The sequence below is a fragment of the Copidosoma floridanum genome, unplaced genomic scaffold (assembly GCF_036245765.1).
Source record: "Copidosoma floridanum isolate Cflo_tuat_1 unplaced genomic scaffold, Cflo_Japanese_pri ptg000019l, whole genome shotgun sequence".
NCBI lineage: Eukaryota > Metazoa > Arthropoda > Insecta > Hymenoptera > Encyrtidae > Copidosoma > Copidosoma floridanum.
In genome coordinates this window covers 7,548,499-7,692,677 of record NW_028321896.1, presented here as the reverse complement: position 1 = coordinate 7,692,677, position 144,179 = coordinate 7,548,499, and the positions used below count along the sequence as shown (strand labels likewise).

Genomic DNA, 144,179 nt, shown 5'->3' with positions numbered 1-144,179 from the left:
ACAGAGCATAAGGACTCTATACTTTAAAAAAGTTTTTTATAAATACAGATAATAACCAATACTACTGAATAAATAAGAAGTTGTAATATAATATTTCATAATTTTATATACTATTGTTTGATTAAACATTTTTTTTATTTAAAATATATCCATACAACGTAAGTTTGTAAATAGAAATTTTTATTTTGAAGTCTACGTACATAGCAAATAAATAAATAAATAAATACATCATAATATAACAATACTTTTTGTAATTATTTTAAATAATATGGTTGAAAGTAGTGTTTATATCATTTTTTTCTATGAATAAAAAATTAGGAAGTTTATTTTTTGATTTTTTATTCATTATGGCAAATATTTTCTTATGCTGTCAACCTACAAAAAACTAAAAATAATAATAAACAATTTTTAAAACAAATTTTACAAGTAGATAATTTGGTATGAATTACGTTAGGAACTAATTAAAAAAACTAAAATTGATTTAGAATTTGATTTAAAAATTACATAAAGAATAATATACAAGAAGATCTCGGTTATCTTATTAGTTCATACTTCAAACGTTAATAATATGATAAAAATGTGATTGTATAAGAGCACCTAAAAAAAATTTAGTGCTTTAAAAAAATAATAATTTCAAGCCAATCACATTTTCAAATATGTAACTTAATATAAATCATAGATTTTTTAAGTGGTCATCTTTATCTTCTACTCAAATCATATAACATTCATAAAACAGTTTTATTTTATTCTATTTGTTATATTACTTTTCTTTATAATGTATTTATTATTTTTTCCTATTTTATTTGTCTCCTTAATAATTAACTATTTTCAAAAATTCGTATTAAATGTTGAATGTTATTATGAACTGCTCTCACAATATTTTTTTATGTTCATGCTTTGTATAAAATCAGCTTCAGAGAAAATTCTGTGTTACTATCAATTAATCAAAAACTTTTTCTATTTTCTCTGACAAAAAATACTGCATTACAAAACATGATTAGTTTTTTTTCTTGGTTAAAGTATTAAAAAGAATCATTTATAAATGATTTGTAAATAAAAAATACCAAATTTAACAAACATTAAGGAGAGAAAAATTTAGTAAAACAGGAAACCTGAGAAAAAAAATTGTTTTCCTGCTTTGGGCGTTTTTTTTTAACATTTAGACGTTGAGTGCGCCCTCGGTAGGAAAAATAGGGTTCGCACCTGGTGCTCATCCAATCAGGGCAAACACAAGGAGTCCTGCTTTGCAGTTCCCTTGGGCCTAGTGCTCGCTCCAGTGATATGCGCCACCAGGTATGAAAATTACTATTCCTTCTAATTTTTAGGTTAATTTCCTTGTAAGATTTTTTTACATCCAAAGGAATACAAAAATCGTATTTTTAGTGAGAAAAATCTGGAATAGATATTTTTCTCGAAAATGTTGAAAATAGTATACTTTTTAAGTATGAAAAACAAACCTTACACAATTTTACTGAGATGTTACAATAATCATGTACTCCTATAGATAAATATACCATAAGCTATTATCAAAAATCTTTATATTTAAAAAAATAAGTTTTTTCTTATTATTTTGAATATACACATTTGGATACTTAAGAGAAACCGATGGCAAAAAAAGTTGATTAAACAATTGTAAGTTACATTTCATCCGCAGTTTCTTTATACCCGATATTGGTAAAACTATCACAGTGTACTTGCGTTCAGATCCACAACTTAATAAACATTTAATATTTTTCGACAAATTTTGGCAAAATATTAAAAATACATTTATTCAAAAATATTATTTATACTCTAAAAACATTTATCAGCACACGCAAGTTAATAAAGTATACTAGTTAAACGGTAAACTATTTTTACTCTTTGTATAATTCTAAGATATCAACATCTTTCACATTGGTCTTTACATCAATTTTGCTAAAAATAAATTATGTAAGCTTAATCCTATCCTGCCTGCAGAAATGACTTGACAGCACTTTGACTATATTTTGCTCTGTTTTGGCGAGACGATTACGGTATAAATAAATTCGCCCCATCTTTCTCTCCCTCTCTCTCCTCACCTCTATAACTCATATTTTCTGTCCAAAATGAAAAATGTAAGAGGGTGTATATAAAAATGGAAAAGTACAGAAGTGAAGTCGGCGACGCGAAGTTTGTCGAAAATATAAGGCAGTTTTCTTTCATAATTATTTGTAATTCGTACCGTGTGCAAAAAATTATGGTCTAAAAAATTTTAAAACGGCCTCGTCTCGATAAATCAGAGCCTATGCAATACTATTGTTTTCCTTACGTTCAAACTCAGCATCTCGTCATACCGTGCCCATACAATCCTCACACGAAAGCGTTTCCAACATCTTTGTTCTCATCTGAGCACGATAAATTCGATCTCATGGGTACACGCTTTATCGTACCTTTTTCATCCATTTCCCAAACAACAAGGGCTTCGCATCGGAGGTCAACAATCGATGCTTGATAAAAAAAACTCAGCCCCGAGGTGTATCGTTATTATTGTAGCAGCGAGCAACTGCTCTCTTACTCGCCTCCCACGTTATAGCCCATATCTCAAGCGGTGCCTCGACTTTCGGAGAACCCCTTGTTCCTGCCGCCGTACGTTTTACCATACCTCGCACTTGTGCACCGGATTCATTTTCGAGCCCCTTGGACAGTTGAACTCGGCGGAGAAGTCATCTAGATTCGACAGAGGCCCGATGACCCGGAATTTCGCCGGACAATGCGAGTCCTTCTCGATCTGGAGGCCAATTGCTTCTGACGTCACGGCTGAGCACCACACCTGCCGATATTAAACAAATTTTGTGAGGCCTCTTATAGGAGCTATTGCATTGATTAATTGATTTGGGCCCGCTCTTGTCAAATCAATGTGAAATCCATCGAAATCGTCTACCAATCGACATAAATTGCTATATTGTAAAATAGTACCACGAACCTCATAAAATCATACTGGAATTTAATTGTAAGCACACAGTATATAAGTTAGTGTTTTGAAAATTATTTTTAGACAGATCAAGTTAATTTTATTTTTTTATGCTAAAAAATGTGTCCTGAACCGGAACTACGTATAACTGTATTGAAAAAATTGTGCATTTATTAAAAAGAGGTTTAATATTATGGTCATGTCAAATAATCTGAAATTGTCATGAAATCTTGAAAACTCTGTACACTTAAGAAATTAATGTAATTGAAAATAAATAATTTTTCACAAAATAGCCAATAAAATTGTTGTGAAATCGTTACGAAATCATGAAAAATTTTGTTGAAGTCTGAAATGATTTATACTACTAGACAATTTAGAAGTAGTCCTTTAAAAAAAAAAAAAATCTCTTTTTTGACACTCAATAACATCACTGTGAATTTTTATGCAGTTTTTAAGGTTCTTATTACTAGTTTCAATTAAAATTGGAAAAAATCTGCAACATTAGTAAGTTTGCAGAACTACCTCATACCGAAATCTTAATTTATTACTTTTAGAAGTATGAGTTTTCACAATTACCACTGAAACTAATTTCCAAACAATTTTGTAGAGTGTCATATCGTTCAAAAAAAAAAAAAAAAAATTGTTATTCAAATACTAAACCGAGAAAGAATAATTCCATATAATACTTGAATCCTCACCTGAGCAAAGTTAACAAAAAACAACTGTCGATGCGTCAAATTGAGTCCAGGCAACGCTAGTGTATCCTCGTAGCTTTTGTGCGTCGTCAAGTACGCGTGGTATGCGGCTTTCAGACCCCCGTTGTCGGCGATATTCTCTCCTGGCGAAAGGGAAAAAAAAGGCCCACGTGAATTTAAAACTCCACGCGAAAATAACCCGTCAGAGAGAGAGCGCTTTAACGGTGAATTACCCAGCGTTTGGCGGCCGTTCACGTGCCGGCCCTCAATCTCGAAATTTCCGTACTGATTGACGAAGCACTCGGTTCGGTTCTTGAAGCGGCCTATCGTCGCGTTGTTCCACCACTGGTGCAGATTTCCGTGCAAGTCGTATTCTCGACCTTTGGCAGAATACATTCATTCCGTACAAGCCGACAATTATTTAAACCCAACATTTCGTTCACAAGACATTAAAATAATTTAAAAAATTGTTTGTATCATTGAAATGTTGCGCGAAGCAATCGTGTGGGGGGTGATGTATAAGAAATCGTAGAACCTACCCTGATCGTCGAAAGCGTGCGTCAGCTCGTGCCCCATGACGACCCCCATGCCCCCAAAATTTAAGCTGCTCGGGTTCTTCATGTCGTAAAACGGGCCCTGGAGTATCCCAGCGGGGAAGACAATTTGGTTCTTCGTCGGGGTGTAGTAGGCATTGACCGTGGGTGGCGTCATTATCCAAGTGGTCTTGTTAACCGGCTGATTGAGCTTTTCGAGATTCTTCACCAGATTGTACTTGTTCACGCGAATGTTGTTGAAGAAATACTCGTCCTGCTTGATTTCCAGGTCGTCGTAGCGCTCGTCGAGCTCGCCGGGGTTAAGGATGAAATTCGGAAATCCGATCATGTCGGTGATGGCGTTGGCCTTCTCCTCCGCGGATTTTCGCGTCTCCCCGTCCATCCAGTCCAGGTTTTTCAGATTCTTCGTGAAAGCCGTCCTTATTTCGTTTATCATTTCCTCGGCCTGTTTTGACAAACATCATTTTTTTGTTACTCCTCAAAGCGACACTCTTATACGAGAGCGGAAAACACGTTTTTTCGTACGAGCAATAACTTTGTGCCACGGTCGCTTCTTATCGAGATTTCATAAATAGCATGAGCAAATGAAAAGTACGCATAAATTTGATAAAAATGATGTACAGGATTCTATTAATACTCGTACAGAGTGTGGGACATAGCAAATTTTCCACACAGTTGCAGGATTGAAATTTTTGAAAAACTGGCACGCACCAGAATCCTCGCTACGTATCGTGTCTTACCATCGGCTTGCTCTTGCCGTGAAAAACTTCCCTGACGAACATGGCCCCGATGGCGAAGCCCATGGCGTTGTTGGCATCGGTCACGCAGTATCTCCACTGTTCCTCCCTGCCCTCGGAGCCGATCAGCGCCTTGCGCAAAACTTTGTACGCGTCCCTGAACGGCTTCGACAAGCAAGAGGTGAGCGTTCGGACGGTCTGCCACACCAGGTAATTGTTGAGCGTCCTGAGAAATGCATACGATTAGAAAGAGGTACGTTATCCAGTGCCATTTCTACGAGCCGTACAATTTTCCTTCGTCCGTTTTTTGGTAGTTCTGGACCAGATTCGTCAACTTCCTGAAGTACTCGGGTGCGTAGTTGACGATTTTCAACTTGCCGCTGATGCGCTTGTTCACCAATCGAGTCGCATTTTGGAAGTAATCGAGCCAGGACATCTGCATAGAAATACCCAACTGTTATACTTTTTATACGATCGAAGAAGATCACCGAATCGGTTCGATCGAACAGACACGAATATACTCACGAACGGGGCCTTAGCTTGCAGTTCGTCGATCGTCATGAGGTTGTACAACTTTTCCTCGTCCCTCCTTTCTTCTTGAGGTATCGTGATTTCAGCGATCCTCGTTTCGAAATCGATGATGTCTTGCATTTGTTTCTTCGTTGCGTTCTCTTGGCCACCGAGTAAGACTCCGATCTTTAAAAATGCCCAATGTCACATCGGTAATTAACTGTACCGTCTTTCGATCGATACGAGCAATGTACCTCACCTGTGTCATGTAGTCCAAGTAAGCTGCCAAAACTTTGCCGTGCTCCGTTTTGTTCAAGTAACTGTCGGTTGTTGGTAACGTCAAACCACCCTGATCAATCTGTAAAGGTTTATTATTTTTATATTATAGAGATATTGGTTAAATTGATTTAAATCAAATTGAAATGTCAGTGTCGATGATGATGAAACGTTAAAAAAGCGAGTGTGAAGGTAGCCCGACAAGGACCTCTTAACTCAATGTGTGTACATGGCACTAAGTAAGTTTGGTCGTTAGATACAAGTCATTGACAGTGTCAGTTGGAAACATGTCATTGACTCTTGGAAATTTTTCAACTTATCATCAATTTTTTTATTTTTTATTACACTACTGTCATACTCACGTTGATGCTAAATGACATTTTTGTTACGGAAACTTTGAGACTAAGAATATCGCTAATGCTTCCATACGTGAGCAGCTAAATTTTCTTTTTATGAGCGTATCTTTTTATAGATAATGAAAAATTTTTTTTTTTTTTTTTTTAACAATTTGTGCCACAAAAAAACAACAGTGACAGGAAAAAAACTGTACCTGAATAATGTGAGTGCTACTGTTGCGATCGTCCTCGTTGACCGCCCAAGAAAACAAGCCACCCATGTTGTACACGTTTTGCAGCACGTGCATGCTCTCCTGGAGCGACCAAGTTTTCAAATCGAATTTCCCACTTACGCTCCAACCGCCGATACTGTCCAGCAGATCGAGCATTGGTTTGGCGCCCAGTGACTCTATCGTCTCGTTCGCGTCCATGCACGACAAGTAAAACAACTTGGCCTTTTTCTCGCTCTTTGACTTCATGTCCGCGAAGGATCTTTCTGCAACCGTACGTCGAACGAGAAAAATGAGAAACTCGGCTGTGCGCAATTCCCAAGCAATTATTTCACAGCGGGTTGATCGAAGTTTCATGGGATTTTTTTTTTTTTTTTTTTTTTTTTTTTTTTTAACCAAATTGGTGGGATGATACCTATACTTGAAAATCGGCTATAATTAACTTACAGAAACAAAACGTCTGGGGGTAATTCTATGGGTGTGTTGATACGGGTGGAGTGGAAAAACGACTGGGTTTAATTTCGAGAAAGGTAAAAAAGGACGTGTAATTTTCGAAAACCAGTTTGCTGGCGTTTGGAAACGGGTTTGAAAATTCCGAGTGAATTAAGCGATTTTTTGAAACTTGACACTTTGATCGTAAATCATGCATCGGATTTTTCAAAAAGATTCGAGTGTTCAGAGTGTACTTAATTTATGAATGATTTGAAAAATAAGGTGTCACGCTACGCGTTACATGCTAAATTATTCATGAATTTAATTTTACAATGTGACCAAAACATGTGTAAAAAAAATAGTAACTTGCAAAGTCTTAAAACCAGTATTGTTGACTTCAGTAGAATTTAATTATACATACTTTTGTAAAGAAAAAAAAGAACCATAATACAATAATGAAAAAAAGAAAGAAACTATATGGTTGTACGAGTGCAAGAAATCGATTGAAAGAGATAAGAGTAAAAAGCTAACCCAGCACATTTTTTATGACCAGCTGATTGTCCTGCTCGAGCTTGCCAAAAGTACCCCACATGCTTTTACCGTCTGGTATAGGATTTTTCTTAATCCAGCCGCCACAGGCATACTGATAGAAGTCGTCGCAAGGTGAGACCGAGGGGTCTATGCTGTTTATTATCGAGGCCGCCACTGTCACACAGTGCTCCGTTATGCAGTGCGAGTTTTCTGAAAAAAAAAAAATAAACCCAGAATAAAGTGTGTACAAATAAAAATGCGTGATTATGGCCATGGAGCGTCAGTGGAAGCTTTTTTCATGCGCACCATTCTAGGTTTAATAAATTCACGAGTTCAGCCTGCTCGTTTTTTTTCTTTCTCTCTCTCTTTCTCTTTTTTTTTTTCTTTAACGTACGTACTGTGAAGGTTTTTTTTTCACGAGCTGATGGAAAAACGACTAGTTTCAGAATCTAGTACCATGTGTTACTCTTGAGAGCTTTTTTACTCTTGCAAAATTTTTTTTTTTTTTCATGAACATTTGAAGAGACTTTTTTCAAACATACATACATGTCAGCATAAGAATTTTAATGCATAATTTTTTATGAGGAAACATGATTTGATCAATCCATTAAAAAATTGAGATTCAGAGATACTAATGATAAATAATTTCGCAAATATCATGGAACGAATAACGTGTGAAGATCAGGACAAAGAGGTCTATAGAAATGCAAAACTTTATGGTCATTAAAAATAAAATTGATTCGGTAATACATGAATTCTTCCATGAATATGATTGTAAAGTCAGAGACAATGACACGAAGACGCATAAATATTGATTTAATGCCTAAAAGTAGCCTAATTGTATTGATGTACTTTGACAGCTTTGGATCACACAACTAGAAATGAATTTGAAATCGAAATTGAGTGATAATTCGATGCCAGACAAACTCGTCCTATTATGTGACATTTTCTCACATTAAACGTATTTTTCCTACATTAGGGCGTTTTTCGTGACATTTGGCCATTTACTGCGCCCAACACTGTAGAAAAAATAGTGTTCGCTTCACAAGTGCCATTCGACAGAAGTTACCCTGCCACAAACAGCCCCTATTGCGTTTCTGTGGCGAAAACTATTTTTTTCTATCTCCCATCATCGTACGCCAATGTACAATAGAAAAAAAATACACCAAAACATACAATTCAGTACATACGAGAGGTAGCATTTCAAAAAAGTTTTCTTTCACATACCTTCGCTGTACAGCATTCCGTGATGAAGGTTCCGAATCTGGTCCGAGTGTTTGTGAACAAGCACCAACAAGAGCAGAACAATTATAAACAAGAAAAACAGAGATACTGACAGCAATAGTCTCTCGAGAACCGTCCCCTGCCGACATAGTGAGGTTCCCTGTAATAAAACCCTCGTCTGTATTATATGTAATTACACGTATATATTATATGTATTATATTAATTACATTTGCACGACCTTTACATCAACGGTGGATTTACAAACTAAGGGTAAGAAAGCATACCAGTTCAATGTAATTAAAAAATAAGTAGTAGCATAAAAATAATTGTTTGAAAAAAAAAATAGTTTTTAATTTTAGCCTTAATTTGCTGGTGGCGCATGGACCATCGAGTAAGAAAACTACTATAATTTAATAGTTCAAGTTATGCTAAATGATTAAATTCGTAAGTTATGGCTTACATATGTATTGATAAGTATTTAATTTAATTTTAGATCGTGTGTATGTGAAAAACCAACAAATTGCTTGCATCAAATAAACGATGCGGAGAAATGCTTTATACGCGCGAGCTTTAGCGAGAGACGGCATCGTTCGATGAAAACAGATGTGCACGTGCTTATAAATATATGCTTGCATTCACATGCATTTATGCGCACATGTGTGAACGAGAGAGAACGAAGTAGCTCAACCAACCGTGTGATAGCGTATGTGAGTGGCAGATGTGCTGGTCTGATCGCTATTCAATACGACCGAGCCGATGCTGCTGGTGTTGTCATCCTCAAAATCGGCTTGCTTGTACCTCATCATCTTCAAACAGTAAAATGGAAAATTATCACTCAGACTGTGGAAAAATTATCCAATCGACCTAAAAAATTGTTTATATGTGTGCTAGGATGTTTGATCATTTGACTACGTTGCCAACTACATAAATAATTTACAAATCAGCTACAACGATTACAGGATTTAATTTTTCATATTTTATATTAGATTGATTTTTTGTATTTGTATTGGTGGGCTCATTCACTAAGGTATCATCCAATGAGTTTGTGATATAAATCTATTCAATGTATATTAATATTTTTTATATGCTAAGAAATACTATTTTTGCTTTTAAATGAAAATCTAGCATTTTATGTGTAAGACTTTAATATGAAACAAAGGATAAATATTTTCATATTCTATTGATAAATTTTTATTTTATTATATATAAATCTTTTCAGTTCAATACACTCTTTTACCTTATAAATAATAACATTTGTTATTAAAAATAAAGTAAACATATTTTATTTCTAAATCGACCTTCAACTACACAATTGGCATTTTAGAAGACAATGTTGAATAACAAAAGAGCGTTTCAACGTATCTAAGGTACATATTTGATCGGAGCAAGTTTACCGTTGAAACTGCCGTGCTTTTATCAAGGTGGTTAAAATTATCTTATGCATATATTCAACATTGCCGGATAATTCGCATGATATTCAAAGGTGAGAATCAAGTGAATTGCTTTACATACCTTCTTTGTTAGTAGCTTAAGATTTAATTAATATTAACAGTTGAAGATTTACAGTTTAAAATTGTATCTTTTAGTAATTCATTTTAACAATAAAGTCACGAGAAAAAATTTCTCAGAAGGTTTTTATTTTTGACAATATTATCATACTCAGATAATACGTATACATAATTTATAACGTACGTTGTTCAACTTTAAATCTACAGGACAATATTAATTACTGTTTATATCATGTTAACAATGCAAACTTATACTCTTTTCCTCTTAGAGCTAATTCTCTGAAAATAAATTATTTCCTGCTATGTATATTTAGGGTAATTTTTATTATGTATCAAAAAAATTGATATTTTATTCAATACTAGTTAACTATTATTATTATAAAAACCAATTCGTATAGATCAATTATATAAAAATTTCTAGTTCGTCTGGCTATAAAAATCGTTTAGTTATGATCAAAATTAAATGAACCACCAATCATAATAATAATTTATCTACTTATTGATAATGATTAACAAAATCCAAATTTCCTTTTAGGTATACTTTTTAGTAATGGGAAATATGATATATATATATATAATATTAATGTCATTATTATCAATAAAATTCATAATAAAAATTATTTCTAGTCAAAAGCAAAAAAATTATTAGTAAAAAATGAATGTACCTTAATATCGGCTATCTAATAAAATCAACGACAGCAAAAACATCATTTCATGAGATCAAAGTGCGCGCACGCGTTCGATACATCGGATTAAAATAAACCACTGGCACCCAGATCTTTAGCAATTCTAACGATATTTCCAAAATATTTTCCTCGATCACCGACCTTCAGTACGATTTGCGATGCAGCCGCGAATCACGTTTAAGTGTGTACCGGCGAAATCCGCACTCCCCAGGTTCCTCGGTATCACTCGCTCCGACAGACGCGGGTGCTCGTACTGACACGCTTATTTTCAGTCGAGCCTAAAAATATCATCGATTTTCGACCTCCTCTCCCTCTTTCTTTCTTTCTTTCCTTTCTCTTGTTTATCTTTTCAAGCCCATACGCATGTGGCAACAAAAGCCGCGGAGAAGCTTTTATCAAGTCGACTGCCTTTTCATACGTAACAGCTTATAGTACGCACGCGAAGAATGTACTTTTTGTTATTCAATTTTTTTTTTTTTTTTTTTTTTTCTTCTTCTTGTAGTGAAAGAAAGACTTTACGAATTCGTCATGCGATCAAGAGGTATACGCATACATGTGTGTATGTAGAAAAAAAGCACGATAAGCTCCGTTTGATGGATTTACGCTCTACCTCATTCAGAGTCTCGTGAAGATGAAGTAACGTTTTTTTTTTTCCTTTTTTGTTTCTTTTATCCTCTCTTTCCTTATGTTAACTTAATCTATCGCTGACGAAAACACTATACGTTTATCAACTTTTTTATGCTGGTAATCGGCAAAAGTATATTTGTCAATTTGGCAAGTAAAATTTTTTTTGTAAATATTACACCTCTGGAAAATCTTGTATAAATCATTAGTCTTTTCGTTATTCACGCTTTGACCAGCTCACAGTTCAGACACTACTTTTTCAATGGAAGATAATTTTTGAGATTCAGAGTGTCAGTTCAAATGGCCCCACACACATGTTACATTTTTATCCCCCATTGTTTGGTTGTTTGTTTACATTTTGTTGTCAATGAACTGATTTAACTTATTTTTACGCTAGATTATTTCACTCCCTGGTATGATGAAAAACTCAATGGCAAACTAAGACACCCTTATAAATATGTATGCTAACAATGCCTTTTATTAAGCTTAGCAAAAGTTTATTGTCAACTTTAAACAGCAGCTTTCGAGGCAACTGTTGGTACGACAGTTCTCAGATGCATCAAAGGAAATGGAATAATTTTACTTTTTTACGTCATAACGGATGAGACCAAAAAGCATCATGTATTTAAAAAAAAAAAAAAAAACATACATACATACTCTGCAACTAAAATGTCTTCAAAAAAAAAAAAAAAAAAAAAAAAAAATCTGAACGGCAAAGCAGCTCCATTGTACCCAGTTTAAAATTCAAATTGAAATGTTTTTTGCTCGTTGAGCATAAACGAAAAAGAGAAACCCTGAATTTAACGAAAGACTCTGCTCACCTATAGGCCAAGTCTCTTGTCAGTGGACCCTATATATTTTATCCCTAGAAAACCAGACCACTACGTACGTCGCTCGTTGGCCCACGGATATTATACACTGTTTGTTGTCATGATCAGTGCACTGACCAATATCCGCAAGGTGGAAAAACTCGAGAAAATAGATGAAGCTGCACTGGTGAGAGAGCACTGGCCGAAAAGTAGGCTCCCCCCCGCATAGACGCAATAAACTTAGAGAAACATATCCCGGACACGTATAGGGGCAGACTCGAAGGCAGAGACTGCGGCTCGTGCGTAGATATCGCGGAAAATCCGAGGAAGAGAAGGAGGCGGTGACAGAGAGTTTGTGTCGGGGAACACATGACGCGCGTCTGCATTTTCGCTCTCTGTTCTATACGCTCCGCCGTCGTCATCTCGCTCTTGTATCTAAACTGCGGTGAGTGGGGCAAAATGATTTCGTGGGCTTATCTAATGAAAAAGCCTTGTGAGCGCTGCAGCTGTCAATTTGGGAAAATGAGTCTTTACCGCTTCATTGGAGACGCTTTGGTATGAGAATAAACTCCGGCGTGATTCTCAGTTTTAAGGGTGTGAGGTATATTATCTCGAGTTTTTTTCATACAAATAAAGGATTATTATTTCAAACTATAAAATCGCAATTTGATGAACAACAGAAAGAAAAATTGTACAATTTGTTTGATTAGGGAATATCAAAAGAATCATCAATAAAAATGAGGTTGCTTTTGCTTTTTAAACGATACTGTAAACTCGAACCTCCTCAAGCTCAAAATAGAGATAATAGACCGTCTTTTCCTTTAATTCAGAAATTTTTCATAAAATTTATCAAACCGTACCATGTTTACTTAACAAATACGAACTACAGCTATTACCTACATTAAAACAAAAAATTATGGGAAATTTTAAAACTGTGGATAATTCCATTTCAATCATTTTCACAGTGCCAGCTAACTGGTAAATTGTATAAAAAAATTAACCAAACATACATTGATTAGTATTGTTTTAGCTTCATCTTCTTTTAATATATTTGACATACACACTTCAAAACATGAACTTTCTGTTACTAAAAAATTTTTTTTCAGTACGTACTATGATGGATAAAAATTTTATGGGATGTACGACTGATACTTAATATTGAACGTTATGTGCACAAAAATAAAATAAATAGTGAGCTCGTGAAAAATGTATGGATCATTTTAATTCCATTCAAAGAAATTGTATCTTTCAATCGTGTAGGTAAGAATGTTAACGGTGATGTTAATCTATAACGATCGTCTTTAGTATACACATGCGGTCTATTGTACACATAAGTTGACCTTCTAGTTTCAGCTGATGGATAAACTTGATTAGTTCAACAAAAACACAATTAATATCTTCTTCTCAAGATCATTCGTGTAATTAAAATGTCTGTCAAGTAGTCCCACGTATACCATGCAATGATTACACCCAATGTATACATGTATCATTTACGCACTTGAGGGAGAGTGAACCGTTTGTGCTTCTCTCCAGGGAGCAAAGGCAATAAATGTATTACAACCAAAGCAAACACACCCCGCTGTCGGTGATACGCAACCTCCGACGTCCGTCAGGCCACTTCTTTTTTTTCTCTCACCGAACAAATTGGAAGTCAGATCGGCGGTAATCAAGAAAAATGTAGACGCACCCTATTGAAAACTCAACACGGACCAAGTTGCGCTCTCCTGAGAATTATTGGCTCTTTTTTCCGATTTGCTTCTACTTGGCGCTGATCACGTGTAATCAAATGAATCGGAAAAGGCGTGAAAAGTAATTTATCCCAATTAACTTTGGTGGTGCGTGCAAAGAGATATGACCGACGACGCGCTACTATTGCCTCTGACGCACTCGATTCGTCATGTGCGTATGGAGATATCGCGGTATCAGTTGCGGAAAGTTTTTCGGCAGTAAATTACGTGGCAATAAAAAAAAAATAAAAAAACAAAAACAAAACATCCACTCTATAAAAAGCTCGTTCTGATGAACCATAAATTAGCGCTCCTTTTGGCCAAGCCATGGTGTTATCTTTCGTTGGCTACAAGTTACTCGCTGTTAGCAATACAAACACAACTTTTAATTAACCCTCCGTATATTTTGCCGCTCCGACGAAAAATAAACTTTTCCACCTGCCTGACGATACAAATGTAATTTTGGACGATGTCAAGGACATTAACGACACTCCAGTCGACGAACATTCATACCTCTGAAAATCTCAGGAGAAAAGCATTATCTCGGAAGAAATCGCTTCGAATTGAAAAAAATTAAAAAAAAAGTGTGTTATTCATGTACTCATAAATGAGAGCAATGCGTAAAGGACGAAAAAAAAAAAAAAAAAAAAACTTGGTTTTTCAATACTGAAAATAAGTAGACGCCACTGTCCATACACACACCCCAAAGAGAGGCCAGTCCCTCGTGAATCGCGTCCATGGCGTGGTCGGTAATACGCGCTTTGTCGGATTATCATACACGGCCAATTATGCAGGAGCATTCAAAGCACTCTCCGTCAACACACAAGCTCTTTGCGCGCTTTTCAACATACAAAGCTCACCTCGCGCAACAGAAGCAGCTTCTCACGTAGCGTGTTGTTGCCGATTCGTGTGTGTATGCACGCACACGTGTGACACTATTGTACGCGAATTACGCGAGCGATCACGCTGCTGGTGGGCGCTTTTGAATGCGGTGTTACTCACGTATGTCATGCGTATGTGCGTTGGTATATACGGGTTGTACGTGCACATGAGTATGAGACGAAAGAAAGAGATGGAGAACAGGAAATGAGCACTTGTTACCGATATATATGTATATATATCGATACCCATACCTACATATATGTGGGTGCTCTACCACCTTTGAGCTCAGTTTCTTATGTTTTTATGACGTCCACCATCAATGTCACTCGTATACACGCACGTGCAGGTATACGTGGATCAAACGCGCCTACCATGGACTACGTGTTCGGAGAGTCTCATCCTGCTTGTTTGTACATACGTAAACGTAACACGGGGTGTAATTTCGCTAAAAGCACACAAGCTCCGGTGTGCAAGGATTAATTCTATTTCGGTGCCTCTGGGAGATGGGAGCTAAAGTGCCCACTCCAAGTGCTCGCTCGTGTGTGACGCACTAGCCGTTTCTTTGCCTCTCTGACTAAGGGCAAGGTGAAGCGTGCAATAACCATTGAAAACGTTGTACCCACTAGTAGTTTTTATATTTCAAAGTTACTAATAACATGAAAATTGCGTGGAAAATTGCAAGGCAAAGTAAATTAAATTGCATTATTGGATTTTCAATAAACACTAACTGTAATTAATACAATGCCTTTTGTTCAACATTGCCGAGCTCCTTATGGTATCCTTCGAGAGAGCTATTATTAATTCTGCTAATTCAGGTAGCTTTCGTTATTTGAATGATTTCGTTTTCAATATTTGTTGATTTTTCTTTTTTAATCTGAGTCCCTGAATTTTCGCAATCGTCACTCTTTTTACCGTACAGTCACCAGATTTATATTATTTATATAACTCTTTATGTTAGCGATTTTTACTTTGCATTTGACTCTAACTCGTTATCTCTAAATCCATCCATCCCTCTATTTTATTCTTTCTCTAAGTCTATGAACACTTTTCTAAATGTCTTTTATTTATATTCCAACTCTTTGCTTTTCATCCCGTTTTTTATTGCTTTTCTTACATCTATGTGGATTATAGTTACCTTTCTTCGTGTCATTATCCTCTGACTTTTTAGAACTAAGTCTCTGAATGATTAGATTTTTATTGTGTCTAGTTTTTTTGTTAACTACTCTTGATATGACTTTTTCTATACTTTTGACTCCATACGTATATTCGTGTATTTATCATCCTTAATTTTTAAATATTTTTTTTAGAACTTTGTGTCTCCATATACTTATCTTCGTGCCATAACAACCATATCTCTCTGCATTTCTCGCTGAACTTCGATGTACTTGTATTAAATCTGAGTGTCGTCAGTGTCTTTAATCTTTTTTCTCTTAGTTTTGTCACCCACCCTCTTTAACCGAAAGTTCATCATCTCTATGTCCCGATCTCGTATCTCTATACCTATTTAAACAATCTAATTCGTCTAATTATAAATTTGCGACTATCTTTCATGTTGCCTCTGTTTCTATAACTGTTTTAGCTTTTTTGATTCTATTTATTTTTTAATATTTTTATCATACCTACTTTTAAAGCTATATCTATGTGTTAGTTTTTTGTAATTTATTTTTCTACTCATTTATTTTATTTAATGTCTGCTAAATATTTTATAACACTTACGTGTTGTGACGTTAAATCTCTTTTTTTTATGCATCTTTATATTTATTTATTAATTATATTAACATATATATATGTATGCATGTACATCAGTTTATCACAGAATTAGGTTATTAGTTATTAAAATTATTTATATGCATTTATAATTAACCGTGATAAATTGTAAGTCCTTTTTTTCAAATTAAATGTATAAATGATTCAATAAAATTGTTGAAAAGTACTTAGAGGTTTTTTTTGCACATTATTACAAGTATAATAAAACATTATAGGTAAATTAAAAAAAAATGAAAAAGTATTTGTTTTATTTCGTATAACATTTATTGATGAAATGATAATAATGGAATAAAATACCAGAAAAATTTTTAAATCGTTACTTTAAAAATAAATAACTTCTCAATCATAAAATAAAGAGTTGTCTTAAAAATCTTATTAAAATTATTACACATGACTCATTAACTACCGTTTAAATGAGAAAAGTAAAAATTTTTTAATTTTCTGTGCTAAAAATTAATCTAACTGAAAGTATTCACTGTGCTATAAAGTAAAATGCAAAAAATATAAAGCAACTGAATTTTCTACTAATAAATATTATTATTTGCCATACGTAAAAATATAAAAATGCAAAATCAATAAAATGTACTATATAACATGATACAAAAATGAAATTCTTGTTTTTAAGGAATCAAACTATTTTAGGATGCTTTTTATTAGATTAGATAGCGGTATAATTTTTTTTTTTTTTGTACTCTACACAACTGTTAAATTATATGATAGGCTACGTTTTGACAACAGCGTGCACTCACCGTAAATTAATATCTTAAACAAAAAAATCATTTTCTAACCTGTACTAGATACTGATTTACTATTTTTGTGACCCCGACAAAACAATGAGCCAAAAAAAAATCGATTTAATGTAAGCTTTTTACGATTTCAAGTGGCTGATCAAGTTTTAATGGGTGCTTGCTGCACGTAAAAATAGAATTTTAATATTTATTTAACTATTTTCTGAATTACTTAAGACTTTAAAGAAACCATCCAACTGTATAACTTGACTCTACTTGCATAGAGTTGGTCATTATTTAATTAAAATTTTCACAACTATAAATTATTTGAAAAAAAAGCTTTTGGATTATTAACTATAATATTTTACTTATTACATTTTTATAAATATCAAGGCAACTACGGTTTAAAAAAGTGTAAAAAAATAAGACTTGCTATGTTAACTAAAAACTAAAAATATCCTGGCAACGCAGATGAAAAAAAAAAAAAAAAAAAAAAAAACAGTATGAAAGATAAAATTAAGAAATCATTGAGAATTCTGTATGTCCCTACTTGTAAGTAAATATCCTCTATGTAGTAAATACAAATATGATATAGGTATAAGGTCAATGTCTATTTAGAGGGTTGTTAAAGGTTGCACGTACAAGTCTATACATTGATGAATAACTAGCTGATAGCTTTACGCATATTATTAATATAGAGCAATGCCTCTTACTGTCTCCTCGCAAATGAACGTCAATAAAAGTATCCACCACGATCCACACTATCTTTCGGCTTCACCAAAAAAATTCTTTCCACTCAGCTATCACTTCTGCTTAACTTTTTTTTTATTTTTATTATTATTATTTTATTTTCTTTTTTTATTGTTAGAACGATATGGAACTCACCTTCACAGACATGTTGAAACTGCTGAGCGAGAGCTTTTACAGTCTTGAGCTTTCGCGATCTAATACTTAAGTATATGCGACGTACCAATGGAGGCGAGCCAAAATACGCACCAACATGGGTAATCGAGTACCGGCTACTTTTTGCACTATCCCGTACCCGGGGGAAAAAAAAAAAAAAAAAAAAAGTCCGTGAACAAAAACGCGTACACGTGTACAAAACAAAAGAATGAGAAAAATGGAAACGACAATACGAGGAGACAGCGAACTGTCACGGCCACAAGCCGCGGAAATATTTTGTGAGTTTCCCCTGGCGTGCGTGCGTATATGTGCGTGATGTGCATTCGGAGACGCACGCGCGCGCGGTTTTTGGGTATACGACATATACGCTCTCGCACCAGATGACAGATATCCTCCCCTCCCCAACCCCCCTTCGGTTGGCTACTTCTCTTTCCCTCGTTCGGGGGTATATTGATTTTCCAGCCGTGTTATGCTCCCTAGGTTGGAGTCGAGGGGTTGTACTGTGTGTTGGATATGTGTGGCCATCTTAGCTCTTAACTGCACACCGCGAAATTTAGTCTTGCAAGCAAAGGATGTGATCACTCGATTGGGCTGAATTCATTTGTTGAATGATGAGAAAAAAGACATTTTTTTTTTTTTTTCTACCTTGCAACTAACTCAATTTGCTGGAGTATCGTTTTTCATTTCATAAGTGGACTGCCAAATCACGATTTAATTGTTCATAGTAATAAATAAAGCTTACACTGAGGAATATTTATCAAAGATCCAATGTTATTTATCTACAAAATACTTTATATAATTTTTATAATAAAAACAAAAGTTTAATTTATTTTCATTATTATTTCTCATACTTTCCTTATCATTACAAAATTTTTCAAAAGGACGAATCATTTTTTTTCATCCAAAACAGATTATCAATTTTTTTGAGGTTATGGCCCGGAATCCCATCAGAGATCGGAACCCTTGGATTCTATAAAATTTTTAAAATTATATAATTAATTCATAAGGATGGCTAATGCTCAGTTTTAATATAAGATGGTATAAACAGCAAAAAATATAGAAAATAACAATAATAATTTTTTTCAATGATTTAGTAAGGAAATAACGTTTGCCAAACCTTTTTAAAAATCAAAATTGTTCATAGTAAAAGAAACTTAACCATTAAATGTTTTTGATGAGAAAAATGTGAATTATTATTACTCAAAATTTCAAAAACGTTAGAAATAGTTGATTGTATTAGCTTACACAAACATTTTTGAAAATAAAAATCGCATATTTTTTAACAATTTCAGAAAAAAAGATAATACGCTTTAAAAACTATTTAATTCTTAACAAAAAAAAAATAATAATAAATTGGGATTTGGTAAGCCAATTGTAAAAAATATTTTATTTACTTTTAAGTGAATAAATATTCTATGTCTTTATTTTTAGTAAGACGTTATTTATAATAGTTACAATATTTTACAGTGTCTGCTTATGTCAATTACAATGATTGCATTTTACAGGATGTGAGAGGGCAATTGTTACTTTGTCGCATTATTTTGTCGCATTTGTGAAATATACAAGTTTCGAATGAACGTTCCAAAGTTAACTCTGAAAGATCCCTATATATAAATCAAAACAGGTAATTAAATCAACTGAGTTAAAGATACCGTTACAATAAAAATAATCACCCTTCATACAAAATAAGTTTCATTGCCCGTTGGATAAATAAAACGATGATGAAAAATGAAGACAAAAGTTTATAATAATTAGAATAAAATAATTACATCGTATTGGAACTGTTGGTACGTCATAAGAAGTTTGTAATGCCAGTAAAATGATGATGTATGTAAAACATGTACTCATAATTTAGTATTTAATTATTGAAGAACCAACTTATTGACTTGTTATGAAGTTTCTATAAAAAAATACACACCAATAATTTATATTTAAAAATAAAAACTGATAATAGTTGAAATACAATACTGATGTCGTCTTTTAACGTTCGTTTTTTCACCTTCTCAAAGTGACCCCTTATTACATTCTAGTACGAAAATGTCAACAAATGACATTTTATTATTATTCATCTATTTTTATTTTGATACGTTCCCTTATGTTCTCGTAGAATGAGTTTACCAGCATCTAACGCCATTGAATTTGCAATCCAAAAAATAATAATTGAGTATCATTGTAAAAAAAAAAAATTTATTATACAGTTACGTGAGCCCCCTCGTTACCTTGAAAAATTACAATTTTAATTTTTTTCTTCTAACACTCGCAAGTTCTATGTTTTCACCCTGAATTATATATTCCGAGGCTCACTTGTGCCACATGTTACATATTGCATTCTTCCGCGCACATGACTTTAGAAGTCATGGCTGAAAACTTGTCATCCTTAGTTCACTTTTTTATTTTTATCTATACACACGATTAATCTTCGCTACGACATCTTTTGCATTCGACTATTGGCACATACACTTTGGACCGCTATTTCGAGTTTTGAAAAGTAACGAAATATGGAGTCTCTGCTACTGATGCAGACTAAAAGCTAAACAGCAAGTTTGTCTTCATTATATTTCCATTTCATTCGCTCAATCTTATTTTTGTCAATTTCGTTCTCATACTTTTTTATTTTATTTTATTTCATTCAGAGAAATTGCTTTTCCTTAAGATTATTGTGGAAATCTTGACCAAGTCTGACGTTTACACGTACAGAATAAATTTAAAAAATTACATATAGACACATTTTACTTATAGACGATAATTATTAAGAATGTGTTTTATTTGAAAAATGAAAAATAAAAAAAAAACACATTTTTTGTGATTGTGCACCATTATAATTTTTATGAAATGTTATATTTTTATTTTCTTTTATACTTTTGTTTATTTATTTTTTAGTAAAAAATGTCTCAATAAAACTTTTATTACACATCATTCACGTATACGACACTTTGAAATATTAAATACGGATTAATAATAAGGAGTACAAAATGTGAATACTTATTCTTTACGAATTACAAAAAATATTGGCTATAAAGCCTTTCTTATCATAATGTGCTCAGCAAAGTTTGTCCTCACAGTGGATTAAATTTGTGTAACATAAAAACTTGAGGGTGTATATTGGCATTTATTTGGCTCTTCGAAAAAACAATTAGAGATCAACTTGGTAAATAATGTATATACACATATATCTGAGATTAAACATGTGTATATGCATTTATATGTCTTTAATATATTTTTTTCACAAAGTTTTCTACTTTCAGTAAATTTTCTGAACTGCTCGCATATACTTACATGTAGCAAGAGAATTGCATTTTTTCTGTTTCCCATCACCATATTGAATTTTCTTTGAAAAATATGTTGGGCTACTAATTATGCATGCGACGCTCAAAAGTGATTTTTTTTTTCAGTTGTACATGTTAATATTCATACAAATACATTGAGTGCGAGCTATTTATCAATTTTCATTCGTTTATAACACATAAAGAGACAATGCTTCGCATTTCAGTATACTTCTTTCGAAAATTATGATGATGTATACTTTTTTGAGAAAAAAAAATTTTTATTTAACGTGCTTTTTGTTTTGCAACAGAAGAAATAACAAAGGGTTTGGTGCTCGCCTCATCCACTTGTCGATACAATTTTTTATTACAGAGTTTGATTACATTCAAGTTAAAAATAGAGGCTTTATATGTATACTTTTATTTTTAATTTTATTGTTTATTATTTTATTTATCTATCTTATTTTTTTAATCGAGAAATTTAAGAAATTAAAAAGAGATCTTTCTTCCAATCCAAATTTGGACGAAGACGGTGTATTATTTTTAGTATTATTATTTTATTTTGTATTATTTTATTTTTACGTTTGAGTGTGCGCGTACGTGAGATATACAATTGTGCGTAAGTCCACTTTAATATTGACAAAAAAACAGTGCTGGGCTTTACCTCGATGCTATTAAATAGCTCATTATTTCACTTACAATTTCAAACTTTATTTTTATTATTTAGTGACATTTTTCTGAACACTTGTAAAATTAAATTATATTAGTAGCGTAAAGTCGAGGGATTACACGATATTATAGCGACTGCAATATTTATAACATCTTTTCCAGTCTTTTCGATGCTAAACGTGATCTCTCATAAATTTTGTCCATTTACAAGACCACTTTGTTTTGAATCTATAACTAGCTACGACTCGTATTTCCGTCGATCTGATCATTACATTGTAGAGCTCAATTTTTATTTTATTTTTACAGTGCAATACGCAGATGAATCTAAGATACATTTTTTATATCACAAACTTAAAATTTTTTCGTCACCTAACAATTAAAAAAATATTTCCTATGGAATCTTGTATAGAAAAATATAGGAACGATGCATGATGAAAATAACGTTGCTTAAGTACGTTTTCAGTGTAAGACACAACTAACATACGAAGACGATGGATTATAACAAGTCGATTGTGTAAGTGCGTTTGACGACTCATTCATTACTTTATCTCAGTGCAGTTTATTATTTTAATTTTTTTTTTTTTTTTAACTAATGTTAAATTAATGTTACACGTTTCAACTATCAAGTGATTATCTACAGTTACGTATGGCTATGACGTAAGCGATTACATTATCATATTCTTACAATAAATATTAATTTGTATCTAGAAATAAATTATCACTCGAATCGAAATTTTGAAATAAATTTCAATTTTTTTTATCCATGTCATTTGTTAATATAAATTCTAAATCTTTTGCAAAAAAAATACAAACTTAATTTACAATGACGTAGTATTAGATTTTTAGAATATTAGAGTTCAATCAACTCTCAAAACACTTTTAGTATTTTGATTCGCAAAACCAACGTATCAGACTATTTAAAATCACTTTTAAAAAGGATATGTCTTTTTTTCATTTATTTTTGCTTTTGCTATTATAATGCGTCTTGCTTTGTTTTGTAAATGTAGCTCAAAATTTATAATTATGCGTCTCAATACTTAAATCATTACAAAAATAATTATTTTTGTAATTTTCATGCACATTATTAATGTTTCCACCTCTTAATTGCCCTGTTATAGTGCTATTTTTGAGGATTAACAATAGCTTTAACGTACATTGAAAGTATTTCAACGAATTTGTTTTAAGAAGCTATTTACAATGATACTTTTCAAAATAGTCAAGAGATAGAGTAGTTGTAGAAGTTAAAAAAAATTCTCATTTATTTAAATTGAAACAATTCTTTTTCTATTTAATTTAAAAATTACTATTAAAATTAATGAAAAGTCACATAGTTTTTTTTTGTTTTTTTTTTTTATTTTTTTATTTTATACAAGATATTTTTCTAAATAGGAATTTTTTTTGTAATTTATGATAGACAGAGCAATATGTAGGCAAGAGTGTGAATACTTTTATCATTACTATAATTATTATTTTCAAGGTCCTTAAAATCATTGGTTTATTTTGTTTCATCTTCTTTTTAATATTTAAAATTGCGCGCATATGTATATTTCGTTCACATCAGTAATAAATCAATAAATAAATGAAATTTTAACGCTACAATAAATATCAGACAATCGCTTTCCTTTTTGAATCACATTTGAAGTACATTACAATAATACTCATTCATTTATTATAAAACATGTAAAATAATGATAATGTACACTTAATAACTTTAATTTTTTGGCGTATTTTTTACCAATCCGTCCATATGAATAAAAAATGACGCAATGTTTCAGCTATCATAGTTGGTTCACAATGAGATTCTCAATAGCAGTATATATCTTGAAGTTTCAGACAAAGTTAGTCATATATATCATGATATGTGAATGTCATATTTTCGGAAGTACAAATCATTTCCAATAAAAAAAAAAAAAAAATGTTAACACAATAAAAAGCAGTACCAAAGGGATCAATGTACATCACGTTTGGCAATAAAAAATAAAGTATTTTTTAACCGCTTAACCATGTTTTTTCAACAAAATCCACAAACCATACGCCACAAATGGCATAAAAGAAAGAAAAAAAAGTCCTCACGTCCGTGTATTGTAGAAGAACAACAACGGGAACAACAATAACAACAAGAACAACACACTATATACTACCCTAACCGAACCCTGTCCAATCACCGTCACTCACGAATCTACACAGCGACTCTTCGTGACAATACCGTGGACCCTCACACGTGGTACAATGATATTCACAAAGGCGCGCGGGCGGCACAGAGGACAGACGCGCCGGGCAACATCTTACCGACGGACGTGGCCAGCTACGGGACAAAGAAGGGCATCATCGTCGTTGTCGTCGTCCTCCCGACTTTCAGTCGAGCGACTTGGACCTGTCCAATTTTTTGCGTTTACTTTCAACGTTAGAATTTGTACTGCTGCCGGGGCGCTCGTCGGTATCGCGTGGTTGCCGCTGCTGCCGGTTCATCCCGCTGTCGTCCCGGTGGTGGTGGTTGCTCGTCGAGGCGGAAGCCGCACCGAGCTGGGGTGTCGGAGCCGGTATCACATTGCTGCTGGATGGAATCGGTTGGGGACCGGTGGCCACGGGGCCGACCTGGTGGTACGGGTGGTCGCTGGCCGAGCTCAGTCGGCGGCTGGCCCGAGCTGCGGCGTGCACCTCCTGGTGTCGGAGCTCGCGTCGGCGGGGTATTTTGAGGGAGCCGCCCTGGATTCGGCGGAGATCCGAGCTCGGTTGGGAGGAGGACGTCGAGGGCTCCGTGGGCAGGTCGGGCTGGGGGGACGAGCTCGCTGGGTCGAATTTCGCGCGACGGCCCAGCTCGTGCACGCTGGAAAGGGAAATTTCGTTTTGAGTGAGAAACTATTAGTGATTTTTTTTTTACTTTCACGCGGGAGTCTCTGGATTTCGTGGTGGAAAGATGTATCCGCGAATACAGTACTAGTTAAAATTTAATCGAATTTCACCTAAAATCTCACGAAATCTAAGATCACAATACCAATCTGCAATAAAAGCTCGAATGTACTGTGTGTAATTAAAGATTTTCAATTTTAATTCTTAAGAAAGAACGGTAAATTTTTTAATGCATGTACCTGTCATTGTGGCAATTGTACTCATTTGTGTAGAAAACAATTAAGGATTCATTTTGAAGGGCTTACTGAAATATTTCTTTTCCGATTAAAAATATCATGAAAAATAATACATGCATCTAAATACGTAAGTTTTTGTAAAATGGCTTGTACGACGACTCGAATATTTTGTATGATTTTTTTGTTTCAAATAATTTCAAAATGGAAATCGTATTGAATAAACTGAAATAACTATAAAGAGAAAATACCTTGACGTCATACCCTCTAAAGTTGGCATTGAATCGAATTTGAAAAAAAAAAAAAAAAAAAAAAAACTACTTTTAAGATAGATAATATTGAGAAAGCAAAAAACTTTTCAAGTGAGATTATAACATCCCCTGTTTCCCCAAAGGCATTGAAATCCACCCTCACCCACATTCTCCACCGACTAGCCGATCGAACTGTACCGATTTGTCTCTCATCCCGTAAATGACGATGAAAGCAAAAATCTCACCCATTGAGTACCAAATAATAAAAAAAAAAAACCAACTCACGCGACTCTATAAGTGGGCTTGCCAACGTAGCAGGGTTGCATCCGACCTCCCACAGAAGGACACACGGGCCCCAGGCAGTCTATCCTCCAGCCCTCGGGGCTCTCAGCCTGACCGCAGTTGGTTACCGTCTCGGCGTCCGAAGAATGGTTCCCGTTGCCACTGGCGGGCATTCCCGAAACAGGAGCCCTGAGCTCCGCGTACGCCAACTGATGCCTCGGGGAAGCCATGACCGTTGGTCCGGCGACGACACCGGGGCACTGGTACTGCTGTATGAGCCGGACGTACTCGGCAGTATCGAAGCCCTCGACGAGTGCCGGGGGTGGTGGCGGTGGTGGCGGCGGGGCACAGCTGGCACTCGGTGGTTGGTACTGGGGTGCCTCGAGGCTCGGCAGTGGGCGCACACTGTAGAAGCAGGGCCCGACAAAGCCCGTGGGTGCTGCTGCGGGTACAGTTACCGTGGCGCTCGACTGGCCCGGCCGCAACAGCTCCGGGGACGAGGGTGTGGAGAGCTTGCCCCGCGACTGGGCTATCACCGTCTCGTAGCTCGGCGGCGGGCCGTATAATTGATAGTACGGGCAGTTGACGTCGTTCAGTACGACGCTCGTGTTCTGGTAGTGGGTGTTTGAGCTCGCCGGCCCGGCTGCGGTGTAGGCTGGCGAGGTCACGCCTCGGTGGGCTGAGGTTTATTTTTTGTTTTTTAATAATTTTATTCGTTAAATTTTTTTTCTTATTTATTGTAAGTAATATATTTGTGTTTCTATTGGAACAGGCACAAGGTGGTTAACTATGTTTCATAAAACTGTATTTTAACTTTTTTTTTTTCTTTGCAAAAGTTCAAAATTGAAAAAAAATTTTTAAAAAAACATTTAAATAATTTTTCGAATAATTTTTACACAACATCGTATTTTGATTGATTTTTGTTAATTTTTCAAAATCAAACCACATTTTACCAATCACACAGAATTAGTCTTACTCAATGTCTAATTAACTTCAATTTATACGTGTGTCTGTTTGTATTACTTATAAACATCCAATTTTTCGGAATTGATTTTAAAAATTAAAAATTGTTTTACCCTTGGATATAAAAATATGTACAATAAATTCGACTCAACTCTCAACGCAATAATTAAGAAAAATTTTGTATTCTATTTTTAGAACCAAGAACACTCGAACAATATTTATTCCAAGGGAAACGAAAATACCACCCTTCTCAATCAAATTCATTTCATTAAATAAATCTCGTAATTTATTTTTGTAAATTAAATATCATTCAATTTTTAAAAACTCAAAACACATCTCCAAACAACAAACAAATTATGGTTTGCAACTTCTAATAGTACGTTTAATAATTTTTTTTTAATATTTTAACTCTGTACACCTTACAACGAACGGATCAATGATACCGTAACAAATTTTTTACGTTACATAAAATTATATTTTTTCACTAATTATTCTTAGGAGCAATAGCAATGGTTTAAATAGAAGTGTTGTTCAAAATAAATCAGTGTAACTAAATCATATGTTTCAACCCTTCACCGCGAATTAAGTTATTGGATGTTGTATTTCAACTCCCAAAGTGTAGAAAATCGCCCAAACTACGTCAAGAAAGCTTAGAAATGCAGCAAATTAAAAAAAAATGAAAATCTCTTCAAGAATTATGTAAAACCTGAATATTCTAATGAATAAAAAAAAGAGAGAGAAAAAAATATGTAGTAGCACTTGGAAGTCCCACCTTTCCACATGCGGTGTAAAAGGACGGTATTCCTGGCTGTATTGTACGATATCCTGGCTTGTTGCGCCCGACACGTCGGATCGCGCATGGCACCCTGTGCTCTCGTGCTCGACGATCTGTTGGGGATCGCAGACGCTGTCGTCCTGAACCTCCCGTGCAGCCAGTAACGATACCACCACCCACCCCCAGAGCAGACCAGAAACATTATTATCACTAGTAACCTAAGATTCGAATGATGATTGAAATGTTAGTTGGGGAAATTAAGAAATCTGATGTTTTTTTTTTTTGTTTTTTTTTTTTTTATAATATAAAAAATTTTTCTCACCAATAATACCACAGGTGATACATTTGAAACCCTGGTGACACGCAGCAACCGAAGTTGCAGCAGTATTCGGTTTTTGGACACCTATGTGCAATAAATATTTAAATAACTGAAATACTCTACAGTCGTAAGAAGAAGATTATTTTAGACGGTAAAAAAATCATCAGTTGTGATAAAAAGTATCAAATAAAGGTTATCGTATGCCCATGGAACAAAGAATTCGTTTTGTTCGTGTAATTGTGGTACTTATTTGATTTCATGCCACTGTATTATTTTTTTGCATCAAGAACTGATCGTCATTTGAAAGTACAAATAAATCCAATTTTTCTTGAAACAAGCTAAAATTGATAAAAAAAATTTTTACACTTATTAAAACATTTTCTATAAAAATCGAAAAAGAAAAACCACTTCAACGAATTATATTTTTTTTTTGTGGAGTAGAATTCATATAAAAAAATGTATGATAGATGACGTGAATTAGGCACTTTAATATTGTTTATCGGGCTCATAAATCAATAAAGTACTTTATTTTATCAGCTTATACACTTTCTGACCAGCTCCTATTGTAAAAAAATTTAGTGCCGCAAAAATAAAAAATAAAAAATTCTAAATATTAAGAAAATTCATCTCTAAAATTTTCAAACTAGTCTCTAGTATAATCAGAAGTTTCATCATTTCCAACAAAATGAGATCAAATCCCAAGGCACCCAAGACCTTCATTTCAATTTATTTCAGAGCTCCACACAACCGATGATTTTTCACGAAATCGCTCAAGCGCGCTTCGACGCAAATGAAACTTACACATAGTACTTTGGCTCTCCATGTATTTCAAAGGCACAATATTTTGCTTCTGCCTGAAATGCAATTACGGTAATGAAATTTTAAACTATATCTATATTATTAAGTAGAGTAGAGCGCAATGAGTTGCGGGTGGAAAATTACGAATCGAAATTTAATTTATAAATGTCATCACTTTGGTAATGGGATGATTATTTCGTCACCTCTCATAATATACGTTGCGCGAAATCATTGCGACCCGATTTATATACGCTTAAAAAGTCAGAGGAATGACGATGACAATCGAGGAGCAAAATGTGGTGAATAAAATAAAAAATAAATAAATAATTTATGAACGATAAACCGACGAATTAAACGATATGTTAAAATTTTTCAGAAAAACACAATGAAACAGTGTAAACGAAATTTATCTATCATCAACGGACTTGGGCATGAAAACTTTTTCAATTTTTTAATATATAGGTTTGTAATGATGCATTATTTGTTTTAAATAAACTTTTTTTCAAGTACTTCTTTAACATAGTGCTTAAAGAAATTTTTTCCTGCAAAAACAATGCATTACAATTCGAGGGGTAAAAAAAAGAGTCAAAGTATTTTTAAAAGTGCTTAAATATTTGATTCCAAATATTTACAATAAAACGTAATGTATGAAAAGTATTACACTTTTTCCGACACAAAGAAAAATTGTTTTTCCTCAATAGTGTATTGTAAACAGTAACGAACAAAAGAAACTTTTAGCAAAAAGACTGCTGCACTGTATTCAGTAAAAAAAATTTTCTTCTAAGGTGATTGAAAATCCATAAAATAATCGGGCACAAGTCATACCATCAATTATTTCAACAGCACTGCTAAACTAAGCCATTTTCATCCAAAACGATGGGCACAAAGGAAGATACAAAGTTCAAAAAGACTCTGTAAAAGATTTAACGCACTTGGATGGCCAAGTTTTCGTGAATAAATTTTTTCTCTTCGAAATCGCACAACTCGACAAAGTTGGTGAAATAATTGACGATGGATCGATTTTGTCTTTTCTCAAAAGCTTATAAATATTGCTGTGATGCACGTAATAATTGCAAAAACACCCTCGACATGACGCCCGAGACATGTATTTCAACTAGTTTCCTGAAAACTCTAAGCGTATTTTTATAATTCTATTCAAAAACCCCACGAGTTCCACGACTATACATAGAGGACAGCGGTACTTAACATTATTTATAATTAAATAAATAAATAAATTAGAAAAAATCGTGTCACAAAACCAATCACGAATCCAAATAATTGACAAAACTCCCAGGTGTGCACGGAACAAGGGGTGGAAAGGAGAGAGCGCGAGTCACCCCGTGAGGGACGGATGGGCGGGGAAGAATGTACCAACAACGAAAAAAAAAAAAAAGGGAGGGGGAGGGGGGCGAGTCCGATGTAAATTTACGTACGTAAACCAAGCACTCGGACATCCCAGCGGCGATGGCTAGTCTCCACCACCTGGTAATGGCCATTTTCACTGGTGACGACGTCCTCGCGCGAGCGACTTCGGGATGGACGAGCAAAAACAACGAAGTATGGCACACCGAGAGTTACGAGCCGCAGACGCATGCACCCGATCGGATTATTTTTGTCATCCTCCTTTTCAGTGTAGCCAGCAGGACGTCAGCTGAACAACAGGGCACCCCGAGCATCTCGGCCGGGCACCCCCAAAGGGTAGTTTTACCTTTGCACATGGGAGCGACTTTTGGTTCACTTGATACTTTTGCCTGAGCAGGGGTTGGGGCTTGGGGACAAGAGACCACGAAAGCTGCTCGCGTCCCAGCCAGCCAGCCAGCAGCCAGCCAGCCAGCTTGAGAGACACTAACGTGCAATTATTGATTTTCAAATTTTCGGAGCGTTTGCTGCTCGTGACGTCACCGGGGGAGAAATAAGAGAGACAGGCTATCTCTCTCTCTCGCTCTCTTTTTGTATATATCTTGTGCACCACGTGGGTACTGTGCTGTTGCTTTATTTCTTTTTACCGAGAGGGGAGCTAGTACATGTTGATTGGTTCAAATGATATATTTAGGATTCTGAAAATTTTTTCAGACTATTTCAACACGACTTTTATTTATAAGGATTTCATGGGTGCTATCTCGAGCGAAAAACCGTCAACTTGTATCAAGTGTTTTATTTTTATTTTTTAATAATTATTCGAGCTCGTACGATATGTTTTTAAATCGTACAAACTTGAAATACATTTAAGTTGTTTGAAATAGTTTTTATGAAATTTACGTGCGCGCGTGGAAACCGTTTTTCCAAACGTTCATATTTTTTGTCATCATAATTGTTATTGACAAGAAAAAATCCTTAATAAATTCTTTAAAATAAATGCAAGATTTTTTTCCACATAATTCAGTATACCCTACATTATATTATTGTAGTCGATACATATTTTTTTGGCATTTGTTGATAAATTTTTCCTCTCCCATTATAAGTGAAGTTCAAAAACTTTATTTGTTCGCGATTAACTTAGATATTAGTTCCAAAGTAACTAGCTAAATTGATTGATGTCATTAAATTTCTTATAAGGTACATGAGATATCAATTTATGTAAATTTATGAAAAATTCCGGTTGATTTCAGATTGATTTCGTCATATAGGGTTAAAACGATTTCATGAACTACATAGCTCTCACGTTTTACTTATGTTGCGGTTTCTATAATTTTGTATGAGTTAAAAGTTGCTCGAGCTTTTTGTCATTTGTAATAATAGTTATTATTATAAATAAAAAAGAATAGTAGTAATAATCGTTAGTACTAAATCTGTATAAAGAGAATGATAGAACCAATGGTTGGATTCGCTTGTTTTGGAGAAAGATATATAAAGCAATAGCCTTATTCTGTCCAGCGTTTACTTTATTGATATGTACTTTTTATAAGTCTTTCGACTGTTATATATTTGACAGTCATACAGCATATTTTAGACTCAAAACGTAGAAAAATGAAACTTTCGTGTAAAAATTATATATAAAAATTATAATAAATTTATATTTGAGCACTTAGTGCACTTCACTTATGATGTTTACATGATTCTGCTCAATTAGACATTATTAACAATTTAAATTTTATTGCACATAATTATTTAGTTAAAGCTAGTGATATTAAGTTAATAGATAAAACACGCATGTCAAATACATAAAACCCCAGAACAATGTATCAAATCATTAAATTGATAGATATAATTAGTCTTGTTGCAACTGAAACGTAAGTCTGACGTTTTTATAGTAGCTATTCACGCGCTTATCATGCCATGATTGGTTTTTCCTCTGGATCTGCCGAGAATAATCTGCAGAAGTAGTATTTGTGCTTGTAGATGAAATAGATAAATATTGCAGCAATCGCACTCATTCCTGCCCATAAACTACAAAAGTATTGAATAGATGTATAAAACCATGATTTTCAGTTTTTCATGATAATAGGATTAGTATATCTCTAGTTGTTACTTACACAATGTAAGGAGTTCTATGAAATATAGGACAGCATTCATTGTAATCACAGCAAAATTGATTTGCTTCGCACATGCCCCACTCACAATACGGATCATCAGCTGATATCTAAAAACAATAAGCAAAAGTGAATTTTTATAGTGACATTGGACACAGCTTAATAACTCAATGTAATTGCGAACATGGACAATTAAGTATTTTGCAAATAGGCGATACAATGAGCAGATATCGAACATTTCGGAATGTAGCAAACTAACCAATTGCATTTGAGATATCCAATACAGGATAACGTAAATAATCTTTTTCGTTAAATCAGCCATTGTCGTAAAAAAACAGCATCAATAACAATTTACACTTTTCATTGACACAAACTAAGGTCTACACAGCACCACACATACACAAAATACTCCAAAATCTCTAAAGCATCTAGCGCAGGGATGGATACAGTAGAGATTCGATTGTTCCTACATACTTTTTGCGGCATCTAGGGACATTTTGTAAATGTGGTCGATCTTATAAGCCATTGAAGATGAACATAATATTTATAAGTTTGGAGGTCAATTTTTGGTTAAAAGATAAATTGTAAACTTGCCGCAAATAGCACAAAACGAGTCAACTTTCTATTTCATATACATAGAATTAGTTGCGGCTAGTTTACGTGTGATAACATGGCTCTACTGTAAATAGTATTAATTATTTGGATCAGCGCCATCTAGCGGTCTTTGTTTTTTGGCCATTGGTGGCTCCTAAAATTCTCAATCAGAGCAATTTGGATTAGAGCCATTTAGTCACTTATAAACCAGCCGCAACTCATGGTAATGCTATAAAATGAAAAAATAACAATACATGTGTTTTTGGCGGGAAGTTAACAATCTATTTTCTACCAAAAATCGACCTCCTATGTGTTTGTACTTTTGAAGATAAATTTTTAAGCATAAGATAAATTGTTAACTTGCCGCCAAAAACACACGTATTGTTATTTTTTCATTTTATAGCATTACCATGAGTTGCGGCTGGTTTATAATTGACTAAATGGCTCTAATCCAAATTGCTCTGATTGAGAATTTTAGGAGCCACCAATGGCCAAAAAACAAAGACCGCTAGATGGCGCTGATCCAAAATAATTATAGCTACAGCTACTTACAGTAAAGTATCACTTTAGTAGTTATAAACCAGCCGCAAATAATCTTATAAATAGACGATAAATAATTGACATTTTTTATGCTACTTGCGGCAAGTTTCTACATCAATATTCTACATATCTTATATGGCTCATAAAATCGACAATATTTACAAAATTACAATACTCTTGACCTTTTACCATTAAATCATGTAAGCACAAATTAATCAGTCCATTAAAGAGACAACCGAAGAAAAAAGGCCTGAAAAAGAAGCACAGTCACACGAAAAGTCTCATACAAGAATGGAGCATTGGATCTCACTTGATCAGAGAGAAGGTTGGGTTCTTTGTTTACTTAAAACACTTAAAATTTACATCTCTGTAATAAATGTATTTTTCAATTAGTGAGATCTGATGCTCCCTAAGACCTTTTTTCTTCCGCTGTCTCTTTTCGATTGATTAATTTACGTGTATATTTGATCGTGATTTACGATTTCTGTAACACAAATTTTGTTATGTACATATTATATAAGTTAACTGTTTATTGGAAATCTAAATTTGAAGGGCTGTTCTTTCATTAGTTAATGGTAAAAGGTCAAGAGTATTGTAATTTTATAAATATTGTCGATTTTATGAGCCATATAAGATAAGTGGAATATTGATAGTTTTGGAGGTCGATTTTTAGGTAAAAGATAAATTGTAAAGCAATTTAAATTAAGTGAGATCCAATGCTCCATTTTTAGGAGACTCTTCCTGTGTAACTGAACTTCTTTTTTAAACTTTTTTTCTTTAGTTGTCTCTTTTGGACTTATTACTTGACGTATCTATTTAATCATTGTTCAAGATTTCTGTAACAAATCTTAGTATGTACATATTATATAAATTGATTGTTTATTTAAACTATAAAGTTAAAGGGCTGTGCTTCCATGAGTTAATGGTAAAAGGTCCAAAGTATTGTAATTTTGTAAATATGGTAGATTTTATAAGCCGTATAAGATAAGTAGAATATTTGTACTTTTTAGGGTCCATTTACAGGTAAAAGACATATTGTAAACTTGCCGCAAACAGCACGAACCTCGTTAACTTATTATAATCTATCTATAAGATTAGTTGCGGCTGGTTTATAGTAATCAAAGTGACTTTGCTGTAAATAGCAATAGTTATTTGTATCAGCGCCATCTAGCGGTCTAGATTTTTTGGCCATTGGTGGCTCCTAAAATTCTCAATCAGAGCAATTTGGATTAGAGCCATTTAGTCACTTATAAACCAGCCGCAACTCATGGTAATGCTATAAAATGAAAAAATAACAATACATGTGTTTTTGGCGGCAAGTTAACAATCTATTTTCTACCAAAAATCGACCTCCTATGTGTTTGTACTTTTGAAGATAAATTTTTAAGCATAAGATGGATTGTGAACTTGCCGCCAAAAACACATATATCGTTATTTTTTCATTTTATAGCTTCATCATGAGTAGCGGCTGGTTTATAATTGACTAAATGGCTCTAATCCTAAATGCTCTGATTGAGAATTTTAGGAGCCACTTTTGGCCAAAAAATAAAGACCGCTAGATGGCGCTGATCCAAATAGTTATTGCTATTTACAGTTAAGTCACTTTAATAATTATAAACCAGCCGCAAATAATCTTATAAATAGACGATAAATAGTTGACATTTTCTATGTTACTTGCGGCAAGTTTACAATGTATCTTTTACCTGTAAATTGATCTCTACAAGTAAATAAATATTCCACTCATCTTAATATATGGCATATAAAATCTACCATATTTACAAAATTACAATACTTCGGACCTTTTACCATTAACTCATGGAAGCACAGCCCTTTAACTTTATAGTTTAAATAAACAATTAATTTATATAATACGTACATTCCAACATTTGTGTTACAGAAATCTTGAACAACGATTTAATAGATCCGTAAAGTAATCAGTCGAAAAGAGACAACTGAAGAAAAAAGGCTTAAAAAAGAAGTTTAGTCACACAGGAAGAGTCTCCTAAAAATGGAGCATTGGATCTCACTTAATGAGAGTTGTTTTAGATATACAGAATGTGAAAATTCATAATTTTATGCTAAGGATTTGCGTTTATTTGGATAATAAAAAAAATTTGTTAATCAAACATAGAGCTTTATTTGCTTTACATTTAACAAATAATTGATGATGATTATACAAGCAGCAAGTTGTTTTATATAAAAAATTCATTTTAATTAATCCTGAAAAATGTTGTAATGGTCCATGTTGGATTGAAAAACTTTGAGTCGCTGAAATCTGTAATATTTTTTTTCTTATGTACATATTATATATGTTACTGTGCAATATGTCACACATTCATGTTGTGAAGTTTGAATATACAATAATTTGACAACGCACAAGTTAAAAGTCTTAACTAGCATCGTAAATAGTAGAATATATACGTAAATTAACCAGTCTAAAAGAGACAATTAAGAAAAAAGGCTGTAGAGAGAAGCACAGCTACACCAAGAGTCTCCTAAGAATGGAGCATTGGATCTCACTAAATAAAAAATACTTTTACTACAAAGAAGTAAATTTTAAGTATTATAAATAAACAAAGAACCCAACCTTCTCTGATTAAGTGAGATCCAATGCTCCATTTTTAGGAGACTCTTCCTGTGTGACTAAACTTCTTTTTTAAGCCTTTTTTCTTCAGTTGTCTCTTTTCGACTGATTACTTTACGGATCTATTAAATCGTTGTTCAAGATTTCTGTAACACAAATGTTGGAATGTACGTATTATATAAATTAATTGTTTATTTAAACTATAAAGTTAAAGGGCTGTGCTTCCATGAGTTAATGGTAAAAGGTCCGAAGTATTGTAATTTTGTAAATATGGTAGATTTTATATGCCATATAAGATGAGTGGAATATTTATTTACTTGTAGAGATCAATTTACAGGTAAAAGATACATTGTAAACTTGCCGCAAAAAACATAGAAAATGTCAACTATTTATCGTCTATTTATAAGATTATTTGCGGCTGGTTTATAATTATTAAAGTGACTTAACTGTAAATAGCAATAACTATTTGGATCAGCGCCATCTAGCGGTCTTTATTTTTTGGCCAAAAGTGGCTCCTAAAATTCTCAATCAGAGCATTCAGGATTAGAGCCATTTAGTCAATTATAAACCAGCCGCTACTCATGATGAAGCTATAAAATGAAAAAATAACGATATATGTGTTTTTGGCGGCAAGTTCACAATCCATCTTATGCTTAAAAATTTATCTTCAAAAGTACAAACACATAGGAGGTCGATTTTTGGTAGAAAATAGATTGTTAACTTGCCGCCAAAAACACATGTATTGTTATTTTTTCATTTTATAGCATTACCATGAGTTGCGGCTGGTTTATAAGTGACTAAATGGCTCTAATCCAAATTGCTCTGATTGAGAATTTTAGGAGCCACCAATGGCCAAAAAATCTAGACCGCTAGATGGCGCTGATACAAATAACTATTGCTATTTACAGCAAAGTCACTTTGATTACTATAAACCAGCCGCAACTAATCTTATAGATAGATTATAATAAGTTAACGAGGTTCGTGCTGTTTGCGGCAAGTTTACAATATGTCTTTTACCTGTAAATGGACCCTAAAAAGTACAAATATTCCACTTATCTTATACGGCTTATAAAATCTACCATATTTACAAAATTACAATACTTCGGACCTTTTACCATTAACTCATGGAAGCACAGCCCTTTAACTTTATAGTTTAAATAAACAATTAATTTATATAATACGTACATTCCAACATTTGTGTTACAGAAATCTTGAACAACGATTTAATAGATCCGTAAAGTAATCAGTCGAAAAGAGACAACTGAAGAAAAAAAGTTGGATCTCATTTAATCAGAGAATAAGGTTGAGTTCTTTGTTTATTTATAACACTTAAAATTTACTTCTCTGCAATAAATATATTTTTTATTTGGTGAGATCCAATGTTCCATTCTTAGGAGACTCTTCGTGTGACTGTGCTTCTTCTTAAAGCCTTTTTTCTTCAGTTGTCTCTTTTACACTGATTTATTTATGTATATATTTGATAGTAATTCAAGATTTCTGTAACACAAATTTTGCTATGTACATATTATATAAGTTAACTATTTATTTAAACTATAAAGTTTAAAGGCTGTATGAGTTAATCGTAAAAGGTCTAAAGTATTGTAATTTTGTAATTATGATCGATTTTTCAAGCCATATAAGATAAGTAGAATATTTATACTTTTAGAGGTCAATTTTTGGGTAAAAGATAAATTGTAAACTTGCCGCAAATGGCACAAAATACCTCAACTTTTTATTGTCTATTTATGAGATCAGTTGCGGCTGGTTTATAATTAATAAAATAGCTCTGCTGTGAATAGTATCAATTATTTAGATCAGCGCCATCTAGCGGTCTTGATTTTTTGGCCATTGGTGGCTCCTAAAATTCTCAATCAGAGCAATTTGGATTAGAGCCATTTAGTCACTTATAAACCAGCCGCAACTCGAGTTAATGCTATGAAATTAAAAAATAACAATACGTGTGTTTTTGGCGGCAAGTTAACAATCTATTTACTACCAAAAAATCGACCTCCTATGCGTTTGTACTTTTGAAGATAAATTTTCAAGCATAAGATAAATTGTTAACTTGCCGCCAAAAACACACGTATTGTTATTTTTTTATTTTATAGCATTACCATGAGTTGCGGCTGGTTTATAATTGACTAAATGGCTCTAATCCAAATTGCTCTGATTGAGAATTTTAGGAGCCACCAATGGCCAAAAAACAAAGACCGCTAGATGGCGCTGATCCAAATAATTAATACTATTTACAGTAGAGCCATGTTATCACACGTAAACTAGCCGCAACTAATTCTATTTATATGAAATAGAAAGTTGACTTGTTTTGTGCTATTTGCGGCAAGTTTACAATTTATCTTTTAACCAAAAATTGACCTCCAAACTTATAAATATTTATCTTATATGGTTTAATAAAATCGAACATATGGCACTACTTAGTAGTGATTAGTGATTACTATAATTACTACACATATACGTATATAACATTACGTATATCTTACACCTTGCTCTCTTTACTAGAATGATAAAATCGTGGCTGTATTCCGCAAATGCTGCCAGCATGCCCATCAATATCCAACCGTCAAAGTGCGATAATATTATGTACATACAAATGTATAATATATGTCCATTGACACTACATCAGAAGAATGAGTAATTAATAGAAAAAATTTTTCAAATCATATGTTCATTTAATGTAAAGTCAAGTCGAAACAAGCAACAGTACATGGCAAAACGTTTCTTGAAAATCAAATGACCTTCATTTTTTAATTGAAAGTCATTCTCTGAAGGATAATTCTACAAAAGGTGACAAAGGTAAAAATATGCAGAGAAAATATGTATTTACATATTATATTGCATAGACGTATTTTTAAAAAGACTGCACTGTATAGGGGTTTGGTACTACTTTTTTCAACTTTTATAATACTGAAAATGTTTTTAAGTACACTTTAAGGAGGTTCAATAAAAAGTGACCATCGTTTACAATGCCTTTCAACTTATGTGTGATCGAAAAACTTGATAATCTATTGCACTTTTCAAGTAGATCAGAATCGCGAATTTCCGCGAATTCGTAATGTTAAAGTATTTGTATTGATCTTACGTCATTTGATTGGCTAATGATATACATAGACAATTTTATAAAGAATACACGACTTTGTACACCATTGAGAACCAGTGTCTACTATAAGTAATTTTATTTTGTATTACTGGGGTTACTACTGTTTATTTATAAATTAAGAATAAATAATTCAATAATTGACAATAATAGTTTAAACACATAACAAAGTTTATTGAATAATCTGACCAATACATTGAACTTTCATCGAAAGGTGTGTCAATTTTCAACGTAAATCCACATTGAGTTAAAAAGATGGTGTTTTGGTCAGTACAAAGTTTATCATTATAATATCGGAGATTTTTAAGCAAAAATCTTTTCCTCCCTTCGCTTTTTAGTGACAACTGTTCCAGGTTTGTGCTGTGCATCTGGATGGTTAAGAAGCTCTGGGGGACAAGTTGAAATAGGACTGGACAAAACGATCTGCTTGAGGTCATAAAACAAGTGACTGTCATCCTTTGTACAGAAAGATATAGCGATACCATTTTTCCCAGCACGACCGGTTCTTCCGATACGATGCGTGTAATCTGAAAAAGGTCGAAGAAAATTGTATCAATTAGGTGCTATTTGATTTGATTTCAATTTACAGCTGTACTTGCTTGGGTAGGTAAAACCATCTTACCTTCAATAGACTTGGCCATGTCATAATTAATGACCATTGATACGTCTTTGATGTCGATACCTCGACCAGCGACGTCGGTGGCAACGAGAATGTCTTTGCTTCCACCCTTTAGTGACGCAAGAGCGTACTCTCTCTGTTCTTGTCCTTTACCACCATGAAGTGTACAAGCGTTGTACTAAAAATTTTAATATTTCGAATATTAAAAGTAAAAGAAACCAACGAATTTCACACGTAACACCGTAATAAAGAAATAATGAAAAAACATACCCCAAACTTTTCAAGCCCTTTGGCCAGTACGTCGGCACCTTTCTTTTGGTTAACGAAAATGATGATGGGTGGCTCCACGCCACGACTAAGAATCTCCATGAGTTTTCTCCTCTTATCAGCCTCACCCATGATGTGTATGATTTGTTCTGTACGCTCGGTAGGCCTACCAATACTACCGATGTAAACGACGGCCGGCCGTCTTAGATAAGTTCTGGCAAGCCTTTCCACTGCCGGCGGCATAGTTGCCGTAAACATGACAGTCGACCTGTACTTCTTTTTCGTATTGTAATTGGCCAAAAGCTTTTCCTCGTTTTCGGCATCTTCATTGTCTGGTTTGAGATTCGTCACTGGCATGAAGTCAAGGATTCTCTGGACGTCGGGCTCGAAACCCATGTCTATCATCCGATCGGCTTCGTCCAGAACAATATATGTGCATTGGTTCAAAACTAGATATCTATTTTCTAGGACATCTATCAATCGACCAGGTGTCGCAATTACAATCTGAAATAACAGAGAACCAATATTGTGAAGAATTCACACATGCATAAACTGTTTAATAATATTGAAAACAGCAAAATGACAACAATGATTAGTGATTCTTAGATGTAAGCGTTAATAAGTAAGCTAGTAAGTACCTCGCAACCCATTCTCAATTTTAATCCCTGTTCTTCTCTTGACATACCACCCACAACAACGACGGTCCTGATGCCTAGTGGTTGACCAAATTTATTCGTTTCTTCCTCGATTTGTTGAGCCAATTCACTAGAAATAATGAAATAATGTTAAAAAGAGTGCAAGTTGACCTTCAAATGGAAAATAATGTGAATAGAAGTGATGTATACCGTGTTGGGGCTAATATGATACTGTAAGGGCCCTGATCTGCTTCTTCTATGCGTTCTATTTTAGGGAGGCTTGTGATCCACAATAAAAGTGGTATTAAAAAGGCCAACGTTTTACCAGAACCAGTTTCCGCGACACCAATGATATCACGATTCTGTATGCCAATCGGAATAGCTTGTCGTTGAATCGGTGTAAGGTCTTTGTAGCCTATTTTATCAATGATATCTAAAATTTCCTTTGGAAAACCAGACTCTTTCCAAGATCGAATAGGATCAGGTATGCGACCCCCTTTGATGGTAATATTGTAGTCTTCTCGGAAAATTCGCCAATCTCGTTCAGTCATTTCATCTATTGCCTTTTCTGTCCAGTGTCGATCATCCCATTTCTGTTTTTCCTCTTTCCGTTTTACTTTTTTTAATCTTACCCTAAACACAAGAATCATAGTTCTAAGTTTTACTCTCATCAGTTGAAAGTTTCTTGACAAAAGATCCCACTAGAAATGAAAAACAATAAAAGGAAAAGGAAAAAAAACAACTTACTTTTCTTGTTCTTTTTCAGCCTCTGTTCTTCTCTTTTCCAACAGTTCACCGTAAAACTTGCTTTGATCACGTTTTTGAGCTTTGATATCGATACCCGCAACGTTGCCTCTTCCAAAGAACTGTACCTGATGCCTCTCCTTGTAAATATTATTATAATCCACAGAAGTGTCTTCCGAGGTATCCCAATCAAACACAAACTTACGATCATTCAATCTTCTGACACGACGCTTCTTTTTCACAAGTCCCAAATAACGCTCTTTAATGGCTTCAACTTCTTTTTCTTTGTCCTTGTCTTTGACATCCTCATCTCGAGCTCTCTGATTTTCTTTGCGCCTAGATAAACAGAAATAATAATCCATAATTCAGTCCACACATCAAAAACAAGAACAAACAAAACAGAGTGAATGTACATACCTTTCCCGGTCGTCCCATACTTTATGACCACTTGAGACCGAGTTGTCGGTTTGCGAGAACGACTTCCTCTGTTCCTCTTGTTGTTTCTTTATAGCCTGGACCGACTCCTCACGCTTTTTCAGGGCTGCAGCCACTCGTTCCTCTTTGGTAAGAAACTTGGGCTTGGCACGGGCCTCCTCTTCGGACTTTTTCTTTGCCAACAGCTCTTCAAGACTGAGGGGCTCTTTTTTGGGCTTATCCTGCTTTTGCTCCGACTCTTCGGCTTCCTTGGCATCCTCGTCCTTTTTGGCCTGGCTTTTGGCATCTTTTTTACCATCGTCAGTGTGACCACCAGGGCTCGTCTTGCGCCTCCTGTCGTCTTTGGACCTGACATCCTTTGCATCCTTACTGTCCCTGTTATCACGCTTGTCCCGGCTTCTGTCGGTGTCCTTGTCTTTGTCACGCGAGCGGAACTTGTCGGGCTCGCGTGACCTGGAACGCTTCCTGTCTTTTTTCCTGTCCTTCGAGCGGCTCCGAGATCTCCTTCGCTCTCTATACTCTCTGTCCCGGTCTCTTTCTCTAGACCTACTTCGTCTACCTGACTTCTTGTCGTGGTTCATTTTTATTCACTTTACCTACATACAGTTCAATAATAAATACAGATTAATCAAGTAAATAATCAAGATTCCGAGTCTAATGATTAACTTATTTTTCAACCTCGAATCTACATTCAAACACGAAAATTTTTAGTCGCAGTACGATTATGAACTGAGTGCCTATTAATGTGGAAGAATTTTTTATCCGTTGATTGTTAATTTAAGTTTCAATAACATATGAAAATCGAACTTTAAATAAATAAATACACTGACATGAAAAGTACCGTACTTTTATTTTGCCAATGCAACATAATAATAACCTCAAACTCCCAAAACACACAGCGAGACAGCGCGTAAACCATAGACATATGAGAAATGTATAGACTACGTCCGAAAACAATGTAACAGGCTAAACAGGCTCAACTCGACCGGCGCCATGTTCTGGAGTTTGTCATAGTTTGAAGTTTGAAGCCACAACACAACTGCAGTCGGTAGTGTAAACTGTGCTCTGCTAATCAGCAAGGTGGCTCCTCACTAAATCAAAACACTGGAGTATTAAATGATATTTTAAAGGATGATTCTTGAAGGTGCAAGGAGTCTTTTCCCAAAATTTTAGACCTCGTCACCACCAAAATTGTTGAAAAAAACTAACTGGAAAATAGACTCTGTAACATGGCCTCTTATGGAGGGTCGTCAAATTGGTGGCGCAGGTTGTATGATATCTCAGCAAAGATACTGTAGTTCTTAATAGAAAACTATGTAGCAGATAGAAGAAATCAGAATCTTTCCAACGACATTCAGGTACTTGGACATTACCATGGGTTTTATAGGATATTTTATGAAAATAGTAGATAACTGTGCAAGTCATGGAACAGATGAAAAGTGTGGGGCGTCTGCTACACCGAAGAGCGGTAGCCCGCGTAGTTTGAATTGGTCAGAAAGTTGTACGTTAAATGAATAGGAGTTGTAGGGAATCGTAATTATAATAAAAATAAATGAGACGCCAAACTAAAAAAATTATTTAATGCGGGGCTGACTTATGTACTTTTTTGACTAATAGATAAAATTAATAGAATATGTCACGATAAAGTTAGGACACGGTTGTATTTACTCGTCACTAATAAATAACTTGTAGATTTTTTCTAAAGTTTTTTTGTCTTTGGTCACCCGTGGCTTATTATTAGGTACTTATCGTTAGCTTAGTATTATTTACATACAAGGGTTATGTTGTCAGATTTGTATACCTACGTCTGCTCGGGTCACTGTATTGTACGATATAGATCAACGGTGTAGATGTGACTAAACTTTTTTTGAAGGGACTATAGGTACCTATCCATTTTTAGTCAAGAACCTCCACAGCCAATGAAAAGCTGTGTTGCAGTATGCTTACTCTTCTTGTGGGATTTATAGTGAGGAGCCACACGTTAGTCAGAGGTGTGTTTATATAAATGTACTCCTCCACAATCCACACGTGAATATAAGAGCATAACCCTTGATATGCTGCTGGTGTGATAGTTACTTTTATGCCATTTTAATTAGTGAAAAAACTATTTATTTACTTGGCAAATATGCGAGCTTGATAAACAATATTATTGCGCGGTGATAAGGATATATCCCGATATGAAGCTCAATTACAGAAACGTTGACAAAGATGGTGAAGGGTGAGTGTATGCCCGGAGTGTTTTTCATTTTCATTCTAATATTAAATTTGATTATTTAACGCTCTGTGCCAAATAATTCAAGGTGCATCGCCCTCACCCCAGATGAGTCGGAGGACATGTGGCACATTTACAACTTGATAAGCAAAGGAGATTGTGTAACATGTTCCACCTACAGGTACGCGGTATTTTTTGTCACTTAAATATAAGAGAAAGTTTGCAATGCCTTGGTAATGATTGAATTTGGGTCTCCAGAAAAGTACAAATGGAAAGTTCCACCGGCAGCTCAAGTAGCCAGAGAGTCCGAACAAATTTAACAATATGTGTAGAAAACATAGACTTTGATACTCAAGCTTGTGTTCTCAGGCTTAAAGGCAGAAATGTTGAAGAAAACAAATACGTGAAGGTAATTGGTTCGGAATTTTTTACAGTCATTTTTTTTTCTATTTTACAATGATTTAACATTATAAGTAAAGGTAATTAAAAATATTCTTATTATGTAGACTGGTGCATATCACACTTTGGATGTTGAACTAAATAGAAAAGTAACAATTAGAAAACCAGTATGGGACTCTATTGCTTTGGAACGCGTTGATTCGGCTTGTGATCCATCGCAAGTAAGGAACTTGTTTATCATTTATCATTTATTATTTGTATTTGTAAATTTTAGTAAAGAATTGCTCTAACATGCATATACTCCTAGAGTGCCGATGTTGCTGCTGTTGTAATGCAAGAAGGTATTGCATTTATATGCTTGATAACGTCCCATATGACAATAGTACGTGCTAAAATAGATCAAGTTATTCCAAGGAAAAGGAAAGGAAGTGTATCTCAACACGAAAAGGTTTTAATTTATAAACCATTTGTGAACTCAATATTATTCTTAATCTCAGTTAAGTAAGTTAAATATCGTTTTGCAGGGATTAAATCGTTTTTATGAAAGCATACTGCAAGGGATTTTGAGACACGTGAATTTTGACATTGTCAAATGTATTATTATTGCAAGTCCTGGATTTGTAAGAGATCAATTTATGAATTACATGATTCAACAAGCTGTCAAAACAGAAAACAAACTGATTCTTGAAAATAAAAGCAAATTCATTGTAGTTCATTCAAGTTCTGGTTTTAAACATTCATTAAAAGGTACTGGTGTATGGTTTTCCATGAAAAACAAATAATTACAACTTTTTTTTTTCCACTGCAGAAGTTTTATTGGATCCAGTTGTAGCTGCCCGTATATCTGATACAAAAGCTTTAGGTGAAGTTAAAGCCTTGGAAAACTTTTATATCACACTAAAAACAGATCCGTCAAAAGCTTTTTACGGAAAAAAGCACGTTCAAGTGGCATGTGAAGCACAAGCTATTGAAACCTTGCTCATTTCTGATAAACTATTTAGGTAAAGACTTTCATTTTATCTTTAGCTAAATATCATAGATGATTTATCAAACTTCTTTCAATGTTAACAGATGTCAAGATGTTGCTTTGAGGAAAGAGTATGTTACCCTTGTCGAAGCAGTGAAAGATTCAGGAGGTGATGTTAAAATATTTTCAAGCTTACACGTCTCTGGTGAACGTTAGTATTAATTTCTTCTTAGTTATATTACTACGTTAAAAAAGTACATTTTAAAAATTAATTCCACTGTTTTCAGAACTAGACCAACTTACAGGTGTTGCAGCTATATTGCGTTTCCCAATGCCAGAACTGGAAGAAGATAACGAAGGCGATACCAGTGAAGACTCAGATGAGGATGATTAGAACGTTTTATGAATTGATTTTTCATTAAAATGACTGTGCTGTGCATAGTTAATAACGAGGATCATTGTAAAAATGAAATAATCGGGAGCTGTAAATTTATTTTCGCTGATAAGGAAAAGAGTACGAGTATAAAAAAAATTTACTTTTTTATTTTATCAAAAATGTGTATTTAAAACATTTGTTTTTACTATCAACGGTTTTTTTTTTTTTTTTTTTTTTTTTTTTTTTTTATTCAAATTTATTTTAATTTAATGCCTGAAAATTATTGTAAAAGTTGTATAAAAAAGAAATTTAAAAAGAAGAAAAAAAAAGTCACTACACGAAAAGTCCTGTGATACAATTTAATAATGTGTAAATATAAAAATTTTGCTAAATAATAAAATAGTAAATCGATGAACTTTGACAAAATTACATCAATATCTGCTATAATCCATAGCCTAATACTTAGAGAGAATCGGAGATTGTATGGAAAAATTAACTAATCATAGATAGACCAATAAACAACATTATAATTACGATGTAACAGCAGTTCTTTGCCTATTATTATAATAATGTAGTACAAATTATATCTATAGATTATATATACCTCGAATTTTCGCCGCTCTACTTGCGCGCGCTCTCCCGCCACCCATGTATTTTGTGTGAAGCCGCAACTAATCTTATAGATAAAAATTATAAAATTGACATTTACTGTACTATTAGCGGCAAGTTTATAATTTATTTTTTACCCGAAAATCGACTTCTTATACATTTATACTTTTGGAGGTCAATTTTTGGGTATAAGATAAATTGTACACTTGCCGCAAATAGCACAAACAACGTTTAATTTTTATTTCATGTCTAGTAAATTAGTTGCGGCTGGTTTATAATTAATAAAGTGACTTTACTGTAAATAGCAATAATTATTTGAATCAGCGCCATCTAGCGGTCTTGATTTTTTGGCCATTGGTGGCTCCTAAAATTCTCAATCAGAGCAATTTGGATTAGAGCCATTTAGTCACTTATAAACCAGCCGCAACTCATAGTCATACTATAAAATGAAAAAATAACGATACGTGTGTTTTTGGCGGCAAGTTAACAATCTATTTTTTACCAAAAAATCGACCTCCTATGCGTTTATACTTTTGAAGATAAATTTTCAAGTAAAAGATAGATTGTTAACTTGCCGCCAAAAACACATGTATCGTTATTTTTTCATTTTATAGCATTACCATGAGTTGCGGCTGGTTTATAATTGACTAAATGGCTCTAATCCAAATTGCTATGATTGAGAATTTTAGGAGCCACCAATGGCCAAAAAACAAAGACCGCTAGATGGCGCTGATCCAAATAATTAATACTATTTACAGTAGAGCCATGTTATTACATATAAACTAGCCGCAACTAATCCTATATATATAAAATATAAAGTTTACATTGTTTATGCTGTTTGCGGCAAGTGTACAATTTGTCTTTTACCCGAAAATCGACCTCCAAAAGTACAGACATTCTGCTTACATGGTGTAACAACTACATGGTGATTACTATATATTACTACACATAACTTTACGTATCTTACACCATGCTATCTTTACCATAATGATGACAAAATCAGACTAATCAGAGGCTGCGTTGCTGCGTATTCGGTATTCCGCAAATGCTGCCAGAAGTTAAGTTACGTAGGGTGTAACGCCACATGGTCGGGCGGCGCTAGCGTCAACCTGCACTAAAAGTTCAAAGCATGTGAAATTGTGAATATACTACTGTTTACAAGCATTCTTCAGTTCAGCCAGAGTCAGCTGTTACGTCGATGACAGAGCAGTACTACAAGTAGTATTTTTTTTTTTTTTTTTTTTGGAGTCGTTTAATCGTTTATCTGTCAAAACGATCCACTATCGGATAGAGCAAAAATTATTAGTCAGCAAAATTCATCGCCGAGCAATGACATTCGCTTACACATTATTTATAAGCCTGTACCTATATCGTATGTATCAGTATTTATCATCAAAGTCTCAAGCATCAGCTAACGCTCATCTATAAGTATTTCAGAGAACAAAGACGTAAGTATCTTGTGCAACGACACGTACTTATTAAATGACAGCACGCGTGGATGATTTGTCTGCAAGTAGTGTGTAGGGTACAGTTGTTATTAGTGATACTCCTCTTTTTGAACAGCCACAGACGTTGACTAAATTAACAGTGTGAGCAAGATGATGGCATCTGAAATTGGATCGACAAACAACGCAGAGGCGATACAAATAACGGGTGAAAAGGCGCCTTTGATCAGGAACAGGGGCGTTTTTTACAGGCTAAGCTGCTGGCTGAGACTCAGAAATCCAAGTGGTGACAGAGATGGCTACGTCGAATTTAGCACCCTGGGCTCCGACAGTGGTCGAACTCTTGGCACATTTGCTGGTGTCTTCAGTCCTGTCACTCTGTCCATGTTCAGTGCCTTGGTTTTCATACGAATGGGTTAGTTAATTGCTGTGTCTTTTTATCATTATACATCCGTTTCTCTGCTCAATAGTTACTTGATAGGTACTGTTTACAGGATACATTGTCGGAAATGCTGGACTTTTGACCACCTTGATTCAGTTCATAATAGCTTATGGTATATTGGTATTTACGGTTTCGTCTATTTGCGCTATCTCAACAAATGGAGCAGTCGAAGGAGGCGGTGCTTACTGTATCCTTGAAATTATACTATTCACAGTATCATTGACTTGATCACGCCTTTGAATTCCTTAACAGTTTTGAATTAGTCATGATAAGTAGGACACTAGGTCCCGAGTTTGGAGGATCAATAGGCACTCTATTTTTCTTGGCAAACGTAGTGTCGAGTGCTCTTTACATTTTTGGGTGCTCGGAGGGTCTAATTGAGAGCTTTGGACCATCTGGGTACTTGGTTGGTGAAGCTGGACTCATACCAGGCAGTAGATGGTGGCAATTTTTTTACTGCACCCTACTTAATACGACAAACCTCATCGTTTGCCTAATCGGGGCAACTATGTTTGCAAAAACCAGCGTCACCATTTTAGCAGTTGTATTTATTTGTCTTGGCAGTGTTTTTATAAGCTTTTTCGTGCAAGGAGAATTACAGGTGATTCATAGGTTTTTCCCAGTATTTTTTTGTTTCATTGTAACTACCATTTCATGCTTATTAATCAAAGTGGTTATTTCCCAGGTACTCATTCCCCATACAAACACAATAGTTAATAAAACTCTACATCCTAATGGAACTTACACTGGTCTCTCTTATCCAACATTATTAGACAATTTGTATGCCAACTATAGTGCAGATTACTCCAGTCAAGGAATAATGAGTGATTTTGCTAGTGTCTTTGGTGTACTCTTCAGTGGTGTCACTGGAATAATGGCAGGAGCCAACATGAGTGGTAATTTTAATTTTAATGTTATCCACGAAACTTTACTTTTCCATAACATCCTTTTTTTTATTTACTATTTCAGGAGAATTAAAAAATCCGTCTTACAGCATTCCCAGGGGCACCCTTTCAGCTGTTCTGTTTACATTCATATGTTACCTTTTACTGTCAGTCCTGACGGCCGCAAGTACAAGTCGCTTTCTCCTTCAGAACAATTTCATCTACATGATGCCTATCAATATTTGGCCACCATTCGTTGCAGTTGGCATAATGACTGCGACGTTTAGTGCTAGTTTGAGCAATTTGATTGGATCGAGCCGAGTATTGGAAGCCTTGGCCAAGGACAATGTATTTGGTAAAGGAACATACTTGAATTTTCACACACACAAATGGTTGATGATTATTTCAAAAAGTTAATTAATACTTTTCGTTAAGGTTCTTTGTTGAATTTCATTGTTAAAACAACTTGGAGAGGCAATCCGATTGGGGCAGTATTCACATCTTGGGCATTGGTACAAATAATTTTTTTCATCGAGTCCCTAAACACCATTGCTCAGATAAACTCTGTTCTCTTCTTGTTGAGCTACTTGGCTACGAATTTGGCATGCTTAGGACTAGAACTGGCCAGTGCTCCGAATTTCAGACCAACTTATAATTATTTTACGTGGCACACGGCCACCGTGGGCCTGTTGGGCACACTGATAATGATGTTCATCATAAATAGCATTTACGCCTCAAGCAGTATTATATTATGTCTTGTATTAGTTATTGTACTTCACTTGTTCTCTCCTAGCAAAAATGCAGCTTGGGGAAGCATTTCGCAGGCCTTGATTTTCCATCAAGTGAGAAAGTACTTACTGATGCTCGACTCTCGCAAGGATCATGTCAAGTTCTGGCGGCCTCAGATACTTTTGATGGTCGCGTCGCCGCGCTCAGCCTGTCCGTTAATAGATTTTATCAATGACCTGAAGAAAGGTGGCCTTTACGTTATTGGTCACGTGAAAGTCGGCGAGTTCTCTGGTAAGGTCGATCCTACGATCAACGAATATCCTCATTGGCTTAGTTTAGTCGATCACATGAAAGTCAAGGCTTTCATCGAGTTGACAATCACCAAGACGATTCGAGAAGGCCTCCATCACCTAATACGATTATCTGGAATGGGAGCAATGAAGCCTAACACCATCGTTCTGGGTTTTTACGATGGTGAAATACCGAATGATTTTTTCCAAAATTCTCAATATGCGACCATAATGTTTGAAAATGTTACAACTTATTCCAATGGAAAAGTGTTTCCACTTAGACAGCCCAATGAAGGTAAAACCATTGATGAACTTCAATACGTTGGCATGTGTCAAGATGTTTTAAACATGAAGAAGAACTTGTGTCTCTGCAGAAATTTCCATTTACTTGACAAGACACAATTAACAAAGTTAGTTTTTCAATTAATTTATGATTCAAGCGTTTTGAAATACTCAATCATACGCATCTTTTTTTTGCCTTTCAGAAACAACAGAAATTTTAAATACATCGACGTTTGGCCTGTTAACTTTTTCCAACCATCAGATCAAGATCCATTTGACACATCATCCTTATTCATGCTACAATTGGCATGCATCATAAATATGGTGGGAAACTGGAAGAACCTGCATCTCCGAGTATTCCACTGCGAAGTAGCAAAGAGTTCCAGTTCGAGCTTAAACATTTCTGAATCACAGGGATCCATGAACGACTGTCCTAGAATCTCCAATGAACACAAGTTGAAGAAACTACTGAAAATGTTGCGGATATCAGCATCGATTACCAAAATACCTGACTGGAGCGAACAAATTGGAGAACTAAATGGTCGTGCGCTGTTGGAAAGCAGAGCAGAGAGTTCGTTTGAAGCCAGCGTGGAAGGTACAGAAAACGCACTGAGCAGCAACGTATCCCGTGCTTATATTTTAAAGTAAGGCTATTGAGTTGAAAAAGTACATAAAAACGTTATCTTATTATTTTTATTTTTACATGGAAATTTTTTTACTTATTTCAGTGTTAACAAACTCATCAGAGAATATTGCTCGCAAACAGCTGCCGTGTTTATATATTTACCAGCACCTCCGTCTTCCAATACGTGGGATAAAAATACTCTACACAGGCAATATCTACAATTTTTAACCGAGTTGACAGTCGATCTACCACCAACTATATTGGTCCACGGCGTCAGTGCTGTTACATCTACGACTCTTTAACGACACTACAAAAAACTTGGACAACGCTTTTGTTACTTTTATGATGAATCGTACAGTTAATAAGATTTTTATTATGTTGGTAGCTAAATGTGATAGGCTACTGAATAATTGATTTGTTTTTATACAAATTTTAAGGCTCATGAAATAATTTTTATTCATGCAGTTACAGTACTCGTATTTCATACAATTTTCTTTTTTTTGTGTGATTTTGTAATTTATAAGAGATTTATTAGTATTATAGCGATTAAAACTGATCCTGTTATTAATTTACAGTGAAAAATTTTTATTTTATACCGTTATTGGTTTGGAAGAATGCAAGACTGCTTAATTAATACACAAGTGTACAATTTCGGCTATTCACAGTTTAAAATAACTTTTCAAATCTGTGCTTAGTTTGATGAATTTTGAGGAGTTTATGGTCAAAAAAGTTCTATATTCATAATAAAAATCACACAGCATAACGTGACATATTTGTGGAAATGGTATTTTATAAAATATGTATGAAATTTATTAGAAACGGTATTTTAAATCAAGTAACACTAAAGGATCACAAAAGTAAAGCATAATTTAAATGTAATAACTTCTAAGAGAGAAAAAAAAACGTATTTTTTATAAACAATTAAGCTAAGATGTACCTAATCTAAAAAAAAATAGTCAGAGTTTCTATAGGGATACTGAAAAAATTCAACCTTACCACAACCACTGCTCGCTATAGCAATGACAAAATTATACATGACTTACCTATTTATTCGTGTTTAACGTAATGTTGTTAATAATAAGTTAATAATGATAAGATCAGTAATTTTTAACATGTAAAAAATTTTAATAAAGTTTTGTACAACAATTATTTATTACCTAATACATTCATATTTTCAGTTGTGCGCAACAATTTTTTATTACTTTTCTGACTACAACAAAAAAATCGTTTTGCAAAATGATTGAAAAAAAAAGCAAAATTTTCGTTTAGTGGATAAAAATACTAAAATTTATATCCTGGGAAAAAAACAATTAACATTTGAGATTGAGATGCAAGGGTGACTTGGGCGGTTGTGTCACATTTGTCATTGCGCAGACAGAACCATACTATATATATATTGCACGTCCCTCCCTTTTCCCTCAGCTCCCTCTCCCACCAACTGAAAAGCGCCGTCGTCTGGTACTTGGTGTTTTGCAGTTACGTCTTATCCGCGCGCGGGTGGTTGGTGAAGGAAAAAAAAAAGGAGAAAACGAGCTCGTGGACAGGATTATGAACGTGATTGCCAAGTCATCGTCGATCGCGCCCTTCGCCCGGGCCTCGCTGACAGTCTATCCAGTGTACGCGAAGCCCGTCAACACTGCGACGAAGATCCAACGCAAGAAGATCATGCTGGTCAACCCCGTCAAACGCTGCCTCGGCTACACGCTCGCCCAGGATCTCAGAATCCAGGGCGCCGTTCGTGTGAGTAGCGGCATTGGTGGTAAGTCTCGATCCGTCCATCCCTTTTTCTTTTTTTGTTTTGCTCGTGGAATCCACAGAATGTTTATTTTCGCGGAAATAATTATGTAACGGGCGCAAGTTTACTTCAAGTGACGTCGTCGCTGCCCTGCTTACCGGCCGAGTTAGTTGTCTGCAATCTCGAAACCTGGTGCAACAACAATCATTTTGCCAATACCTAGTTGGAATAGCTATTTTTGGCCGTTTTGAGCGAACACTTTTTTTATAATTTCGCTATACTTACCAGCTCTTGCACGGATGATTTCGACAACGTTACTCTCAGCTTTCAAGAGATTTTCACTGGCTAGAGGTTACTCTCTCCATGTCACCCACGACCTGTCATTTTCATGTTTTTTTCCTCTATTCTGATCCTTAAATACTTCAACTATATTGTCTGTGATGATTTTTAATACGTTCATTCGTAAAATTCATCTGATTTATTATATTATTAGTCCCTGGTAGATTGCCCTGCATCTTTTTCATCACAACAGTGTATTGTACATTCATACACCTGCAAAGTGAATGAAAATGAAAAATCAATGTCGATTAGTTATAGCTTATACATAAGATGGTCTTATGAGTTAGTAGACGATATCATCAACGTGAGTACGCTTTCTTTTTTTTCTTTTTTACAGTAAACTCCCATATTATAACTCAGCAGAGGCTAGCGCATTCTGACATCCGAATACCAGACTTTAGCGAATATCGTCAAGAATCCACCCTCGATCCGGCATCCAAAAATAGGGACACCAAAGCCGCCCGTACATCAGTATCTTATCTTGTGGCAACAGGTAAGTTGACTTATGTCATAACAAACCACATTTTAACTTAGATTCTGACTTATTGTAACTATGTTTCTAGGTGTTGGAGTTACTGGTGCCTATTTTGCAAAATCCTTGGTGTACGATGCGGTCGTGTCTATGTCAGCATCAGCTGATGTATTGGCTTTGGCTAAAATTGAAATTAAGTTAGATGCTATCCCTGAAGGAAAGAGCGTGGTATTCAAATGGCGTGGAAAGCCACTGTTTATCCGTCATAGGTTTGTATTCAGTGATATATTGTTGCTTATTGCCATGTATAAACATCTTTGATACATCTTTGTTGGGATACTGTCGTTCAATCAACGTTTTCATACACACTTTTTAACTTGTGAACTATTCAACTCTGCATCAAGCATAAAATTAATCATATTTATCAACGATAGGAATCAAAGTTTCAATTTATTTGTAGGACTGCTGACGAGATTGCAAGAGAGCAAGCCGTTGATATTGCGTCCCTCAGAGACCCCCAGACTGACGCTGACAGAGTCCAAAAGCCCGAATGGCTAGTTATCCTTGGAATTTGCACACACTTGGGTTGTGTGCCCATAGCAAACGCTGGTGACTTTGGTGGCTACTATTGCCCGTGCCACGGGTCGCACTACGATGCTTCTGGTAGAATCAGAAAAGGCCCAGCTCCCCTTAACCTCGAGGTTCCCCAGCACGAGTTCGTGGATGATTTGCTTATAGTTGGTTAAATTAATTCGGCATTAGAAAAATTAACAATCGGTTATGCAAAAAAAAAAAAAAAATTAAGCAAAACAAAACCTTCTCTGTGAGAAAATCATTTGATTATATATGTATTATCGAATGCAACAACTAGACAAAAAAACTGTAAATCATTGAATCACCGTCAATCGCCAAACGATTCTGACGACTGTCATCTTTCTGAAATTAAAATAAAGCTGTACAGTCAATAGAATAAAATGTTGAATAATTTTCAAAAGTTATTCATGCGATATTTATTTTATTTTTATTAGAAAAAAATAAATAAATTTATATGTGAAAAGTTGGTTTAAATTAATTTTAGTGTGAACGTTCTATTGTTTTTTTTTCTTTTTTTTTTTTTTTTTTTTTTTTTTTTTCTAATCTGTCATACAATTTTTAAGACTTTAAGGTTGGAGGTAAATTAATTTCAGTTATCAACTAATCACCAATAAACTATGAAGAAAATTGTCAAATAATTTTAATAAAAAAGAGGTACAATGATGGTCATTAAGTGTTGTGCAAACCAGAAAGGCAAACGTAATATAAAAAATGCGTTGAGTTTAGGTGATGTCGGAATATGGTCCAACTTGATAAACTGCAACAAATGTACGAAGATTTCCATAAAAATCGCAAAAAGCGTCCCACTGTGACAAAAGAGGGAAACCCGAATCTGGAGGATTACACAATGGAAGACTTGCACGGCAGACAAGTTCTGAAAAACAAATCTTTGGGAAAACCGAAAGTGGTGAAAGACAGTAACGATTCCAGCGGATTTGGATACCTCAAGTATCTGACGCTCTTCTTGGCACTTCCAGTTTACGCGAAATATCGTGGATTAAGAATGTCGATGCGTAAATAAAAAAAAATGCATTTACCAACAAAGTAATATTTGAAATTAAATGTACTAACAGCTGTGACAGATATTATTGACCTACATTACTGTGCATAGGTGGTAAGAACTTAGGAAACGTGCACTCTTTAGAGAAAATTTAGAAAAGACCTTGACATAGGTATACATTGTAATGCAAATAAGTAAGGAATAAAAGGATCGGTCCACTGTCAAGTCGTAGTTCCACACTTGTGGCATATGAGAACACTTTGCTCTAGAGGCACCCAGATCTGAAACGAAGAAAATTGAAGTCCAAACGAAGCAAATAAAGTTTGTACAACTATTCTTTTACTAATACTTTTTTTTTTTAATTTTTAACGTTTTGTCTGGAAACTTTCTGTCGCCATTATGAATTTATCGTTGTAATGAAAAAGTTACATCTTTGAAAGATAAAACCGTAAGAAGTTGATTTCCCGTGCGTAATCAATTTTCCAAAGTAAAATAATTATACAAATTACTCTGCACATATCAGACTAAATTTTTTTCGTGTAGTATCACAATTTACTCACAAACACAAAGGATATGCGCTAGTGGTTCTTATTCATGTTTTTTGAAAATCTTCAATTAATAAAGAATAAAATGTAGCCAATATTTATGGGATTTAGTACTGTTATTTGTGAAAAAATGCTAATATATAATTGGTACTATATTAATAAGTTTCTACTAACGAATTAAAGAACTAATGTTGACAATTGAATGCGACAGAAATAATTTGTCTTGAATATATAAAATCTCCGAGTTTTTCTACTTCATGTTGCTTCGATATAGCAATCGGATATTAAATTAGGGTAAGACATTGGGAAACAAGGACGGATGCGGACAAGCCGTGAAGGTATATGCGTACGTATATACATAAAGAAAAAGTCGCAATTTGAATTAAGATTTTTCGTAATTTATAATTAATGGTAATTTTGCTTTCCTTTCATCATCTTATTACACAGTAAATATCAATAGCCTAATCAAATTCCAATGAATTTATATCCTTTTTTTGTTGTTTTTTTTGTTTTTTTTATTATTTTTTTTTTATTTTTCACTTTATTTTATCATCATAATTATTATTATTCTTTTTATTTATACAAACAAACAAACGAAAATAAATAAAAGAGGTTGTGAGTTACACTCGTCACAATACAACGTGCAGATCCTGGACCATGGCCTTTTCGTTCGGGCACTGTCCAAGAGGGAGAGAAAGCAGAGACACTCGGGGAATCGTTTTCTGTTTTTTTTCGTCAGCCTAAAGTTACCGAAAACATTTGTATTTTGTTAATATCGATACCGAGCTTGCCAAAAGGGGTACAATTTTCACGGCCTTTTTTTGCCCTAAACGATCTCCCTCTTGCTCCCTTTCTCTCCGCCTCAACTGCTATATAGTTTCGTCCTCCTCTTTCTCCTTATTCTTTTACTTCATTTTTTTTCTTTTTTAATTTCATCGCTCTCTCAATCTCGCACATACTTTGTTTCTCCTCCTACAATTAACGCTGTTCTCTCGCTTTTCCACATGTCAATTTCGTCATTCTGTGTTCAACGCAAATTTCACGGGCCAAAAAGAGAAGTAGCGGCTTACGCGCAGTTCCAAAGTACGTCGCTGTACAGATGCAGCAACTCACGTGGTCGCGAATGACGCGATCTTCCGCATTTCCACTGTTTTTTTTTTTTTTTTGTTTTTGTTTTTTTTTTACGCACATCATCGTCACCTTTCGGTCGAACACAGGTATGAGCTTTTGTTCATTTATTTTTCCAATTTCGTTCAGACAAAATCACTTTCCGATCATACAACCAATGTGAGCCATACGTCGTCGGGGCTTTTTGCATTTTCACGCCTCCACGTTTGATTCGCGACTGTTTCCTCCTTCTCTCCTCCTCTCGTTACCAAAATCCATAAAACCACCGATAACGCTGAACGTATTTTTGCATTTTATGTGCAATAAGTCCCGGTCCATCAGTTTTCCGAGAGAGGGAGGAAACAGCATCAAAAAAATTCATCCGCAGCCGCGCGACTCGCGGGGATTCCCCGGTTTAACGCGACATTGTTGTTTTACACAATTGTCATATAACATTGGTCTCGGTTTGCTGTGCACATGCGTGGGAATGATACAACTCAACGCATACAATAATCACACGTGTGCACGCAGTTTCGGTGATCGTACAAGGCAAAAGGGGAGAAGAACGCACAAAACAAACAGATCACCCGTGGGACGTGAAAATCGCTTTTCAAGCGTGCGATCGGCAATCATGTTTTTTTCCTTTTTTTTTTTTTTTTTTTTATTCTTCCCTTTATCCCTCTTTTCGATAACATTCAAAACCCAGCATTTCATCGGTTTCTCTTCCGTTTCGTGTTTCATTGAGCACATGATACGTTCCCACTTTCGCTTCGCCCAACTCTTTTTCAAATCTCGAAGTATTTGTTTTCTCTCCAAAATCCACGATTGCGGTTCAACATTCGTTTCTTAACTCTTTCAAAGACAAAAAGTAAAAAAAAAAAAAAAAAAAAAAAAAAAAAAAACAACTAAATTCCGAAGGCTCATCTTTCCTTTGTCATACTTGGATTTCCCTTAAAATTGCATCTCAGTTTAATTACTTCCCCCCCCCCCCAACTCTCGATCATAGCTTTGCGGCTCGACGGGCTTTCGAACGGGCACTTACGACCTAAACAAGCAATGCTTTCCTTACGGTCTATATACGGTACAATATAATATAATCATCGTACATATATATATAAATATTCAATCATGTTCATCATCATATATATTATTTGAGATATACTTCTTGCTTGGCGCGCTCGATTTACTTATACTCTTTTCCTACTTGTTTCTCCGATCGTCCGATCGACACTTGTGTTATACACGCGTACTGAACAGTTTTAGGAGGGGGGGGGGTCATAGCCGCGTACAGATACAACAATCACAGAATTCATCCTGCCATCGAGCACGTGGTGATGTTTTTGAAAAACTGGGCGTGAGGAAGGGAGGCATTTCTGTGATATTGTGTTTAGCGGCTCGCGTCCAGCGCATGTGTGCAGGTGACACTAAGTTGAATGAATAAATATATGCATAATACACACAATTGTGTATTTATAATAATGTAACACGTAAGACCGGTTCTATGTACAGATACATGTTATCCGATTGCTGGAGGGAATTCAAAGTTTTTTTTTTTGTTCTTTTTTTTTTGTTTTTTTACGGGGTATAAAATTGGTGCCGATCTGCGTACACGACGATTTCAGTTCGAGCGTTAAACACGAGATTAAGCGCCAAAAAAACGCACTACAAAAAGCAAATTCGTACACGTTCATAATAATACTTAATGTTTCGTAGTGATATTTCACTATCTGGGATTCATCTGTTTCTCCAGATGTATTGTATTGTACAAATAAAAGGGGGAAAGAAAGAAGTAGCGAGAAAAATCCGTGGTATCGAAATAATATTATTAAATGGTATTTATAACGTATGGAACGTGATATTCGAGTTGGCGCACATAGCAGTTTCGCATATCTTGAAATATAAATGAACGATAAAGTCATGTCGGCAATGCCCGTGTGAATTACACTTTCAATTATCATCTAGATCTCTACAAATATATATATACGTACAACATAATATTATCGTCGGTAACGAATAGTTTTGGTACTGATACAATTAATGGTTTATTATGAAAAAAAAAGAAAAAAAGTTTAAAGTCGATAATCTCGGCTCTGAACACAGAACATAATGTTATTTCCCTCGCTTCTCACTCGCCCATTGCATAATACATCGTTCGTTGGATTTTATATCGATACGTAAAATTATCAAACTGTATAAGAACGAAAAAAAAAAAAAAAAACATGGTGTGGTAACTCTATTATACTTTAATTCTCCTTCGTTCGATCATCGCTTATAAAATATCATACTATGTAGTTTGTACTTGGATTTCAATTATACCTGAGAGAAAGGTCGGCGAGAACAACGAGCGCGAAAATTTTTCAGGAAAAAACCTTTTCGCTCGTCCTGCGCGACTCATCGCGCTCTCGATCTTGTCTTTACAAATCGTGTGGTTTTTGGCCTTATACGGTAATGTTATAATAATATATGATATTAACTTATCGCTACACTACATGATAATAATAATAATGAATCGCCATTACTGTTATACATAAAGCTATAACCGTAATTTTTCTTGTTTTTCTCGTCATTATGATTATCATTTTTCTTGCATCGCGTTTACATTATAATTACGTGTGTATGAAAAAAAAAAAAAAAAAAGAAAAAAAAAAATTATGGTATCGACAGAGTATCACCGTTTATCACTGAGTGAGATATCGTTCATCATCATATCTATTTTACTATTATCATTGTCATCGTTATTATAATCATTAATATTAATATTAATATTTCCCGCAAAATACCACTGTGTTTTTGTATCTGTAAAATCTATACATCTCGCGTATACGGATGATTATTTTTTATTTATTTTGCAATTCATACGCATCGATATAAATTATATATTCTAGCCTGAGTTTGTCGGTGTACCCTGTGTCTCGTGATTATTCATCATCATCATATACTTATTATTATTACTATTATTTTTCAATTATGATTATCATAATTATTACTATTAATATGATTATTATTATTATTATTCTCATTATTTATAACATTTGTACTCTGTTGTTAAAAAATATCGTATCATTTACTTTGTATTTGTCCTCATTAACGTTCTCGTCGGATGAACATGTACACCTTTTAACAAAGCCATCGAGCGAGACGTGCTTCAGTACCTATTTCACGTAAGTATATACTTTACATGCCCTCCTTGCCGATAAAATAAGTGCGTTCGCCATCAATTGCAAAGAAGGCAAAAAAAAAAAAAAAAACGGTGGATGTTAAACAATAAATGTATCCATCGGTGAAAAACGAGAAAAAGCTGGCCCACGCTTGGAAGCGAGACAAGTGACGGAGGAAATAAACTCGCTCGACGGCTTTTACAGAAAATCAAATTATCTTTTTGATGTTACGCTTAATGGGTATTACGCGTCGCAATTACACAATACACACGCGTAATTCGGCATGTATAATAATTTTAATATATATATATATATTTTCTTTTTTTCATATAATCTTATATTTTTATACGTAACATTTCTTTATTAATCATCCGCGTTAATAGTTCTGCTCGTGTGTTAATTGTGTTTCTGATCTGTTATCTTCGTAATTGATTCGCCCGCCTCGGGCTTATACACTTAAACATTAAACATTAGTTACTTTGTACTCTGAAATCGACGGTCCGTACATGGACCACCGGCGTGACTTTAGGCTCTTTATTATTATTATTATTTTTTTTTTTTTGTTCCGTCTTTCTTACACTTATGGTTGCTGCCCCTCTGCAACGGTAGAATTTTTACCGAGCCCACAGTCGCACCGCTCCGCTCTACACGTGCTATGATCAAGATACTTTTGTTTTTTTTTTTAATTTTCTTTTCATCCCCCTTTTTTTTCTCGATTATTAAACCTTCCGATTATTATTGTTTTCATCTATTTTATAAACATCATTACGTTATCACGCTATTACAATACATATAAATAGCGTTCCGTAAGTTTTACTTATTTTTTTATTATTATTTTTAATTTTCATTAAACCTTAACATGCACTGCTTAATGAAACTAGAAAAATGATAAATGAATTCGAGAAATATATTTTTTTTTTATTTCCAAGGAAACAAAAAAAAAAGTTCATCGCCGAACGCCGAACGTGCCGATTTTCATCCCAAGTTTATCTCTCGTCTGCTTATCGTAATAGGTACATTTATACTCTATTTATGTATAATATATCGGCAATAAAAATATTTGCATTTCCCATCTCCGGAGTAAAATAATCTATATCTATATTCATCAGCGTTTTAAATAAATCACAGGCAATTAAAGATAAAAATCGGCCGACGAATTGGCGTTACAGTTTAAAGGTTGTATAACATCTCTATGGTCAGTCCAATAAAAAGATTTCTACGTTTCATGTAAGCTGGAAAAAATTAACAATAACAAATCGACGTGAGCACTTTATTACTATTATTATTATTATTTTTTTTTTTTCTATTTATACAATAAGTGCACCAAGTTTATGTTATTTGCTCCACGTTATTCATTATTATTACTATTTTCCTCTTGCTAGTGCGTGATCTGCTGATGTACATATATTATGGTGTTGTAAAAAGATAGATGAAAAAGATGTGTTAATAACCTGGTATGGTTAACATTCGTGCGCGTTTGTGTATGTATGTGGTAGCATGTATGTATTATTATTATTTTTTTTTTTTAATATTTATACATAACATATATATGTTTAAATGTGAATTTATGACGATTAAATTTTGACGCGATGAGTGAGCGTAAAGTTCGCACATTTATAATGTTGACATCGACTAATTTATTTGGATTAGCATAATTTTTATATAGATATCGCCCTAAAAGTTTATAGCGTCGTTCTCGTTTTTTTTTCCCCTTCAGTTTCGAAATTTGTTTAGCTGATAAACTTTATCGACAGATTTAGACAATAATAATATGCCAGCTCTTAACGACAATATTTTTTTGTTACTAAACTCCGTGTTTCTATCGAGTCCGACAAAATTTTGAATAGTCCACATATTTTTGTTTTTTGCACCTCATGTTCAACAGATCATGGGATTTCGTGAATTTTTTTTCCATTTCTCGTGCGTGTAATATACGCGTACGTGCGAGTTGCATGCGTGTTTTCGTTTTTACTTTTTTTTGCACGCATCGCGACTTTTTTTTTCCTTCAAAAAGCCGAACGACGTGTACACATACACACACACGCGCGCTGTCTAGCGAAGAACGTATATATTATCGTGTTTTCTCCTTCCCTCTGTTACCATAATAATTATATTTTTTTTTTTGTATATTTTTGTTGCCTAACGAAGCGCGCGCGCGCGCCCACGATGCGTCACATCACCACCACGACACCAAATATTTTAATCAAAGGATTTTGAATCCGTACTTCGATTTCTTCGTTTACTTGATTTTATTTTATCTTATTTATTTATTCATTTATTTTATTATTTTTTTTTTTGCCTTTTTCCTTTTTGCTCAAAACACATATTATATTAAACAACATGCAACATATTATCCTAGTCAGCGTACTACAATGCTCGCTTGGTTTAATCATTTTAATTATTTATTTTTGTTAATCATCGTAGCCCTACACTTTTAAAAAGAAAAAAAGAGAAAAACATCTTCGTTTCCCCTCATTGTTTGCCATTTGCCTAAAACCATCAAGCCACGCAGGGCTTCTCCGATTCTCCATTTGTTTTTGTTTTAATTTTTAATTTTGAATAATGATACATTCGTAATACAAGTGTGTAAGAGTACATGTGGTTATATACACAGGCGAGAGTATACGTACGCACGCGCGCGCATTGGAATTTATTTTTCGTCGTCCGCTCGAAACGCCTGTCCTTTTGCTCTGTTCGGTCAAAGACCGGTAGAGCGATCGGCCGATCGTGAAGCTTCCGAAGTCCCGATAATGATCCCAAAGGCGTGAATTACATGCCGAACCGAATTTTTTTTATCTATTTTTTTTTATTTTATTTTTTTATTTTTTTTTGTTGCTTTTTTCCTTTTTTTCGTAATTTGAAACCATCTTCGTCCCACTCCGCTCGTACAAAATAACATCGCGCTAATATATTTCATAATATCTTAATGGGGCCGCGCGAGGAGCTTCCTTAATTATTTTTTTCATTTTTTCATCGTTATTGTTAAAAATCATTATCGTTTAAACTAATCAACAAAAACAGGAGTCGTGGAAAAAACCAACAAATACACGCGTTATCATCGCGATCTCGAAAACGTGCAACTACTTTTGTGTGTGTGCCTGTGTGACGGTCGATTTCTATGCATATGATAAAAACGTCAGAGACGGACGCGTTTTTTTTTTTTCTTTGTTCGTAATACACACGACAACATACGATATATATTTTCTAAGCGTACGAATTTTTGTTTAGTGAAAAATTGTTCGTTTAATCGAATGATTAAATAATTTTTTTTCTTGCGTGTCCATATCGCTTAAAATGTGAGAAAAAGGGTAATGCACGACAAAAAAAAACACTTAAATAATTAATCAATCGTGATTTTTAATGACGCGATGCCGAGAAGGACAATTAATTAACTCTTTGTGATTTTCACATGCACATTTACACAGCAGTAATAATAATAATAATAACTTTACACATACGTATCGTATCAACAGTTTCATTCGCGGTTTCTCTCTCTCTCTCTCTCTCTCTCTCTCTTTCTTTTCCTATTTTACTTGATATAACTTTTTAGATGCTTGCAATAATAATAATAATAATTTTATATCGAATAACCTACGTATATATATATATTTTTTTGTTCAAATCTTAGCTATACACGATCACACTGTCCTTGCACACCCTCTCTGACCTCCTTTCAGCCCTACGTTCTCCAACCCCCGGACGTACGGACACACGCAGCAATTCAATATTGATGTTCTTGTGTAGAATGAATATTCAATCGAGCCGTGCACTATCAAGATAAACAATAATAAGTGCCTAACATACTTGTGATACATATATGTATATATAAATTTTTTTTTCCGTTCCTCGAACTGTTTTGCACAGGTGGCGATTCCAGAAAATGTGTCGCTCTGCAATTTCTTAGTTTTTAAAATTTTTTATAATTTTTTTTATTTTTATTCTAATTTTTAGAAACACCTCGAATCTAAGTATTTAATTTTTTTTACTCCTCCCCGTGATAATAATTAGAATAATAGCCAAACACACCGATGATTAAATGTTATTACAGATTTCGAGTATACTCATCACAAGTGTTTCTTAATTATATGTACAAATTAGCGAAAAATGTATCGATAGAAAGCGCCGAAAAAAATTTTCCTCGCATAGCGTTACAAGTCTACACGTACAAGTATATGTGTTTTTCAATATATAAAAGTGTCGACACATTTCCGGAGTGCGGAAACGCCCCATCGCGCCGTTTCATTTTTCCTTCTCTATTGCGTGCACTGAAACTTCAACACCATAAAATTATCAAATTCAAAGAAATAGAGGGAAAAAAACTGACAATTTCTCAAACTTACAAACAAAGTATCTAAAAAAAAGAAAAACATAAACATATGTATTTTCAGTTACACTGAAGGAAAAAATAATAATTTAGATTCGTATTCGCATTTGTCACCGCTCTGCGGGCTTTTATTAAACGCTTTAAGATAAAAATAAACAGAAATAAATCAGAAAAAAAAAATATCGTAACGTATAACTTTAAACAGTATAAGAAAAAATTTCGAAAAAAATTCAACTTATCGATGTAAAGTAAAAATAAAAAAACCGCCATATACGGGAAAAAAAACACTTTTTTTTTATTTACAAACCATAGTAAATCTACAATAGTGTGCCGCTCAGCTACTTTTATTTATCTGTTTTCATCAATCGCCTGCTCTTTCCGCTTACCTACACTTGTATATTTATTTTTACGCCTGTATTTATTAAGCCTAAACTATATAAGTGCCGAAAAGTATTACATGATACGATTAATGATTATTTATTAGGTACACCGGCATTAATTTTGAAGAATTTAGAAAATTTTCATCAATTTTACCACATCGATCTCTGCCCGCCCTTCTGTCCCATCCTATTTTATAGCCTATCCTACCGCAACTCCTTCATCTTTCCGCGCTGGTTCTTACCGCCTTACAATAAAATCATTCCACCCGTTTCTTATACTCCTAATGTTGCACTCTCGCGCAGCGCCTGAACTTACGAATTAATTTTTTTCATCATCAAATTTTTTTTTTTTTTTTTTTTTTTAATTTTTAGATCAAAATTTTTGTTTACCGACAGTTATCATATAAATTTGTATCCACCTAACTATGCGTACTTTTTAATCGAAATCTTAAATTTTAACGTTACTTTTTTTTCTACCGGTAAAAATAGTGCAACATCCATTCCCATTCGCGCCTCTGTCTTTTTCACACGCACACTCGTTATTACTACAATTATTTTATTAGTAATTTGAATGATGGGGGTGTGTTACTTTTAACTTGACTGTTTTCGCCATTTTACTCGTTATAATTATTATAATTTCTTTTTTTTTTTTTTTTAATTTTATAAATTTTTTTTTTCTTGTTCTCCTTCATTGTAATTTTTACAAAAAATTTTCAGCGATTAAGATTGACTCGATCGCGTTGCCGCAGCGATTTTGTTTTTTTTTTTGGCGTTATCCGTGAGTGAAAACATGATGCATGAATGACCGACCGAAAAAAGAAAAAAAATGCCATTTTCATTGTCCTGAATTATCGTTATCATTATTAGTCAAGTGAATGTCACCCAAGACACTGGTTCATTAACGTATATAGGTACAAAAGTGCAAAAATAAAATGCTCTGACTAACAAACTATGTGTTTCATTGTTAACATAAATAAATATTATACATCTATCTTTCTGTTATTTTATTATCAATCGAGTACTGAAGAGTAGTTATTCGTATAGTTTATTACAGCCTCGACCTAAGGTCAAGGTAGGATTATACGAAACAAAATAGCCACGAACAACCAATGGGTATTCTCGTTACGCGAAAACGTTTCGCGTTTACGACGTTGGTGCGTATACAACATAAATTAAACGTGTGGTACTATGGGTTTCGTGTGTTCGCGTGCGCCATATTTAATGACTTTAAGTTTTATTTTCTTATAAAAAAAGGCTCTGAAGTAGAAAAATTTTTTTTTATTTGGCAGGTTTACGCGTGGTTTCGCACGCTCCTATTGTTTATTTTTTTTATTACTACTATTGGTTTACTTTGCGTTATCGATTATCGATATTATCTCAACTATTTCATTTCATTCAGTTTCGTTATCTTAATATATTAAAGTCAGTTTTTCTATTTCCATCTTATCACGGCCTTTATCATTTGAACTATACTTTGACTGTTGAAAGTTCAAAAATGCCTCTTACTAAAAAAAAAAAAAAAAAAAAAAAAAAAAAAAAAACATGAAATAAATCTCATCTGTAACTATTGTTGATTGTATAATAAATAACGTCTCGCTATAGGCATATCGTTGTGAGGTAACTTTTTGCAATAATATTGCGACAATATTATAAATATATGTGTGTATATATATAAATATATATATATATATAAATACACCGATACATAATTATCGGTGCATGTATCATCTGTAACAAAATCACTATTGTTTACTATTTCTCTATGTCATATTTCAAGGAGTTATATAATGCGAATAAGAAAGTATATCTTCGGCAAAAACCTGTAAAATACTGCAACAATTAATATCGCGCTGTAAATGTCCTTGACTAGGAGTTTCATCTTTAACTACATTCGAGCTTCCGATTGGGCTAAATACAATACGTCGTCTATCGTTTAATTGATTAGTTAAGGCGGTCGAGTACACATAATGCTCGAGTACATTTTATTAACATTACTTCATGTGGATAACCGATTTCTTGACATTATTGTTTGTTTTCTTCCTATTTTTTTTCCTCTCATTCTCGTAATTTAGAAACTTTTCAAATCACAAAATCATACATCTCCGACAGTGGATGGAAAAACGAAAATATTATTGTGATTGATATTATTTAATCAATTATTATCATAATGTGTATTATAAAACTTTTGTTCATAAACTTGCCAGCAAAGGGATAAATCATGGATTTTGTATTTAAAATTTTTCAAAATTACCAGCGACAGGTTTTTTAATGTCACTCGGTTTAATTAATCTGTATGTATAAAAAAAAAATTACGGAGAAAAATTATTTATCTCGTCTGACGATTCGGTGGGTTAAATTTTAGCCATCAGTATCATTATTTATCTATTAAAAACGAGTTTGTTTAATCTTTACTATTGTATCGTCCGGACAAAAGTCGTCCGGTCTGTATCTTGTATTAAACACTGTAAATAGTTAACAAAATGATGTTGATTGTTCTGCTCTGTAGTTTTTAAAAATCGCGCTTTGAAATATCACGGATCGCGTCGTGATTGTCGTATGCACGTGGGAGAGAAAAAAAAACAATTTTTTTCCCACACTAGTACTCGACATACGGAAAATTTTTGGCTAAAAGTCTCGTGAAGGAGGCGCAAAGTTCATCATTATCATGTAATCGTCTTGTCACCCATTTTATTCGGCGGCGGTGAAAAAACAAGAGAATAAACGCAGAGGTAAATATTATACACGTTTACAGTGCATTATATGTATATATAATACGTATTTATACATATATATTTTATTTATATGTATATATATATATTTTTTTTTTTCATTTATAAAATGCGTGCTGTAAAAATCTTTGTCATCAATATATTATCAGGTAAAAATCGTACATACGGCAGCGCACCATTTTCAGATATTGTTAAACAACAAACTGGTGACGCCGCGTACAAAAAGGCGCCCTGCGTTTTATCATCATCATCATCATTATCATCATTATTATTATTATTATTATTATGATTATGATTTCATCATATTATCATTTATCGTATTATCGTCTATCTATCATTTATCTATTGCACGTACGGAAACAGTCGATTTATATAAATATTGCAGTCTTAAAGTCACGATGCGCCTCCGTAGACAAGTTTAGTCCTTCACGAAAGTTGTGCCGAAAGATGGCAATCACGGCGCGCTCCGCAAATTCATTTTCCTATTTTATTATTTTTCTTTCTCCCATTTATTTATTTGCTATTACTATTTTATCTTTATTTTTTAATATGCATCAACGTGGCTACTTTATTATTTACTTGTTTTTTTTTTTTTTTTTCACTTCTGCTTAAAAGATAAATCCTATTTAAATCGATTATACGCTCGTACTCTCCGACATTTGTTTTTTCATCGACGAAAATGCAGTGGTGTGTAAAATTTTTTTTTTTTTCAACAGTATAAAGCTTTCGAGGTACGACTCGTATCCGCCTAATACTTTTATTTAATGAATAAACGAATGAAAAGTACATGAATTAATTCAATCCGACTTTTATTCTGTTATTCTTTCATTCGCTTGTGAAAAGGTTATGTTTTGGCACTGTGCGTATGCATTTAATCAACTGGCTCACGAAAACTTAAACCCTATTATATAATAATAATAATGTTTGTACAAATATCGATTGAACAAAAACAAAAAACTATGGCTTGCTCTGGCTCTATAGATTCAGTATCAACAGTATTATCATCATTTATCAATATGCTATTATAAAAAACTAGGATCATTTGTCGGTTTATTATCGCAGCTCGGTTTCAGTGATTCACATTATTAATATTATTATATTTACTATTTTTTTTGTGTGTCTCTCGTTTATCTTCATATTTATCTTGTAGTTCTTAAAAAACGTCGATATTAATTTACCTTTCTTATTACTTCCCTCTCTTACTTTCCTCATTATTTTTTTTTTCTTTCTTCATCTTCACTTTATTTACGAACTATAGTATTTGTAATTATTGCAGTAACGATAGATTTCTTTCTTTCTTTTTTTTTTTCCTGTTTCCCATCCTCTACCATTCAAGGAATCGTTGCATTCCTCTTGCTCTGTAAACAGACAGACAGACGCACAAATTCAATCATTCTCATGCTAACCTTGCAGCTATATCATTTCTTCGTTACACTACTAATATAATATTAATAATCATCGTCGCTGCACGCACTCCCAACCATACATGCATACATACATACATATGTAATAATAATTATTATAATACATATATATGCGTGTGCACAGTCGCACTCGACTCGCACTTATACGTAATACGACTCTCTCCCGCACCTTCGAAGACGATTCTACGGTGCATGCGTCGACATTGTCATCTCTGCACCATCACTAATGTCGTCTTGATTATTCCAGTCGAGAGCTAGCAAGGTATGTATCCATCAGCATCATCAGGAGATAACAGTGAGGTTAGGTGTAGGGATGAGGGAATGACGGTCGAGTTGTCGAAGTAATCCTTACTCTCGAGAGCATGTTGCACTTTCATTGACTAGTTTTGTGTGATTATAATTCATCGCCGCGAGGCAACTCGAGGAAAGGGCTTAGGGTGGGGGCGGGTGGCAACAGAAGGGGCTGAAGGTTAGTGCTGCTGTTGTCGTTTGCTTCACGTAGTGGCGTGAGAGAGGGTTTCACATCATCATTATCATATGTAATCATCACCGAAATGTTGATCAGCGCTCGAGTCACGGTATGTTGAGCTGCAGTTGCGAGCCGCTGCTCAGCCGGTGACGCCGGCCGGTAGACGAGAGCAGGCCGCAAGCTGCAGTGCCTGCGAGAGCCGTGCCGGCGCGCCTCCCCCTGGCGGCTTGCAACAGCAGTTGCATCAGTAGCTATTGCTTGTCGATGCCGTCGGCGGCCCCGTTTGGTCCGCCACCGCCACTAGATGGCCTGCCGGGGCCCGATGGATTGCTGCTGTTGTTGGCGTTGCCATCGCGCATGTGTTCGCGGGCTATGTGCCGGCGTACAGTGTTGTTGCGCGTGAAGGTACGCGAGCAAAACGGACAGTGCACCCGGATGCCCTGGTGACGCTGGCGGATATGAGCTCGAAGATTCGTCTCGTAGCCGTAGAGCCTCTCGCAGTGCGGGCACTTGAGCTTCTTGCCTGTAACAAATCGGTGATGCAGGTTCGTTTTTTTTTTTTTTTTTTTCAATCACGGATATTTTTATTTGTGTGCATTATAAAAGAAATAATCAACATTATGATGATCGATAGAAATGCTGGATGAGTCGTTAGATGGACCGACGTGCGATGACGAAGCGATGAATCGGTTGATGATGCGTACCCGTGAAACATATAATGTAATAAATATGCGATGCCGATTTCTTGTACAACGACCGTAACCTTGGATAGAGATATTTTTCCAACAAAGCTGTTTGGAATTTAATTCCAGGCAAAGGGGATCGCATTATCCTCCTTGGCGCAACGGGACAGGGATTTTGTTCGCGTCGGCCTATTAAAGGTACGGATCGGGAAGTAGAAAACTTGCGCGTTTGTAGCTTTATGATCGGCATCGTTCGAAACTTGTAATTATAGTCTTTTGCTTGAAAAAAAAAAAGAAAATCCACCCGAAAAACAGAAAGAAAAAAGATAGACGCAATACCCCGCGGAAGGCATCATCAGATACGCATACGCACCAACACACATATACATATACACGTAATCGCGGCGTTAGGGGGGGGGGTTGGCATTAGAGGAAAAAGGTTAAACCACACGCGCGCATACAGCGGAGGGGCCATTGGCTTCTCCTCTCCGTGCGTGTACATTGGTATATATATATACAATAAAAGCGGTGCACAAGGCCAAGCAGCAGAGCGCGCGCTCCTTACAAATAACAGCCGGCTAATTTATTTGCCCATCCCGCCTCTTCCCCTCCTCCCCCTGTGAGCCCGTAACCATTACCTCTTTGCTGCGCGCGCGATTGAGTCATCGCTCAAAGACCTTATGCCTATTTCTCTCGCTTTTCACAGGCATGTACGGGAGAAGGAACGAACAAACGACCGGTTTTTTTTTTTTTTCGTTTCTTGCCTTTTGACGTTACGCGCGTGTACTTATAACGCGGAAAATGAAGACCTTCGCGATCGAGTATACACGGGATCGTGGTGTGTTGCAACCGTACGGAGGGAGAATGATCCGGAAAACAAGTTTGGTCCACGTTCCACTACAGCGGTCATCTTTATACATGAGACACGAGTGGGCAGCACACTAAGCTTAACATTTGGTTTACACGTGATCTACATGCCGTGAGCTAATCTTTTTTAACAAGGAGGAGGCGATTATTATCATTTTCTTTTCTTTGTTTTTTTTTTTCTTGATGGATTGACATGTAGTTTTGGAAATGTAGAAAAGGAATTTGTGAGGTGTATTATACTGTGGTGCAATGTATAGTCACAAGATAAGTAATTGGTATAAAGGATGAGAGGGGCGAGATTGTAAGACTTTTTACTGCCAGTGTTGATATATATAACGAGTGGGAAAATGTAACTGCGCGCTCAAGAACCGTAAGCTATTCATTGACCCATATGCACAGCGTGTTCGAATATTTGGTACTTTTTCCGTGCACCAGTTAGGTAGTTGTACATCTACACTTTGTCACACCTGCCCAGAGCCACGTACCCTGGAGTACTACCCGCACCACTTCTAAAGGGTAAAGATTAAAAAGTGCCCACCACATCTGGTCCACGGGTTCCAATAACATTTTCGAAAAGTCATCCCATATCCTCCGAGGCCTACGTGAAAACCTATGCCGTTGTACACACGATACACATACGAGGCACTTTTCACCGCTCGCTCATTATTACATGGTGTATTGTATAGATACTCTCGCGCATGTCGCAACTACGGAGCGATGAAAGCGAACGAAGGGGAAAAAAAAGGAATCTCGCTGCAGGAGGTGCTGTCTTTCTTGACTTTACACTGATACCCAGTGCTCCCGCTCTCTATTGTTGCACACCCTCACACGAGTACAAACAAATTGTCTATTCGAGTTGGATGTAATATTTTATATATATTTACCGCTGGAAGTGTACGCGCGCAGGCATACATCAAATTTACCAACAGCCCATACACGCATACAAACTCTCCTTTTCACGTAAAAAAAAAAAAAAAAAAAAAAGTCAGCTGTCGCTAACGCGCGGGTTGCAATATGTATGCGAGTCGGTGGCGTTTCACGTGTACGCGCGTGCCCACTCGCATACGGTATATTTGTCGTCTGTTTTCGTCTAGGATGCTCTCTCGACTCTCTGCACCGCTTGAAATTTTTTTTTCTTTCTTCACTTTCTTTAGCTCTCTCACAACAAGAGTACTTTTGCTCACATGCGCGCAAGCTTTAGCCAACTGCGTATTTTTTTTTTTTTTTTTTTTTTTTTTCCTCTCTGCTCCCCATTTCGCGCGAGAACGCATACAGCGCGCCGTATTATATATATCGTACACGCGCGATTTTTCCGCATGGGCGCCCTTACACCCTTCCACGCGGTCGGGTTCTTTTGTTCGGGTGATTGACGCGTACTGCTACTTTTGGGCGCATGTGTTACACCTATATGTATACACGAGTGCAAGATTTCAAGGTTGGCTGAAAAACAAAAAAATATTCAAGTACGGATCGAGAATCGCCTCGTTTCAACCATTGCGCTGTATGTACATTTAGCTTATACTTTTACTGAGCACATAATATATACTTGCATCCAGTGTATTTTTATACATATTTACGTGTGTGGATTTAACATCAACATAATCCAGTGCATTCGCGTGATGTATGCATGCGTGGAACAAAACGTGCAGTAGAACAGGTTGAGATTTGGTCAGACGCGCGTTAAATCTTATAAGCAACGCCGATCAGGATATCCTCCGACGTACTTGGACAGGAGTAGAGAGATAACTATTGTTATTTTTTATTCGCGTGGAGCAATGAAAATACACATGCAATAGCGGAGTCTCGAAAAATGATCACCTGTAGAGCTCGCGTGCATATTTGAAAGTGCCGGCCTTGGCCTTTTCTTCGAAAAAAAAGAAAAAAAAGAAAAGATTTCGAGCTAGAAAGAGTATAAAATAATCCTACGGGGAGAGAGAGAGAGAGAGAGCATCGGTGAGACGAAAATTGGGTCGTGGCGTATATATAACGAAACGGGAGAGAGGCTAAGGTATATGTTGCGAAACTCCGCCAGCATCCAAACGGTTCGAGTGTAATACTCGTATATACCCCTCCCTACCTCCCTCCCCCGGCCCTCCTTCGCGATAGCTTTCTCTCGTCTCGCTCCTTGGATATGCCGTACATCTCCTGGGTGTGTATATATATATATAAGCACATGCCGTTCCTACTCCTCCTTTACTTTCTCCTTCTCGCGTACGTATAATATATAGGCAATCCTGACCCTTTTTCTCTCGCTTTCCATTTTCTGGCTCGATCGACTCGGCTGTATAACCTACTTATGGCAGAGACGCGGCCACGTGGTGACGCAATACCTTCGTCGCGATTTTTTCACGTATGGGGGTTTTGACGCGTCCCGAATAATTTGTGATAACAATAAACTCCCAGTAGACACGTGTCTTTTCATTGACTTCTCTCCCTTTGAGGATCTAATGTTTGCCGAACGATTTTCCTCTCACTACGGATCTTTGATCGAAAAGGGAACGCCATATCACGGATGTACAAAAGTAATAAAAAATAATACGCTCAGTGGGCTCCTTGAACTTGAAAACCTAGCTCCCATCCGAAAGGTGGCACGTATAATGTAACATTAAAACACACGCGTGTGTGTATTTTACAGAGTCATTCGGTTACGTAACGACGTGGAGTCGCGAATACTTTTGACGATTTCAAAGCCAAGGCCGGAAGGAAATCATCGCATCGCCACTACTTTGGTACGTCATTCGTATATGTACGTACGTGAGTATGGACGCACAATTTATAATCGGAAATACGTTACGAGGATGAATCGTACACAACTTTTTAATTATGTATATACACTTGACGAGACTTTTGCTCTTGAAATTGGAGACGGTGTGATCCCTGAATCGATCCACATTTTGTAAAAAATCATTAGATCGGCCCACACCGAGTGCTCATTTCATTTAACTGACGTTTGCATCAACGCCGAGTACATAATAAAACATATCGATCACAAGTCACAACCCTTTAATGGCCCAATAAAAAGAAAAAAAAAAAAAAAAAAAAAAACGAATACTCGCAAAGATACCCACCCACATGGAACTCGAGATTGCAAATCTATAGGGAGGAATTTTGCCGAAAAACTTGCCCTCTGACCTCCACACGTGCCTCCACACCGAAACAAGGGGAAAAAAAAAATCCACACGCGCAAAGAAAAGCTCTCCCACCCCCTGGCGATAGCCGCCGAATCGCCATCATCAAGTGCAAGTGCCCCTCCCTCCCCCATGTGTATAATATCCTCGTAGTCTGAGCCCGCAACCCCCCCCCCCACCCACCACCAGCTCCTACGTACAGTTATACATACGTCCTCTGTATATATATCCTTACGCAAGACGTGTATATATCTACACCGGAACGGCAGTGGCGCGTGTGCGTAATTTTCTTTCTTTTTTTTTTTTTTGCGAAAGCCCGCGACGACGGCAACGCCCCCGCGAGGGAGGGTTCGGGAAGGGCTGAGGAGGTAAGGAAACTACAGTTCCTCCTTGGCGGTGGCGGTGGTTATATATATGTATAGCCGTGCAGGCCTTGACCCATTTTCACCCGGTGGCGCCAAATCGAGCGCGCCCGGCTTACTTCCCCGCCTCTCCACCTTCTCGCGTCTGTCCCCATGTGCACGCGCACCCACCCACGCGTATACGCACATAAACGTTTGGTGAGGCACGAGGAGAAGGAAGGAAGGAAGAGAGCCCTCGAAGTAGGCGGTGGGTGTGGGCCCGAAGGGAGTCGAGGGGAAGAGACGACCGTCAGCCGTTATTCGCAACGCGCCTCTGGTATGGAGCGGGGGGGAGCCGTAAAAAGAGAGAAATAAGGTGGATGGGAGGGAAAAGGGAAAGATGTGTGGTAGGGGGGGATAGAAAAAAAAAGGCCGGATGAAGTGCGTGCGCGCGCAGTGGGGGAGGAAAATCAATGCGCGCGGTGATGGGCTGCAGCGCGGTGGTCGTCGTCTGGGTATATCCTGTTCCTCTGCAGGTTCGGGAAATAAGGGACGAGTTTACGAACTTGATCGAGTTTTCCCTCGAGCGATGATGCATCAAGATCAGGCGGTAACCAAAATGTACCTTAAATTGGTAAAATTTAACACAAGTGCATGGACGATTATTGTTACTGTTTTTGCAACGATTTCGTACGTTGTTTAAGTACGTTGGATGTAAAATAGGATGCATTTATAGCGCCTCTGTCCGAATTTCCTGAGCTATTAAATCAAAGTACTCCAAAATATTGCACTCTTTCTAATAACAAGTCAAATACGTACATATGTATATGCAGATGATACTCATCGGTGAAATTGAAAGCAAACAAAAATGACACCCTATATACCTCAATATTTCACGTATTTCATAATATGTGTAAGGACCACTTGTATTGCACACGATAGAATTGACCTGCAATTTATTCGTCAAAGGGATACCCAGGTACATAATATCATATCAGCGTGTCATTTTTTTTCAAACGCGTATACCCACCAATTACGATTTTTCCCCAAGTCTGTATATAAATATACACACGCGATCCCGCCGAATTCGAGGGGAGTCGGTTTCCCCTCGAGCGCCCGGGCCCACCCTCCGCAAAAAGAGAGCAGAACTCGCGTCCCTCCGTAGAAATAAGCTTTCGCAAGACAGACACAAGCGAAGCCACGTATCGTGGGAAGGGAGAGAAAAAGCTCGCCCTTGCTGCTGATTATTTGTCCCTCTCCTTTTGGCCTATGCGCCGCACAGAGCAGGCCTTCCTTTTCCTTTCGCTGCGTACCGCACATACGCATAGTACCTATACCCAAGAACCAGACCGACCTCGTGCGCGTCCTCTTCCCGATTCACTCTCGAGTACACCCCCCACACCCCTATATATTATACACAGTCTGTCTTTGATATGCTCTGCAGTATACATACATTTCAGGGAGATCCACGGGATCGAGCTGTACAATGGTGGGTGTATATTTATGATACGAAGGAGCTCGCGAAACGGGACGAGCTGTTTCGTTGTGCAGTATGTGCGCACTCGAGAGGGTAAGCGTATACACGTAAGATGCACAGGGTGTTGATGCTAACTTTCGTATACCTGTGAACCTGGATGTACTTATATGCATTTTACCACGTGTGGGAGTTTTTTAATTCAACAAAGCGCGCGACAATCGTTGTATACCCATTGTTTTCTTAAGTTTTACTTCATTTCATCCCCATATATATACGACGGGGAGATTTTTCGTAAAATTCGAAAAGCTATCGAGCACATTCCTCCTCTCGCAGCGACTTTCAACGCGTGTACTACATCTACATGTTGTGTTAGCACCAAGTTACGTTATAATATGTTGTACGGTGCGTCCGAAAACTCGGCACGTGCACTCACACACGCGTGCAACAATGTACACACGCAACTCATTTGTACGCGCGTAATTGTAACTCCCACCGCTCGTTACTCTCGACAAGTTCACAAATACATATGGATCTATTACAGTCTCGCGAGGAGGTGTACACGCGGCTTCTGTTCCGTGGTTCGCTAGATAAAAGATCTTTTGCAATAAAAGTCTCATTATTTATTTTTATTTTTTTTTTTTTGCTATCGCGTGACTGGTGCTTATATCCTTTCTCTCATCCCTCCCTCCAATCGGTGTGCTATACCCGTCTCCTCTTCCGCACGCAGATCCAAACGCGCGCGGATAAAATGGCACAAGCCCCGCTTACTTTCATCTCCCCCGATCAATCTTAGCCCAACGTGTATACGTGTATCTTTTTTCATGTACCACGGATGCATCGTCATATACATTATTGTCGTACATTATAATACACATTATGTACCTACCGAGTAATCTTCGCCTGCGTGTACGGCATACATATTAATTATATCGTGTACGAACGAAATAAAGGACAAAAGAGCCCAAGTGCAAGATGCAGCATAGCTTGGCTGCTGCACATATATATAGGTTTTGTACGCGATGATGCTTGCAAGCAGGTGGCGCGACCACACGAGCGCGTCATAAAGCTCCGGAGCGAACGATAATATGTGTGTGCACGTGTAACGCATCCACGATTCATACACACGTATATGTATAGTCAGAAAGAGTAGGGGAAGAAAAAGCTCCGTTTGTTTTTTTCCACAACTGTGAAGCTTTTTTTTTTTTTAATATACTTTTACAGACGTCCGAAGATTTCAAAATTAAATTAATTCCTCGTTTGGGGGTATGAGGCAAGCGAGCCCATGCGCGGTGGTGCCCATTGAGCACACAGCACTCCGATGCTCGATTCGGGGCTGCAGTTGGACGCAGAAAATTTTCGACTCACCGAGAGAACGCCAACGAAGACTCTCGTGATTTATTTCGATACGTAATTTTAAAAATCCTGCGATTCTTTTCCGTCTGTACGGTGTATTGGCAGAAAAAAAAAAAAAAAAAATTTTATCTGTGATTATAATATTACATGGGTATTACAGGAGAAAAGTCCACGCATGTAGGTACACATAGTAATGCTGTAAGGAGAGGTTGCGAAATAAGTACACGGTCCACAAGTAGCTTAGATGAGGCTTCGAGCCCTGTATGGAGGGCTGTTTGGGATTACCAATGGGTTCGTTTGACACAATGATCAACTCGATGCGTATGTTCTCGCGATTATGGGCGTATAGGTGCAATCACATAATTATGTCACGTGTAGGTACAAGTCATAGCCAAATAGTCGTATCTTTGTGATTGTTTGGTTTTATAACAGCAAATAATTAATAAAGAAAAAAAAAAATCCGGATGGCGCGAGCTTAAGCACCGGACAACAAGAAAAAGGAAGAAAAAGGGCCAGTCGCTTGGAAGGGGGGAAAATTGGAGTAACCAAAGCCAACAGAAAACAAGACTCCCTGTACACACGTATATATTATGTACATATGTGTAGTTTCATCGCGCTACACCACCGCGAGAGTTATCCGACTTGCTGATAAGACGCCAATCGTACGCGACCTTGCGACGCAATCCGCGCCTCGCTACGAATACACGTGGGGGGGCACACACACGCGCGCATCTATCTGTCTCCTCCCCAAAGGAAAGGGGGGGTGGAGAGCTTATATGGCTCTCCGATGTGCGGGTGGCGCGAGCGTCGTTCAAGTCGTCGCCTGCGTGACCCAGTTGTGCAGGAAAACCTCGTCGAGCAGACGGAGAGGAAGAAGAAAAAAAAAAGAATAGTCGCGCCAACTTGTTCATTTTTTATTTCGGCGTGCTCCCATTGGGATTCTTATACATCGATATGGCGCATATATTTAAGCGCGCGTCTATATACGCCTCGATCGGTATCATTTTCAGGGTACGACTATAAGCTCTCTCCCCTCCCCCCACGATTAAATCACGCGTCGTGTGACTGATGCGACGTGACACTCGTACATCGCGTGTTATCGCATATGGCAGTATATTACATACATCGCGTGTTTATACATGCAGTTTAAAGCCCGTATATTTGTATACATCTCGTGAGACGATGGGTAAAAAAAATATATCGAGATTCGTAGGTTCGCGTCGAGTAATCCCACCGTCGTGCATGAATTCAACAAAAGTTCCCTATATATAATATACACGCGGAGGCAAAAACCCGCGTCGTCCGATTCATCCGGTACACCCATACATATACGTATACCCCCCGAATCATCCTGCACTGATTGCGCGAATCGATCCCCTATACATACGAAGAAAATTAAACCCGGACGTCGTACCTATGTACATATATACGTGGCTCGTCCCCTGCAATCAGCATCAAACGCTTGGGTGTACATACCGGAGAGATGCACTCCCTCTTTGTACACTGCAAACTAGCCCCGTGTGCTCCTGTCGAACATGCACGATGGGTGGACTTAATCGAGTAAAGTCGCGCGCTCGGGATCGTTTTTACAGACGAGAGGGTCGTAGGGGGGAAAAAAAAGTGGACGAATGGCGTTTCATTTCGCTCGCTCTGAAAGCGCGCACGTACATGTATATATGCATACCCGTTGTTTTAAGTGTACAACATACACATATGTATTGGAGAGGAGACGCTAAAGTTATTACCTATGCATATATACATCCTGTATCGAGATCAAAAGTATACGTATACGTTTGCTACATAGAAGTGCATCCGAAGGATGATACCTTGTCATAGCCGTGGGCACACAGTTGGACCTACATATTACTTACTCTCGCTCTCTCGTACAGCGAATTTTTGACGAGCGCGCGCTGAACCGGGAGTTGTTATTACATTATTTTGCGCCCAAGGGGCGTACGTTACGTGCATGGGAGCGCCTTAAAACAAAGGGTAGACAGGGGTCTCGTTGAAAGCTCCGAGAGAGTTGGGGGTCTATCGAACACTACGTGATGTACCATGTAAGTTTGGGTGAAATTCCAAAATGTAAATGAGAGAAATTAAAAAGCCTGCACCCGAGGTCACGATTTTCCACCAAAGTTCACTGTGAACGCGAGCTACAGTGTACCTTATATACCTAGATGTGGATGGGGTTGTTGAAATGTACAAAAGTGTAGTATACATATATACCTGCAAAAAAGTGCAAAGGTATAAACATCGTGTAGAATAAATCACGTACTCGAAGAGGTGTATACCAATAACACAATGAGCATCCCTTTTTCCCACACCATCACCATCACCTGCAATGTATGTATATATAAAGGACGCACGGAAAAAGAGAGAAGAGCGCCAATCTTATACATACACCGTTTGCCTCTCTGCATGTAAGGCGTATATATATATGGTACACGCGTTAGACAAAGCGCGTACATACACACGTGGAGGAGATATTCAAATTTAGACGAACGGGGAAGAGGTGGAGGAGCGAGGGGAGCACATTTATGCCACGCAGTGTACATCCGGTACGGTATGTAGGTATATGTATATATGGGCCGTGTAATGTACGTCCGTGCGCCCACGCACCGCGGGAGCGATAAGCTTCGCAGTGTACATCACGTGAGTATTATATGTATACTGGATGATGTGGACGGGTTGAAAAAACAAAAAAAAAGAAGTACAACACGGTAGCAGCAACGTATAATAGATATACATATACACTCGCGGTACGTGATCGCTAGAGGAGATATACACGAGCCTATTGTGTTTCTGTGTGTGTGTGTGTGTCAACGATGACCCGTTATGTTGCGTATACACACCCACATACATGCATATAATATATAATTAGGTGTAACACGGAGGAAGCCGAGCGCTTGCACATTTATAAGTACATACTTGTACGAATGCACGGTGTGTACGATTACGCGTCCGAAATTTTCATGTGGCGTAGGGAATTTCTACACAGTGTTAAATGCGAATGGTGTGGGGATCGAGCGGAATTATGTTTTCAACAAATCGATGGCTGTGTGTATAACGGGTTGAAAGAGATAAGTCTCGATCTTGACAAGTGTTTCTGTAGCTGATGTTTTTCGCGCGATGCAACGGAAAAGAGGTTCAATTATCGTTGGCCAAACGAATAGAACAGAAAAGAGAAATGCGTCGAACACGTCGGTCATTTGAGCCATATACAAGGGTATCCGTACTTGTACTGCCAAAGCGGACGTCGCTTATCACGGAATTGATGTTTACACTGCCGTAAATCGAGGGACGATTTTGCGAGGCTCTTAAGGATGTATCAGGCCCCTATGACCCAAACGCTTACCACACAATCGATCAAAAGACAAAAACTACCCCGCGCGTCGTTCGACAACCTCGCAAATGGTTGAAAAAAAAAACGCGTATTACTTGTGTATCTATACCACGCACCAAAACAAGTCAGGCTCCTCCGACAATTTTTCATATTCATTCAGTCCACTCGTCGGCAGCCCCCCTCTGCCCCCCCCCCCCCCCCCGTGTATGGCGATACAACGCGAGTTTGCGACCATCTCTCTTTTGCACCTACGCGTGGAAAAAAAAAAACAGGAAACGAGCGGCCGAGCATGTACAATACATATATGTACATCCGTGCGTGTACGATGTGCATGTATATGTAAAGGCCGGGCGCGGGACTGGCGAAAAAACGCACGCAGGCACCTCTGAAATATAAAAAGGGGTTCGCTCTTTGCGTGTGGGGAAAGAAGAAAAAAAAAAAAAAAAAAAAAAAAAAGAGCGTGCGAGAGAGTAGGCAGAGGCGGATAAGAGCACACACGCGCTCGGCAAAGGGGGGGGGCGTGGGGGGCCGAGGAAAAAGCTCGAAAATTAAAAAGCGCCCCCGCGTAGGTATATAAATCGCGGAATATTACGCGCGGTATATATCACTCGGAGGGGGGCAGCTCGCGCACACGTAAAAGTTTTCTCTCTCGGTGCTGGCTGCAGAAAAAGAGAAAGGGAGGGGGCTTGATTCGGCTCAGGATATCCCCAACTATGTGCTGTATGTTTTTACGTATGTACGCGTGTACGGAGGCGCATATCGGCGCTGCGCGCGATCAATACACCCTCTACTACGCACCGCGAGGGAGGAAGGAAAAGGGACGCTGTGGCTCTCTCTCTCTCTCCCCCCTTCGTCCGACCGTTCGTCCACGCCAGTCCTTGTGTGCGCATATACCTTTGAAAAAAAAGGGGGGAAGAGACGAAGAAGAAGGAGAATAGACGTATACGCGAATGAGCTTTCCTTCGTGCATCTGTACGAGGGGGTGGAAGAGCTGCAAAGGGAAGGGGGGTTGAACTGGTATGGATATCGATTGATTGTTCTTATTGCCAGAGCTGATGGATGCATTTTTATTTCGATCGCACATGGAAGCTGAGGGGTTTGTTTTTTTCCTTACCCTTAAAGAAGGAGATGGAGCTTGCGGGAGGTATGCACATGTGTGCATGTGAAATGCAAGGAATATGTCGGTGGTAGCGAGCTTTGGCTTCGCTATACATAATATTTTATACAATAAAACTGTTGCATCTACACACTCGTTCCTCAATTAATTTTCACGGTTGTATAAAATAATGAACGAGTCCGTAGGTACAAAAATACATTTGCAGCGAACTACATATTGCATATATAGTATATTATGTATACGAGATGTTAAATACCCGTGGGTGGCTGCTCGAGACAATAAAACAATGAAATAAATCTCAAAAGTGTAACTGCAATGCACAATAGTTGCGAGAAACCAGATAATTTAATACTAGGTGTATAGCGTATTGAAATCTAAAATTGAATACTGATTTTTCTTTTTCTTTCTTTTTTTTTTTTTCCTCCAACGACACACTCCTCACGGATATATTCACCGCGGGTATCGGTGAAAAGTCGCTTCAAGGAGTTTATGTGTATTATACACGAGTACAATAAGGGCCATGTTCTTTGGTGCGCGTACATATTATATAGGTACACACATTATCCAACAGTAGAAAGTCGAAAAACGACGTTACAAGGTCGGCCGTTTGAAATCATATATATTGTGCACTAGACAACCCGTGAGCGCCGTTAAAGGAAAATGATGCAACTCGGTGTCAGCGATGGACTAATGACTCTTTTTTTTCTTTTTTTTTCTTTTTTTTTTCTTCTTCGTTGCTTAACACACCCGAAAACGAGGCCACAGCTCTCCATCTATTTTCGTCGGCGTGCATCAACACCAGCAGCAATCAGATAACTCAACGGCGTATAGCACCAGAGCAGCATACACGTCGGTATATACACAGATTAGATATTATTATAACGCACATGGCGCGCGGTGGCTCTTTTTTTTTTTGGCTCTTCGATCGCTTTACACACTCGCATGTATATAATAGTGATGCGCGCGCCCGCGGGAGCAGCACAAGCATTTGGACTGCATATATAGGTATACATACATCATATGGGCGCGCGTCCATGACCCAGATTAGATTAGATTCGTTGAAGGCTTTTTCTTTGTCTATCAATGCATACGTAAGTATAAAGTGTATACAACACGCGCAGTCGATGCTGGCTGCTGCTGCGCCGCTCTATAATGTGTGTGTGTGCTTGGTCTTGTATCACTCGTATCCGTGTGCGCTCTCGCGTACACCGCATGTGAATCGAGCGCTTGCGAGAGCTCAGCTGCGCGGTATATATATTATGCTGTCGTTTGAATGTATGTATACCTATATGTACAATGGAAATGTACCAATCGCGGCTCAAGGCTGTATGTGCGTACAAATATATATATATATAGTACCTTACGAAAGTGACTTGGAAGCGTTGTATCATCGCTTCTTTCTAAAAAGCTTTTTTTGGGGTATCACGCGGAGCTGTATACCTATGGGTTGGCCCGCGAAGCTCGACTCTGACGTGCCGCGTATCGATTGCCCAATCTCGTCCTAACAAAAGTGCATCTCGCCACTGTTATCATTTGTTGTTATATATCACTGCTAATATATGTTGATGTTAATGGGGATATACAAGTGAAGCAGCAATTCGGTTAACAAAAAAAAAACAAAAAAAAAAATTGACTTGTAATAATTGTCAGTGAATCCACATTTTATGTATATACATGCACACGTGACAGAGAGTGGATGGGCGCGTGTGTCGAAATTAAAGGCTTACTTGCACCGTGGGTGGGAGAGTAAAAAAAGGTATTTTACGTGCCGCACATGAGAAGATAAAATAAAAATGTGTGCGTGTATCGAAATATCGATAAAGCAATGCGATGTGTCATTGCACTTGATTAAAATTTTGAAACATTAGGTGTACAGGTGTACCTACAACATACTCGTGTATGTTCTTCTTTGCAATACATACACACATACATGAGTATAAATATAGGTAAAAAAGTTGATTCAAAAGTGTCTAATTTCGCGTGCACGCGTTTATATGGACAATTAATTATTTATGTGAGCTTTTGAAGGCGTTAGTCATGACTACACGGACAACTATAAACTTCTTTTGCAGCGAGCAATCATCACTTGTATACAGTAAAAGAAAAGAAAAAGAAAAAATCAGTCCACGCGTGCATAATCGTACCTATATTATATATTTGGTCCTCGATCGGGACGACAAAAGCGCTTGCAGCTGAAAATCTTTCACGGGACAACATTAGTGCGCGCGAAAATCATCTATATCTGCACAGAGTGCATGTGCAGAGGAACATATATACGTACATATATGTATACATTTGTATGTATGTATATATTTGTATGCATACTGTATCGTGGTGGGGTGGGGATGTATACCAACCATCCAACCGCGCATGCATCGCTGCTGCAGTGCTGGCGAATCGCGTTGCGAATATAATGCGTCTATATTGCAAAGAGTAGGAGGTACAACCTCCTCCGCCCCTTTTCGCGTGCACCGTCGCAATGGCCGGTCCGTCGGCGAACCCTCCCATCGCGCGAATCGTCAAGTATATAATATATGCACCGTGGTCCTTTTTTCTTTCTTTCTTTTTCATTATTTGTCTTTCATTGTCGCTGCGTTGTTTACTATGGCTCCGCTGATGTGTACAATTTTTTTTTTTTTTTTTTTTTTTTTTTTCACGAATCGTCAATCATTTAATCAAATTTCAGGGCTTGGATTTGGGGGAAATAAAAGTTTACACTCATATGCGTATACATACGGTGCAAAGCCAATGAAACCTAACGCGATAGGGCCCTCGGAGCGTTAGTACGGGATGTAATGTGTGTGTAGACGCGACGATGAGCTCGTTGAGCCGTGAAGCCTGAAAGGAGGAATCCCCAAAAAAACAAAGAGCACCGCCGTCTCTCTCGGAGCTTAGGCTCAGCTTTGTGGGTGAGTTCCCTCCCCCCCCCCTAGCCCCGATTTCGCAGCGTGTACAGTTAGTTAGGGAACAGCCGCTGAGTCGATGGACTTTTGCCGAAAACTTCCACCCTGACTGCGTCCTCGCGCACCCCCTCATTGGCCGGGTCCAGTGAAAAATTTTCGTGCTCTAGCGTGGAGAGGATTCTTTTTTTTTTTTTTTTTCCTTCGGGCAAAAAATCAAGCCTTTGTGCGCTAAAGTGTCCACCGCGGGTGTATTCACTTTCGTGCATTTTTGGGGGACAAGAGGGTAAATGTATATATATATCTAAATGCGGAGCCTTGGATCTTACACTGTACCGCGAGACGTATATATATATACACATAGCCATAAGCGTCACGCTCGGCGGGGCGGTCAGTGGTGCTGCACCGCTTTGACGGAGTATACATATATATGCGTGCATTTCCTTTGTAGTTTGAGCCGTTATAATCAAGGGGGGTCTATTTCGAGGGTGTCGAGCTTCTCGGAGACGCGACACGTGCGAAAACGTCGTCCCTCTCTCCCTCTTTCAGCTCTTCGATTATCGATGGTGTGCAGCGTCAAAGAGGTATAGGGCCGTTTTATTGGATCTTCTGTACCTTTATATAAATATAATGTATACGTTTCGAGACACAAGACGAGGCGAAAGAGTATAGGGGGCCGTTTTTTCCCTTTTCCTTGGCTCTTCAAGTGTACATGACGGGTGCACTCTTTTGAGCGCCACTCGGCCCACTGATGCGGTTATACCTCGGCTTTTACATTTTTTTTTTATCCCGGCAAACTATTAATAAATTTTTCCCTCTTATTGCAACAACGCGTTTCTTAAACTCTATTTTTTTTTTTTTTTTTTTCTTTTTTTGTACGATGACGAACATATATTTCCAACAGCACCGAGAGAGAGAATAAAAAACATAATGTACAAGTAATACAAAGTGACCCATGGAACCTTTTAATGTCTTTTGGAATGGTATTTTTTCTTTTTTCTTCACTTTTCGCGATTCTGAATAATGCAAAGCTCGAATCCCTCATCTTACATCCTCCTTACAGCATCGATATGATTATCTCAGCACCTTATGTTCAAGCTATAACGTTTATGTTTTAATTTTTGAACGAATGTAATATCAAACTGTAAATGATTATTTTTTAATCTGTAAATCTCTAAAATCAATGTAAGACTTTACTCAATAAAGTATGCCAATATTGGGCGTACATTATGCATCCCGGGGACCATCGGTGCAATACAATGCATAAGTACTATTAGTAGGGGGAAAAAAAAAATGAAATTCCAATAACCCAAAACGCGTATTCCAGTCAAACACGAATAGAAAGACTCTAAGCCTCTCGTCAAAATGACCGATCGTATAATTATATACATGCATGTTAAAGGTGCGTCCCACTTTCGATCCTAGACATACATATCTAATGCTAATATGCACTTGGCACACAAAAATCTCGGCTCCGGGCGTATAATATGTATAATAATTACAGTCGCCGTGTTATTATACACACGCAGATAATAGCTTCCTCTGACGCAAGCGCATGTAGGTACACCTACATGGGTAGAGAAGAAAAAGAAAAACGAACGCTTATACATGTATGCCACCGCAACCTGCACGGACAACTTGACTAACGGAATAACACACACGCACATAAAGAGAGAAGGGGCCTATTGCGACACACCGTTTCGACCTACTTAATGTTTTTTTTTTTTTTTTTTTTTTTTCCGTCTGTCGGGCCGATGGTGTTTGTGATGCAAGCAAGGCCCCCATCAGCTGCATTTCACGGATATAATATACCTGTTCCCGGCCCGCTTATAATTTCTCTTTCTCATCGTCGCCCGTTAACTAGGTACCTATATCTTTGAGCACCGCCGACGTTCCTACATGCATGACCTACCCAAAAAAAAAAAAAAAAAAAACCTTTCACTTTCTCTTTTAATTGGACAATGCAGCCTTATACACTCCTTTATACATAGATGCAACGTCAGCTGGGTTGTATATAGTAGGTGCAATATATATATATATATATATATACAGGGATTACGCGACACCGACAACGTGGATCACATAAGTATATGTACATGTACATTTTTAATAATGTCTTTGTGAAACAACAACAAAAACAATAATCACAAGTTATTGGTAAACGAGTAGCATTTGGTGAAAAAGCGTGACGATGAACGTGACGTGTGCATGCACCCTTATACCAAATTAAACCACACCCCATCGGAGTAAGTACAGTTGCAACCCATAAGAACGGTGGGGGGGGGGTGGATGAAAAAAGGTTTAATGAGCGATGAGTGAGAGAGAGAGAGAGAGAGAGAGAAAGCGTGAAGAAATAATATATAGGTAATGTACTCACGACCGTCGGGCGCAGTGACATAAGTGAGCTTTTTGTTGAGCTTGGCCGTCGAGGACCAGGATACGGGAGACGTGGGGTCGGTGGGACTGAGTACTGGAGTGGTGCGCGAGGCGGCAAACTTCGGGCTCCTACCTGGTCCCGTGGCCCCGGCGCGGCCGTTGGGCGGACTCTTGCCGGTCGGGCCCCGAGACGTGGACGGTATCGAGGGCGAGAGCGGCGACTGCGAGGACGAGGTCGGCGAGGACGAGGGCAGTGCGGGCGGCACCGACGACGGCGGCGACGACAATTGCTGCTGCTGATGCTGGAGATGGTGGGAGGTGGTCGAGGTGGACGGCAACTCGACGTGGCTGCTGTTCACGTAGCCGTGCTGGAGACTGCTGCTGGTGGTGGTGCTGCTGCTGCAGGGCAACGCGGCGACCGCGCCCTCGTAGCTGCGCTGGGCCGAGCCGTACAAGCCATCCGAGCGCCTCGAGCTGCCTATGCTCAACCCGTTAGCGCGCTCCCGCTCGTCGGGCTCCTGCTTTATCCGCAGATCTGCAAAGTTATTACATCCCCCCCGACGAGTTTATTGATTTTGTTTTTTTTTTTTTTTTGTTTTTTGTTTTTTTCACATGACGATCGGAGTAGAGAGGAAAAAGCATCCGTACCTTCGGCGACGCCGTCCTTGTGCTCGGCGTTGCTGCGCTCCCGTTCCTCGGAGGCCTCGCGCTTAAGCTCGCGCTCGAGCTCCGTGGGCGTGTGGGGCGCAGTTTGCGGATGCGTGGGCGTATCGGCGTGGAGGCCGAAAGGCTGGAACAAGTGGTTCTCGAGGATGAGCGGGTGGGGCGCCGAGTCCGGCCGGAAGGCTGGGTTGTCCCGCAGGACCGAGGCTCGGTTGCCCAGGCTCGTGCCTTCGATCTCGTTCGGCGACCTGTTGCTGAGACACACGGCCATGCTGATTAACCCACTTGCGTGCATCCTTTTGCATTACTATATCATTATTGTACAACGTGTCTACTGGTGTCATTTTGGGAGGGGGGGGGACCATACAAGCGCGGGGGTTTATCAACGTGAGCCATCAGATCGGTGTATATTGGGTTATTGGAAAACGGTACCATAAATATATACACCTTAATAACACACTCGTTCGTTTTACGGGTCAAACGATGGAAACAAAAATATGTTGGCCACTTGGCGACGTAATAACACCTCATCATCAGCGATTCCCTTTCGCGATGGCCTTCTCCCCCTCGGGTGTATCCTTGTAAAGGTATACGGAGAGAAAGCGGGAGAATTTCAAAACTGCAAGAGGGAATCCTTCTCAAACGTTATATACGACCGAGTTAGAAGGAAAAAAAAAAACCGGACAACGTGGAGGTAACAAAGGAAACACAAGATGAGGAAAAAAAAAAAAAAAAAAAAAAACTCATCGGTTCTGGTAGCTTTGAATGCTCAACTGTTGCGTATAGAGCCGAGTAACGGTACCCGAAAAAGGACAAGGTATATAGGTATACCTGTATGTATAAAAAAAATAGTTTCTCGCGGTAAAAGTTGTTTTTATCACAGCTACAATAGGGCCTCTCCCTCCCTCACCTCATTAACCTCTTCTGCGGACTGTCGTAGTAGTGCGCGGTCGAGTAGAGGCTGAGAGGATAAGTCGCCGGGGCAGGCGAGGGCGGATCGGGTGTCGGGGCTCTGCGCTTGAGGTGCCGGTTCTCCGGTGACTCGGCGGCGTGCTCGTTGTTGTTGTCGTTGCAACAGCCGCTCGGGCTGCTGCTGCTCGTCGAGTGGCCGCTCGTGCTCGCGCTCCCGTTGTGATGCAGGTGGCCATTGGGAACGCCGGCACTGCTCTGATTATTGCTGCTGCTGCTGCTGCTGTTGTTCTGATGATGATGGTGATGATGGCCATTGGGGTGATGGCTGCTGGTGTAAGGTTGTTGCTGGTGATGGTGGTGGTGGTGGTGGTGGTTACCGGCTCCGCCGCCGGTCGCCGGTCCGTTGCCGCCCCCACCGCCAGAGGGCCCGTTGCCACCGCTACTACCACCACCGCTGCTACCACCCCCGCCACCAGGTGGCGAGCCCCCGTTGTCGCTGTTGTTGCTGCTGTTGTTGTTGTTGCTGTTGTTGTTGTTCGGCTCGTCCTGTTCACGCTGGGCGGCCAGCTTCGACTGCTCCATCGACAGGCCCTTTACCTTTGCGGAGTGAAAAAAACACACACACAAAGAATTTCACGTGTGAGTATATAATATTATGGTGATGCGGAACGTGCAAGTTCGGCGACCCCTTCCCCCCCCCCCCGTCCCGTTGGTTCTAGTGCTCCGGTTGGTAAGGATGTATTCGGGGAACAGCAGAAGACGAGAGCCGAAAAATTGTGGATATACATATTATATACAGGTATAAGCAACGCCATTAGACGCGCTCGGTTCCCGGAATACATCGCTTCGATTTCTCCCCGTTGCGAAATATTGCACGCGCGCCGCTCCCGAATATATACACAATGTATAGGTGAAATTTTGTTTCTCCTCTCTCTCTATGGGGGAGCATCGATATTTTCACGCCGGCTGCGTGGAACGGTCGTTTTTTTTTTTTTTTTTTTAATTACCTGCAGGTTGTCGGCGGCACTGAGGAAGGTGTTGAGCGACTCCTGGGACACGTGTACCTCGCCGCGGTACATGAACTCGAGGAGGGCCTCCATGTCGCTGGCGCTCGTGCGGTCGAGGTAGACGATCATCGCGCCACCCGACGAGCTCGGCGACGTCTCGAATATCTCCTGGAAGCGTTTGCTGCACGCCGCCAGTATGAGCTTGTGCGCCTTGAATATTGTGCCTGGTGTGCGGGACAAAAACAAAAAAAATATACGGTCAAGGGATACGTTACAATAGTATGTTTATTTTGCACGATATACATCATCGTGTTTCTTTTTTTTTTCCAAGGTGCATTATTACTTTGCCGAATAAATGATCTGTTCACATGATACAGGTATAGTATATTTATATACGTGGCACTCGTGACTAATAGGACCTCTATAATTCACATCCTTTTTTTTTTCTCTATCTTAATAAAGTATAATATTTCCGACTCGTGCACCAACATTCACCAAAACCACCGATCACGCGACGCTTACATGTATAATTATATCCTATTTGTATCCTAAATACGAATGCAAGGGGGACCCGTATTTTTTGTGCACGTCCCACTTTGTTTTTTCGGCACTTTTACTCTCCACGAGCTTATTCATTACCCGTTGATTTTTTTTTTTTTTTTTTTTTTTTTTTTTTTTTCTTTCACATACCCAAGCCTTTGTCCGGCCGAAGTGAAGGCCGATCCCGGAAAAGATCGGGGAGCCCCCAAGTGTATACCCGAAAACCTCATCGCCGGTATAGAAGCGCATTTGAATATCGCACGAACGGATGACGCGGTTTTGTAGGTACACCAAACAATCGTCTCTGCCTAATGGGGATACGCGAGATTTCATACAAACACGTGCAGCTATCGGTTAAAAAAAAAAAAAAAAAATTGTGACGACAAGTTTCTCTCGGTGCTTCTCTTTGTTTTTTGTTTGTAGCAGCCGGAAACAGCTCTGCTCTGCATCTCGCGTCTCTATTAGTACACACCCACGCGTGCAAAGATAAGATCGCGCCATTGTTTCGTCTCTCGCTCTTGTTTTTCCTTTCTTGCTTCTTCCCGCCGCTTTTTTTTTTTTTTTTTTTTTTTTCAAATAGAAATTGTTCCCTGCTAATCGTCTCTTTTTCAGCACACACCGAGAGTACTTTAAACTTACTTATCCCGATCGTGTTGTTAAAAATACGCAAGAATTAATTGCAAACAAAAAAATCACGGCCGTTGAACCCAACTGTATTGGGCCGGGGGTTACCGTCCTTCTGAAATTCGATACACCCTCTCGCACGTATCATGTGATGTAGCACCATACGCACGCATGCACTATCGCAAAAAAAAAAAAAAAAAAAAAAAAGGTGACCCTTGGGTTACTAATTTAATTTTTCACGTATAAGTGGACCGTCATCGTTTACGTGGGTTATAGGCACACATTTTATCCATATACACGTAAGTATATTGTGGTATAGCTTGGCCTCTCTTCTCACGCTCTTTTTTATTTGTGGGTACTCTTTTTTTTTTTTTTTTTTTTTTTTCTTCTATACCTCGCCCACACATCTGTGCGGGAAAGGGACACACATGCAGGTTCGGTACACAATATAGTTCCGCGGAAATATGTACAACACACCCCTTCTGCCTCGGCTCTCCTTCTCCTTATTTTTATTTTCATTTATTTCCCCCCCCCCCACCGCAATAGGGCTCCTTTCAGCTCTTCTGTCATACACATTTACATAACGCGCTGCACCATTGTACATAGCTCGGCGGGTAAGTAGGCCATCCCACCGCCAGGGCTGGGATCGCGTTTTTTACGGCCTTATAATTGACCCGAGACCCGAGCCGTAATGCTTGTGTACACACACATACGACGTGAAACTATGTACGCGTGTTTTTCGGGATGTGCGTATACTTACATAGATGCTCGAGCGGCCGCGCGCATACTTGATGAGCGAGCTCTACTATATATGCATACGGGTAACACGATATAATACTTATATTTTTATAAGGTGCCATTTGTGCTGTGTTGCATGCGCTACCATCGGAAAAGGTTTCCTTTCGCCGATGTTGCTGTACATGTACTCTATGCGATCCTAGGTACCAATCCTTTGTAACCCTTTTTTTTTTTTTTTTCAAGTCATGCGCCCCCTTTTGTATGCACAAGTATATCGCGACATGTAGGTTCGTGACATACGTAAGTTTATAGACGCGGTTGCTATTGGTGGTGCACGTATAGGTGTATGCAAATGTACGAAGATGCTGGTGGTACAAAGGCACATTTGTACGATGTTGTAAGTATAATACTGCTCTGATCTCTGAAAGTTCTTGAGAGTATATTTATAGAAGTTGAGCAAAAGAGCCATTAGGTAATCGCGAGTTCAGGTCCGAACCGCCGACTGATATTTGCAGAAATATATACACATTGGTGCATAGTTTACAAGTTTTGCATTATACGTATAAGCATATATATATGTCGATAAGTATACACTTTTACACCTGATATCGGGATTTTTTGTTATTTCCCATAGCGTATCAGATGGAAATCCACGACAAGCAAAAGAAAGATGGTACGGGTTGTCGAGAAAAAGAGGACTGGTATATATATATTCCAATGTGCGCCTCGAGGAAGACACCTGCCGCTGTCATCACCGCACGGTTCGTTTACTCCCCTCTCTGTCGTCCTTGATTTCCTAAGCCGAATAATAAAAGGCTCGTGATGCATGTACGCGTGAAGGTAACATATAACATAACGGGGGAAAGTCGGAAAGCCGAGAAGTCCAAGAAGCTTATAACGCGGCAACGCGATACGCGTGCGATGTAAGTGATACAAGGACAATGACGAAGGTGGGCATCTAAGAAAATCTTCTTTTTTTTTTTTTTTTTTTTCATTTACCCGTTTTCATTGTTGTCGGAGTTTAAAGCTATATAGATGTACACTTACATACTTAAATACGTATTACATGTTTACTTGTGGATACATTTGCATAAAGTGTCGAAACAATAAAACCCAGTGTAAAGTAACAGGTATAAGCAATTAAGGTAAGGTATATATAGAAGTAAATTAGTACATGTGTATAATTAACGAGTAAGTTTTCCTCCCAGCAACGGGTGTTGATGTGCGATGCTCTCTATACATCACGTTAAAACTCTGTCATTGTACACACATTATATTACGCACTCGAATATTATACACTTACGCCAATACGAATAAATGTATAAACCCCGCGTGGAGACTCAACGCGTTGGCGTTGCATCGATCCGTGCATTTGTATCAACTGTCATCGATATATCATACGTGATCTTCGAAGTGGAAAGAACACATATACATTGTACAGTACAATACTGCGCTGCTGTATGTTTTCTTTTTTTGTTTTACTGCACGAGCGCCAAAGTTACCATTATATTAGACGCTGTCATTAGCCAAAACGGGGACCTTTTTTTTTCAACGTGTTTTTGGGCCCATATAGCGAAAGCGACGGGGAATACCTTAGTATACGCGCTTGCATACAACATTATCACCACGGTGGATCCAAAGTCGCGCAACCACCTTGGGACTACGTATGGCGCGATCTTATCACCAACGCGGAAAAAGAGACACCTATACTACTTTGTTTTTTTTTTTTTTTTCCCTGTTCTCGCATGCGCGCGTACTTATATATATATACGTATAATGCGTGGCCCCCCCTGAACACACTTGATAAGCTGCAGAGGCTCGCAACTGACGCGTGTGTGCTCTCGTGTACAATATGCGCGCGTGTCAGCGTTCGACCCTCCTCTCTTTTTTTTTTTTTTTTTTTTTTTTTGTACTTTTGCACGAGAATCAATTGACAGCCGCTCGTGTACGTAATAATATACATGTGCCCGGAATGACGTGATAAGCTGCTAGCTCGTGTGTACATGTTACACACATGTGGGGCAGGGAGGGGGGAAGAGGAAGGTCAAAGAACTTGTATATTCAATGATCACGTGTGTGTGTGTACATATAATTTGCGCGCATCAGTCGATTTCACTCCCGTTTATCGCCATTGTTTTTCTACTTTTCTCTGCATTTATATTTTGTGCACTCGTTGTTGTCACGCAACCAAGACAAACCGGACGATCTCACGAGGCTGATCCCCTGGTTTATAGCGAGCAAAAAAAGAAGAAAAAAAAAAAAAAAAAAAAATAGCTAACCCCGTTTCGGGCGAGCACATCCCTCTGTGTATATACACGCATGTGTGCGAGCGCGACGCGTATACACGTGCACGATCGATCGGACGCGACCTCGAGACTCTGTTTCCCCGAGCCCCGGCTAGCGTGCGTGTAAATTATAAGCTTTTCCGCCCGAAAAGAAAGCTCGCGACGGAGGGAAGCAGCACATACACACGTATATATACATTTAGAGGAGGAAAGGAATTATCGGGAGGGCGGCCGATGACCCGTGGCTCTCGTGCGTAGGCGTTGGCTTTGTGAAATATAGATGCGAGTCCCATAGAGTGGAAGCGCCAATAATATGTATACGTGTGTCTCGTATAAATATACGGCGATAAAGAATTGCAGGTTGCCGAGATCGAGGAGGATGAGGTAGGAAGGTTGAAACTTTCATACGCAACTGTTCCTTTTTTTGCATCGTTACGCGGTACACGTGAATCGGCAATAGATCGGTATGGGATGCGATAACGATTTCCGTCAGGTTTCGCCCTCATGTGTTTGCGGTACAGTACATACTATCTCTGCTACGAATTGCCGCGAGAACATGACATTAATTTGTCTCATTGACACTCGTACGAGGTACATATTGTAGGATCATCCCTTGTTTCGCTGAAAGAGCCGAACGCCGAAAAGTTGCGCGATAATCCTCCTCACTTCCGGGTTTCTCGCGTACCAGCAATAAATAAACAACTTTTATTCGCCAAACATACAAATGTACATGTATGTATACATGTATTATGGCGATTGCACAAATATAACGTTGTAAAACAGTAGTGTGTACAGAAAGAAAGAAATGAAAACAATGTACTCTATTTACGTAGGTACATCCCGTACATCTAATAGGGGCTGGGGAGAGATGATCGGTACGAGATCGAGATGGACATGTATACCTGTACTCATACACAGTGTAACTGTAAACTCGGCCGATTTATTGTTACATACTCTCGCATACGTGCAGGCGTCGATGTTTGGATACCACGTAGCCTCCCGATTTCGATACGGAAGCCAAAAAAACGTGTGCTTTATATAGCTCTGTAAAACACATCCATATAACTTCGACACCGATGCGATAAACGATCGAATGCTCACGAAGTGTATATACCTATGCTTGCGCGACTTTCTTTCGCGTCATCGAGCAACTTCGTGTCGCAATCGTACATATATACACAGGTATGTGCGTATACGTGTACAACTCCGCATGAGATTAAGAGATCGTTGCTCGCCTCGGTTTTTCCCGTCAAGGACGCCCATCAACAGAAGCCGCGCCGGCGATCGCGTTGTACCAGCTGCGCTAGGCCAAACGTATACACATCACGCATGGAGCGCGCGTTCCCAACATTTTACTTCGTTATAATATGTACATGTACCTGTACGCAACAAGGTTCAAGAATATACACACGCGGACGAGGTATTCGTATATACATATATGCGAGATGTACTTGTAAGTCGAGAAAAATTCGTTTCCACCGATCAGCATGCGTGTCCGAAGATACATAATTATGTTGCCCCGTATAGCTGTGTTAATGATGATGATCTACTGTAGAATAAACAAATTATCGTCATACTGTATTGTAATGAGTATAATATAGACCAGATATAAAAACCTATCTGCGTGTTGGTGTTACGTAACGTGTATATGCACGCGCGAATCGCACGAGCGTGGGAGGGAGGGTTCGTCGAACTTGTGAACGCCAACATCGGCACGGAGAGCAGCGTTATATTATATATGTATATAAGTGTGTGTGTGTATGTAGGTTGTCGGCTGTTACTTTTCTACCCGCGACGACGATCGGGTATCTGGGCAGAGGTGGTGTATATGTATACGTAAATGTAATATATTACATGCGTAATGGCCAACGTCCGCGTTTATTTTTGGATGAAAGGGGTTGCGTCGCCTTGCTTGTGGGTATATAATATATTACTACAGCGGGTCGCAGCGTCGATGAGATTTTTGAGATATAGAGATTTTTTTTTTTTTTTTTTTTTTCTCATTGTCAGCCGTGGGGAAGCGCGCGGGACACAATATGGCCCAAACGCGTGGGTGTAAGAATGACGCCAATATTTTATTGCGTACTAAATATGCTCTATCGTTTCTCATCATGCATATCCTCGACCCTTACACATCAGCGTTTCATTTTCAAATCCAGCACTTGCACATAGGTGCATGAATAGGTACATCTGGTACATACATGCCCCTCTTTGCATTGTTCATCTGATTACCGGGAAAAATCCCACATTCCGACGAAGCGCAGCGACGGAGCGTTCGTACGAAAAAAAGGAAAAGCAAAAAAAAAAAAGGAGACCGGTTCCCTGCTCGTGTGCGTTCCATTCGGCCGTAGATGCGGGGGAGAGGGAGCTCGTAACCACCGCAAGCTGCACGTATACCGCGCAACGCCACGCAAGCTGCATTCTTTCCTTGATTTTTTTTTTTTTTTTCCGCACGCACGTACACATATATGTGGAGCGGCGGTAAGTATAAGCGGCTATTCATAAATCCGAAGGCCAATCGACTTTGCGCGAGCACAGCCGGGCCTCGGGAGAGAGAACGAGTAAGAGGGAGAGCAAATAAAACGAGGCGTACACATATATACATATATATACACCCCCACACGTGTGTCCTCGAGTTCACGGGGGTAACGAACCACCACCACCACCACCACCACCTTCTTCGTCTTCGGCCGTACTTCCGAATTTGATACACCCCCCCTGCTTCCTCCTCCTGCCTCGCGTTCTATTTTTCGCGCTGAGAGCACGGACACGCGCGGCCCGGAACAACAAAGAAAAAAAACTTTTGTTTTGGTTTTTTCATTCGTGTATAATATACACATATACATACATTCATGTATGTCATTACGACATATATCTGGATTTTTAATAATGCCGTTTCCACTAATCTCGACGCGCCCGCATATATTCGTTTGGGCCCTGGCCCGGGGAGCTTGCAAGCTCGTGCACATTCCTGGATCGAGTCCAAGTGCAGTGGTACTGCTCCTCATTTTTCAATCACAATGGATATTGTCTCGGATCACCATCACCCCCTCCCCCCTCCAACCTTGAGACCAGGAAATCCTCTGGCAAATCTCCGCTTTTCCTGTCTCACCCCACCCCGCCCCGCTTTGGCATATCAATCACGCGTGTATATATATGTATATATATATATGCCATCCGATCGCGCAGCCTTGAGACGGAAGAGTCAAAGCCAAGAGCGGAAAAAGTCTGGAAAAGCCATCACGCGTACATATATAGGTACACATCCAATATATTTATACACACTCACACCACAAAGTTGAAGGTCTCTCTCTCTCGGCACGGTCTATATACATGAGAGAGAGAGATATCCTCCCCGGGGGTGCGGAAAAGCTCCCCCCTGGTCGTTGTCGGGCGTCGCTTGGAAGGTCACTCAAAAGCTCCGTGTGTGTGTGTGTGTGTGAAAGCTCGTCTGGAAGGAGAGCGCCGAGGAGCAATAAGGAAGCCCATGTATATATACCTAAGTATACATACGTACAACCTCTGTATATATGTGTATCCTGTATAATGTGCGAGCTATATAGCACACGTGGAAGAAGGGACGGAGAAGAAGAAGAAAGTAGGTGTATAACATACACAAGCCCAGTGATGGATGTGCGCACGGGGAGGAGGAGGAGGAGGAGGACTGTGTCTCGGGTTGGCGCTCGTAACATAATAACACACATTGCCGGCTGTGCGACGGCGGTGGTGGTGGTGGTGGTGGTTTCCTTCGCTCGTGCGGGCGCGAGGAAAAGGAGGAAGAGGAAAAAAAAAAAAAAAAAAAAAAATGCGGCTGATGCCCTCTTTTGGCTCCATTGGAGCTGATGGGCGTATATATGTGTGTGTACAATGGGAAGAAAGGGAGGGAGGGAGCTTGAGGAGCCCCGGGGCCAATGGCAGAGGCAAGGGATTCGCGGTCAACGGCCTGTCAAGGTCGGCCCGATACACGTACATACACCGTTGCTCCAAAGTTCGCGAGTTATGTACTTTATCGGCCCTTTTACACGCACGTGTGTGTGTATGTGGCAGTTAAGGGAAGAAGACCCCGGAACCAGTCGGGCGGATGTCAGGAGCAACAACAACAACGTCTCGGCCATCACTGCGAGCTTTTGCAAAAATCAGCCAACTATACTCGTTACACAAGTATTTATATATATTATACCGTAACGTATCGGGGATTATTGGATAACTTTGTTGTTCCACGACAGATTGTTACTATAATATGTTCTCCATCGTACATTGTGCATGTAAGACTTACTGTACCAAAACTCATTCGAGATAATAGGTTTTCCTGGTCGACCGCGTGATATATATTATATGTATATTATATATGTTTACATCATCTACTTGATACGCGAGAGAGCTTTGCACGCGCGCTTGCGTCACGTATCATTATTATTATGATTACGTTGTATGCGTATGCGTGCGCGCGCGTGCGAGCCAATAACACTTCGCTATGTGTATATATGCGTAACCGCGTGTGCGTGTGCGTTGAATGCTCGCTCTCTTTTGGCACATGCCGCGCGCAGCGGAGCTCTCCCTCGAATATATGCGTGCGGCGGCCAATAACCGCGTGGGATCAAGGCCGCGCCAGAGAGTACATTATAAGCTATGTAACAAATGTATATATATATATATAACACATGCGCCTGGATGTAGCCCTCTTTTTTTTTTTTTTCTTCTTTTTTTCTATCTGCACATGCCGAATTATTATTTTTTTTTTTTTCTTTCTTCGTTGTATCGCATATAAGCTGCCGGAGAATACAGCCAAGATAAATGGGAGAGCTGTTGCGAGGGAGGCAGTGGTAGAGGAGGGCATCGACACTGCCAAGCCGAAAAGCCAAACACACCAGCGCGCTGAGCAGATAAGCGCTCTATATACGTTTACCCTTCCTACTCCTCCATCTCTTCTATTCGCGGAAAACAACGATACATACATGCGTGTGTGTGTGTGTGTGCGAGCGATGCGAGTGCGCGAAGCAAAAGACTCGAGGTCATGTTGTACGTGCACGTATTACACCTACTTCTATACACGTATAGACGCGAACGAGCATCCGTTGTGTTGTATACATATATATTGCGTTACGAAAGCTCTTACATGTATACCTACACGCGCATCGCGAGTGTAATCAGAGATAAAAACAAAGAGAGAAGCGAGCGACTGCGTGCACGCGTTGTTAAAAGACGCAATAGGTTTATTAATACAAGTTACAAAAGGCCCGCGAGGCTGAACATCGTTGGCGGATCGTGTGTATGTATATGTGAGAGATGTGCGTGTACGTGTAGGCTGACGAATCGCGGTGTTACGTGCGGGGGAAAAACGCAGTCTAGTATTTTGTACGATGGTCAACAAATATTTGGCAGCAAGTGTATATGGGCTCGTTTTTTTTTTTTCTTTTTTTTTTTTTCTACACCGAGCGACGCGTGATTTTTTTTTTTTTTTTTTTCTTGTATTTTTGCGTCGCAGTCAACGAAAAGCGAGATCTTTCGGGTGTTTGTCCTGGATTTTTTTTTAAATTTTGTTTTGTTTTTTTTTTCTATAGCCTTGGGCGTATAACAGGGAATAGTTGGGCAAGGCGCAGCGGCGTAAATTGAGCTTTACAACCTGAGGGCCGGGAAATGGTGATATACGCGGAGCTGTACCACACCCAATGGCTTCTTCGCGCAAATATTATTCTCACTGCAAGAACAAGATTTTGATATGCTTTTATTCGACTTAAATATATGAAAAATTAAAATAAAAGCAACAATAGTCAGGGATACGAGTACGATAAAATGGTGCACTTGCTCCGCGCTCATAATACATTCAGATGAAATAAGTATTCATACAAATCAAATGATTTTTTAGTAACGCAATATTCAGTCGATTTGAACAAGTATTGATTTGTTTGTATCAGTAAAAACGTTTATTTAAAATTTTCTTATTTTTCTCATTTTTCTTATTTTTTTTTCAGTGATTCCCTCGCTCATCTAATTACGTGTAACGTACACGTAACATGATGCGCGTATGAAAATAGAAGGAAGGATTGCTGGCGCCGAATCGTCTTATCGCGCAAAAAACAATATGATTACGCTATGGCATGATGTCGAAGTGCCACCTTATCATTACATACTCTCGTTATAACAGTATACGCATCGTATCTCGCCCTAGGCTTATTCCTAATAAGTACTTAATAAAGCATACATTTGGCGTGTACTGGTATAATTACAGTAAAAATCGAACAAAGTATTGCTTTCGTGAGAATTAACAGAATGAACTTTGATTTCCGTCGATTGGGGTGTGTTTTTTGAGGAGGCGCATTCCACAACGAGAAAAGTTGCCAAAGCAAACACTTGCGAATCTACTGACCCGAGATTTGTTTATTCAAGTTACTCTAGGATTTAACCAATAATTCAATGAAGCAGACGATCTAAATGCCGGTGTTTTACTCGACTCTGTCGAGGCTGTACAACCAAATCAAATTTTATCATTACGCGTGAAGTACTCGCAGTTTTTTAAATGATGCTTGTATTTTCATTGACATATATGTAATACGTGTGTCTTGTATATAAAATGTAAACATACCACTGTGGTGATGTTGACGAGACTTTGAAAATTAAGAAAATCAATAGCCAACCAATAAACCACCGGCTCAACTGAAACAAACATTTTTCTTTCCTTCAACTATGGGAGACATTGTAAGGGGTACGACGATGCATGTCGCGGTACTCATTGTTTTACAGCTTTCATTCCAGATCCACTTTTGGTTACTTCATTGCTATGCGGTGTACATTTAATCGTGGAAATTTCGAACAAACAGCAACGCTACGGACAACTGAACGAACGACGAGGACCGTGCTCTCGCTTTTCCGGGATGTATGTGCGCTTCATTCTCCCTCCGGGGTTTTTTAGCTAAAAATAAAGAGTGCCCGCGCCACCCTCGTGTGCCATTTATGCCCAGCAAAAACTAAACCTTTCGATATACCCACATACAGGCGTGGACGAAAAAAAACTAGGTTGCAGCAATCTAAAAAAAACTGTTCTCCAAGACCGATGCTACATTTTTTTTTGTTTTTTCGATCCGACGAGGAAAATCAGCTCCGCCAAGGCCGTCGTGTCCATCAATTTTCCCGGTGCGGGTCGCGTTCACATTAGACGCGTGTGCCCTCGCCATACGTGCGCCACTGGTTTCTTCCGCGCTCACGCCGCGAAACGGTAATCCGGAAAATCTAAATTGGCTTCTTTCTCTCCTCCAGCCACCGCGGGGTTTGGAGCCGGCCGACCTGTTTCTCCCGCGGGGGGGCTAAGAACGTGTTCCAAATGTAATTACATACAGCGAGGGCCTCGTGAGAGTCGCTTTGCACATTAGACGCGCGCACTCTCGGGTTTACAATCTTTGCTCGATCGCGTTATGGATGTACGCGCGAGTGGCGTTTTTTTCCCTTCCCCCCTCCTCTTCAGCAATTAGTTTAGCTGTTTTGTTGCTGGCGATGATTTTCGAAACCACACTCGAAAATAGATACTCAATGCCAACTTCTTTTTTGAAAACACCTCGGCGATTTGAATATATTATGCGTTTCCTGTAATTTCATTATTTACGATTAATTTCAATGCCGTCGTTGCGCAAGCCGAGTATGTGCCGTTTGCCCGCTTAGGTGAATAATGAAGCCGCACCGACGCGAAAAAGAGAAGAAAAAAAAAGAGGAATTTACAAAGTGAAGCATGAGTGTATATATATCGGAGTACAGATGGATTTGTCTCGGTTTTTTTTTTTTTTTTTTTTTTTTTTTTTTTTTTTTTTTTTTTTTTTTTTTTTTTTGTTGCTTCCCCGAAAAATTCTCGCTAATATTATATTCTAATATCGTAAATCGAGATTTCCATACCCGTTTCAAGGAAAAGCCAAGTGCGCGCCGGCGAAACTTACGATCGCAGCCATAAATACCTGGGTGTTTGTCATCACCATCCGGCAGCTTGTGTTTTTTTTTTTATTATTTTTTTTTACGGAAAACAACGCGACGCCTTCGATATAGAATAAATAAATAAATGAGAGAGAGAATGAAAAACAAAAAAAGTCATTTAAATGCACACACGCGCGAAACCCCTCGAAACTTAAAATCTTGCCTCGGTCGCCGGCAGCAAATAACGTATGCGCGTGATGTAACTAACGGGCAACGTTTCAACAGAAAAAAAACCGGACTTTGTGCGTTAGATCTTTTTTTTTTTTTTTTTTTTTTTTTCGTCCATTCCAAATGTCTTGGGTTTTTTCTTGTGTAAGTATAAGTATATTTGACGAATCGCGTGCGAGAAGAGCACTCGCCGGGATTCCTTAATGCGAGGATCGTACCTGTTGGCATATACATAAGTACACACATCAGATAAATATCGCGCTAGCGGGGCGTCTAATTCTTATCTGAAAAACTACGCGGCCGTGGTTCCTTTTTTTTTTTTTTTTTACTAATGTATATACGCGTTGTACTTACGCATTTTTTGTGGAAGAAGAAGCTCGTTTGGCGTACCTGCGCGTGTACTGTTATTTTTTTTACGTTAATTAAGTCGTTAATGCGCTGTACGGACGCTGATGCTCGTTTTTTCTTGGTACCCATAATTGAAACTACTTTTTTTCTGAAAGAACCGTCCAATTGGAATTTTTTTTTTTTTTTTTTGTTCAAGGTAATTCACGCGATTGAGAGGCACGACTGTAAGATGAATTTTCATAGATATTAATATAAAATATCGATTATTGGTATAGTCGAACGAAGGTGCTTCCGTGATGTATTTAAGAGAAATGCTTCATGGTATTTCCGATGACGAGCAAAATTGTCTATTTTTCGTAAACGTACAAATAGCCAGATCAACAAGTTTTCAAAGTCTCTCATGCAATTTCGATGATAACACACCAAAATAGTACGCAACTCTGTACTACATGATATTTGTGATTCATCTGAAAAGCAATGAACTTGAACAACCATAAAAATGTCCGCGAGTTGTGCGAAAACGAGGAGTGCCGCCAGTCAAAGATAATACAAACAATTCAACTCTGCACGCGAGATAAAGGCGGAAGAAGATCGAGGCACTGTGTGTATTTAGGATGTACAGATGCGCGCTATTGCTGTATACATATTATACAGAAAAACATAGCTATTTTCGCGAACGATAATCACAATGATATTATATACAAAAACAAGAAAATGCGGGATGAAAAAAAAAAAAAAACAAAATTCACAATAGGTCTGGTATGCGCGGCGTGTGGAGCAAAACGAGAAGAGAAAAACAAGATGGAGTTGTAGGAGGATATGTCAATGGCCGGTATCCTATTGCATCAAACACTGCGCGCTAACCTTGACTCCCAGGAAGCATGGGTATATGAGTATACCACATGTATATACAACACGCGTTCTCTCGCTTGTATATATAGGTACACATGAATGTATATATGGTACGGCCCATCCCACCATATGGCCAACCTCCTTCTCTTTCCTTATGCATATATACCCAAGTCCTTATATATTCTCTTGTTCTCCCTGCAGATACTTACGTCTCAGTTCAAAAGAGCTGATGCCATTCGCTGTATTTCCATCCCTACCCAGCGCTCGCTTTTTCTCCTGCGTTTCGCCACTACCGCATTGCCCGTCGCTACTCGGCCTTTTTCTACTTACGGTCCCAAAGGTGGTGGTGGTGGCAGATTACAGGCCTCCTCCTCCGTATATATATATTATATATACACCGCGAGAGATGAACAGCCGTGACTCTCTGGGTTTTTTTTTTTCCTCTTCTACTTCTCCTTTCCTTTTTCTTCCTCCTCGCGGGTATTTCTTTGTCCACGCAGTGCGCCGTTGCGCATGTATACTTGAACTTGCACAAGGGGTTCAAGAAACTCGGACACTCGGTGTATAACCGCGCAACAAGGTATATGTATATACACGACTACAATATGTACTCGCGTGTGTCTTCATCGTAACGTGTAATTTTTTTACTTTGGTGCGCTCAAAGCCGCCGGCATCACGAACTAATGTACATAAGTATATAAGAATTATCGTGAAATTCAATTTTTTTAATTTTTTTTTTTTTCTTCCTACATTAGAGTTGTTGATTTTAAAATGACTGTTTATTATTGTGTGTTTCCCTTCTCCATGTTGAAAACGTCAGCGTATACATATAAATATATATATATGTATGTGTGTGCAAGTATATATACAGTAGAACAAGGCCAAGCGGTGCGCAGACACGAGGCGTCACCTTTTTCGTTTCTTTGTCCATCGCGTATCGCGAGTGGCGTAACTCAACACACACTCACTCGGTTTCCCCCTGATACGTGTGTGCGTTTTAAGTATACCTCTTGTTTTCTAATACACGCATATATTTATAGTGTATATCGACCAACATCTCCCCCCTTTCGCCTCGAGTCTTGGACCGCCCATTAAGGATAACACATCTATCCCATCTTTTGCGGTCGCACAAACCTGCACGCGGTTCCTCGTTGGAACTTTTGCTCGTATGTGTATATACATATACAGAGGGAAAGAGAAAGCATCACCGTATACCGCTTGCTGTACGTGATGATGATCATGATTCTGTTTTGTTTTTATCTTCCTTGGGTATATTGGAGCTGAGAGAGGGGGAAAAAGACCCAAGGTCCCCGGATCCTTGACTCCTTTGGTCAAAAGTGCCTTGCACCGTGGCGCGCGCACGTGTCGCAGTTCCACGATGGACAAGCTCCCACCTGATTATCGTATACGTGATGCCCAAAAATGGCACTCTTGTATGTTTTACTTACAACGGATGATGCTTTTAAAATTGACTCATGGGCAAAACTCCTTTTTTTTCTTTACAAAAAAAACGAGAGAGTTTATGATTTTTCAGAAATGGTGTTTTTCGAACTCGACGTGCAAAGATACAGGGTCGCGGTTTTTGGTTCATCGATCGGTGGTATATAAAAGTTCGCAGTTAAAATCGAAAGTTTGCAGTTTTAAAAAAATCCAACTCATAAACACGTTGCAACTTCCTTGACATCAATAATCCTGTTGAGTACAAGCTCAAAAATCACGATTTTTTTTAAAACCCCAAAATTTTGAGGTTTTTTTTTAATGAGACACTCGGGCTTGAAAAACTTAGACGCATTGCAAGGATGTTTAGTCCAAAGAGCCAATGAAGCTACAATTATAAACATGTACGAATATGTACATCCAATTAAACAAAAGTTGGATTATGTACCGATTTGTTCTATGCGAGTCGATATTTTTCATCATATTCCAACAATTGTACCTCACACACGCATATTTATTTTCGCTCGGCGTAATATCGATAAAACAAATCAACTGCCTATATATTTTTAATACAAAATCATATGATTGACTGCAAGGCCATTTTTTTGTCTCTATCGATGTCCATACATATATCACTGCATAGTCGATTTCACGTACGACAATCCCAAACGTATACATAAATTTTAATTTTAAAAAAACAAACTAATGCTCGAAAAATCTCTTTGACGCTCAGCCGTGCGACCCGACTTTTTTTTTTCCTAAAAGCTCTTCTAAAATTACAGACGCACGACACACACGAGTACAAGAATGCCTCGAAAGAGCGCAACGCGGGTATACACAAATTTTTATTTTGGCAATGGCATCGTGCCTACAAAACGCCCAGTCATAGACATAAACATCGTGAATTATGCTAATGTGCTCTTTTTTTTGGCTGTAGAGGGTACACGCATATAATTTTTGTTAGGTCCGAAATAGTAACAAATGTGTGTGTGTACAACAGCGTTGGAAAACTTACTCGAAAAATACTCACATAGCGCTCACTTGATTCTGTAATCATACACACGTTCAACTCCCAAGCGAGAGCTCTCTCTCGCCTCCGTATGGTAATATAAGAAAAAAAAAAAAAAAAAAAAAAAAAAAAAAAAAAAAAAAAGAAAAACCCTCGGGCTGCAGTCCTAGAGCGACTAAAAGAGAATGCACGCCGACGAGAGAAAGAGCATATCGGGGGGGCAGTGAAAAAAAGAATAGGATGACCCAATTTCTCGTTCACACAAATGAGTAATGCGTCGTGATATGAATTCGGTGCAGCGCGTGGCAACCGACGACGAGCGGCTACGTGCCCGAAAGAGAGAGAGACACCCGAAGCGGAACCCCCGTGACCCACTTTTACGGCGTCGTTGTGGGTCGGCCCAGCATCGCATCCTCTTCCCTCTCTCTCTTTTTTTTTTCTAGCTGCGCTTAATAGCCGCTTGTGTGTATATGTACATACATGCACACGCATGTGACCTCATTCGGTTTCGGGTGATATGCACCGCTGAGTCATAATATATATACCCAACTGCGTTTCGACGCGTTACAAGACTGTGCGGCCGGTTTCGTTTTTTTCTTTTCTTTCCAGCGGTAAGATTCTATAGTGTATATGGAAGTAGGTGACGAGATCGACTTGATGATTACGTAGTCGTAAGCGTGATGCATCAGGCTCGGAATAGGCGCATCAGGTGAAACACCAAAAAAAAAACTCTCGACGTATTTATCCGTACGAGGAATGCGTTTATCGATGTAACGTTTTATTTTTTTTTTTTTTTTTTTAGACTCGGTGCAACGAGAAATTCGGTTAGTATCTCATGTGCTACTATATATATCTATGATGATTGCAGGTATCGTGATACGGTTTTTAGGCCGGCGATTAGCAGGTATACTTAAATGAAAATCTCAGCTTCATATAATTTACAATTAGGTATACAGTATACACGTGCATGTATTTGTTATTTATCTGTCTCTCTAAAAAATTTAATCGAGTTTTACGCGATATGGAATTCAATTGTTAGAAAAAAAAAGGCATTCACAATACGTATAGTGGTGACATCAGTGTACGCGCGACAAAAATGTGCAAATGCAATCATCGTAGGTATAAGTGTACACACAGTGATAAGGGATTCCTGGACTCGCGGTTATAAGTGTTTGATAAAACTTAGATCATCGATACAATTATGAAACGACTACTCGGGGAGCTGCACATTTACCACACCGAGAGTTAGAAATAATAAAAATTGTAGAGAAATTACAGCAACAACTACCATTCCTGCACAGTAACTCGGATGCAAGCTGGAAAAAAGGGAAAAGTTATTATTTTTAAGTTGCAACAGTAAACCTTAAAAGGAATCGGTTGATACATTTTATTTCCCCGCATAGAAATTTTTACTTTTCGAACTACAATTTTTACCATTGAAAATGATAACTTTTCCGCTTTTTACCAGATTGCATTCGATTTACTTTGCAGAATGGTGTACGTTTTGCTGGAATTTCTCTATTATTTTTATTATTTTTTTCTCTCAGAGCACGAAAACCTTATGTAACAATACTATTGCTCTTAGTTTGCTCGAGAAGTAAAAGTGAACGCACGGTCCAACAAAGGAAAGCTGTGAACCCTAGTGTACCTCGTAGTCATTCCAGGGTCCAGAGAGTCTACTTCGCTACTCGAGACAAATGTCTGCGGACCACCAGATTTAGCTTTCTTTTGTTATATTCACCGGCTGTCAACATAAAGCGCGTACCCAAAAAAAGTACGCCCCCAATGGTATAAATACACAGACGAACGTAAATTTGATGCAAAAGTTTGAAAAGGTGACGCAAGGCGCGCGCGTAAAAAAAGTCGCGCGATCAAGTACCAGCTGCAGGTAAGAATAAAAATGTGCAACGCAAAAATTATCGCTCCAACGTAACGAGAGCGCCAAGTGCAACGATTGCGGTATATATTACAATGAACAGTGTTAACAAATGAGTCATGTAAATTGATAAACTTTCAACCTCCGATATGGAATCGGGGACCGTGCGAAAGCGAGCGTATAACACTCCTCGAGCAACAGTCACGGGATAATATTGACAACAACTTCGAAGCAAAGATCCCAATTGCGTGCTTTTGTTGTATACGTCCGCCGAGTTGTGAAACAGTATAGAGGGATGCACCGGTTAAACGAAATCGCCACGACGGTCCTCGACGGCCTCGACTTCAACCGGAGCACAGTTTTATGCCTGTGCGTACTGAAGCTCGTGCTGTTCTACCACCACCTGACCAAGAACACGGACTTTTGGGCGAAGCGGGGTGTCCCGGGGCCGAGGCCCCACCCGCTCTTCGGCAACTACAAGGACAACATACTGGGGAGGATCCAAGCCACGGAGCTCACCCGTAAGCTGTACGACGATTACCCGGGCGAGAAGATGATAGGCGTGTTCGTGATGAGCTCGCCGGTCCTCATCATCCGCGACCCCGACCTCGTCCACGCAGTCCTGGCCCGGGACTTTTTCGCCTTCCCCGACCGCGGGATACGCGTGTACGAGGCCGTCGAGCCCCTGTCGCAGCACTTTTTCAACCTGCCGAGGTCGAGCTGGCTGCCGCTCAGGCGGAGGCTCATGCCCGCGTTCTCCGTGTCGCAGATCAAGCAAAAGTTCGGCTCGATGGTGGCGGTGGCCGAGCGGTTCGTGGGGTACGTGGGGGGTAGGGCGGCGGTGTCGTGCGAGTTGGAGTGCGCGGCCCTCGTGGCCAAGTTCATGACGGAGGTGATTGGCGAGTACGGGTTCGAGTTGCGGATGAACGAGTTCGACGGGGAGTCGGGGGCCAGCGAGTTCCAGATGATGGTTAGGCGGCGCGGGGCGTCGAACTGGCTGAATTACGTCAGGCGGTTTTTGCGGGAGCACTGGTCGGGGCTCTACAAGTACTGCTTTCACGTGTTCCACAACGAAGGGTTGACCGAGTACTTTGTGCGGCTGGTGGGCAACGTGTTTGAGTTCAGGAGGCGCGCCGGTATACGGAGGAACGATTACGCCGGCCGATTGATGGACTTGAAGGACAGGGGCGAGGAAATCGGTACTGGTCGCGTCTCCGCTTACTATGTACACTGTCAATCCAAGCGTGTTAAACCAAACGTTTAAAGTGTGTAGTTACAATTTTTTTTTGTTTTTTTTGTTTTGTTTTTGTTTTTGTTTTTTTTTTACAAATTACATCATGAAGCTGATGAATGAAATGAGGAGCCTGTAGAGGGTTAAATATTCTGTGTCAGGCAAGTTTTTTCACTCCACAGCTTTCCTACATTGATATTTTTCCCATTCAAATGTATCCAGTTTAGTTAACCCTTTGGCGCACCACAGATTTGGTTGTCCTCAAAATTATTATCCATACTGAGAGAAAAGGGTTATAAAAATTATAAGGAAAAATTCAGCAAAAATTACCATTCCGCACAGTTAATCGAAGCCAATCTGGCGAAAGAGGAAAAAAGTTATTATTTTTAACCGTAAAAATTTCTATGCAGAAAAATAATATTTATTAACCGATCCTTGTAAGGATTACAGTTCTACAGCAAAGTAATTTTTACTATTGAAACTACAATTTTAACTGTTAAAAGAATAATCTTTATTTTTAAAAATAGTAACCTTTCCCTTTTTCACCAGCTGGCATCCGATTTATTGTGCAGAATGGTAATTTTTTTCTGGAATTTCTCTATAATTTCTATTATTAACATCTCTCAGTGCACGCAACCACGATGAATTTAAAAAAAAAAAAAAAAAAAAAAAACGAAAATTGTAACCATACACACACACTACAACACGCTTGGATTAATAGTGTAACCTTGGCGCGTGTGTTTTTTCTATGGCTGGTGTTACTACATATCGTTTAGAGTTCACCGACAAGATGATCGCCGCACAAGCTTACGTGTTTTTCACGGCGGGCGCCGACACCACCGCCATAACCGTAAGCAACGCGCTGTACGAGATAGCCGTCAATCCCGCGGTTCAGCAAACGTTGCGCCACGAAATCGAGCAAGTGTTGGTCAACGGCGCGCCGTTGACCCTCGACAGCATGAGACGCATGGAGTATTTAAATTTGGTGCTCAAAGGCAAGTGCGCGCACGGCGAACCCGACAGATACGTGTTTTTCTTCCCCATAATTGTATTCCCGCTCAAAAAAAAAAAAAAATTTTTACAGAAACTCTCCGCAAGTACGCCCTGAGAAACATCACGAGGAAGACCAGCAGGGAGTACACGCTGCCCGGCACCAACGTCACCATACCCAAGGACACGCAGATCCTCGTGCCCCAGTACGCCATTCAGAACGACTGGCTGACGTACCCCCGCCCGGACCTCTTCGACCCCGAAAGATTTCGCCGGAGCAACGACGCTGACCCAAAGGGCTACCTCCCGTTCGGTAAGGGCCCGCGCAAGTGCATCGGTGAGTGTCCGGCCATTTACCCCCTCCCCCCCCACACACACACCCTGTCTGGACGGTTTTTCGTTGCAGGGGAGCTGTTCTCATGCGTCGTGTCCAAGATCGCCATCGTGAGCGTCGTGAGGAACTTTAACTTGGAACCGGGCGCTATAGGGCGCGGTGCCAACGATCCGAGAAAGGTGCTTTTGTTCCCGAAAAACGGCATCAAATTGAAGTTCACGAAAATCACGTAGAACCACCGATATACGAAGGAGGATAAAAGTTACTTGTAATATACATATATATGTATATGTATGTATATGTGTATAGCTGCCTGAGACTTTGTTTGTTGAAGTTGTTGGAAAAGAGTAAATTGTTTGAAAGTCTTCGAGGTGATGATTTTCTCAAGCTGTGGTTGAGCGCGAGTATACTATGTGAGCAGTACCGAATAACTGTACACAAGATTGTGAAGGAGACAAAAAACCAGTCTTCCTTTTAATTTTTTTTTTTATTAGTGAAACACGTCTCTAATGGATGCGGAAGGTTCGCTGATTTGCAAGTGTAAATTGTATCATTATCATTTTTATACTTGCGCGTCGATGTCCAATATTAGAATTTTTTGTTTCTCCACCACTGAGCCGCTTATAAGTCATTGCTTTCTCACCAGAACCACGAGTGGGGTTCGATAGCTCGGAAAAGTGCAAATTAACGGGGTAAGCGAGCCGTGAGAGAAAATTTCATTTAAAAGTATTTTTTCGACACCTGCGGTATCGATGCCTCGATCGAAAAAAGCGCTACACCTCAGATTCAGATTTGGGGCTCTCTCGGCGTCAATCTCGAGTTGGTGCTTTCTTTGTCCGAGCAGTTGAGAGATTTCAAAGATAAAATTCATATCCTCGATCGAGTAAACAATGGTACACGCACCAGCAGGTATATTAAAAGGCCACTTGTGCGAGTGCATATAAACATAATACACAAACGAGTACGTATATGCAGCATTATCTGCAAAGTTCAAACAAAAGAGGTGGTGTGGCTCTGTTTTTCTTTTCAAATCAACGCTGCGATGATCAATCCGATCTCGTATGGATTGCAACTCCGCACAAACAACAAGATCTCTCGTGACGACGCAAAACAAAAATGCAAGATCTTGCAACGATAGAGAATGAAGAAAAAAAAAAAAAGGTTCAAGTGTACAGCTTGGAGAAGGAGAAATCTTATCCAGCGAGAAGTCGAGCTGATCAGCTAACATCGAAGAGAGGCATGCGTCGATAAAAAAAAAAAAATGATGATTTCCAAACGGCTATTAATTACGCACCTATATAATATATGATATACGTTTCATCCACCGGTTCAACGGGTATACCTATGTTTGTACATGTATATTTATATTATATACGAGACACGTATAATCACACGCGCGTGTATATGGTATTTGCACTGGTGCCCCCCCCCCCCTCCTCGCATAGATTTGTCGAAGCATATATGGCGCACAAATATATATGTATGTAAGTATGTAACATTTCCTCGGAAATCTTAGCGGTACTCTCCCAAAAGACCCGTCCTTGCTCGCTCGTTCTCTTGTACAGCTCCCGAATACGTATTACACCCATGTACTTTTAAAGTACGCGCGTATATTTCCGTATGTGCTTATCTAACGCGGATGTGTATGGAAGGTCGAATTTAAAAAAAAAAAAAAAAAAAAGCGCTAGCATTTATTAATTGGTACATCTTCAAAGTCAAAAGAAATAACAACATTACAATTCAATAAACAGTCCACGAGCTCAACATCGATGTAATAGTGTAATCGAAAGATCTGTACAAAAGTTACATATACAACAAAATCGGGAGGGTTTGATTTTTTAGGCATCAAATGCGTAAAAGTTACAGTCACTTGTACAATAATTGGAAAAAAAAAAAAAAAAAAAATATGTGCCTTTATGCATTTAGAAAAATTCATAAAAATTCTATGAGCAGCGATGGAATTCGTTTCGCACCGATGCGTGTATATATTCGCTGTGTGCAAGTTGGTGGATTGTGTGCCAGTGGTGGCCGCGTCAACTGAATTTTCTCCCATTCAACTTGGCACGAAAATTCCGGCGAAATGGGGGCAGCACTGAACTTGCACACCAATGCGTGTATATATATATATATATATATGTAACACGCATAAATAATACGTATCACACTTGGGTATCATTAGAGAAGGAGAAAAAAGAGAGGGGGAGCGCGCAGTGGACATGCACTGAATACCTATGGCAAGTCCCCTCCTCTTCTCTAATATACAACACAACCGGCGCCGGATAATACTGTTAGATCTAACTGTATAACCCAGACCTACTTTTGCCCGTATAATTTTACCTATGCGTGGTATACCTATCTGTTGTATATTATATACACGCCGCAGCGCTTGCCCAACTAAACAGACCCACGGCGCAACTTTGGAGTGTACACGTATATATATACATACAAAAGCAAAGCATGCGACTCTTTCTCTGCAGGTCGGCTCCTTTTTTTTTTCACTTCGAGTCACACGAGAGGATACGATGCAGGTGGCACGGGCTGGCTTGTGAAACCACCACGCAGCTTTCGTTTTTTTTCTCTCTCTCTCCTTTGGTTAAATTACAGCGGGGGCGTTTTTTTCCTCTCTCACCGCCTTGCACTTACATGTACAACGCGAGTGGGATTATGACTCTCTTTGTTGCATTATACAATATATATATATATATGAAGTGTGTAACCGCGCGCTTACTCACGGCGGTTGTTCGCCTTGATTTACGATGTGCATGTATATACGAGCGCGATAAGTATTATAAAGATATACATACATTTTTATTATCGTACGTCGTGTTTTTTTTTTTTTTTTTTTTTTGTTTCGTCAAGAGTCGGATGAGCAATCGATTGTATAAATGTATATACCAACAGACAGCGCGCACTGATTTCTCGCTCGTCTATATGTATATATACACCTACATCGTGAGGTTTATTAATTCGTTCACTGTTTTTTTTTTTTATTTTTTTTTTTTTATACAATGTGGGTAAAATCATTTGAGTGATTCATCAAACTAATTGCCATCGATACCGGTGTTGCCGTTGAATGGAACGTCAAGCAAAACAAAAATTCGCTCTTTCGATTGAACTAAGATGTTATAAAATCTTATTTGGTTCCGTAATTCTGACGAAAAAAAGCAAAATGAGTTGGCAATGAGTTTGGAGGTAAAAAAGAACAAAAAAAAATATTATCCAACAGTCAAAATGGATGTTTGTCAAGCGTACCAATTATACGTTTTACCTGTGATGCATCGTTTATCGTACAGGTTCACGTTATATTTTCATACATACATAGGTGTACACATATACACGCGCATCGGAGGTGGTGTAAAGATAGAACACACAAGGCCGATATAGCGCCTGTGACGCTCATCGTGAAGTGAAAAACAAGAAGAAGCTCGAGGAGCGAAAAACAAAAAAAAGCACACGAGCCAGGGGGAACGGGGCCAATATGAAAAGATAAAACCCGAGGAGCCGTGAATGGATGTATTTTATTATATGGGGTGCACACAACGAAACCGTACACGAGATGCAACAACGACAAAGACGAAGACGGCGAATTTGCAAGTCTATATACGTGTACATTTCGTGTTTATCAACAGCCGAGGAACGAGTCGACATATTATTATAATTAAAACGAGCACAACAAGATAAGGGGCTGACGGCCTCACGTTTGATACTTTCATTTATACATATATTTATATACATGTACATAGGTTGGCATGTATGTACGTGGAGCCGGAAGAACGATTAACTGCACCGACACGGCTCGCGGATCGATGTGCATTAACAATAGTGTATTTACACTTGTGCGCGTACCACGAGGGGTACAGGTGTATTGTTAAGTCACACCGTTGTCCTTTTTTTTTTTTTGTGATTTATTAAACGCGTCATTTTCCCTCTTTGTTTGTTGATTTCATTTATTCATTTTCCTTTATACTGATAAAATCCGAGAGTAAGGCAATATTTTTATTTACAAATGGCCCGAGAGAGGTGATGTAAAGGTATATAATGTCTACGCTTTCGGTTTAATCGCTTTTTTTTTTTTATCTCTTGCGCGCGTGCAAATGCTTTGCAAAACAATCGCGAGATAACGGATATCGCGATACAAACACACACCGTATACATTTGCCTCCGGCGTGGAATTTAAAAAGCCGTGGGTGAGACGCCACATTCCGGGAATGTTTGTTTATTTGTTTATCTATACATTTAGTGGGTTGTGGCCAGCACATATATACATATATACATATGTATCACTGCAGGTTGTTGCACTTTTGGCGGATCGAGGCACAAAACTTTACCTGCACACCGTACGACTCGAATAAGGTTTTTTTTTTTTTTTTTTTTTTCCCAACCAAGCACCACGTAAATATATCTGAAAACTTCATCAGCATAACCCACCTCGACACGTGAAAAACAAAAAAAAAATTTTCCTCTCACCCACAAACGTAGAGTATATAAACAACGCGACACAAGAGAGCGAATGCACCGAGAGCCAGCCACACACTAGATCCCGCGACTCTCCTGGGCGTGCTCGAGTACAGCTGCATCCCTCCTATTGTAAGCACGTGTACGTATATACATAGATATTACATACATACATAGATATATATATTTTTGCACATTCGCAGATTATTCGCCGATGCAGCTGGCGAATGCGCGCGTTCGGCGCACGGGATTGGAGTGCAGCGGATCCTCGGAGGCCCCCCTCCACCCACGTGTGCCTCTCTCCGCTGTATGTGTATGTATGCATCCCTACTCCCGCGAGAGTGCATTCGCCGACCAACGGAGTGAGGGAACCGATGCACATTTCGCACACGCCCTCTTTCTTTTTTTTTTTTTTTTTTTTTTTTTTCGCAACGAATAAGGTGGAGCTCGAGCTGCTCGCTTGGTGATTCGTTCGCGCGTACATTGCGGCGCAGAAGAGACATGGACGACGGGCTTGCGCGTTATACAGGTGCAACAAGTGCCTTTTTTTATTTTTTATATGTTTGGTCAACAAAAATTGTTGGGTCCTCGATTGCTTTACTTGCGGGGGGGGACAGTATAACGTACCAATGTCAGACTGGAGGGGGGATTTGGAGTTTCATTTATTACGAGAACGAGGGTATTGCACCACGTATACGTGTAGGCGCATAATCGACAACGATCCGCGTTAGATTATTCGGTCTATGCGCGGAGCCTTGAAATCAATGTATATAGTGTTGCGTGAGCCTCCGTAGCTCTACATGTGATGTACGTCGGCTGGATGATCCGGTTATCGAGGGGGGGGGGGTCATCGGAGAGAAACGTTTTTTCGGTCCATTGGGCAACTTTTGGCTTTTCATTGGATGGAATTTTTTTTTTTTTTTCATGCCTTCCAAGCTCGGATAGAACATTGGGTTTTTATTTGGTTACGAAACTGTTTTTCTATGGGATACTATGTAGGTGAAAATGCAACAAGAAACTATACTGTTTCAGTCTACCTGTAATATTGTAATATATATGTATTACCTAACTAGTATGGTATTCGGGAGTCTATAAAGACTCTCACAAAGTTAAGTTTTCTTCAGCTCGAACCTTCTACAAATACACTTTGGAGCAAATATTGGACTTACCAGATCCAAGTAATTTTTTGTATTTTTCTCCCCATACGTTTATATAAATAAAGTACGTATGGACACGTATAGGCGTTGCGCTTTAGTTTCTACATGGAGTGAAAGTTTCTCCCCGCGTGGGTCACGTTTTTCAGTTTGGCTTCTGTCTATGTATGTTATGTATTCACGAAACGCTCAGCCTAATTCATCCGGGCAGCAGCTATTACGACATTCTTAACGATCCGATTTTTGTCATTTGGTGTATAATACGGTTGAAAAAGTGTTGTTTTTTTTTTTCCTCTTTCATGTGCATGGTTTCGAATATTTTGAAAATCAACACACCTTCGACGCCTATACGTTAACCACGAGTGCCATTGTAATATACGAATTGCGTGAATTGACGTGTAAATATTCATCATTATTCATCAGATTGGATGAAAATATACACCTATGTATATGGTACGTAGGAATGACATATAGCTGTATATACACATCTTATGATATTCCAAGACAATGAATAAAAAAAAGGGTATCCCGAATGAAATAAACGTGGTGTACAAGTACGTGATGTGTAAAACAACAATGCAATAAGTAAACAATGTGTATATAGACAAGAAGACTCACCCTCGCAGAAGAGCGTGACATCGGTGAGGCTCTCGCTCCTGAATAGGCTAGCGAAGGTATTGGCGAGGTTGTTGCCGAAACTGTTCCACTTGAGGCAGTACTGCTGCTGGGGATCCATAATACCGCCGTTCGGGCCGACCCCTTGACCTTCCTCGACGGCGCTTCTCTCGCCCGTGCCCTCCACTATGGAATTGCCCTCTCTATCGCACCCGTGCCCGACTGCTCCACCAGCTGAAACACATCACCACGTCGTCCCGACACCCTAGATTCAGTCTTACTCATATGCTTATACTTTATATATATATATATAGGCTCATAACGTATGTATGTAACTAACCCTCTTCCCCTGCACCTCCTTCCCGAAATATATATACAAATGACTATGTATAATGCAATAATATGTTTCTATTGGTCGACGATCACGTGTGTCGTCAAAGTCGGTACATGTACCAGCTTGTACGTATATACAGGCGAGTGTATAATTTGAGTTTAATTGCATATTGACGGGTAACATGACCTGTGTATACATACACATGTACATAATAAGTATGGTGTGCGCTGATAATACATACACACACACACGTATATATATATACGCTACATGTTTATCATCGATTTACGGGTAAATGATGAAATTTTCCTCGAAGCACTTACATGTATACCTATCCAGACGTATAAATCTATACATACATATATATACTCGTATATGTACGAGTGTACGGATGAAAAAATGCATTGTATCGATGGCCGATCGATAAAGCTATTCTGTTATTTATTCATCGATGACCAACACTTGAGTACAAGCACACATGTATAGGGGCAATCAATCGATATTGGAGTATAGAGCGCATACCTTGTTACGTGTATATATTTGTACTTGATTTATATTATTTCTAAAGCCACATTCGTATACAGCAGTATATGCCGTCGGCAGGTGAGTCGAGCCCGAAATCATTTTCTAATATATACGTGACGACTAAGATTGCAACGTGCTATTATAGGTATGTAACAACCATTGCAAAACATAATGTACATATTCGCGGGGCGGAGAACTGCACCGGATTGTGTGTGAGCACAATATATGAATTGAGCAAAATTTATGTGTAATGATTCCTATATGTATGTGCATACAGTGGAAAATCACTCGTCCGTGTAACTATTCGTGACAACTTTTGTTTTCTTCCCTATCACGAGAAAAATTTTCCATAGAAATTTGATTGCTCTCTATCAAGCAATTGCGTGTACATATACATGTGCGTGGTGTATAATACCGATTTTCACAAAAAACACCGAGAGACGAAATTTCATTGACCGTGAAAAATGCACTGCTACGTATATGTATATACGATTGTTATCGATACCGGCCCATAGTCGAGTAAATAAAATATGTAATAACAGGGGAGAGGGGTATATCTGACTCTTTTGCAACAGACCGATTTTTCCCACTATACATATACGTACAAAAAAAGCGCAAACCATGGGATTTGGGAAACCCAAGTACGATTTGGCAGCCTTTTTTTATCACTATACACGACAACTCGTACTTATATATTATGTACTCTCGTTTAAAAATCACTCGTAAGAGCTTTTTTTACTTTGCACACAAAAGTAATACATAATTATCGTTATTATTACGCGTATACGAGGCACGCGCGGGTCGTCAAGCATATACGGCGCATACAAGTTTATCGACGCACTTATCGCTTGTGCGCTGAAGAAAAAAAAAAAACGGGGTGGGGGGAGGCAGTGGGTTTCGAAAATATAAGGCATAGCACACTACTGACACAGTGCCCGAGTATTTTTAACTATATATCGCCCCGTGTGTCTACATGTTGAAGCTCCGAAAAGAAAAAGAAGGAAATTTCTTCTCGTACCCTATACTCTCTTAATTTGAAATAGTGGCGAGTGCATGTACAACTTTTTCGAAATAACAAATGTAGACTACATTTAATCAGTGTAACGGTCGATTTCACTGTTTCATACAGTTGCACATACTTATTTGAACTATTTCCCCCAAGTTAACGCTTTACTATTTATAAACCAGTTGGGTATACAAACTAATTGTTGGTACACCACTCGAAGTAACAAATGTGCGCGGGTTGTACAATCACTTGCGCGAACAGTGAAATTTTCACTATACTTCAGATTAATAGGGTACACTTGCTCTATAAGGTACGTGTGCATTCCTATGCATCGCACCGGAAACCCGATCGGAGCAGCCTCTGATAAACGGGCCCTCGTTAACCGATCGCTCAACAGCGTTTCAAAAACAATTCCGTCATTATTTATATTTTCGTCAAAACTCCTAATTAGGTCATCAACCTGCGCACAAACATATGCCACGAAAAAAGAAAAAAAAAAAAAAGATCCTCCATTCATGCGAGCGATTCTTGGCGAGAGAGGCGTTATCGCACAACCGGTGCCCATATATTTATATACATACACGTAATGGTAAACACGCGCGCGTGCGAAAAGCAAAAACAAAAAAAAAGGCAAAATACCGGACGGTGGTCTGACGAAGCGCCGCGGGGGCCGTTTCCTGCGCTCATTCACGTGGACCGGCCGGGATACGGTGCACTGGCCGGAGGACTGCCTGAGATGGCTCGAGGACGACTGGGGCCCATCCTCGTTCTGGTGGTTGTAACAATGGGCCGCCTCCGCGGCGAAGCGCGCGCTCGCCGGTGGCACGGCTGCGCCCCCGAGGGCCTTGTACCTCTCGTGGAGGACGGGCGTGAAGATGGAGCGCGCGAAACTCGGGGGGTGCTGCTGTTGCTGCGAACCACTCCCCCAGCGGTCCTTCGGCTCGGCGCTCTGCAGCTGGCGTTCCAGTATTGAAATTTTGAGGCCGCGGAGGGCCGCAACTCGGGCTCGAGGCCGGCGAGCTTGCGGCACCTGGCACTGGGGGACCCTCGGCCTTCCTCTCGACGCCCCCGTCTACTTACTCGTTGCACTTTGTTTTCCCTCCCTCTCTCTCTCTCTCTCTCTCTCTCTACTTGGTTTATGTTTCGCCAACTACGCACATGTATGTGTGTGTTTGTACACGCGCACTTTGGGTCGCTATTTTCCTTTTTTTTTCCCCCCCGCGCCAAAGTCTTACACCCTCAGGTATACACACCGCGTCGCGTTCAACTGTTGCACTTCACTTTGTTTATCCCTTTGGCGAAGATCTCGGAGACGTTGTACCTACCGGCGAGTCGGTTGGACAATGAAAAGGAAAAAAAAAAACCAGGCGAGCTTGCGGAGCTTTTCGGCCCGTCGGCGAGGTGTTGGCGAAAACAAATAGGCACACTGGCGCGCGACACTTTGGGCCACGACAAAAAGAGGAGGAGGAGGAGGACAGTCGGTCCGTGCAGCTGACGTGCGACGAGTGAAACGACGCGTACACACGGGAGAGTACACAGCCGCGCGAGAGCGGTGCGTGTCTATGAGCTAGCGTGCAACTCGGACTGGTCTATGGTAGGCGGCCCTGTATACGCAGTAGGTATATAGAGAGAGAGATTATAGACACTAGAGCGAAACGGAGGAAAAGAAAGAAAAAAAAAGAGGGAGAGCCGCCATGTAGCGCCTCCACCGTGAGGAGCGAGTGTGCGTCGTTGGTGAAAGAGGTGTATAGGTATATACGGGCGTGTGTGTGCGCGCCAGTGGTGGTACAAGTGTAGAGGAGGTGGTGGTGGTGGTGGGTGGTGGCGGGTTATGGTGGCTCTCTCGATTTTCGTGTGCGCCTCCGAACGGCAAGAGAGAGAGAGAGAGAGATGAGAGCCCGCGGTGTACAGATTCACGCTTACGGTAGTATATGCCGGGCCTCCTCATGGCGCGCGTGCATACATATATAGCCCCCACTCCTCCCTCGGAGATACATAGAAGAATATCTTTTTTGTATACGATGATATGTTGCTATTGGTGCGCGTGCGCTGCGCTAAATAGTTTGCCAAGTACTTATTAAAAAAATACATAAATAAATAAATAAACAAACGATTGAGAAAAAAAAAAAAAAAAAATTGCGCAACCGAACGATTCCACTGGTTTTTTTGTTTTTGACACTCGGTGCGTTTAATTGCTGCGAGTGTCACTAGTACGGAGGGTTTTTCACCTACCGGCTAGAAAGTGCCTCTTTTGGGCTAGGAGTGGTGCAAGAAAATACCGTTCAAGTACACCGCACCGTGTCCAAAAGTGGCACTTGCTAGCCACAGCTGAAAGTTGTCAACTGGTACTCGCACCACTGGTTAAGTAGGAACTATTACAAAAATGCAAATAGAAAAGTCAAACAATTGCAAATAATCAAGACCTGCTGAGAATTTTTGTCATTTAACTGTAATGGTAATACCTATGCTGGAACTTAATGGACACGAGAAATGTCCATGATTTTATCAAAAAAAAAAAAAAAAAAAAAAAAAAAAACTCACAAACCCTACGCGTTAAAATTAACAAATCAATTTTGGATGCTTAATATAATTAGTATATGGCAATGCATGACAAACCTTTTGGACTTGATTGATATCATAATGATGAAAACGAATTACCTAAAGTATGATTAAAAAAAAAAGTCCTCAAAGTTCATCGATGCGTCTCTTTGTCGTACAAACTCCCGTACCATTGAACAAACGAAGCTCTGATTGATCCCAACCAATGTTTTTTTTTTTTTTTTTTCCTCGGTACACGAATCAGCGTCCCTTGCACTATATGAAGAAGAAAAAAAATAACCAAACTTTTTTTTGTTCAAAAGAGATGCGTCCACCACGTTATGTGAGATCACATTCTCGCAGAAGCGCGCTAGGCGATGCAAATGCGCAGTATATTCGCGGCTCTCTCTGATGGGCACACGAAATATTCGAGGGGGAGAGCAAGGGAGTTGCGTTAGAAGAAGAAGAAAAGGAGGAGCGGAGAAATCTGTAGTGGTGCGTGTGTTAGAAGGTGACCTCTTTTTTTCTCGTTTGAAGAGAGAGAGAGAGAGCTTACGTTACAGCAGCAATCAGCAATTCCCCGAGTGGGAGTGAGAAAAAAAAAAAAAAAAAAAAAAAGAGGAAGGGGACCGCCGCGCGCGAAGGCTATTTGTATATGTGTATGTACGTTTATATATACCAACCATTCGTTCATTATATACCCAACAGCGAGCGAGCGAGAGAAAGCAGCGCGGGCATTAGAACATATATAGGTACAAGCCTCAAATCTTTATGTATATATACATACTTTCATGGGTGTACCAAAAAATTTTTGTTCACGTGCTCTCCCGTACATATATGTACAGAGCTTGTCGTTGGCTCAGTGTTTGCATGCTAGCCACCGATGAAACAATACAGCTCAAGGGGTCGTGGGTTCGATTCCCGGTCGGGGTACTCAGATTTTTTCTGATGGTTCTTGCCAGGTATCGAATACATGAAACCGACTTAGGATTAAAATTTAGTTTCTAAGATGAAAAAAAAAATAATAAAGCGATTGAAAAATAATGAATTGTGACGAGCTCTCGATGATAACCGGTCCTGCGTGACCGGGGAGATTAAAAAGATTAGGATATGCGAATAATAAAGAACGAAAATGTAATGACAAGCGAAAATAAGAGAAATGTATAATGATACGATGAAAAAACGACATGTTAAAAGACAATGTGAATGTTGAATGAGTAAAGAAAGTGTACATACCCATAGTAGTCAGTACACTAAGTATAATATAAAAAAAAAAAAAAAAAAAAAAAAAAAAAACATATATGTACGAGATAGCGCCGGACTCTCTGTGCGCATGTAGTAAATGCGGTAGAAGTATACTACTGGCAACCTTTGTTCCCGGCTGCAGGCGCTATATACATTATAATGTATGTATATGTTGCAAGATCGCTGTCATTATATTATACCCACCGTATATGTATCATTACTTATGGGCTCGGGTGAGTATATGTCTTTTGAAGGTCGAGATTACGTGTGGATATGTTGGACCCTAACGATTACGCTGCATTTCTTTTTTTTTTTTTTTTTTTTTTTTTCCTCCGAGGTGAAAGACGATTTCTAATGCTGTTGCAATCGACACGGCTATTGTATTCGGTGGGCCAAAAAGTATAGATCAGTGCATTTTAGTATACGATGGTTTTTTAACGAGTCGAGCGTCCTTCCACTGTACACATATTTATCGATGATAAGTAATCGATGAAGATTATTTTGTTTACCACTGTTTTTTAATCACTTCGCGGAAGCAATGCATTCATGCGCGTCTTTCTTTTTTAACAATGTAGGCTCAATGACAGTGAGTGCAATTAGGAGGGTTTTTCCTTTTTCTTCTTCTATTTTTTGATACATTATTAAACCTCATTTGTTAAATATATCTCGTATATGGTTCAAATTACGATTTCATATATGTGTCACATTAAATGTTCAACCTCGTGGGAGGAGGGAAAAATCACCTTGTGGGAGGTATCTTGATTTAGTTGTCGTGGTGAAACCTTTGTTGGTTTTTTTAACGAAAAGAAAATAAAAATGACGAAAATTTATAATATGGAGAAATAATAAAAATTACCGGGCCAAAATGGTAATCTGGTACTGTTCGACCATTTATAGAGACTTTTTACTATTTAAACAATAATTTTTAACATTTAGAACAGTAATTTTTACTGCTTGTACGATAAAAATTACGGCCCAGAATAGTAATAATTAGGTTGGCCGAAGTAAAAAGTCCCTATTAGGCGTAATGATGCCAGATATTCATTCCAGCACAGTAATTTTTATGATTTTTTTTTCTCTCAGTGTATTAATTACTCATCAAGTGGTTAAATGTGATATCATGAGTTTCAAACAAACATTTTTGTAGGTACACTGATATTTGGTAAAATAAATCGTTCAATGTACCTAATACATATTCAGAATATCAAGTAACGCACACACAGCAAACTATTATCACACAAAAGATGTACTAAAGTAATCAAGATATCTATAATATACAGCACTCAATATATGTAAGAATTAAAAATCGAGCCATTAAAAAAAAACCGTAAGCAAAAATACCTCATATTATTTCGGTACATCGTCAATGAATCTTAATTTCCCACTCTTAACACATGTAAAAATAAGAAAGAGCAATTCCCAACGCGAGTATTAACATTTAGTTATTACGAAAAAATGTAAATGTCAAATCCACCCCCCTCCCCCAATGGGCATAGTTTTTCCTCCGATAATACAAATATTTAAGCCGAGCATCACGCATATTTCGCGCCCCTATATCATATGATATACACACACGCGTGTGCACGTTGCACGTGCCATCGCTACGGGCCAAGTGGGAGTCTAATTTACACGCGCCAGCCTCCTTTTGCCTCGCCCTTCCACTCCTCCGCGGCTTAGGCATGCTAGCGAATCGACGAAACGCTCGCTTATACAACTGCGAAAATAAAAGAGCTGTAACTTTGGCCTTGTTTCAATACCATTTGGATATGCGTAAGCGCCTGCACTCGACGAATTTCGAGGAAAGTATATAAACGGTGCTATCAAAAGTCACGTCTGGAAAATTCTAGAACTGTCCAGAGTCGTGATACAGCTCTAAGGAGGATAAAACACATCTACAAAAAAATGCTTGCCGCGATAAATAACTCATTAGTCTAATTAAGTAAAGTCATTGGTAGGGTACCGGTGTACCGCAGTTGTCTCAACTGTCTTAACTTTTATTATCTGTACCTTGGTTAAAGACCAAGTTCGAATCTTGCAAGAGCAAACATTTCGAAAAGCAGATTTCTAGTTTGTAGATTCCTGTAATATCTGCAAGGTAATTTTAACACTAAAGGAAGTAGTGATGTATAAAACCTGTAAACAAATGGAGTAAGGGTTCAAGCTTACGGCTCTTGTGACTATATATTGACGTTTTTCAACAACAACAGCTAATTGGAAGAATTGTATACGATTTTGTTTAAATAACCTCATGATGTATGTGTAGGAGGCATCCGTGTTTCTATTTTTATTTGGTTTCCAAAAGTTTGTCCACTTCCGGACTTTTACGAATACCTCCCCTTAACCCCCTAGGTATATGTGAGTCCTTAGTTCGAGTCCTGAGCCGTTTATTTCTGTTTGACATAGTATTTACATGTGGACCGATGGTACTTACTCCGTTGAAAAAATGTAAAAAAACTTTGGATGAAAGGATTTGAACCCACATATTCTTCATGTTTCTCTAGCTATTTATATCGGTGCTACCCCACTCTCAATGTTTAATATTATGGCACAAAAGATAGTTCGAACGGCTGCCGTCGATACCACGGCGGGACGCTTCATAAGATTACACGTATAAGTGGCAATCAGCGCCGTTCTCCCCTCCAACATTATTTTCGGAGCGAATAGGTGGTTAACACGAGCCTACCGCACCTAGTTATCGAAGCTCCTCTGTTTATGAACTTAGTAATTAGCGGGTCACTCGGGAATCGAACCGTTGAAGCAGTTAACGGTTCGAATCCCGGTAAAGTTTATATATTTTTTTTACGAATTTTGGTTAATTTGGGTCACAACTTTTCACGACAATGTGAAAAACATTTTATCCTTGGATTAAATTTCACTGAAACTGATACGTCGTTATTGACACAAATTGATCAAACAGCACTGTCCTTGTCTTTCAGTCAAATAATAACCATAACCATTCTGATGCTAAAGTTTAAGTATAAAATAATAAAGTTTTCAATTAAAAAAAAAAAAAAAAAAAAAAATCATTACATCCATATTATTTGAACTCTATGTGCTGATAATACTATACATGTCATAACACCAATCTGCACTTTATGAAAATTGATCATAGGATCATAGAAAGAACTTAAATATGATGTAGCCTATCTGAAAAGATTGATTATTTGTTCGTTCTGTGATTGAATGAGACTCACGAAAAGTGGGTGAATTTAGAAATGAGTTTGAAAAAATATGGTTTAAAAAGCCAATATTTGGAACAATTGAAATTTTATAATGTAAGATAACTAAATAATTAATAATTTCGAATTTATTACTAGGAAAAATCAATTTCGTTAAATCGAAGTATAAATAATTGAAATAAAAAATTAGTCTGCGTCATTACATTGTTTATTTATACTCTTAAGTTCAATTGTCACTTTAAGAGTTAGTATGTTACTTTACGAATCTAAGATCTTGAAGTATTTGTTATAGTATCTAAAATTATAAAATTGTTTGAATTTGTTATTTGATCCGAATAATAGACAGCAAGAAAATTAACTTTGCTTATTTTTGACATGATAGAAAATCCAGGAAAGCTAGTTTGTTCGGTTGTATGTTAAAATTGATACATGTAAAAATCAAATCGTATAACAAAATGATTAAAGCACGTATAACATGACTAGTGACAAAGAAAGGGCACCAAGCATTTTTTTTACTTATACACTTGCCTCGTTCAAGACGAACATGACTTGTATAATATTTAAAACAACAAACATATATAAATCGGCAAGTATTGCAAAATCGTGAAGTATAAGTTGAAAAACAACGCAAAGTCTCTGTGATACGATATTATTGTCGTTGATTGATTTTATGAAATGATTCCCAAAGTGAACTATTGTACCGATCGATAAAACTATATTATTATGGACAAAGATGTAATAATTTGATAGTAAATAATCGATAACATTGAGATAAGGCCTAAATGATATCGATTACCGAAAAAAGGGGTGATCGATTCATCGCTAATCAATCGTACCTCACAAACGACAATTTTGTCTAATTCGATGCATCATCCACGTGAAATGCAACCACTGTGGCACGAGGCGTCCACACTTGCTGGCTTACCTTCAGGTCATATTTTTCAGAATGAAAAATAAAAACGGCCTCAACTGTAATCGTAGGCACGTGAAAGATAAATTTGCAGTTGGGAGGCGCACAAATAGGGCTGGCGAATCGAGATAGTATACAGAATGAGCAGAGAAAGAGAGAAAAGACTGCGCAGTGCGCTCCGAAAAAAAAAAAAAAAAAAAAAAAAAAAATACTTGCAGCACACGCGCGTTCGGCATGTATATAAGATCGACACAACGGCTCAATGACGAAATTATTCACGCGACGCGTACATACACACAATACACGCGCACCCACCTCTTCTTCTCTCCGATGGCATTTTGGTGTGCGTATATATACAGAGGACCAGCTGTTGCCGCTGCGTCCGTGACATCATCATCATGCGCGCATGTAATACAATGCGAGCGCTCGTGCACGCGCCCACTTTATCGCGGGTATTGTTGGCGAGTGATAAGTATCACATATAGGTGTAGGTTGGCATTTAGGATGCGCCTATCATATATGTTTTCAGTCAAGTGTATTTATTACGTACGGACAGAGAAATCGGTAAGCAGGTGGGAGTTTGGCTGCAGCGGCTCATAACTTTTAATGACACTCGTGCGTCCTTGAACGTCTGCCCGACTGCGTTGTGTGGTATTATTGTTGTGACTCGCAGCGCAATACTTGCAGCTCGACGAGTCACTCTCGGCCGCTGATATAATATTATATTGTACGTCGTGCCTGTACATCGAGCGCGCGTGTATACTGTCCCAATTCTCGGAGTTGCGGTTCCCCTGCTTTTTTTTATATATAAGTACGTATATTCGACGAGATTGAGCGACACGTGCGAACGGCGATGCAGGAGAATAATAAGCAACTTTTTGATTACGTGATTTTTTTTGTTTTGCTTTGTTTTGTTTTATAACTCTGCAGCCGGGTATTTGAACTGCGGATCGTTAAACGAATTTGGCAAGACGATTCTATCTTGTACACAATTTAATTTATATTTCGAGCGTGTACCCAATTTTATTAAATTTTTAATAACTTTTTCGAAACAGTGGTAGTAACGCTCTTTTGATCCATTTCTGGTGCCATTTATAATATTTGGCCTTTTACACGGATTCTAATGGATTTAAAAATAAGAAATTATGCACTGTTATAATTTTATGTTTCTTCATTATTATTTTTCTCATCGACATTTATCAAACAGTTCAGTAGCTTTTTCACTGCAAAGAACACAACTACAGTTTTATTCGCGGTAAACTTAAGCTCAATAAACCTGAAAACATTATACAAGATTTTAAATACCAAGCTTGTACAACACATTTGCAAATAAGCCAAATTCTCGCTAACTCTGCACTCAATCTATTATTATTTATAGGTGCAGTGTCATACAGTATAATATGCGGTACCTACTATTCCATTGGCATCGAAAAGGTATTTTAATATAACTCTGAATACAACACACTAAAACTGCACAGATTTAGACAAACAGACAAAATTTAGCAAAGGTAGCACCAAAGTACCAACTTGAGTTGAAAAAGTGTATGGAAAAGAAAATATTTACTCATGTAATTCTGGAGGACTCTCAGACTCCCATGGATGCATTGTCGCCTGGTCCAAGTCACTGGTGCAACGAAAGTCGCCACTAGGGATGCCAAATCGTTGGCCAATGTGCGACGCAATGAGAACGAATAAATAGCAAACTTTTTCCGTCAATTTCATCGGTATACGACTTATTACCCGGCACTTCAGCTCCGGTCTCCCCTGTACGGATTTAACGAGACGTCATGGTTTTCAGTTCGGAAATTTAATAGCTCGAATAGTCCATAATTGGCACGGTTCATCGCAAGTTTTTTTTCTTCTTTAAAATACTAATAAATACGTCGAGAGTAATATAAAAAGGCACGTAGGTACACTCTTTGATCTGTCCAAGACCCTATATATTATATATCAGTACCCCACGTCGTAGTTCCGCATTAGGATCCGGGACAGATCGAAGTTCCACTGACGGTACTTACGTTTCTCCTCAATTTTCAAACGGAATTTGATGAAACTTCAGAGATGCATTTAAAACCAACCGTATACGGGAGCAGTCAACTCTTTGATTTTGAAACAAAAAAGCCAAACAGCGAAGCGTCTCTGCCGAGCATATATACAACGTATTTTTCCCACGCCCTTTTGACTAACAAAGTTGCCAAATTTTCCGGTGTACTCCTCAAATTTTCTGGATTCAACTGCCAGTCAGGGGATTGTCGTGGCTATACTGTTGAATTTCTCAAATATGCCCATTCAGGATTTATCTTTCATGTTCAACTCACCGAGTATGGCATAATGGCATTTCGAAGCGTCGCTCGTGTCAGCAAACGCATCCGTAAACAGCTCGTGGTGAACGAGCGATTTTGAAAAAACAACAGTCCCGAAACAAATCACACACACACGCACCTATTTGATAGTTCCTTATCGATTGCGCGGCTCGAGTGTGAAAAAAAAAATGTAGGTCAAGCCAGAGGCTATAGCGGTTGTGCAATAGCGAAAAAAAACTTTGAAAAAAAAAAAAAATTCGCTTCCAATACCAATAACCCCATCCTATACAAACCGGAGAAACGTAAACAAAACACACACACACTCACACACACTTATCGTTGCGTGTACATGAACAAAATTTAGGTACAAATGCTGTGCACACACAGCCACGCGTCTTCAACGTAGAAAAAAAAAAAAAAAATCTACATACATGGATTACATAAAATTTGTAAAGCGAAACGTTACCTCCTAGATTCACCAGCAGGTCGTACATCGCATCCAGCGAGCCGCCAGGTTGCAATAGCCGACAACAGAAAGGCCACCGGGAAATTGGCGCTCGCCCTCCGGAGGGACCCCTCGCTCTCGCGGTGGCTGCCAGCTAAACGCAAGGTGGTGCAAGAGACGGCTGTGCAAGGACGACGATTCCCGTATACCCAATGATGCGTTAGCAAAATAAACGAAAGAAAAAAAAAAATAAAAGTAGCGCAAAAGTGTCGAATCGACGACGACGACGACGAATGCTCGACGACGTCGTGATGAAAGAGTGCGTATGGAACTAACAACTCGGGGGCTAGCTCGAGATATATCTCTCGGGAGAAAGAGAGAAAGAGCCTCTACGGCGAGCGTGTTATTGTGTACTATAGGTGATCGCGGGTACATGGTATAGGTAAACACACGTATGTATACCCTACAGCAAAATTTTTGCGCCAAGTCTGCAATGCTGTATAATACACACGAGTAAATCCGCGAAAAAAATATCCCGGCTTTGTCTGCGATTTTTCAATAAAACTTTTTTTTTTTTTTTTTTTTTTCAGACCCACCCTTAAAACTATAGCAGATAAATTTCAGGAGCGATACCGTCAAATGACAAATTCTAGACCAGGTACCTTTTTCATTTAGTAAAATAATGGGGTTGGCATATATCTTCGTTTTCTGGGCACCCAAAGTAGAATTTGTCATTTGACGGTATCGCTGCTGAAATTAGTCTGCTATAGTTTCAGCTTCGTGAAACATGCAATTATTACATCTGTGTACATATAATTTTAGCACGTGTAAATCGCAGAGAAAAAGGGTGTCACCCTCATTGAAACCCGTGTTAAAAATGTTTTCCTCATAGTATTACTTGTCATTGCTAGAAAAACGAGCCTCATTGCGAGGGGCGTGCCTCAAAAACAATTTGTACATAAAAGTCGTGGACGAAAACGGGATCTTTTTTTTGTGGATTTACTCGTATACACGTGCCATTCTTCGCCAAAATCGTCCATCCTTCTCCTTCGTTCTCCACACGTGCCCTCTTAGATATACCACGTATATGTGTATGTACGACGCGTGCGAAGCCACCATCACCATCAACGGCATGATAGTTTCGCTGACGGCTCCACGTGCAGGGGACATACGGGACCTGACCGGCCGGCATGACAGTATCGCCGACACACCACGAGCCGAGACTGTAGAAAGTTATATACATATATATATTTAGAAGTGGGGCTACCGGTGCCGGGAGGTAATTTAGGCGTGGTATAAGGTAAGGGAGGTGGCGGAGGAGAGGAACAGAACGGAGGGGTTGAAGAGCGAGGAGAAGCCGGGAGGGATAATGGACGCATATTATGCGAGCGGCTCGTGTATATAGAGCCCGTGCAAACAGCACATAGCAGTGGCACGGCTAGGCAATGCTATAACAGCGGAGCACCGGGTGGCTCAAGGTCGCCACGGGGCCGCACGCGCGGTTTTTCGGCTCACCCACACACCGCCCGGCGTTGTGTGTATATATAGGAACAAGATCGACGTTCACCGGTTCGCACGACGACAAACGAGGAGGCGCCCACAGCCTGCACATGCGCGATGCATCCTCCCTCCCTCCTCATGTACATTCCTATTCTTTTTGTTTCGTTTGCTTTTTATACTCTTTTTTTTTTTCTTTTTTTGCGCTGTAGGTACTTGCTCCACGGCATAATACGCTCTTTGCCTTCGCAGAGAGATAAAACAGTTAGACAGAGTGTGTTTTTCTGTTATCAGAAAGCTAGGACTCGATATATGTATACCAACATGTACTGTATATCACGCACAAAGTACCCGGTGTTTTAACTCTATGCGCAAAACGAGTGGTTTTAGCACTGGGCACGAAGTATAAGCTATTTTGCGCACCAATACTGTTATTTTGATGCACTTGAGTAACAAAAAATAGCATGCGAAACTCATGAGCCAAGTGAAAATCATCTCAATTTCGTATTATCCTGTTTTCATTGGTACTCGGTGTGCAAAGCCTAACATTATCATACAGAGATGCGGAAAGTGACAAGTGCTTTGGGCACCAGAATAGGTATACGCAAAGTGACTAAATTACGCAAGGCACGTGAATCAGGCCTTGTTTTTTATACAGAATAGGTGCGAATATTTTTTAAATACATTTTGGACTTCCATTAAGTATGCAATAACACTTTTTCAACGTTTTACCTATTTGTTGATGATACAAGAATTTGCACGTCATGTAAGTTGATCATCACAATATGATGTTACACAAGTGTAAACATCTTATCACGTCGTAGATGTACTGGTATATCCCACGAAATGACTGTCAAATAATTGATAAGCATAAACAACTACATGGTGAAGTCCGTTTTTAAAAGCTCACACAGTACTTTTGGACGTTGATTAAAAAAATAAAATAGGTCCTCCTTTTTTGGACTAAATAAATTTGAATCTAACCTAAGGTCGCGGAAAAATGACAGATTGGTCTCTTGGATTTTTTTTTCCCATGTACCTGCATTTATAACATTAATTTTCTGAAATTAAAATAAAAAAAATAATAAAGGAGGGAGGGTACGAAAATATCTCGACTAAACTGCGAAGAGCGTATATTATCGAGAGAGTCTGTTTCCGAGAAGGCTTTTTCCATCGTACACAGCGCGTGTACATTATACAATTCACTTGTGCATCACACCTATACTTGTATATTACAAGCACGACGAGCGTTTCGTAATCTACGTAACAGGAAATTTTTTTTTTCGTTTCGTCGAGCGAGAGAGATATATAGAGGCCGCAATACCGCGTGGGCGAGCGCAGCAGCAGCTCGAGGATGTGTTTCATTAAAAATAAACTGCAATTTTACGACTCGCTGAGCGCGCATTGTACACGTGCGCTGTACGCTAAGTATATGCTTGTATATCGGTCCATAGGCCGTGATGGGGGGGGGGGGGTGAGGGGACTTTACACGCGTTACGTAACGACGGATAATGTAGACCGACGTCGTAAGACACGCTATTGGGAGAGCATCGCTCGAGAACAAGAGTCGAATGAGTATTTTCGTGAACTTCTGATGTGGAATCGCGTTCGTTTGGACCGTGTAGCTACTGCGCGCGTATTTTTCGCTTCTTGTTGCTATGTTTTATTTTTAGATTTTTTTTTTCTTTAACCCCCCCCCCCCGCCCCCCGCAACCAAGTCGCACACTTTCAGCAACTTTGTGTGCGCGTGCAGTATGTGTACACAGCGGCGATGAGTCACAATTTCAATGCAGTTATTTATATTGATTTATATTAGCCAATCGGCAGATAATAAAAAAAAACACACGAGTTTACTTATCGATCGTTTTTTCGGAAATTCCACGTGATACGTTCACCTTTGGTTGTATTTTATAATCTTGCTCGTTGAGTGAATTGTATGTACTTGTGTTCGAGTACATTGACGCGCACAAGTCACTTTTATCATTAAAAATATCGTTTTTTGCTTGCAGCTCGATCAACAGCTTCTGATTCACATTGTTATCATTCAACGCTTATATAATTTGTTTTGATTTTGGACGTAAATACACGATAAATAGACCACAAAGGGTTTCAGTTGACAGTGCGTGAATTACTTCATTAATTAATTAACAATTTAAAACTGTAAATATATTTTTAGCTTATAAGCCAAGCTTAATTTTTTTGCTTAACAATGAAAAGCCAATATTTCTTGTCTTTTCGCTAAAATTTCGTATGATAGCTAAAGCAATGAGAAAAAAAAATTACAAGTGTTTCACTATCAATGTGTACGAATTACGCACAAATTTCGAGTGCCATTTTTTTTTTTTTTTTTTTTATCAAAGTAAACTGATTAAAAATTTGGCAAAATTTTTCTGGGTATGCAAATAAATTTTAAAAGTGGATAGGGTAAACATTTTAGGTAGGTAGGGTAAAAGCTGTTTCACAAAACAATGGATATTCTAAGACTAATGTGTATTCATACACAATGAAAATACTACAGCTGGGGTGACAAGAATCACTCGATTGTCCAGATCAAAATTATTTTGTTAATCAATTGGTTGAAAAAAATATTAAATTTTAATTCCATAAATATATCTTTCACAACTGTAAAGTAATTTTTTTTATATAAAAAAAATGTGATATATCCAACGGCATCTACATTTTTGTCAGTTATCGTGGAAAATTTTAAGATATTCTATGCCAAAATTCACTCAACGTAACATTACTCGTACGGAACCGTGCTTTTCCTCATCTTTCAGATTTCCTCTAGTCAAAGTAGATTATCGTAGAAAAAAATCAAGATTTTTGCGTTAGAAGTAGCTGCAAGAGTTTTTATAGTAAATTTATGTAAAAAACGTGCTGTCGTCTGCTACTCGATAATTTCAACCGATTGCACCGATGTTTTCAGAAAAGGTATTAGTAGGTTGCAAGAGCCTCCTTAATAACTTCACGATTGTGTCTATAGCTTGTTACAAACCAATTATGTTAAAAAAATAATTAATCTAATTATGGGGGGTAATGGGGGTCGTGGGGAGTTCACGGTATTTCTAATGCTTTCAAAATAATACTTGGGTGAGTTTTTTTGTCATTGCAAACTGTATAGTAGTTGTAAAAAAAAGACGTTTTATCGCATTATAATTATTTTAAAAAAGCACAAAAGTACTTATGCTAGACGATTCAAAGCCTCTGGCATTTCTACCGAAAAAAAAAAAAATTAAAACAATGGACGACCGAAGCATGTTTTTAACATTCGAACGACTTTTCAGAGAATCGCCGTTTCATCGAAGCATCAATATTTTTTCGAAACAATTTCGGCATCCATCAAAATACCTCCACATACACAACCGACACGCATATCTGCAGTGGAAACGAAAAATAATAGCCACATGCAAAAATCCACCTTCAACCCCAACCTGTGCGGAATATCGCTAAAGTAAGAGAGAAAAGAAAAATAGCCTAAACATCGTTCACTTCCCTTTGCGAAAATAAAAGAGCCCGTCATCCGTATCTGCTGCACGAACAAAACACCCGCGAGCGAAGAAACAGTTTCGTGATGCATGTAGCTCTTGGGGCATAATTAACGCAGTTCCCGAAACCGAGGCAAGGACGCCAACGCACGCGCGTGCACACATGACTCGAAACCATAGAGTATACCCAATATTATTATATACATATATAGAGGAACCTCGAAACCCGTGATGCATTCGAAGGGAGATCCCCGCGTATAAGAATGCCATGGCCGTGACGTCATGTGGGACACCTTTTTTACTTCTTTTTGCGCGCTTGAGTCCTAAAAACGCAGAAACACGAGATAATGTCTACTATGGGTTTCACCAAACTGATTCTAACGCATAACATAAGGATATTTAACCGTTAAGCAGCACTTGATACTTTTGTTAAGCATAAACAAAGACTATCATAAAGAACCGTCTTCACATTTTTCAGAGGATATAATACTCGATTTCTTCAACAGAATCTAATCTTATCGGTAAAATGTGTTTTTTTTTGTTTTTGTTTTTTTTTTAAAGACCATCGCTGTAGAGCCTAAATCTACTGGACGGGGAAGTTTTTAATGCTAAGAATTTGTGCAGATTACACTTGGAGACAAATGATTTTTTTGGCAGCATTAAAATATTTCCACGGAGCCTCCACCGGATAATCAATTGGATTCCATTGTAAATTTACGTAAAGTAACACTTGTACAAGATAACAAAACTACTTTGTCGAACAGTTGGATATTTGCGTAACGGATTGATTATTCAATCCTCCTTGGATGCACAGGCTATACACCCAGTTTGCATAATTTTGTACATAAATTCAATTACGTATCAATTCTATCGGCCCATGACTAAAGGTAAATTACGCGTGACTACGCACATTTTTCGGCAATGTAACTATACAGCCATTAAACAGTTTTTGCCATAAATTCACATGTTTTGGGCTGTACTGTTGCTGACGCGGAAAAAAAAATTTTTAAAAATAGAGAGAACAGAGAGCCATGGCGCTCCGGTTAATGGGGGATAATTATACACATCGGGAGTGTTCCGCGCTCCCTAAATCGTCCGTAACTATGACTTTCTCCCCTCCGCGTTTCTGCACAAACACACGTGTACAAGGTATATATATATACGTGGAGAGAACGGCACTCGTAAACATATTATACATTCTCGTAACTAACCGTCGATCGTTTCTGCGAATCGACGATGGCCACAAGCGAAAACAACAAAACGCAGCGGTAACAACAGAAGCGGCCATCGGCACCCCATCCTTCGCTGCGCTACATCGGTATGTATGTGTGTATACCCCCAGAGTACCTATCAACGCGTTTGTGTTTCTTCCCTGATTCACTCGGGTCTTTGTTTTCGTTTCGTCTATATACCTATAAGTACGTGCCCCCCCCCTTCCTCACTCGTGTTTCGGTTATTATGCAACAATTGTGCAAGCGCCGCATCAACATTTTACAGCTATATACATCAAAATCTGTACTGCATTGTTGTCCGTTTTTAACGCGATGAAAGGGGACAATTTGATTTGGGAAAATATAGAAGGTAACAGGTAAAGGTAATTCAGGGTATGAGGGGGCGATCGCCTTTTTTTGGGGTAACAGGGAGACAACTCGATCTGTTACAAACAATGATACTTACACATGTTGCGAAACAGCAGAGGTATCCCTCTTTTTTTTTCAAAATAACATTTAAGAGCCTCTTTAAAAAAAAAAAACAAGCAAAAAAAGACGCAACATCTGATGTCGAAATAAACGCAGTTTTAGTTATATGATTGTATCAAATACATTGGCGTTTCATCGATGTTTATTATAACTTGTTATCTAGATGAAATGTGCTGATGGGTAAAAGTATACTACTACTGTTATAAGTGTCGTAGATTTTCATGAAACCATTGAAACATACATACGCATCATCAGCGCACACGAAATTAACTAGTATATCTCTGCTGTATTTAGATGGCGCCAGTGGACGGACACACAAGTATAGGTAATAATTTATGGCTGTGTAAATTACCTTTAAAGCCAATAAACTTATATTACTACTAGGTAATAATTCAGAAATGGCTGTATAAATTTACATTCAAAGGGCAATGAACTTATTAAATAATAATTTTAAAAATCACACCTGACCTAATGGTTATAATTTATGACTTGTGTACTTCAATAGAAGAGAATCATTACTTGTACACTCTCATAAACCAATTTTTCATCTACGAAAAAAAAGCCATACCCCATGTACCAGGCAGTATATGCAATAAGCATTAGTTGTTTGGTCTTTTAAAATACTGATGTTGTAAACGTATACAGCGTGGAGAAAAAAAAAAAAAAAAAAAAAAACGATACATTAATTTTTTATTAGTTTAATGACAGCTAATGGATCATGTTTGAAAAGAGGTGCCTTAACGGAGTAATTTCGCGAAAATATCCAGTTAGGAGTCTTTGGCATCATCGTAAATGCACGGAGAAAGCGTTTTGTGGATCCCCAAAAATGATGCCACACTTTATAATTCACCTTTTTTGGCTTTCAAGCCAATATACACGTGTGGATGACGTTAATAATTCTCTTTACTCACCTAACTAGGGGTTTTGGAAAAGTATACCCAAACACGTACATCACATCATGCGAAATAAATCATATATTATATTCCTTGGAGTTCTGTACTTCCCCTTTTGGTCGAGGTACAGGGCACACGATACGCTGTCGCAAAACGAAAGAGGGGCCCTGCAATCGTACAGGTACCGGGATCGGACACGGATGCACGGCTACACAATGGGGTGCAATTCCATGGTGCGTAAAAGAACACTGCAACAGATAAAGCCAGTCGGACCTTTTTTTTTTTTTTTTTTTTTTCCAACCAGCCATCAGACACGTGTGGCCGATGCATGCCCTCTAAATTTTAAATAGCGAAATCGCCTGTTTCACCGTTTAAACATAATGTATATATACGGTTGGTTCTTTTTCCATTGCGGAGTTCAATTACGCACCCTTACATTGTATATACATATAGGCCATCATCCACCTTACCATTACGTAATAAGCCGGTGTGCACATCGTATATACCGATGCCGACACGGAAAAATTGTGTGGCACCTTTTCTCTCGCCAGACAATGCAGCGGACTTGCCCTGCAATAGACGTTGTATCAGTGACAACAAAACCTTTACCCAGAGTATAATATATACTTTATTGCGATGACTACAAATGTACAGAAGGATGGCAACACATTAGAGTCGCATCGTCCGATCACTCCTCCTATACTATTTATCAGAAATATGTATTGAGAACGAAGGTATACACAGAAAAGGGGAGTATAGGCTGCTGCGCGCGTGATTATATTATATACGTGAGCGAAGGACATAATCACATATAATGAAAGATCCCAAAATTATTGTCACCCGTGCACATACTGCAGTATAGAGAGAAAAGAAAAGAAAAAAGAAAAAGAAAAAAGATAGACGAAAGAGAGTTCCGACACCGTGGAAGGGAGGGGTGCAAGTATACATCGAGATAGAAGCTCCGGTGTATACATATATTTATAGTGTATGGCACTGCGTTTGGTCGGACTCTGCTGGCGTTGCTGCGACGACGTTGGGAAGAAACGAAGGGGAAACAGTGCCCTCTGCGATGTTATTACCTATAGCTAGCCCCCGAAGTTTGGGGATGAAGGCGAGAGACTCGGCAGCGCAGCCAAGACGACGAAGCCGATGCGCGAGAAAGGGAGAGCGCGCACAAACATCGATATATGCCTCTCGAGGCACCCTATATTATAAGGACGCATATCCTTGCGGACCAACTTTTTCTGTACCGTTATAATAGTGTGATACGCGCAGGTACGCACATACACATCGGTATACGGCTGACGGGGGTGGAAGGGAGGGCTGGTGGTTTCTGTTGCGGGAGGACGACTTGTTACCGTGTTAAGGAGCGCGAGGATCGAGCTTTCGACTTTTGCGATATGCATTTTCCTGCCTGCATATACGACATACATGTTTCAACTAATATAATATATATGCTACAAAAATATATATATATGGCTGTCCTCAATCACAATAAGGATCATTGGAATATAAGAGTTGGGCCGATAACTCGTGCCAATGTACAGTGATTCATGTGTGCACTCGTATAATGAATTGTCACACGTACATAACACGTAAAGAGTTCATACAACAGCTTGCAGAATCCACGACTTTCGATGCACTCGTCCAAGCTACATGGATACACGTGGAAGTTTTTCGGGAGCGATTGCTTCGTATTAAAAATCTATCAAGTTAGCCATCATTACACAAACAAACACAGCAAAGAATAAAAATTAACACCTAAACACCTAAACGGAGGATATTTATCAGTATAGGTGTGTATTGTACTTATTCCGCGCGTTTCGGCTGATTATCGGAGTTAATGGCTTGCCGCTGGAATCAATTAAACTTGCGCTTGTACGGGGGGTGGTGGGTTTAATTGAGGCAAAATTCGCTGATTCAGGCCCTCGCTACAGCTCCCCATTGAATTATCCGTGGGTAATGCACACGCGCACCATCATCGGGAAGAAAAAAAAAAAAGGGGGATGATGGTGGTGGTGGAGAAAAAAAAAAAAAAAAAAAAAAAAAGATAAAACCTATCAATTTCTCCGAGACGACCCTCTCTCCCTTATATTCGACTGCAGCGGCATTCTCGGCGCGTATATTTATATATACACACGGCCGAGGAGGAGTAGGAAAAGGGGGTGGAAAGGGCGAGGCGAGGAGTTTGCCAACACATCGTTTCTCTCTAAGAATTTTACAGCAGCAGCGCCGCAACTTCATCCCTCCGTACACACATATATATATACATCTTCGCCGTCCGTCCTTTCGTCCTGGCAATCTATATTTCCAACCCCTCGTGCAAGCGCACACACGCGCACACAACCAAGAAACTCCATCCCTGCAGCTATTTGTGGGGAGAAGGGAAAAGTGAAGGGACTACCACGACGACGACGCAGGAGCGCAGAGTCAATACTGCAACTATACACTACCAAGGGAAAGAGAGAGGAGGAGGGGGGGGAGGGAGATGGCGCAGCTACCCCTAAAAAGAAGAGTCTATGCTATGGTTGAGGGCTGCTACACACCCCAATCTCTCCGCGTGATGCACGGAAGAAACAGTGGTTGGGTGTGTGTTTGTTACGCACACCACGTGACAGCGCACGCATGGTATATATACCTACCAACAGAGAGATAGAGAGGGAGAGAGAGGTGAGGCATAATTGCCGAAGGGCGCATACACGCATATACATGTATTTATATATATATACATTGTTGTACGCGTATAGCGTATACATGGACTTGCAGAGGAAGGGTGGAGGGAAGGACGACGGCGATGCGTAGCGGCGCGATAGGGAAATTCTGATGAAAGCACAGATTTTCTCGCCCATCTATATATATATATGTGCGCATATAGGTATTGTATGTACACACGAGGTGGGAGGACGCGGGGGTGGCGATTGGAAAAAAAGGAAAGAAGAGGGAGCGTATAATAACGAGAGAGGAGAGAAAAAAAAAAAAAAAAGGAGCTCCGATGCTTTTGACGATTTTCCTTCTTCTTCTTCTTGTTTCTCGTTTCTTTTCCTGTGCTTCTTCCATCGGTTCGGCCCTTTCTCCCTTTGTACGTGCAGTGTGTGCTTCTTTTTCAACAGAAGAAAAAAAGAGGTTCAAGGACGCGCTAATTAAAATCGATGAATTTTTTTTTTTTTTTTTTTTTACACGCTCACTATCTCTCTTTTCGGGGATATGCGGATGGACGTGGTAGAATACTCTTGTGTGCGCGCACGGTGTAGGAGCTTTCAAGGTACCGGTATATGTAATACAGGTGAGATCGAGTGAATTATTATTATTATTATTCGCGAGTTTTTTTTTCCCCCCGTTGTGAGTGATTTTATATTACTCATACGTTTGGATATAATAGTGCGTCGTGTGTTGGAGATGATGGACTCTAACTGGAGATAATTTCGGAAATTTTTCGTGCAGTTGCGATGCATATAGTCATATATTACAGAGGTGGGCAGTATTTGATCAAGTTGAAGTACTCCGAGACATACTTTATTCAAAGGTAGGATTGAAGTTACGTGAGCATTTAATTTCTTTATGTGAATGAATTATCTGAATATGATGCTTTATATTTGTTATCCTATGTGTAAAATAAACGATTTCTGATAACTGTTGCTCTTTTCGCTTGTATCTCGCTTGGTTACGTAAAATACGTGGGTACTTTAATACAAGAACGAAAGAGAATGAAGTAGTGTATAACTATGGCTTAGGAGTGGCAATTCCTCTGTCTGCAAGTCGAAGAGCGGTGATGTTGTTATAATATATGTATACGGATTTGATTTTTGTATTTCGAATACTTTGATAAAGTACAAATGCATTTGAGTAAATTACTCAAAATACATTTGTATTCGACAAAAGAATTTAAGATATTTTCATTAAATACATATTAAGAGAATATAATTGGATTAATTTTTTTTTTTCTTTAAAACATTTCATTTCATACATTATATTTAACCTTTTACTTGTTGAATTTTCTTTTTACGGAATGATAGTGAATCTAATTTTTTTGTATACAAACTAAGTAATTTTAAGAAAATGTCAATGAAATTATGCCAATATATTAGTAAAAAAATGTCAATTGAAAATCAATCGACTGCTCAATTTTATTGAACAAGATTCTGAAAAAATTTCGCGAAAATTTAATGTTTATTGTAAAATTGAGCTATTTTAAATATTATATATAAGTACGCCGTTATAATCACTTAGATATATATATTTTAGTTCAACAAAATTTGTTTTTGGAAAATAGTAGTATAACCGTTGTATTGCTCTTTAAAAATCTTACTGGTGACTTGACAAAATTACACGAATTCTTTTTTTGTACATTCGGTTTGAAATGTAATTTACCAATTTAGTTAACAACAACTTATTATCATTAAATCCATTTAAAAGACTTGCCCCGAATTTATGTTTCTTCGACTAAACATATAACCAACAGCCATGTACAAAGCGATCAAATTATAAAAATCAAGTTCGATTACTTGTAAAAACGAGCGTGTGCTTGCGCGCATCATTTTAAAAGGCAAAGTACGACATTAAACGTGTACAACAATGCGAGTGCGCCACGAGGTTTATATATACCCACGAAAATGCAAATCCTCGCACCGAAAAATATAGCAAACCATTTCTATTCAGAAGCTAATATTCTTTCCAAACCCCTCCGCACGACGCACATATAGTAATGCCGACAATGACACAATCATCCCAGCATCAACACCTTTCATTATAGTTACATTATAATGAAAAAACAAAATACCTATGTTTGAAGTTCACATCGAAAATATATATATAATATTCATCCATGACCCATTTAAATATACACACGTAAACGCATGCAGCAGATGAAGATTAGCAAACGCGCGGAGAACGAGGAAGTGCCCAACAAAAACTTGCGGCGCGAGAGAAGGAGGAGGAAGTAAAAATTGTATGTACATGTGTATATATATAATGGCTGTACGGCATGTATATGGGACACGAGGAGCGGGTTTTCGACTCTCGCACGCATGGGAATTATTATAATAAGATGCATTTCGGTTGGGACGACACCGCGGCGTCTGTCCTTCCCTTTGCGGTGTATATATACACATGAAACCGGCTCGGCCAGATGACGACGGTGCGCACTTCGAGATCCAAGACGGAAGAGAATATATAAGAAGGATGGGCCGTGTCTAGTAGCTTCTAACATCGCAAGTTTATGTATAGGTGTGCGATGCAGGTTTTGCGGGCCCGACACGCGGAACTAGGCACATCGGCACCCTTATACGTGCAGCTGCATTTTCAGGTTGTACCGCGTAAGTTGGGGGTATACCCATCTATTTAGGAGAGAGAGAGAGTGTAAACAGTTGGGAACTACAATGCGGGTCGTTATCTCACGATAGGGTTTTGGTGCTGCATCGCCCAATTATAATTACATCTATAGTTCAAAGGGTGCAGGTGGAAATTGCTATACTTTTAAATACGAAATTGTAACAAAACGCGTGTGATTTTTTCTTTCTTTCTCCACTCCCATACTGAACTTGATCATTTTTTTTTTTTCATTCCCAAACATTTTCGACGCAAAACCATACATGAACTGGTCCGTATCCGCGTTTTTCACCCGCTCCCGGTTGCCGTCGAACGCGCACGGGATATAATTAAGACGAGACAAACCTTGGATGATCGTTGCGTACATATATATATATATGTATATCTAGTGTACGGTAAATTGCAATCATTCGATGAACCGAAAAGGTACGAGTGGAGCAAGAAGGAGAAGAAGAAAAAAGAGTATACACACCTCCAAGCCTCATAATAGCCAAAACGCGTTTTCTATGTATACGTGTACGACAACTGCACACACCTCGTAGATTGGTACCGGTACACATAAGTATCGGCCATGAGAACAGCCAACGAACAAAAGGTACGAGAGTCGAGAGAGACGGCTACTAGTCGTACTCGTACGGGTATATATTTATACCCGCGTATAAAATAATAAAAGCAGGTGTGCATCAGCAGGCTGGCATCGGTGCACTTTCGGCCCTAGGAAACTACCCGTACGTGTACAAATGTATATATAGGGAGGGACCGCATGGAGCGCGCGCGGCCTAGACAAAAAGAAAGGAGAAAAGAATAGGAAAAAAATAAAAATCGATCGCTATACGGCGACTCCGTGTGTATATATACAGTGCATCACCGCACTTACACGTTTTGACATACACGGAGAAAGTGCGTACAGTATGATGCATGTGCAGGGGATTAATAGTTAGCCTAAGTATATATACGTGTATACGAGTACACGTGAACTCACACACGCGAGCAAAGAGAATCAATGTGTGTACGTATATATGGTATTATACCGTGTGCCTCCTCTCTCTGTGTTTTTTGCGCAAGGAAACAGCAACGTACAACTATGATAATGCGCACAATACATATGGGGCACGTACGGCTTTATGTATAAGAAAAAGAAAGGGGGAGACCGGCTAATAGTTGCATGCGCCCGTATTTTCTCATTGTGCGCGTTCCCATGCACTGCGTCGGACGTCAAGTTTCTTTGCGCTGTGATACAGTTTTGTATACATGCTGTATTTGGAGCTAGACATATACATATATGGGCGTTGGTGAGTATATTATACGCTATAGCATTTTTGGCCACAACTGATAAGTACGAGACGACGGAGAAGAAACTTTTGGTATTATGCTTACATGCGTACACAATATATTGTATACAGTGCCTATATTATATCGTGGCTTTTTCACCGAAAGCGACATCGGTATTATAACGATAAACAAGAGTATACTTGTCTCATGACGTTAATTTTTGTTTCGGATCCACATGCAGGTCATAAAATAACGAAAAGCGTATGTACAGTCGCAACGAAACGATCCTCCTCCGCGTTGCGTGTACATGGCACCCCCTTTTATAACGAATAGTGGGACGGGGTGGCGCCTTATGAGGTAAAAAAAATCGGTGCACGCCAAAAACGCTCAACTGAACGGACTGAAATTCCAAGAGCAAAGAAAATATATGGTGGATTATGGCAGCGTGAGAGAGATAACAATGTAATGAAAGTAGGGACAAGACCCGTAAATATACATACATCGGATGACGCGCGTGATTCAAACCAAAAGCTCGAACTTGCGGGCTACCGATCGAAATTTCGGGGAAAGGTACATTCGTGCACATATTATGACGTATGTTTGCGGGCGCTTCCGCGAAATCTAACTATATATTTATCATGTACACGCATGTAAATGTATGTAATAAGCTCGTGCACCCGTTTGTTGCCGTTTTCCCGTGTGTGTATGTACGTATACTTGTAATTATTGTAGTAAATTATTTTTCTTCAAGAGCTTTTTTTCTCACTTTGTATTGGAAATATATATAAATAGTAATGATGTGATGCGCCGATGTGGGTTAACAAGGACACCTTGAGATCAAGCGATTTCGGTTTTTTTGGGTAAGATGAGGGAGAGATTTTACTACGTTAATTTTTTATTGGGGGTAGGAGGGGGGGGGTGTCGAAAAGAATGGAAATACAAAAAACGTACCGTTACGAAACGTAAAGCACCACGTTATGGACACTGAACCTATGGTAAGACACAAGATGCGCTTGGGTGGAAAAAAAAAAAAAATCAACTCACCCCCGCCCTTACAACAGCACACACTGCAGGTAGAAGAGGCTCTACGACGCAGCTTCGACACGCAAATGAAGCGCTTGGTCCGAAAAACCCGTAGTTTACAACCGCGAGCAGAATCTTGGGAGGAAAATTCACTGCAACGTCAAAGACAAAACGACTGCAACCATCACGCGATCGCGTATTAATGATTGCTAGGCCCAAACACGATGCTATATATACCGATGTGCCTCATAAGCGGCGATGCGGCACTGCTTCGTGTGGCCCATTACATACGTTTCAATGTGTATGGATCAAAACAAATGAAATTCGCGTTGTACGTACCAATATTATATATGTATAGGTGTGTATCGTATATATTACACGGCGCAGTGCCGACCATTGCGCTGTTAACGAATGTTATAAACGTTATAATATATTATTATCGTTGTGTACGCGCGTTAGGTACGCATGCGTGTGTGTGTGTAAGATTTGTGGAAAGCTACACACTCGGGCGGGATAGATGGTGAGCCTATACGTACAAGGTTTAGCAAAAAAAAAAAAAAAAAAAAAAAAAAAAACAGCGCTATAGACAATTGATATATATATATTTTTTTATCACGAATGAAGGGAATAAATCAAGAGAGAAGTGCGCAGGTTGCATAAGTATTATCCTCGCAATACCTACCTTTTCGTTAC

General features: G+C 38.6%; 8 protein-coding genes across 11 annotated transcripts; 3 read left to right on the top strand and 5 right to left on the bottom strand.

The window, feature by feature from the left end:
• Positions 1 to 2,056: 2,056 nt before the first annotated feature.
• Positions 2,057 to 18,246, bottom strand: Nep3 (M13 family metallopeptidase neprilysin 3). The gene is made up of 13 exons (XM_014352873.3): positions 18,071 to 18,246; positions 9,147 to 9,260; positions 8,457 to 8,613; positions 7,230 to 7,439; positions 6,252 to 6,532; positions 5,685 to 5,783; positions 5,441 to 5,611; positions 5,203 to 5,351; positions 4,919 to 5,141; positions 4,164 to 4,623; positions 3,858 to 4,004; positions 3,628 to 3,767; positions 2,057 to 2,788 (listed from the first exon to the last, which is right to left on the bottom strand). The coding sequence occupies exons 1-13, from the start codon at positions 18,080 to 18,082 to the stop codon at positions 2,612 to 2,614; spliced, it is 2,340 nt and encodes a 779-aa protein (XP_014208359.2). The 5' UTR covers positions 18,083 to 18,246; the 3' UTR covers positions 2,057 to 2,611.
• A 5,969-nt stretch (positions 18,247 to 24,215) lies between these two features.
• LOC106639289 (uncharacterized) lies at positions 24,216 to 30,311 on the bottom strand. Its single transcript, XM_014352809.2, has 6 exons — positions 29,925 to 30,311; positions 28,495 to 28,547; positions 27,697 to 27,777; positions 27,372 to 27,592; positions 25,640 to 26,315; positions 24,216 to 24,847 (listed from the first exon to the last, which is right to left on the bottom strand). Exons 1-6 carry the CDS (start codon positions 29,985 to 29,987, stop codon positions 24,376 to 24,378), a joined length of 1,566 nt encoding a protein of 521 aa, XP_014208295.2. The 5' UTR covers positions 29,988 to 30,311; the 3' UTR covers positions 24,216 to 24,375.
• A 1,041-nt stretch (positions 30,312 to 31,352) lies between these two features.
• LOC149374525 (uncharacterized) lies at positions 31,353 to 32,381 on the bottom strand. The gene is made up of 3 exons (XM_089593242.1): positions 32,221 to 32,381; positions 31,965 to 32,071; positions 31,353 to 31,878 (listed from the first exon to the last, which is right to left on the bottom strand). Exons 1-3 carry the CDS (start codon positions 32,281 to 32,283, stop codon positions 31,761 to 31,763), a joined length of 288 nt encoding a protein of 95 aa, XP_089449368.1. The 5' UTR covers positions 32,284 to 32,381; the 3' UTR covers positions 31,353 to 31,760.
• Positions 32,382 to 38,944: 6,563 nt separating this feature from the next.
• On the bottom strand, positions 38,945 to 42,441 carry LOC106637694 (putative ATP-dependent RNA helicase DDX23). 4 transcript variants are annotated; one of them, XM_014350575.2, is made up of 8 exons: positions 42,170 to 42,441; positions 41,474 to 42,087; positions 41,060 to 41,392; positions 40,523 to 40,945; positions 40,316 to 40,442; positions 39,681 to 40,181; positions 39,414 to 39,588; positions 38,945 to 39,318 (listed from the first exon to the last, which is right to left on the bottom strand). In XM_014350575.2, the coding sequence occupies exons 2-8, from the start codon at positions 42,070 to 42,072 to the stop codon at positions 39,095 to 39,097; spliced, it is 2,382 nt and encodes a 793-aa protein (XP_014206061.2). In that variant the 5' UTR covers positions 42,073 to 42,087; positions 42,170 to 42,441; the 3' UTR covers positions 38,945 to 39,094. The 4 variants fall into 4 exon arrangements, with proteins under 4 accessions (XP_014206061.2, XP_089449288.1, XP_014206063.2 ...); XM_089593162.1 differs by having other exon boundaries at positions 42,322 to 42,441; XM_014350577.2 differs by having other exon boundaries at positions 42,338 to 42,441.
• A 1,033-nt stretch (positions 42,442 to 43,474) lies between these two features.
• pelo (pelota mRNA surveillance and ribosome rescue factor) lies at positions 43,475 to 45,673 on the top strand. The gene is made up of 9 exons (XM_014350591.3): positions 43,475 to 43,709; positions 43,792 to 43,884; positions 43,962 to 44,112; positions 44,210 to 44,323; positions 44,410 to 44,550; positions 44,627 to 44,849; positions 44,911 to 45,103; positions 45,174 to 45,280; positions 45,357 to 45,673. Exons 1-9 carry the CDS (start codon positions 43,669 to 43,671, stop codon positions 45,461 to 45,463), a joined length of 1,170 nt encoding a protein of 389 aa, XP_014206077.2. The 5' UTR covers positions 43,475 to 43,668; the 3' UTR covers positions 45,464 to 45,673.
• A 1,645-nt stretch (positions 45,674 to 47,318) lies between these two features.
• LOC106637695 (solute carrier family 12 member 9) lies at positions 47,319 to 51,894 on the top strand. The gene is made up of 9 exons (XM_014350578.3): positions 47,319 to 47,502; positions 47,618 to 47,914; positions 47,994 to 48,128; positions 48,205 to 48,542; positions 48,627 to 48,837; positions 48,911 to 49,180; positions 49,261 to 50,254; positions 50,330 to 50,770; positions 50,855 to 51,894. The coding sequence occupies exons 2-9, from the start codon at positions 47,653 to 47,655 to the stop codon at positions 51,051 to 51,053; spliced, it is 2,850 nt and encodes a 949-aa protein (XP_014206064.2). The 5' UTR covers positions 47,319 to 47,502; positions 47,618 to 47,652; the 3' UTR covers positions 51,054 to 51,894.
• Positions 51,895 to 52,205: 311 nt separating this feature from the next.
• Positions 52,206 to 54,295, top strand: RFeSP (Rieske iron-sulfur protein). Its single transcript, XM_014350580.2, has 4 exons — positions 52,206 to 52,510; positions 53,163 to 53,318; positions 53,389 to 53,566; positions 53,758 to 54,295. The coding sequence occupies exons 1-4, from the start codon at positions 52,300 to 52,302 to the stop codon at positions 54,041 to 54,043; spliced, it is 831 nt and encodes a 276-aa protein (XP_014206066.2). The 5' UTR covers positions 52,206 to 52,299; the 3' UTR covers positions 54,044 to 54,295.
• Positions 54,296 to 67,378: 13,083 nt separating this feature from the next.
• Positions 67,379 to 143,631, bottom strand: chinmo (Chronologically inappropriate morphogenesis). Its single transcript, XM_089593249.1, has 8 exons — positions 143,508 to 143,631; positions 115,810 to 116,040; positions 89,195 to 89,418; positions 88,669 to 88,784; positions 88,186 to 88,386; positions 87,261 to 87,523; positions 86,614 to 87,147; positions 67,379 to 69,550 (listed from the first exon to the last, which is right to left on the bottom strand). The coding sequence occupies exons 2-8, from the start codon at positions 115,925 to 115,927 to the stop codon at positions 69,279 to 69,281; spliced, it is 1,728 nt and encodes a 575-aa protein (XP_089449375.1). The 5' UTR covers positions 115,928 to 116,040; positions 143,508 to 143,631; the 3' UTR covers positions 67,379 to 69,278.
• Positions 143,632 to 144,179: the final 548 nt, after the last annotated feature.

Bases quoted from the DNA above. Each gene is read 5' to 3' on its own strand.
- Nep3 (XM_014352873.3), bottom strand. The intron at 8,614-9,146 runs GTTGGTTGAGCT...GTTTTATTACAG, and splicing joins CTCACATACGCTATCACACG to GGAACCTCACTATGTCGGCA. The intron at 5,352-5,440 runs GTGAGTATATTC...ATTTCTATGCAG, and splicing joins TGCAAGCTAAGGCCCCGTTC to ATGTCCTGGCTCGATTACTT.
- LOC106639289 (XM_014352809.2), bottom strand. From the start codon at position 29,987: ATGGCCATTACCAGGTGGTGGAGACTAGCCATCGCCGCTGGGATGTCC. The intron at 28,548-29,924 runs GTACGTAAATTT...ATTGCATTTCAG, and splicing joins TGTCCGAGTGCTTGGTTTAC to GCAGAAGCAAAATATTGTGC. The intron at 27,778-28,494 runs GTAAGTTTCATT...TATTGCACATAG, and splicing joins GGAGAGCCAAAGTACTATGT to GTGTCCAAAAACCGAATACT.
- LOC149374525 (XM_089593242.1), bottom strand. From the start codon at position 32,283: ATGGCTGATTTAACGAAAAAGATTATTTACGTTATCCTGTATTGGATA. The intron at 32,072-32,220 runs GTTAGTTTGCTA...TATTGTTTTTAG, and splicing joins GGATATCTCAAATGCAATTG to ATATCAGCTGATGATCCGTA. The intron at 31,879-31,964 runs GTAAGTAACAAC...ATACTTTTGTAG, and splicing joins CATAGAACTCCTTACATTGT to TTTATGGGCAGGAATGAGTG.
- LOC106637694 (XM_014350575.2), bottom strand. From the start codon at position 42,072: ATGAACCACGACAAGAAGTCAGGTAGACGAAGTAGGTCTAGAGAAAGA. The intron at 41,393-41,473 runs GTATGTACATTC...CTGTTTATCTAG, and splicing joins GTATGGGACGACCGGGAAAG to GCGCAAAGAAAATCAGAGAG. The intron at 40,946-41,059 runs GTAAGTTGTTTT...TCTTGTGTTTAG, and splicing joins GCTGAAAAAGAACAAGAAAA to GGTAAGATTAAAAAAAGTAA.
- pelo (XM_014350591.3), top strand. From the start codon at position 43,669: ATGAAGCTCAATTACAGAAACGTTGACAAAGATGGTGAAGG. The intron at 44,324-44,409 runs GTAAGGAACTTG...ATATACTCCTAG, and splicing joins CGGCTTGTGATCCATCGCAA to AGTGCCGATGTTGCTGCTGT. The intron at 45,281-45,356 runs GTTAGTATTAAT...CACTGTTTTCAG, and splicing joins CTTACACGTCTCTGGTGAAC to AACTAGACCAACTTACAGGT.
- LOC106637695 (XM_014350578.3), top strand. From the start codon at position 47,653: ATGATGGCATCTGAAATTGGATCGACAAACAACGCAGAGGCGATACAA. The intron at 47,915-47,993 runs GTTAGTTAATTG...TACTGTTTACAG, and splicing joins CTTGGTTTTCATACGAATGG to GATACATTGTCGGAAATGCT. The intron at 48,129-48,204 runs GTATCCTTGAAA...GTTTTGAATTAG, and splicing joins CGAAGGAGGCGGTGCTTACT to TCATGATAAGTAGGACACTA.
- RFeSP (XM_014350580.2), top strand. From the start codon at position 52,300: ATGAACGTGATTGCCAAGTCATCGTCGATCGCGCCCTTCGCCCGGGCC. The intron at 52,511-53,162 runs GTAAGTCTCGAT...TCTTTTTTACAG, and splicing joins TGTGAGTAGCGGCATTGGTG to TAAACTCCCATATTATAACT. The intron at 53,319-53,388 runs GTAAGTTGACTT...CTATGTTTCTAG, and splicing joins ATCTTATCTTGTGGCAACAG to GTGTTGGAGTTACTGGTGCC.
- chinmo (XM_089593249.1), bottom strand. From the start codon at position 115,927: ATGGATCCCCAGCAGCAGTACTGCCTCAAGTGGAACAGTTTCGGCAAC. The intron at 88,785-89,194 runs GTAATTAAAAAA...CACTCCGCAAAG, and splicing joins GTGCCGCCGACAACCTGCAG to GTAAAGGGCCTGTCGATGGA. The intron at 87,524-88,185 runs GTGAGGGAGGGA...TCTCAGCAACAG, and splicing joins CCGCAGAAGAGGTTAATGAG to GTCGCCGAACGAGATCGAAG.